Source organism: Octopus sinensis, linkage group LG1, assembly GCF_006345805.1.
Source record: "Octopus sinensis linkage group LG1, ASM634580v1, whole genome shotgun sequence".
NCBI classification, from domain to species: Eukaryota; Metazoa; Mollusca; class Cephalopoda; order Octopoda; family Octopodidae; genus Octopus; species Octopus sinensis.
The window spans coordinates 111,701,498-111,838,997 of NC_042997.1; the positions used below are offsets into that span (position 1 = coordinate 111,701,498).

Here is a 137,500-nt window from a genome sequence, read left to right on the forward strand (position 1 = left end):
AGAGAAATGGTTAAACCAAGTTGTACATCATCTTCCTCTCACATACCCACTCTTTCTCCTTTATTATTACTCCCACTGCCACCATCAGCATTACTTTTAATAAAACGTCATTGAATAGTGTGAGAGGAAATCCAAGTGTGACACACTGACACTAGTTTTTGCATTTATCATTTATATATATATATATATATATATATATATATATAATTACATGCCACATGTTCATTGCACACAGCAACACCACCATATGACCAACAGCCCAACAACTTGTTCCCACTGACATTGAACCTGTTGTAGTGTGTGTGTAATCATTATACATTAGATAATGCTTGTATGAGATATATTATGTCTGGATTTTAAAAAAAACACAAACAGGATGGTCATAGCTGTATGTCTTTTATCAAGCCTGTTCACTGAGAATTGACCTGGGGCTAAACAACAATAGTACTGTGCTGATCAAATTCTTTGTATGTTTATTTTTATTTTTTTTATGTAGAATAAAACCTAAAGACTAGATTTGAAAATGGTGTTACTCCTTCGACCAAATATCTGTGACATTCCTACCGAAACGTGTTGTCTCTTATTCTTGCTTGTTTTCTCTTGTAGATATGGAATCTATACAAATACATTTCTTTGATCAATCCTAGCATAATAATTATCAATTGATTATTGACTTATGCTCTATTTGCCTTAAATCAACTTGATTGGAAATGAATAGCAATCTCCTCTTCTATAGATCCGGAAAGGGCAATCAGTCAGTCATAGATAAAAAAAGTTACAGAAAAAAAATTCTGCAAAAATCTAAAGAAATATCATCGTCATCGTTTAACGTCCACTTTCCATGCTGGCATGGGTTGGATGGTTTGAGTGAGGACTGGCGAGACAGAAGACTGCACCAGGCTCCAATCTGATCTGGCAAAGTTTCTACAGCTGGATGCCCTTCCTAATGCCAACCACTCTGAGAGTGTGTTGGGTGCTTTTTACGTGCCACCGGCACGAGGGCCAGTCAGACGGTACTGGCAACGACCACACTCAAAAGGTGTTTTTTATGTGCCACCTGCACAGGAGCCAGTCTGACAGCCCTGGCAACGACCAAAAAAAGAAACAAAACATTCTAGGTGCAGGCATGGCTGTGTAGTAAGAAGTTTACTTCCATTCCTATCTTGGCACCTTGGGCATGAGTCTTCTATTTTACTTATTTCACTTGGCCAACCAAAGCATTGTAAGTGGATTTGGTAACAGAAACTGAAAGAAGCCCCATTGTATATGCATGTGTGTATCCCCCACCCCCACTGGACAACTGGTCTTGTGTTTATGTTTTGATGGGAGTCATGATGCTCCCTTGCGAGAAACAGACTGGACCGAGAAATTCTAAATAGTGGCGGTCAGAGTGAAGTTTGCATGTTGGGGTTGTGTTTGCAGTGAAGTCGGAAAGTGTTGATTGGTTAGTTTATTTGGAATATTGATTGTTGGGATTGTTATGTTGTTATTACGGCTGCATGGTTATCTTCTTTACTGTTACAACACTGGCACGGTGTATCTAAACCATTCGTTACAATACCGTGGTGGTACCATGACACTGGAGAGGGAAAACACAACAGTTTACGACCCCCATAACTTAGCAGTTCCACAAAAGAGACCTATAGAATAAGTACCAGGCTTAAAAATACTAAGTAGCGGGGTTGATTCATTCGACTAAAAATTCTTTGTGGTGGTGCTCTAGCATGGCCACAGACTAATAACTGAAATAAGTAAAATATAAACAATTGCAGCGTGGAAAGTGTTTGTAAGCCATTTAAGAAACACACAAAAGCCATTCGATTCACTTCAACATTTAAGTTTAATTTGTCAAAATATTTTCGTCGCTAAAATCCGCGACCTGTTCACTGACAAAAATCCGTGCAGCATGGATTTTGTCAGTGAACAGGTCGCGGATTTTAGTGACGAAAATTTTTGACAAATTAAACTTAAATGTTGAAGTGAATCGAATGGCTTTTGTGTGTTTCTTAAATGGATTACAAACACCTTCCACGCTGCAATTGTTTTCGTTCCAGCACACGATCTCAGATCAAATCACTTGCTATGCGAGTACATCTCTGTAAAATATAAAGTTTGTTGAAAGGAAAGAGGTGTGAAGGGTGGGGGGTGAACATAAATGATAGCAACAAATTCTAAGGAGAGCTGAACAGCAGCCCTTAGAAGAAACCCCCTATTCCCTGAGAAAGTGTTTCAGCCCTTGACTTCTTATACAGGGTGTTCAAAAAGTCTCTCCACAGTAAATATTTAATGGTTTTCAGGCGATTCTTGTACACTGATCCTTTACTTGCTCCCCAGAAATAAAATGTCTGGTGGTGTTAAATCAGGCAATCTTGGTGGCCAAAGTCCCTTCGAAATAATCTGTTCACTGAAAAACTCTTGAAGTAGTGCCATGGTGATGTACAGGATGGAAAAAAAATTAACTGCAGAGAGACTTTTTGAACACACTGAATTTAAAGGGGCCGAAGATAGGATTAGAATTTAGTGAAGATTTTCAGGTTCAAAAAATTTAGAATGTTTGTTTGAGTGTACAACAATTCTAACGTTGAAAGTAAAGATAAAGGGACAATTAAAGGTAAAGGGACAAATTAAAGTGAAGGTAAAGGGACAAATTAAAGGTAAAGGGACAATTAAAGTAAAGGTAAAGGGACAATTAAAGTGAAGGTAAAGGGACAATTAAAGTGAAGGTAAAGGGACAATTAAAGTGAAGGTAAAGGGACAATTTTTATATTCCATTTTAACCCTTTTGTTACCATATTTCTGTTATGATACCTTGCTTTTGTTTCAATTGATTTGGTGTCGGGTTCATAAATGAATATGAAATTATGAGGAAGGTTTTAAGTTAGATTACTTTAATCTCTTTGAAACCATATCTCTGTTGTATCAATTTGCTTGATTTTGATCTCATGATCAACCAGTCTATCAGATGTTATACATCATTGGTCACAATGCACTTTGCATCGTTTTAGCTTTTGAATCGTGCCACCCCACAGGCTGGGCAAGCAAGCCAACATTTTTCCCTGATCGGAAGGTTAGTCCGTTGCAGGGAACCCCTTTACAGCTGAATGGACTGAAGCAAAATGAAATGAAGCGTTTTGCTCAAGAACACAAAATGCAACTCGTCTAGAAATCAAAACGGCAATCTCACAATCATTAGTGTAACACACCTAAAACCACTAAGCTATGCACCTACCCCTGTTTCAATTAATTTTGAAAATTATGAAGAATTTAGTAAAATCATCATCATCACTGTTTAACGTCTGCTTTCCATGCTAGCATGGATTGGACGATTTTGACTGAGGGCTGGCGAACCAGATGGCTGCACCAAGCTCCAATCTTGATCTGGCAGAGTTTCTACAGCTGGATGCCCTTCCTAACGCCAACCACTCCGAGAGTGTAGTGGGTGCTTTTTACGTGCCACCAGCATGGGGGCCAGTCAGGCGGTACTGGCAAAGACCATGCTCGAATCTTTTTACACATGCCACCAGCACAGGTGCCAGTAAGGCGACGTTGGTAATGATCGCACTCAAATGGTGCCCTTTTACGTGCCATGGGACGGAGGCCAGTCAGGCAGTACTGGCAAAGACCTTGCTCGAATCTTGTTACACATGCCACCATCACAGGTGCCAATAAGGGGACGTTGGTAACAATCACACTCGAATGGTGCCCTTTTACATGCCACAACACGGGGGCCAGTCAGGTAGTGCTGGCAACGACCTCGCTCAAATCTTTTTACACATGCCACCGGCACAGGTGCCAGTAAGTTGACATTGATAACAATCACGCTTGAATGGTGCCCTTTTACGTGCCACCAGCACGGAAGCCAGTTGGCTGCTCTGGCAATGATCACACTTGGATGGTGCTCTTGGCACCCAACTAGCATGGGCACAAGTGCCAGTAAAGCGACATTGGTAGCTGTCATTAATAAGATGGTGTTTGAAATAAATTACCACGATGCTTTGATGGACAGCATTAGTTTAAATCACCAAGACAGAACCAGGGACATTCTTAGATGGGTTGGCATCAAAAGAATTAAGACTTATCAGGTTATTAACATTATGGAGACAATATGGCCTCACACAGAAATATTTCTAATGAGAGGGATGGACAGTCACAAGAGGGTGGGGTACAAAACTTGGTATTTACTTTTAAGTGAGGGTACGAAAAGGGACTACAAAACAGTGGGACTAAAGGTAGTGTTTAACCCCAGTCTATTTCCGACTGAATAGACTAGAAACATTTAACCATGATCAGATTGAGTGTCAAGGAATTTATAAGGCCTCTGTCAGTCAAAGTCAATCATGTCTCTGCACTTGTCTGTGTAACCTGGGCAAGGGTTTTTTTGGTGAGGAGAGGACTAGCAGTTAAGCATGGATGTAAATCTGCCCTTTCATGCTATTGATATTTATCCAAGGCTTCCAACTTGGACCAATACACCTTGGCACCAGTGTTATCAAGACCATTACTGTCGGGACAAAAAACCTGGAATACATACCACAAGACAACTTGTGCCAATCCTCAATTCCACCAAATCACTAATTTGTGCTTGTTTTTATTGACACCTCACAAACGGTAAAGTTGACCTTGGTGAAAAAAAAACAAGATGATTGGTGATTTGCTGTGCTGACCCGTCCATCAAAGTCTAATGGAGGCCATAAAAGCATGTTGTTTATGTCTATATTCCACCACCACCCCAGACACACAATCTGTCTTACAAATCTCTACTCCAACCTCCCCCTCCCAAGCACCTCCTCCCACCTCTACCAGCAATCATTGCTTGCTGTATCCCACAACCCTCCATCACTGACTTTCCCTTCTTGAACCTACCTGCAACAGGCAACACAATCGGTCCCCTGATGAAACCCCCCCCCGTGCATGTTCACTGCATTCCCCTCCCAACCATCTCCCACTCACTCACCCCATCCAATCTTTTTCATTTGATTTATATGCACTTCACTGTAACTTGTCACATTTTCTTCTCTCTCTTTCCAACTGGCACAGCCACGTGTCCCCCTTTACTGCAAGATATCTATTTCTGTTCCACTATTAATACTCTCACTTCTCCTCACCTGGCACCAAGCCACCGCCTCCCTCAATACTGCTACACACCTCACCTGAGGAGCTTTGTCTTATGTGTTACTCTGTGACCGCACTGCTGCTGGCACCATGTGAAAATCACTCAGCCCACACAGTTCAGTGGTTGACATTTTGGAGGAGCTCTCCAGCTTACTAGTCTTCAGGCAAACCGTCCAAACCATGCCAGCATAGAAAGTGGATGTTAAATGATGACGACGAGGTGGATTCAGGTATGGAAACCATGCCAAAGCAGACAATAGAACTTGGTACAGTCTTCTGACATACCAACTCATATTAAAGTGTCGAACCCATAGGAGGAGTTCTATATTTAAGAGATGAGGAATTATGTACATTATTTACATTTGACAGATATTTGTCCTCATCTTGTTTGTTGCCCATGGGCATAAGGCATAGTGGTTAAGAGTGCAGGCTACTAACTCCAAGATTCTGAGTTCAATTCCAGGCAGAGACATGAATAATAATGAGCCCTGTGCTAGTAGGGTATTAAGAGCACCATCCAAGCGTGATCATTGCCGGAGTGGCTATCTGGCCTCAGTGCTGGTGACGCGTAAAAGACACCATTCGAGTGTGATCGTTACCAGCATCGCCTTACTGGCATGTGCTGGTGGCATATGTAAAGGATTCAGGCGAGGTCGTTGCCAGTACCGCCTGACTGGCCCTGTGCCGGTAGCACGTAAAAGCACCCACTACACTTTCGGAGTGGTTGGCGTTAGGAAGGGCATCCAGCTGTAGAAACACTGCGAGATCAAGATTGAGGCCTGGTGCAGCCATCTGGTTTGCCAGCCCTCAGTCAAAATTGGAAAGCGGACGTTAAACGATGATATAATATATAATAATAACAACAACATCGAAAAATACCTTACGAATGAGAACCCAGGTTCGAAACTTCCCCAAGACACCTGATGAAAGGGTTCTTTAAAGTTTGTTCTGTTATAAGCATTGCATCCAAACGTCTGACTCCATCTTCACTCATATCTTTCCTGTAGACATTCAGACTGAACATTAACCACATGAATCTCACCAGTCTGGGACAACCTGTAAATGTGATAAGCACTGCCTCCTCTTCTCCCCGGACTGACTAATCAAAAAGGGAGTTTAGCTGCTGCCCACTTATCATTAAGACAAGGACTAGATCTCAGACATATCAGTTATGTTCTAATGGATGGTATCTATGTTCTGACAGTGTTCTTTCTTTGAGGCTTGCTCTGGTTTTAAAACAGGTGCACTACATTCTTGCATGTCATTTCATCATCATCATTTAATATCGGTTTTCCATGCAGGCATGGAGCGAGCAGTTCGACAGGAGTTAGTAAAGCAAGGAGCCGCACCAGGTTCCACTATGGTTTCTTATTTCTTTACTGCCCACAAGGGGCTACACACAGAGGAGACAAACAAGGACAAACTGATTAAGTCGATTATACTGACCCCAGTGCTTAACTGGTACTTATTTATCAACCCCAAAAGGATGAAAGGCAAAGTCGATCTCAGCGGAATTTGAACTCAGAAAGTTGCGGCAGACGAAATACCTATTTCTTTACTACCCACAAGGGGCTAAACACAGAGGAGACAAACAAGGACAGACAGACGGATTAAGTCGATTATATCGACCCTAGTGTGTAATTGGTACTTATTTATCAACCCCAAAAGGATGAAAGGCAAAGTCAACCTTGGTGGGATTTGAACTCAGAACGTAGCGGCAGACGAAATACCGCTAAGCATTTCGCCCGGCGTGCTAACGTTTCTGCCAGCTTGTCGCCTTTTCCATTATGGTTTCTAAAACTGGATGCCCTTCCAAACACTAACCACTTTACAGAGTGTATTGGGTGGTTTTTACATGGAACCAGCACCAATGCTCTTTTATGTGGCACCAGCAGCAGTGAAATGGAAACAAAAAGAAACCCACACCATATCTCTATGATGATGAATTTGTAGAAATAGCTTGACCTGCTATTTGACAGGCCTAAACTCTAGAATCCACTTGAGAATATTTAACGAGCAAAAATAATGTCAGTGAAAAGCATTGAAGCATAACAAAAGGCCATATGTAAAAGAATGTGCAACCTCATTGCTAAATGATTTTACTGATCTGCTAGTAATATATTCATGATAAGGGAGATTATTATCATTTGATATCAATTTTCCAAGGTTTGACAAGAGCCGGCAAGGCTGGAGGGCTGCACTGGGTTCCAGTTATCTGCTTTGGCATGAATGACTTTCAAAAAGAAAGCTTTAAAGAATTAGAATAAAAGTTGAATGATTGATAACAGGAATTTATAGTTTGCTGAACTGCTAGGTCAAAAATGCAATCAGATTCCATTGTTAACATCCAAAAGAAGATCTTGGAAAAAAAAAAGTACTGGGGCTGATTAATTTGACTAATAATTCTTCAAGGCAGTGCTCCAGCATGGCTGCAGTCTAATGACCAAAACAAGTGAACGATAAAAGACAAACTATCCAGTGTCGCAAGGTTAAAAAGAAAGCATTTAAAATAAACATTAGCTTGTTCGAAAATATAAAGATCGTGTCGTATAAGCCAGTTGGAGACGATGTCTCCTGGGGCTAAATTACAGCAACATTCGTCCTAAACCAGGAGTGCCGTGTTATGTTGGCAAATAACTTTTACTCTTAGATGTTTGGAAATGATAATACGGGGAGGGTTTGAATGATATCAAGTGAAGCGTGACCCATTCAGCAAACGACTCGTAGGAGTGGCTGTGCTGTTAAGAAGTTTGCTTCTCAATCACACGGATCTGGGTTCGGTTCCATTACGTGGCACCTTGGGCAAAGTGTATACTATAGCTACAGACCAGCCTTGCAAGTCGAACTGATAGATGGAAAGTGAAAGAAGCCCGTCGTGTGTGTGTATCACTGTCATACAAGCGGTGCCCTTCGTTTCTAATATTCTGCGAAAACATGTCCTGCCACGAGGAAACATTACCTTGCTTGGAAAAGGGAGAAAAATGGCAACAGGAAGAGCATCTCGCTGTGGAAAATCCGTGTCTCCAAGTGTCCAACTCATGCAAGCATGGAAAGTGAAAATTAAACCGATATTTCAACTGAATCGGGTTTAAATCTGATCTTATAAAAGTCGCAGTAACTTTCCACAAGTGCTAAAAAGGAGAGAGACACTTCACGGTAGCTCGACACGCTAGAAATAGTAGTCGAATGCTCCTCAAATCCTACCCTCTCTTACAAAGGCAAACCAGAACAGCGTAACGTTTTCACTTTCTCAGGCTTTAAAGTTCTTCTCAGTCTCGCAAACAATTCTTATTATTCCTGTATGGCAAGGAGTGTGTTCATGTGTTTTGGCTGAAGTTCAACCACAACCATGTTTATGTGTGAATTTTACAGCAAATCCATGAATGAAACAAATACAGAAAATATTTTTCATGAATACAAAAAGAAAGCTGATGTATTAACAGAATGAAAATCCCTGCAGAGAAAGTAAAAATGGTACGCTAATGTAGTCCAAGATACACCACGTTTGACTAAGAAATGAGATGGCTACGATTACCTGATCCTAGTTTTGAAAAAGCAATCCATACCTCATGGGGAAGAAAACGGCACAAAAAGAAAAGAAAAGAAAAAAAAAAGCTGGAAGTTTTGGAATTTTACTATCATACCTGTTTCCAAATGTTGATCGATGGTCTTTCGGAATAGCAATCACTAACTACATCATGATCAAGGAAAAGGGGGTGAAAATTTGGGCAGAATTTTTTGTTAAAAAAGGGTTAATATTTTTACATTTTGATACCCAAATTCTTACTTTTCGAGTAAATTTATACAATTACCCACAGCAAGAATACTAAAATAAATAAATTTTAAAAAACCCTCCCCCATCGATTCTGTCTCCTTTTCTTTCTCCCAGGGGTGGTGATAGCTATGCCAAGACTCCGTCTACTCCCTTGGGACTCACCGAGAGTTCTATAACCATGGTTTCATTGTTGGTTTTTGTTAAAACAAAATCAAGCGTGACAAATAGATCAATAAATAAACCGTTCGAGAGGTGAATTTATTGCCAAAGTTGAAGAAAGAATTGAAAAAGATAGGAATACATCGAGAGAGAAGGAGAGAAGCAATACAATAGAGAAGGGGGATTTGCAAGTTGGTCAAACGTCCCAAGTCGGTGTCTTCCTTCGTGAAAACTAATTCAATTATGTCTAAAAGTTGGTGACTTCCTGTCTGAAATGGCGGGTTGGGGAATCGTCGTCGTTTAAACGAAGAGGATTCACTTCTTTGGTGTTCGGTCAACTGACTGAATTGTGCCCGAGTATTCCACAGACGTCTGTTACACTTCATGTAGTGATGAGGGAGAATTAAGCATGACAGTATAGCGAAGCTGTACCGTTCACACAGTTCCACTTAGAAGGTAGGGATTGACTCGAGGCTATAGAAAAGGCTATACAGTTGACCAGGACGTCTAGCAGTGGGATCGAACCCGGGACTTCGTAGTTGCGAAACGAACTTCTTAACCATTACTGTGCCTGCACGCGCGCGCGTTAAGTTGATGTCTTCCTACTTGAAAATACAAGACAAACAATTCTAACCGAGATTCTCCACAACTTGTCTACGAAGCAACAATTCACGTTGTCGGTCGACTTGCTAGATGTAGCAACCAAATCTCCCTCAAATTACACTCGAGTGTTTTCAAAGAAAAAAAAATGAGATCGGATACATTGAATAATGTGGCCCTAGAGATATTCTTAAAACAGGATGGTCATAGCTGGAATACCTTTAATAACAGGTCTATTTAAGCAAATCTAATGTGGAGTCAACAATATAAATTGCATTGAAGACACGTATCCTTTATAACAGCAATATTTAATATGCGATATTCATTTGGCATTATTATATATTCACGTTATTTTATACCTCTAGGACTTGGCTTTAACATAAATAAATCAGTTATTTTTGAGAAGCAACAACTTTATTACAAGCAAAAACAAATAGACATCTTAATTTTCACAACAATACAAACAATTTGTAGGTGAAGAAGCCAATTTCAGCTCAAAGGCATCGACATTAAACCGAGAATGTAAATACTACGGCAGGTTTTATTATTAAAGACAGCAATTATCATTGCCATGAGGGAGGGCATTTCTCAAGCGAGGAAGTAATTGACTATTCAAGTTGAATTATTTAGCGCTTAAATATAACGTGTGTTCTGTAAATTCTACCTTAAAAACCCCAGAAGACATGTCACGAGACGACAGCATGTAATATTCTTTCGAAGGCAAAAGAACAAACACTAGGTCTTTTAGTCTTTTACACGTACGTCTCTATAATAATTCCGTTTCATATTCTTCTCCCCCGCCAAGGCCTTTCTCTGGTGGGGGTACAAAGTACGTCACAATACACACACACACCCCTTCAATAGTTCATTCGGATAATAAAGCTCTTTTCTAGTATTGATATGTTATCAATATGTTATAGTATTTATTGATAGTCGTAGAAAAGGAAGGGGAAAAGGACAGTAAATAGCTGGTTGCTGTATCGCCAAGTGATATCCTAAACCGAGTTGTTCGGTAGAATATTAAAACATTCATCTCACGTGGAGCTGAAAATGTATGAACAGAGACAAGCGACAGGTTTTGATATATCTACACACACACACGAGAAAAGTCCGAGACGAAGACAATCAATCATACACACGTATATATATTTATATATACATATATATATAGCGGTGATAGTAGTAGTAATAGGTATCCACTGCCAATTTCAGTCAAGAAGACCACATACCCCGACCATTGTCAAGTAAATGCAACTTAACATTTACTCTCATGATAATTATGATGGAAACGTGTCGTGTCATTTGCGTATTTTCAGTAGGAATTCTTTCGTTACAGAAAGACGCCAAGATAATATATATACGTATATAAACAATCGCTTATTTTGCAATCGATAAAAAGAAACAAAATACTTGTTATTCAATATAAAATAACACACACATATATACAAATTATAATTCAACTTCCTCTTTTCCAATGCATAACTCGACTTCTCGTTCTTTCCATCCATATATATATATATATATATATATATATATATCCCGTAGTTTAAGCTGCAGATTATACCTACCTGCATATGTGTATTGTGCTACATATATTTGTATGTGTGTGTAGATATTCATACAGATGCATACACACCTTACACATATGTGGCGTAAGCTTTGGATATATAAAAATAAAACCAGCTGGACTTAAATGGGCGGAAATTTTTGTATGTTATTTCATAGTTTGTCGATTTTAGAATTTCAGTTCCACATAGGAGAGATGTGAGAAGAGAAAGACCAGTGACCCTCCTTAGTCACATTCTACCGGACATTCGAAGCAGCTGACTAAACGACGGAGGACAGGACTAACAAATCGAACAGATTGTTTTAAACCAAAGAAACTAGAATTCTTTCGATCTTACAGACAACACACTTCGTTACATTGGAAATTATTAGAAGCGGTTTTATAACAAGCCATTTTCAGAACCTAGTTGTACCGGCATGTCTTATAGAACTGAAATTCGAAACTGAAACAACGAAACAAACATCTAAATACACCAACACTGTCCATTTCTAGAATTCGTTTTTTTACGCATAATGAAAGAATTTGGAAATAAAAAATACTACAAAAACAGTTTTATAACCATTTCGTTGTCTACCTCTCTACATATTTTCATTAAATTGTCATATAAATGAGGCTTCTTGAAAATTTAATTCCAATGAATTAAAAAAAATATTCTGCTTACGGAAAAGTTGAGAATTTAAAGAAACTCCCTTAAAGTTTACCTCATAGCATGGAGTATAGCCACAGTTCCTGGTTATCATTTGGTAAATTATTGCATGACCACGTTATAATAAATAATAATTAATAATAATAATAATAATATATTACACAATCAATAGTTACGGAAGATACGAGATGCCAACAGCGATATTAACTAATATAATAAAGATAATTATGTTAAACAATAGCGCCGAATTCCAACCAGAACAGCATGAATGAAAATAAAACATGCAATTTAGACTTAGATTATTTAATAAGAAAAACGATAAAAATATAGAATTTATATAATTTTTCTTCTTCTTCGAATCAAAGTAAAAGCAATGCTCACCTTTATCTTGGTTACTTTCGGGTAGATCAGATACCAGCAGGGTAACGTCCAATGATTAGTAAAGATATGGTAGGGTGATTTTCCGAGTGTGTAAAGCGATGGATATAATAATATTTAGTGGAAGCAAAGAGACGGGGGACTGGATTATGTTGTTGTACATGTCAACATACCGCTACTGAGGTGTCTCTCTCGCTCGATGGCTCATTCTACAGGCAAATAATAGGACTCACACCAATATAAAGCACACTTTACTAGACTCACTGTGAAAAACAATATCTAACAGATGACTACAATGTAATTACGGTGTAGAACCTTGGCACATTATTAAGTATGTATTCCTGGAAAGACCGGTACAACTACTGCACTTTAAAACAGCCCTGGAAGCTGCCATATTTAATGTTTACATGGTGGATTATGGGTAAACAGCTGCAACACTGGTTTACGAGGAAACCTTCTCCCCCTCTCTACTATCTTTATGATTTTCTTTTTCTCGCTCTTTCTTTACTTTTTCTCTATCTATTTCGACAATTCCCACTCTCTGCTTCACTGTTAGCTTTTCTCCCTTTCCCTCTTCCTCTATCCCTCTGTTTCTCCCTCTTATTCTTTTTCTCTCCTCTTTCCTTAATTTCTCTCTATCTATTTCGACAATTCCCACTCTCTGCTTCACTATTCACTTTCTCATTTTCCCTCTTCCTCTATCCCTCTTATTCTTTTTCTCTCTATCTACTTCGACAATTCCCACTCTCTGCTTCACTATTCGCTTTTCTCCCTTTCCCTCTTCCTTTATCCCTCTGTTTCTCCCTCTTATTCTTTTATTCACTCTTTCTTTACTTTCTCTCTATCTATTTCGACAATTCCCACTCTCTGCTTCACTATTCACTTTCTCCCTTTCTCTAACCCTCTGTTTTTCCCTCTTATTCTTTTCCTCTCCTCTTTCCTGCTGACATCTCTCTCTTTCTCTTCCCCTTTCTTCTCTCGTTGTTTTATTATATTATCTCTCCCTCTCTCCTCCCTTTTCTCTCACAGTATATTTTCCCTCCTTTCTCTGTCACATTATTATTCCCCACGTCATCTCTCCTCTTTGTCTCACTCTATCTCTCTCTCCACTCGTTTTCATTATTTCACACTATCTCTCTCTTTCTTCCCCCGTTGTTCTATCACATTATCTATTATACTCTCCCTCTCTTTACTTCCTTATTTCAGCATATCATCTCACTTTCTCTTCCCTCTCTACCTCTCTTTCCTCCTCACTCTCTGCCCTTCATTCTTCTCGACACAACTCCGCCAAGTTTTCAAGTCAGCCACTGGCTGGTCTCGAGGCGATGACACATCGAATTAACAATAGATTAAGAGAAACACTTGTATAGTTTTCTATTCTATATATTCCCGAACATTATTAATAAAGCAGTGACATCTTATTGTTCGATCCATTATGGGAAAAGAAAACAAATCCAGTTCGATTATTTCCTCATAGAATTGATATTTCTAATGAATGAACTTGCCAATCTATTCAGTTTTAAACTTCAAACTTTTTCGGCCTCTTCCGTTTACTCAAGGAATGTTTGACTATCAAACTTGTGTAGTGATCCTGTTCGGTTAAAACGACTTTATTTGGAAACAAATTTATCGTTTTTATTGTCACACTAACTTATTCCGTAAGAACTACGAACAAACAAATCTTATATAAGTCTTGGAGAATTCTTCGAGAAATGATTACAGAATTCTCTTTAAATAACAACTAATTAAATGTTGTGCATGATAACGAATAACCGAACTTTTCAAAAGTGGACTTCGGTACGAAGAATATGATAATTGACCCTAATAAGAAGACTGGTAAAAACGGAAACTAATAACGTGGGAAGAAAAAAAAAACATTAAACCAGATCAAGTTGTTTCATTTATTCCATCAGGACAGACTTCTGAACTACTTTTCTTGTTTTAGATATCTTTCCAGCCTTCATCTCGTGTATTGTTAACATTCGGGGAGTTGTTTGCGACGGCTAAAAGTTATCCTATGAATTCTAATACATATATAAAAATATAGAATGTGTGAAACATAATAATGTCCCATATTATTTCGTGCTCGATTGTGTCATGAAAGTGAATGCCATATCAGTTAAGATACCACACCTAGGAATTAGTCAAAACGACTGCATATATATATATATATATATATATATGACATGACAAATACAACGATCCACTTTTAAGAGTCTTCTCTTTATGTTCAACTACAGGCACGGACAACCTTTTTTGAGAAGTGGACCGCATTAGACATGGCTTATTTACAAGCAGGCCACATTACTAAAAAAAATTCAAGGTAATTTTTTATTAGACGAGCCAGTCACAAACTCCTGCAGGCAACATGTTATCCGTGACTACTCAACCATGAGTATTTTGATAATTTCTCCCTTTTTTCAATTAACATGATTGTGCTAACATTTCTTATAAATCATAATAAAAAATATTACACATAATTTCTCAGTAACGACTGTTGCTATAGACAAATATATATTTTGTCATTTTTAAAGAAATCATTGCTTTCACCTGTTGACTTTGAAGATCAGATCAACTTCAATTTGCAGTGTGTTATTGTGTCTAAAAGTTTCAATCAACTGAACTTATTGGAATTATCTCCCTTCTTTTCTTCAACAACTGTCAGCCAATTATTTCAATAATCACAATCAACATTTTCCACATCACTCTATTATTATATACTCTTAAGTTATATTAATATATGAGACTGTCATATTTTACTATCTTAGGCTCTTCAACAGATAAAATTCTTGCCATCAGAAAATAATCGCATGCTATCTTGCACCTATGAGTGGGCCTCAACATGGCTGTTCTCCTTACTAGAAATAGCAGCTAAATTTCCCTCAAACATCACAATCCACTTCTTTTTAAATCAACTGGAAATATTAGATATTGTGGATCAGAGTGCAACTCTTTACTCTCTTTTACTTGTTTCAGTCATGTGACTGTGGCCATGCTGGAGCACTGCCTCTAGTCAAGCAAATTGACCCCAGGACTTATTCTTTGTAAGCCAAGTACTTATTCTATCAGTCTCTTTTGCCGAACTGCTAAGTTACGGGGACATAAGTACACCAGCATCGGTTGTCAAGCAATGTTGGGGGGAACAAACACAGACACACAAACATATACACACACATACATATATGTATATATACATATACACGACAGGCTTCTTTCAGGTTCTGTCTACCAAATCCACTCACAAGGTTTTGGTCGGCCTGAGGCTATAGTAGAAGACACTTGCCCAAGGTGCCACGTAGTGGGACTGAACCTGGAACCATGTGGTTCATAAGCAAGCTACTTACCACACAGCCACTCCTACACCTATGCAACCTGAAAAAAAAAAAAAAAAGGTGAGATGATCATGGTTGGACTGTCTTTTATCATAAGTTCACTCAGTCAGGACTGACATAGAGGTCCAAAAAGGTTACAACATCAAGAATTATCCTAGATTTAATTGTTTCAAGATTCAAGATATGATCTTACTGCAGAGCAATGCTTATTGTAACCTTCGTGTGTCCACAGCCTTTAACAAACAGTTCCAGGTGTATTTGACAGTTAAAGACAAACTGAAAAATTTTTTGTAAGTTTTACAACAACAAAAAACTACGGAAGTGGAAGCAATCACATCAACTGTCCTTGTAAACGTGAATGCAGATTATTATCAGCTTGTTTTCTCTCTTATTTACTGGACCATGAAAAAAACTCTTTAAAATAGGAAGAGAAACCTGTTATGGCATTGAGTGTGACAAAGTAAGCACAATAGATAACTGTTTAAATCCACACAATGAAATTTTATAATTCATGTCACCATTACAGCTTATCACTCATGTATATCTCAATGCTTGGATTCCTCAGGTACGTACTTGAGGGAGGTGGGGGAGCTGTTGAAACGAAGGGACAAGGTCGTTATAATTTAGCAGGTAGAAATAACAAAAACTGTTACATTGGTTTCAAATTTTGAAACAAGGCCAGCAAGTTTAGCGGAAGGGGGAAGTTAATTACATCGACCCCCCCCTCCTTCCCCGGGGTTCAACTGGTACTTATTTTATTGACCCCACAAAAGGATGAAAAGTAAAGTCAACCACAGCAGAATTTGAATGTAGACCATAAAGACAGATGAGAAGCTGCTAAGCATTTTTTCTTTCTGGTGCGGTAACAAATCTGCCATCCCACCACCTTAATAATAATAATAATACTCTATATGAGCGTGATCGTTACCTGCATCGCCTTACTAGCACTTGTGCTGGGGGCATGTGAAAAAACATTCGAGCGAGGTCGTTGCCAGTACCACCTAACTAGCCCTCGTGCTGGTGGCACGTAAAAGCACCTACTACACTCTCAGAGTGGTTGGCATTAGGAAGGGCATCCAGCTATAGAGAGTCTGCCAGATCAGATTGGAGTCTAGTTCGCCAGACCTCAGTCAAATCGTCCAACCTATGCTAGCATGGAAAGCAGACATTAAACGATGATGATGAATACCACAGATTTGCTGGTCAGTTGTTTGACCATAACCACTTGGTGGCTGATGATATGTGCATCTCTGATCATGAGCAGAAGTAGTTGGAGAGCATTATAGCCATGTGTTGAAAGGAATTCTTTAGGATTTGGATAATTCACCTCTGGAAACGGGTGTTTTGTTCATTGTCCTTAAACAACCCTTATTCAGGTACCTTTTGAGTGGGATGGGCTACTCAACCTGAAGAAAATTCTAACTGGGCCCCACCTTCCAGGTCATGCACTGTTTAAGTTGATATTTCGACACAGATTGTGTCGTATAGCCAGCTGGAGACGATGTCACCTGAGGCTAAATTACAGTAACATTAGTCCTAAACCAGGACTGCCATGTTATATTGGCAAACAATCTTTACTACGAAGTACTGTTGCTGAATATTTCTTGTTGTGAGATTTAAAAATAGTAATTTTCTAAGTTATTTTGTATTAAACATAACTAGTCTGGGAACTGTAATTATCTTGCTTGGAAACAGGTGAGAATTGGCAGCAGAAAAATGCCTTTCTGTGCATTTTATGCAGAATTTTCTGTTTCTATCAAATTTAATGTTTTTAGGTCCTAATTCGATCCAGTTTTGAGAATCAAGCAGTATATTTTTATTTTCCCTCCAGATTTTAAAATTCAAATTTTTTTCTCATATCTCTAAAGTCAACAATCAAACACCAGTAATTCATTAGGGAGGAGATGGAGTAGAGAACTTGAGTCAATTGACTTATTCACTAATCTTTTGAAAACTGATCTTGTACCGAGTCAGGAGAAAGAAATATTAAATGGCTTCAACAGAAGAAAATTACCATTTCTCCCCCACCCCCACTCCCCGCTCTTTTGCTTCTCTTCTGTTTTTAGAAAGAACTCGAAAGACACCAATGCAAGAAGGCAGAATTATTCTTGATCCTGTTTAAATTATCTGTGATTGGTGGAATATCTTTTTAATATTGAGGATTAATAAAAAAAAATAAATAAATAAAATAAATAAATAAAATAAATAAAAAATTTCCTCAAAATCCTGATAAAACTTTTTTAAATCGCATTGATTTGCTATTGGACATTGACAATGGCCTGAGGAAGATATCAGTAATAAATATGACCTTGAATGTATAATGCTGACGAAATTCATTAAAACAACAACAACAACAATCATCAAAATGAAATATTAGAGAAACATGTTTATTTTGTAGATTTCAAAAGAAAATAACAACCTTAGACTTTTCATTTAAAATCTGTGTTTTTTCTATGAATACTATAATAATAATAACAACAACAACAATAATAATAATAATAATAGTAATAATAATAATAATAATTTTGTCTTGGTGTAAAAGATGGGCTACAGCAAATATTCTGCTCAATACCACAGATTTGCTTGTCAGTTGTTTGATCTTAACCAGTTGAGCATGTCCCTTAGTGGCTGACGATATGTGCATCTCTGATCACAAGCAGAAGTAGTGGGGGAGCATCATAGCCATGTGTTGAGAGGGATTCTTTGGGGTTTGAATAATTCACCTTTGGAAACATGGGTGTTTCATTCAACATCCTTAAACAACCCTTATTCAGGGACCTTTTGAGCGGGATGGGTTACTCGACCAGAAGAAAATTCTAGCTGGGCTCCATCTGCAGGGTCATGCGCTGTTTATCTTGATATGAGATCACCATGTCGTGCACATATGGTTGTGATGCATGTACCTGGCGTACCCTTATCATACGGGTAGTCATGATGGGTATACTGGGCTTCGTATATTTTACCCCAGTATCACTTTGATGGCATGTGCAACTCTTTCACTTAATAATAATAATAATAGTAGTAGTAGTAGTAGTAGTAGTAGTAATAATAATAATGGTTTCAAATTTTGGTACAAAAGTTCTGGAGAGAGGATAAGTAGTTAAATTGACCCCAGTGCAAAGGTGATACTTATTTTATCCTGAGAGGGTAAAAGGCAAAGTAAAATGCAGTGGATTTGAACTCAATATGTGAAGATAGTTGAAATACTGTAGTAAAGATTGTTTGCCAACATAACATGGTAGTCCTGGTTTAGGACGAATGTTGCTGTAATTTAGCCCCAGGAGACATTGTCTCCAGCTGGCACGATCTGTCCTAATACTTTCAAACAAGGGAATTTAGCACCCCCACTCAGCTCAAAACAATATCTGTGTATTGCGATTCCTGTGTTATTTCCCTTCATCAGCACAGAATAATTGTTTTGAGCTGAGTGGGGGTGCTAGATTCCCTTGTTTGAAAGTATAAAGACACAGATCATGTCGTATAGCCAGCTGGAGATGATGTCTCCTGGGGCTAAATTACAGCAATACTTGTCCTAAACCAGGACTGTCATGTTATGTTGGCAAACAATCTTTACTACAAAGTACTGTTGCCGAATATCTCTCATGAGATTTAAAAAATAGTAATTTTCTAGATGAAATGCTGTTGAGAATTTTTACCAGTGTGTTCATGACTCTGCCAGCTTGCCACCTTAATAATAATTATAATTATACAGTTGAGCATGTCCCTTAGTGGCTGACGATATGTGCATCTCTGATCACAAGCAGAAACAGTGGAGGAACATCATGGCCATGTGTTGAGAGGAATTTTGGGGAGTTTGGATATATATTTATGTATACATATTCATATCCATATATATATATATATATATATACATGTATACATATTTATATCCATATAGATGTATGTATATATCTTATACATACTTATATCCATGTGATTGTGAAGACCCAGCAACTAAAGTGAGATTGCAGCCATGGGCTGATGCCAGTGTTGCATGTCCAGCCCATTTAAGAGTACCCTTGTTGTGTCAGGTGATATGATATGCTTGAGAAGACCAGTTGGGTCAAGTAAAACCAAAATCATAGCTGTGAAATGGATCATTCAAACGTGGTCGATACCAGTGTTCCCTGACTGGCTTCCATACCTGTGGCACGTAAAAAACACCATCTGAACATGGCCGATGCCAGTACCTCCTGACTGGCTTTTGTGCCTGTACCACGTAAAATGTACCATCCAAATGTAGTCAATGGCAGAGCTGCCTGACTGGCTCCTGTGCCGGTGGCACATAGAAAGTATCCACTACACTCTTGGAGTGGTTGGTGTTAGGAAGGGCATCCAGCTGTAGAAACTCTGCCAGATCAGACGGGAGGCTGGTGCAGCCGCTGGCTCTCCAGACCTCAGTCAAACTGTCCAACCCATGCTAGCATGGAAAACGGACATTAAACTATGATAATGATGAAGATGATGATGATGAACATCAAGTTGGACGAAATTCCACTAAGCCTTCTGCCCAGCGTGCTAATGATTCTGCCAGCTCACCACCTTAATATTTAATAATAATAATAATAATAATAATAATAATAAAAATAATAATAATAATAATAATAATAATAATAATAATAATAATAGTAGTAGTAGTAGTGGTGGTGGTGGTTGGTGATGATAACAATAATAACAACAACAATAATAATAATAATAAATACTACCTTGAATCTAGAATGCTGATGAGATTCATTCAAAACAGAACAACAACAATAATAATAATGATTATCAATGTGAAATATTCGCACAACAAGTTTATTTTGAAGATTTCAAAAGAACTACCATAGACTTTTCATTTAAAGTCTGTGTTCTCCATGAATGCTAGAATAATAATAACCAAAGATGTTGCCATAGCAACCTCCCAGATATGTGATAACATTACATGATAAAATGTGTGTGTGTAGGGGTGGGGGCAAGGAGTGAAGATGTCCAAATGGCTGTGATTTTCTGTGTTCTCAGCAGGAAGCTAATGAGTTCCAATCTACAAATTGTTGTTGTTGTTGTTTAGCCCATGGTCAGTTCTCACCGAGCAGACCTTTTATCGCAGGCATTCCAAGCATGACCATACCTTATTATTCCATTTGAAACTATTTTATTCCTGGGACCACATTATCCACGAAGACGGTAGGGTGGCTTTAAGGGAGTCATTGTCATCGTCGTCCTCCTCCTCCCCCTCATCATCATCATCATAATCATCGTCATTGTCATCATCATCATCATCATCATAATCATCATCATCGTCATCATCATCACCAGCGTCATCATCACCATCGTCATCATCATCATCATCGTCATCATCACCATCATCATCATCGTCATCGTTTAATGTCTTTTTCGAATGCTGGCATGGGTTAGGCGGTTCAACAGGAGCTGCCCAGCCAGGAAGCTGTTCAGACTCCAATTGTCTGTTGTGACATGGTTTCTACAGCTGGATGCCCTTCTTAACACCAACCACTTTACAGCCGGAGCTGGGTGCCCTTTTGCATGCCACCGGCACAGGTGTATTTACATAGCATCAGCACGGGTGCATTTTAGGTGACAGGACGACAGGGATTTTATTTGGCTTGACACATCTTATCAAGTATAGCAAATCACCACATCCCCTGGTCCCTTGTCATTTCCTCAGTGAGCCCAGCATTCCGAAGATCCTTTCTCACCACTTTGTCCCACACCTTCCTGGGGCTACCCCTGCCACAGGTTCCCTCCACAATTAGAACTCAGCACTTCTATACGCAGCTGTCCTAGATTGAGTGATTGCATAGAGTCTCCCTTGTCAACTGCTTAAATGCAAGAAAAATACTCAAAGATTGAAATTTTCACAAGATAACGGAATACAAAGTAAATGAGGGAGAACGGTTCAAACTCTGGAGCTTCCTAATTACGGTTATCTTCTTATCTTTTACTTTTTACTTATTTCAGTCATTAGACTACGTCCATGCTGGGGCACCACCTTAAAGGAGTTTTAGTGAAATGAATTGACCCCAGGTCTTGTTTTTTTTAAGCCTTGTACTTCTTTTTTTAGACACTTATGGCAAACTACCAAGTTATGGGGATGTAAACACACAAACACTGGTTGTCAAGCAGTGATGGAATTCAAAGAGACACAAAGACACACATACAAACACATACACTCACTCGCTCTTACATACGTGTGCACACACACACATACACATACAGACATACTCACATCACACATGCATATGCATACACACACATGTACTCGCATGTGCATGCACACACACACACTGGCTCAGGAATGAAATTTTCAAAGGTGGGTGAAAACCCCAGGTCCAAAAATTTTTACAAACAAGTTCCTGTTTTTGTTTTTTTGATCTTTGTGAAGAAACCTAACTTCGAACTTCCTGTTACAGATCACTTTTTATTTATCATTTTCTAAACCTGAGAAAGATAAGTAGGGGTGCAAATATCAATTTTGCACCCCACAAAAATTTGAAGGGGGATGCTTGCACCCCCCTTCACCCCAATTCCTTGTACATGCCCACCATGCATGTACACGGTGGGCTTCTTTCAGTTTCCATCTACCAAATCCACTCACAAGACTTTGGTTGACCTAGGGCTATCGTAGAAGACACTTGCCCAAGGTACCACACAGTGGGACTGAATCTGTAGCCATGTGGTTGGGAAGCAAGCTTCTTAACACACAGTCCTGCCTTCCATACTATGATGGGATGGGTTGGACAGTGCAACAGGATCTGATGAGCCAGAAGGCTGCATCAAGCTCCAAGTGTCTGTTTTGGCCTGGTTTCCATGGTTGGATGCCCTTCCTAATGCCAACCACTTTACAGAGTGCACTAAGAGCTTTTTATGTGGCACCAGCACAAGTTAGGTTACTGAGTCATTTGCAAGACAAGACCTTTTTGATTGAGGTGAGCGTATTATTGACAGCAGTAGCTTTATGTCAGGTGATAAAAGGTTTTATGGCAGGTGTTTAGCTCAATAAAGATGCAGGAGACTGAGGAAATAAGTAGTAGAGTTGAATCATGTGTCTTGCATTCTTCGAGGTGGTGCTCCAGCATGGCCACAATCAAATGACTGAAACAAGTAAAAGATTGAATGATGATGATGGTGTTGGTGGCGGTGGTTGTGATCATCATCATCATCATCATCATCCATGGTTTTAAATCTGAGTTTTGACCCCATTAATGAGGGTGACTGGATCTACCACAATGCCATAGCAACTGAGGCAGACAGGTGCAGCATATCCTGAAATTTGGGCTAGCTGGGGCCTGTCTTTCCTTGCTATCATGAGGTTTTTTTAGAACTAGATATTCTACAGGGAGCATGCCCTTGCTTACCTCCAGCCTCAGTTTCTAGACATGAGTGGTCCTAAGACCAAGCTTCTACTTCGATTTTTAAGAAATGTAGTGGAAAACTAGCTCAGGAAGGCAGAGACACAACCCCCTGAGGTCCCTTTCAGAGCCCTCTATTTGTGATGTTTTCAATAAAGAAGAAAGAATATGTTTCTTTATGGATGGTAGACAAAGATCATGAGAAAATAGCAAAATACCAGAAGCCGAGGAACAAACTTCCAAGAATTTGGAACTGCCATAAAGTTATCTTTGACCTAATTTTAACAGGAATTTTTAGGAACGGTTGCCAGAAGTCTGAATGGTTGGTTGAGGGTGTCAGATATCGAGAAAAATGTCCTGACTCTGCAAAAAGCCTGTTTATTTTGCACAGTTTGGATTATAAGAAAGGCGCTAGATACCCGAGGTTGCAGGATGCAAGTTGTTGCAATTTTGAGAGGAAGGGATTCACCATTACTATTGACTCCAGTATTTGACTGGTAGCTGTCTTTATCGATCCCTAGAGGGATGAAAGGCAAAGTTTACCTGGGTGGAATTTGAACTCAGAACACAATGAGTCAGAGGAAATGCTGCTGAGCATTTTCTCCAATGCATTAATGGTTCTGTCAACTTCACTACCTTAATAAAGATCATCGTCATCATCATCATCATCATCATTTAATGTCTGCTTTCCATGCTGCCAAGAGTTGGACGGTTTGACTGGGGACTGGCAAGCCAGGAGGCCACACCAGGCTCCAGTCTGATCCAGCAAAGTTTCAACAGCTGGATGCCATTCCTAATGCCAACCACTACAAGAGTGTAGTGGGTGCTTTTTATGTGCCACCAGCATGGGAGCCAGTCAGGCAGCACTGGCATCAGCCATGTTCGGATGGTGCTTTTTATGTGTCACTGACATGGGAGCCAGTCAGGCGGTACTGGCATCGGCCATGTTCAGATGGTACTTTTTACATGCCACTGGTACAGGGAGCCAGCTGGGGTTGGCATCGACCACATTCAGATGATGCTTTTTACATGCCACCGGGGAGCACTGACAACGACCCACTCACAAATGGTATTTATTGTGTGCCACCAGCACGGGAGCCAATCAGGTGGCCCTGGCATTGGCCATAACTACAATTTTCTTTTGAGACAACAACATCAATATTTTCATGGGTGAGTCAAAGAAAGAAGAGATGCACTGGTGACTTCTCAAAGGACCCTGAGACTAGTGGAGCGGGAGGGGACAGGAAGAAACGACAACCCATGGCTTATTACAGTAAGAAACACCTCAGAAAGATATTGAGTTATTTCCCCTTACATTATGCATCTGGTCTGCTTATCAACAGAGTAAACTGTACCAAAGGCGCCCCATCCCCGACCATCACTTCAAAAGGCCATATGGAGATGTTAAACTGGGTCAAAGAATACATCTACCCTTCCAGGAACAGATAAGATTATCTGATAGATAACCTGACACTTTCTGTCTGTTGTGTCTCTCTTATGATATTTGGGTTGACTCAATATGATGGTAGAAAATTCCCTGCAGCAAGATTGAACTTGAGACCTCATGGTCACCATTTAATGGTGCAGAGTAGGCCAGCCACTTTATAGAAGAGGTTAGATGAACCAGCTGATTCCGGAGATTTGATATTTATTTCATCGACCTTGCAGGAATGAAACACAAAAATCCACCCCAGTTTGAAATGTACTACCCCAGTTTGAAGTGTAGAGACAGACTGGACCGATCTTTTACCTTTTACTTATTTTCTGTCATGAGATTGTGGCCATGCTGGAGCAATGCTTTGAAGAATTTTTAGTTGAATGATTAAACCCCAGTACATTTTTCTTTTTTTTTTAAAGTCTGGTACTTATTCTATCAATCTCCTTTCCTGAATCACTAAGTTACAGGGATGTAAACACACACACACACACACAAATATACAACAGGATTTGACTGATAATTCCTGTGCCACTCTGAGGTACTCTTGTACATTTTCTGTGGTACTCTGAGGTATTTTATTTTATTTACTGTGGTACTGCAAGGTCCTCTGTTACACTTACAGTTGTACTTTGGAATACCCTGTTACTCTGTATTTCCTGTGATACTCTTTGTTACTCCATATCTAGTGTTGTTCTGTCACATATACTGTGATACTCTGTTACTTCATATACACTGTGGTACTCTGTTAACTCTATATATACTGTGGTACTCTCTTAATTCACATATACTGTGGTACTCTCTTAATTCACATATACTGTGGTATCCTGTTACTGCACATAAACTGTGGAGCTCTGACACATCACAGTTATTATGGTACTCTGAGGTACTCAGTTACTCTGCATTTACTGAGGTACTTTGTTACTCTCCACAATTAGTCTTGTACTCTATACTTCTGTAACTTCATCACTATGTCTAACAAGTGAGTATCTATGCAATTACAGTTGTTCCTCATGAGGCATGTTGGTCATGGATGGAATGCCTTTCATAATAGTAAACTTGGGTTCAATAGCAACAGCTACTACTACTACTACTACTACTACTACTACTAAAATTTGAAACCAATGAAAGAGTCTCTACACAGGTCACACAAACTGCTAGAAATAGCAGCGAGATGCTCCTCATATTTCATTCTACAGTCTTTAAAAGGTACATTAGCTAGTGCACTCCTAGAAACACAGGCTCTTGGAGAAAGATAGGTGGGGGTGGGGGACAGAGAGGCAGGAGTGAGAGACAAGATAGAGAGATGCGCCAGAGACAAAGAGAGAGACATACAGACAGACAGGAGGAAAGTATTTTAAATTGAGTGTTTTGTGTTTAATCCCGGTTTTATTATAAACATAAAACGTGAATCCTCTGCAATTAAACAGAAATTGGTTTTGCAGAAATGCAAGACAAATGGAAGAGAGAAAAAATCTGAATATAGAATGGAAATTAAATGGAGTTTTGCAAAGAGATCGATTTTATAATGATGACAGAAGGCAGAGCTTTTGTCATTGTTGCTTCCCAATCACATGGTTCTGGGTTCAGTTCCATTGTATGGCACCTCAGGCCAAGTGTTTTCTACTATAACCTCAGGCTGATCAAAGCCTTGTGAGTGGATTGGGAGATGGAAACTGAAAGAAGCCTGTGGTGTGTTTGTGTGTGTGTACCTAGCTACCTTTAACAACCAATATTGGTGTGTTTATGTCCCTGTAACTTAGCAGTTCAGCAAAAGAGAATGATAGAATAAGTATCAGGCCCCCAAAAAATCAATAAGCATGTGGGTAGATTCATTTCACTAAAAATTCTTCAAGGTGGTGCCCCAGCATGGCCAGCATCTAAAGACTGAAACAAGTAAAAGATAGAAGATGAAAAAATCTAATGTTTTCTGGGTTTCAAAACCCTAGATTCTTTTTCTCGTTGGTCTTCATTTGTCTTTTCACTCAATTGTTTGGTTTTTCAGTTTTCAGGTTGCAGAGTTCTGCTACACCACAGTTTACATGTTGGGCAAACGGTAAGGAGTACGGAGAGCAAGCTATAAGGAATACGAGGAGCAAGCTATAGGCTATATGCAAGACAGAACTATGCTATATGCACAGCAAGCTATAAGCTATATGCTGGACAAGCTATATGCAAGGCAGGCTACAAGCTATATGCAAGGCAGGCTTCAAGCTATATGCAAGGTGGGCTGCAAGCTATATGCAATGCAAGCTGCAAGCTATATCCTGGACAAGCTATATGCAAGGCAGGTTACAAATATATGCAAGGCGTGCTGCAAGCTATATGCTGGACAAGCTATATGCAAGGCAGGCTACTGGCTAGATGCAAGGCAGGCTACAAGTTATATGCAAGGCAGGTTACAAGCTATATGCTGGACAAGCTATATGCAAAGCAAGCTACATGTTGGAAAGCTATATGCAAGGCAGGCTACAAGTTATGTGCAAGGCAGGTTAGAAGTTATATGCAAGGCAGGTTACAAGCTATGTGCAAGGCAGGCTATAAGATCCTCTTGGGGGGATTTGAACCTCAACAATAAAATAATCAGTTTGCAATCATGAGTATACATCTACAGTTTCAACCAATCAGTTTGAAGCTGTGATGTGATATGGCTTTTTGAAAATTCTAGAAATTTTCACCCCTGTTAAATTCTAGAAATTTGCTAAATTTCAGAAATTTGCACTCTAGTTAAATAGTTTGGCACCTAAATCACAACAGACCACAGTAATCCTTCAAGCAAGACAGGTCACAACAGATCACAGCTATCCTTCAAGCAAGACAGGTCACAACAGACCGCAGCTATCCTTCAAGCAAGACAGGTCACAACAGACCACAGTAATCCTTCAAGCAAGACAGGTCACAACAGACCACAGCTATCCTTCAAGCAAGACAGGTCACAACAGACCACAGCTATCCCTTCAAGCAAGACAGGTCACAACAGATCACAGCTATCCTTCAAGCAAGACAGGTCACAACAGATTACAACTAGCTTTCAAACAAAACACATTGTGGTTCTCTTCTCCAAACTTCAACGATGTGCAATGGTTGTTGTATCTTCACTTTTCTCTTCCAGACAGCTAAATGTCTAAGCCAATGCTGTAAATCTTATTCTTGCTTACTATTCTGATAACCAGTGAATCTGTGATAATTTGCATGTTTATGTGCACAGTTTTCTATCAATAAAATACAGTTGAGTGTTCATGAGTTTGTTTATTCAATATTCCATAGAGCTAGCCCGATCAAGATATGCCATTATGCTTTCTAACGATAAGTTACACAAATATTCAAGCTCTCGATTCTGTATTCAGTCAGTAGTATCTGTATTTCACTGGCATAGAAGTGTGGTAAAAGGGTAGAGTAGAATTTCTTGTCTGAGACCCCTTTCGGTCATGATTGACCATGGGATTGCACCTAGAAAGTTACCCTCCCAGGCACAAGTCCGGGCAACTCCCATGCATACCGGCCTCCCCTCTCCACACCACTGATGTTATCCAAGGGAAAGGCAAAGGGGCCGATACAGCTTGGCACCTGTGACGTCGCAACTCATTTCTACAGCTGAGTGAACTGGAGCAACGTGAAATAAAGTGTCTTGCTCAAGAACACAACACGCAGCCCGGTCTGGGATTCGATCTCACAACCTCACAATCGTAAGCTCGACGTTCTTACCACTGAGCCATGTGCCTTTCTTGTCTAAGCCTACAAATAAATAAGCATAACAGAGACAACAGCTACATGTTATTAACCTTTTTAATTAATCATAACACAAAGAGACTTCTGAGATCCCTTCATTTATATCACATAGGAGAGAAGGGTGTTGCTATAGTTCCATAAACTACCAATATGTTTCAGTTTTAGTTTTCACTCCTCCTGGGCTGATAAAATAAAGTACTGGGGTCAATTTGATCAAAAGTATTCCCCTTCAATAGTTGAGGTCATGTGACAATGTTAGATAGAAATTGCTAATTTGACTTTCAAACAGTAAGTAGTTACGTCCCCTTATGTACAGTTATTTTTCTACTGTAAAGAGTATGTGAAATGGTCGAGAGTTCAGTGACAAAGTTCCACTCCAAACTGCACACCCCATACACCCCATTCCATATGCCACATTAAAATAAATGACATGATAAATAGCTCAATGATTTAGTCCCACTCTACACTCGACAGTTCAGTGATTAACCCTTTCGCTACCAACTCAGTTGAAACTGGCTCTGGCTCTGTTGTACAAATGTCTCGTTTTCAAAAGTTTTTAATAAAAATCTTCCACCAAACCTTAGTCACAATTTATGTTCCTAACACAAGCTTAATGATAACTAAGTCATTTTACAAAATTTTTTGTTATATTTAAAATTAATTGAAAGAAACACAGAGCATCTCAAAATAAATATAGTAAGGAAAGGGTTAAGGTGCACTTCACACTTCATATTCCACACTCAACAGTAAAAACAGCAAGGGAGGTAGGGGACAGTTCAATAACTCAGTCCCATTCCACACTAAATACTCCAGGAACTTACTCTCACTTGACATTCAGCAGTTCTTAACCATTCTTTACCCATGGGTCCCTTTGATTCCTGTTTACTTAGGTAGACCCTCATAGTCATTCAATGTTTAAAACAGGGGTCTCCAGCGTGGTTGATATCGACCCCTAGGGGGTTGATGCGAGTAAATGCACATCTACTTAATTGTTATTATTATTTATTTACTTTCTTATTTCTTTATTGCCCACAGGGGTCTAAACACAGAGGGGACAAACAAGGACAGACAAACAGATTAAGTAGATTATATTGACTCCAGTGCGTAACTGGTACTTATTTAATTGATCCTGAAAGGATGAAAGGCAAAGTCGACCTCAGCAAAATTTGAACTCAGAACGTTGCGGTAGACGAAATACCGCTAAGCAATTCGCCTGGCATGCTAACATTTCTGCCAGCTCGCCACCTTTTGTGTACATGTTTGGGGGTTCGTGAGGGAGTCAAGGATTCCATGAAGGGGCCAAAGGTCTCTGGTTTAAAACATTTTATAATTAAATTTTAGGAATCGGGTTCAGTCCCACTGCGTGGCACTTTGGGTAGGTGTCTTTCACTATAGCCCCGAGCTCACCGGAGCTTTGTGATTGAATTCGGTAGGTGGAAGTTACTGCCGTGTGTGTATATGTGCGTGTAGGTGCTTGTGCCTCTCCGAAAGAGAGAGAGGGAATTGTATAAAAAATTGTTAAAATCTTTTTGTGTGTCGTAGAAGTATAACCAGCCTATTGTCCTTTATCTCCTACTTGTTTTAGTCATTAGATTGTGGCCATGCTGGAGCACTGTCTTGAAGAATTTTTGGTTCAATGAGTCGACTGCAGGACTTGTTTTTTTTAAAGCCTGGTACTTGTTCTATTGATCTCTTTTGCCAAATTGCTAAGTTATGGAGATGGAAACAAACCAACACCGGTTGTGAAGCAGTGGTGGGAGGCAAACACAGATACAAAGACACACGCACACAGACACACACACACAATGGGCTTCTTTCAGTTTCCATCTTCCAGATCCACTCACAAGGCTTTGGTCAGCCCGATGCTGTAGTAGAAGACACTTTCCCAGGGTGCCACACAGTGGGACTGAACCCAGAACCATGTGGTTGGGAAGCATATTTCTTACCACACAGCCACGGATCCCCAAGGGTCAACTAGACCCTGGCTGAGAGCCACTGGTCTAAGTGATACCACTAACAATTCTACCAGCTCTCAGATTGTCCAGTTGATGTGCCAGTCCAGCCCATTATCTCTTCAGTAATTGCGATTCTCTAACAGACGAGACATGGCAATGGAATTATTACCATTCCATTGATAGTGTTGATTATAAAGTAATGTCTTTTATGAAGAAAATATATTGGATTGTCTCCAATAGATTCAACAGAAGAACCAGAACCATGGATAATTGAATATCAGAGGAAATATTTGGCAGAGTGTCTTTCTCAGAGAGATATTTACCGAAAATTGAATTATCTTCAAACCATGCACAAGAATCTTTATTTCTCTTTGGTTATTTTTGCATCTTTGAAAAAAACAGGATTTCTTCATTTTTGCGCTTGGTTTGCAGTGTGGCTGTGTGGTAAGACGTTTGCTTCCCAACCACGTGGTTCTGAGTTCGGTCCTACTGTGTGGCACCTTGAGCAAGTTTCTTCTACTATAACCCCAGGCTGACCAAAATCTTGTCTGGGGATTTGGTAGAAGAAAATTGAAAGAAGCCTGTTGTGTGTGTGTGTATGAATATATATTTATGTATGCATGTTTATGTGTGTGTTTGTCACCGTCCATCTCACACCCCTTGACAACCATTTTTGGTGCGCTTACACCTTCATAACTTGGCAATTTAGTAAAAGAGATTAATAGAATAAGTACCTGGTTTAATAATAACAACAACAACAACAACAACCATAATAATAATGATGATAATAATAATAATAATAATAATAATAATAATAATAATAATAATAATAATAATAAGCACTGTAGTAGATTCGTTCAGTAAAAATTCTTCAAAGTGGTGCTCCAGCATGGCCACAGTCTAGTGACTGAAACAATTAAAAAGTGAAAAAAAAAAGTTTAAGATTCTTGATGTGAATTTATATGTTGAAATGGATTTTGCTGTATCTTGGGAGGGTCATTATGCTAACGATAAACACATGCACTGAATGTGGGAGACAGACATGAAGCAGATCTGAAGTAGAGAGAGGAGATGTCATTGATGAGATGGTCATGGCTGAACAATTAATCAAATAGTCAATGAATTAACTGGTTAAATAACTAACCAATTAATTTATAACAATAAAAGAAGTGAAATAGGACCAGTGTGTGTTTATTATTCACATAATGATCCTCTCAAGATACAACAAAAACAGAATTCTTGTGAATATCAGTAGAATATACAGCATTAAAAAATTGTTAAATATTCTTTTCTACTCTAGACTCAAGGCCAGAAATTTTGGGGAAGGAGGCTAGTCGATTAGATTGACCCCAGTACACAACTGGTACTTAATTTATCGACCCTGAAAGGATGAAAGGTAAAGTCAACCTCAGCGGGAAAAAATTGTTAAATATCATAAAAAATGGAATTACCTGTAACTAATTAGTAATTCTTCAAGACTTCTTCATAACAATTTGTTTAAGCAGTAAGGGTGTCACCCTCTACAGTCATTAATTCATTGACTGGCAGGACCCATAGAAATTCCACAACTAATTTTGTGGATCAGTGTTAGCCATAAATATTTCCCCACTCAGTAATGATGTGTCATTTCTTTTGTAATTCTTTGAGTAATTCCAAGGAAATCTTGTCTGATCTCTTCAATCATGTTTTCCTCTTTTAACCTATTTTTGTCTCATTCTGGTTTGTGTAAAATATTCTTGCTTATCACCATCGTTCGTATTTTGTCTTCTTTTTGATTAGCTATTTTCATTATTTCCTTTCTATTAGCTTCAACTTTGTTATTCATCATCAGACTCTGCCTCATCACATACTTTTACTTTCACTTCTTCTCAGTATGACAGATTTTTTACACCACAGGAACCTACTTTTTTACACCACAGGAACCTGCTTTTTTACACCACAGGAACTTGCTTAATATGTAATTAGTTATAATTAATTTTTAAAACTCCCTTGAAATGGAAGAAATGGAGAAATGAGGACTAACTACATTGATATTTACAAAACTAGAATTCTTCACCCCACAACGATCTTCAAGGTTAGGAAATACTTGAAACCTTAACTGTTATTAATTCACTACAAAGTTCCAGTAAGACAGACACAGGAATTTATATCATTCCTATGGTTGAAGCAAGGTGAATGAGATATATTCATTGTGTAATGGATGACTCTAGTTGGTGGTTATATGAACAAGTCTTGAGAATGGCATTGAGAGCTCAGTGTGGGGTCTTGGCTATGGGGTTTGAATAGGATTTAAAAAATTTAAAGAACTCATAAAATTATGGAATAACTTCAAAAGATTGATATGTAGAACTTTAGTAGTTACTAACCAGACTGACCTGTGCTGGTGCCATGAAAAATGCACTTGTATTGGTATCACATAAAAAGCACCTGTGCTGGTGCCACAGAAAAAGCATCTGTACTGGTGCCACATAAAAAACACCCAGAACACCCTGTAAAGTGGTTGGCATTAGTAAGGGCATCATGTGTGTGTGTGTGTGTGTGTGTGTGTGTGTGTGTATCTGTGTTTGTGTCTTCTATGTTTGTCCTCCCCCCAATTGTTTGACAACCAGTGTTGGTTTGTTTATGTCTCCATAACTTAGCAGTTCATCAAATGGATTCAATGGAATAAGTACCAGGCTTTTTAAAAAAATGTATCAACTGGGGTTGATACATTTGATTAAAAAATTCCTCGAGGCTGTAGTCTAATGACTCGAACAAGTAAAAGATAAAAAATAAACGACAGAGAAGTGCAACAAATAAATAAGACTGCTGGAAAATGTTGTTGTCTGCAACTAGATTGAAAATATGCAAATAGGCAACTAATTAAATGAGTTTTTCTCAAAGTATTTAGTGTGTTTTACATATTGAAAATTTTATTAATTTGAAAAATTAATTAGATCTTCGTTATGATAAAGTTGAACATTTAAACAAATTTCTAAATTATACAGGTTATGAATAATTATTTTTTAATGATATCTATGACTTCTTAATGAACTGTAACTGATAATCAATCAATAATTAATCAAATTAAATTACACATCCATATCTTTTATCTTTTATTTGTTTCAGTCATTAGGCTGTGGCCATGCTGGATCACTGCCTTGAAGAATTTTCGGTCAAATGAATTGACACTAGTACTTTATTTTATTAAGCCTGGCTCTTATACTATTGGTCACTTTTGCCAAATAGCTAAGTTACATAACCACACCAATGCAGGTTCTCTGGTGGTGGCACAGACACAAAGACACATACACATAGATATAGGGTGACCACCTTCGGTCATGATTGACCATGGGATTGTACCTAGAAAATTACCCTCCGAGGCACAAGTCCAGGCAAGGTTGTTTTATGGAAGGCCAGCAGTTGCCCATGCATACCAGTATTCCCTCTCCCCACCACTGATGTTATCCAAGGGAAAGGCAAAGGGGCCGATGCAGCTTGGCACCAGTGACGTCACAACTCATTTCTACAGATGAGTGAACTGGAGCAACGTGAAATAAAGTGTCTTGCTCAAGAACACAACTCGCAGCCCGGTCCGGGAACCAAACTCACAACCTCATGATCATAAGCTCGATACTCTAACCACTGAGCCATACACCTTCACACACACATAGATATACATTGATATATATATATATATATATATATATGATAGGCTTCTTTCAGTTTCCATCTACCAAACCTACTCACAAGGTTTTGGTTGGCCTGAAGCTACAGAAGAAAGACACTTGCCCAAGGTGCCACACAGTGGGACTGAACCCTGAACCATGTGGTTGGGAAGCAAACTTTTTACCACACAGCCATGCCTAATTATTAATGATAATTGTTAATTTAGTGACCCATTTGTAAGAGTTGATGGCTTGAAGTCTGTTGTTGGGAATACACTGAATCCTGAGCTGAGATGTGTCAGTTCACTCATCTATAAATAGTTACCATGAGGAGGTACAATATCTCCTCTCACCCCAGTTCATGGAGCTATTTGCTGTAAAGGAAACTGAGGTGTTTCATTTGCGTTCAATGTTGTAATCGAATCTTTCCATGGATTTGAAGAATGTGATTTAAAAACACTCTGGTGTAAGCAGACATTATCTCCAGATGTCCAGATGGATTATCAAACACTGATAATCATTATCTATAGATGTAAGTAGGAATTATAAAGCAAAATAGAATAGGAATTATCTACAGATAGGGACAAGTGTGTGTGTGTGTGTGTGTGTGTGTGCGTGCGTGCATGTGTGCGTGTACGTGCGTGTGTGTATGTGTGTTTGTGTCTTTTGTGCTTGTCCTCCCTCAACCGCTTGAAAAACCAGTGTTGGTTTGTTTACATCTCTATAACCTAGCAGTTCATCAAACGGGATCAGTGAAATAAGTACCAGGCTTTTAAAAAATGTATCAACTGGGGTTGATACATTTGACAAAAAATTCCTTGAGGCTGTGCCCTAGCATGGGCGCAGTCTAATGACTTGAACAAGTAACAGATAAAAGATAAATGACAGAGAAGTGCATTTAGAGTTGCACTCGTTTGTGCAGTGTAAACATGCAACAAATAAAGAAGACTGCTGGAAAATATTGTTGTCTGCAACTAGATTTGTATAATAAGAAGCTTGGTTCCCAACCACATGGTTCTGGGTTCAGTCCCACTGCGTGGCACCTTGGACAAGTGACTTCTATTATAGCATTGGGTCAACCAAAGCCTTGTGAGTGGATTTGGTAGACGGAAACTGAAAGAAGCCTGTCATATATATATGTATGTGTTTGTCCTCCCACCATTGCTTGACAACCAACGTTGGTGTGTTTATGCCTCCATAACCTAGCGGTTTGGCAAGAGAGAATGATAGAATAAGTAGTACTTAGAATAAGTACTAGGCTTACAAAGAATAAGTCCTGTGGGTGATTTGTTTGACTAAAGGCGGTGCTCCAGCATGGCTGCAATCAAATGACTGAAAGAATAAAAGTGATTAGGCAGTTGCACTCATGATCATGAGAATGTGATTTCAATTCCCAGGTGAGCTGCATGTTGCATTCTTGAGCAAGACCCTCCATTTCCCACTCAGCTGAAAATGGGTCACCCTGCCATGGACTAACCCTTCCAGTCATGGGGAGTGTTGGCCTGCTCACCTAACCAGTGGGGTGGCATCATTCAAAAGCTAAAACTGACACAAACCATGTGATCAGGATCATGTGACACACAAAATTGAATATGACAATGGCTAGTGACTGAGACCTTTGGAGATATGCTGTGCTTGAGAAGACCCAACAAGCCAAGTGAGACCAAAACCCGTGGCCTATGCCAGTGGTGTATAACCAGCCCACATATGAGTACCCTTCATTCATTGGACAATAAAATTTGCTTGCAAAGATCTGCTGAGGCAAGTGAAATCAAAATCACTGACGTGGCCAATGACAGTACTGCCTGATTGGCACTCATGCCAGTGGAACGTTAAAAGCACCATCTGAGTGTAACCGTTGCCAGGGTTGCTGACTGGCTCCCATGCTGGTGGCACGTAAAAAGCACCATTCGAATGTGATCGTTGCCAGCATTGCCTTACTGGCACATGAAAAACAACATTTGAGCATGGTCGTTGCCAGTGCTGCCGGAGTGGCTCCCATGCAGGTGGCACATAAAAAACACCCTTTGAGCATGGTCGTTGCCATAACCACCTGACTGGCCCTTGTGCCAGGGGCATGTAAAAGCACCCACTACATTCTCAGAGTAGTTGATGTTCGGAAGGGCATCCTGCTATTGAAACTTTGCCAGATCAGATTGGAGACTGGTGCAGCCTTCTGGCTTGCCAGTCCTCACTCAAACCGTCCAACCCATGCCAGCATGGTAAGTGTACGTTAAATGACAATGATGATGATGCTGATGCTGAACGATTAATAAACATAATTTAGGAATGTCAGCAATGTCAATGGTACATGTATTAGATATATTACTTCCTTGTAAATATTTACCAAACAATTTTTATCTAACATCTTAGACTGAAACAAGATCTTCACTGGCATTGCATCACTTAGGGTTCCAGCTAATCTGATCAACAGAAGAGCCAGCTCGTGAAATTAATGCACAAATGGTTGAGTACTCCACAGATATGCGTACCCTTAATATAGTTCTCAGGGAGACACAGTGTGATACAGAATGTGACAAGGCTGGTCCCTTTTGAATTATAGGTATAACTCACTTTTTGCCAGCTTAGTGGACTGGAGCAACGTGAAATAAAGTATCTTGCCCAAGGACACAACACTTTGCAATCGTGAGCTGAATGAGTTTTCACTGAAACAAAATATTCTTTCCTACTCTAGGCACAAGGCCTGAAATTTTTGGCAAGTTGGGGGAGCAGTCAATTAGATTTACCCCAGAATGCAACTGGTACTTAATTTATTGACCCTGAAAGGATGAGAGGCAAAGTTGACCTCAGTGGAATTTGAACTCAGAATGTAAAAACAGACGAAATACCTATTTCTTTACTACCCACAAGGGGCTAAAAACAGAGGCGACAAACAAAGACAGACAAATGAATTAAGTTGATTATATCGACCCCAGTGTGTAACTGGTGCTTATTTAATCGACCCCGAAAGGATGAAAGGCAAAGTTGACCTCAGTGGAATTTGAATTCAGAACGTAACGGCAGACAAATACCGCTAAGCATTTCGCCCGGCATACTAATGTTTCTGCCAGCTCGCCGCCTTACTGAAACAAAATATTGTGGTGTCCAAGAAGAGACATCTTTGATTATGATTAAACACCCCACCCACTTGTTGATATGATATATTTATTTCTTTAGTAACAGATTTAAATGCTGTGGGGTATTCAGTATTGGGAATGGGACAGGATCCATGAATTTTTTTTTTCAGCTCCTTTTTTTACAGCAAGTTCCTCTTTAGGCTGCAGATTTACCGTTAATGCTTTCACCTGAAGATGCCCACTGACCAGGTGATTCTGTTAAACCAAACAACTGACTGGACTTCACTCAGACATCATGGCAGCAGATCATGGTGTGTCCCTTTGTGTTCAACTTCAAATCTCAACTTCACTTTTCATCCCTCCAGAACCATTAATTTAAATTCATTCATTAAATGTCATCTGCTTTCAGCAGGTTCAATATCAAGCATCTCCATCTTCTATTGTGGGTCTGGCTTCTTGCTTGTTTCAGTCATTAGATTGTGGCCATGCTGGGGCACCACCTTGAGGAATTTTTAGTTGAATGACCCCAGAACTTATTGTTTTAGTTGAAGGACCCCAGAACTTATTTGTTTAAGCTTGTCTCTGTTGTTGAACACTAAGTTCCAGGGATGTAAATACACCAACACTAGCGCCAGTTGTGGGACACATACACACCCACAATGGGCTTCTTTCAGTTTCCGCCTATCAAATCCACTCACAAGGCTTTGGTCAGCCTGAAGCTATAGTAGGAGACATGTACACATGGTGTCACACAGTGAGACTGAACCCAGAACCATGTGGTTGGGAAGCAAACCTCTTACCACACAGCCACACCTGTGCCTAAGTACATGATGTGGTCTGAATCCCTTCTCTGGAGGCTGGCCACGCATTAAGAGAGTTCCTTAAATCTGTCACACATACCTTCTGAGTCACTGACGATATTGGGTTCCTCTGCTTCATCGGCCATTTCAGTCTTGATGAACTTAATAATATAATAATAATGAAATTATTGTATACCACAATAATTATTGTGCACCACAACTTGTCAAAAGTGCGTGTAAAGTATATGCAGTAATGTACAAATGTCTGGGAAGCGAACAGTGTATGAGTCAGATACATGCTTGCGTATGTGTGGAGGGGAGAAAATCAGGTGTAGTGTTGGTGAATCTCAGGAAGCATGGAAGTTTTGAAGGATGCAGTGCTCCGACAACTAACAACTGATGCCGGCAGTTTGTTCCATGCTTTAGCAACTCTTAGCGCGAAAAAATGTTTGCGAAGTCATGGGAGCTGTGCTGTTTTCTGATTTTGTAAACATGTCCACGGGTGTTAGACAGATGTTAGACATCCCCTAGTACAGCAATCCTTCTGATATAGCTGGTACCTACAGCTCAGTTTTGCTCACTGGCCAAAATAGGGACCGAGGTGTGGTTTTCGGTGTGGACTACTGGCTTCTGGGGGCTGTGTCAGACGTAGTTTAAGACCAGTGCCCCTGTCCCCCGTCTGAAGATCTGCAGCCGACCGGTTTACAAAAGCACTATTCCTTTATACACTTAGACCAATCACGGCATTAATCTAAATACATTTGTAGGATTGGCATCGACTTACCAACTGTTCCCTGTTTGCAGGGGTCAATACATGCTTCCAGTCGTTCAGACATCGACCAGCTGTGAGTCTTTATCCCAAGGGAGATAACTCAATATTAACAACTTGATGGGTTTCTCACATTGCCTTAATTAAGTGGTTTTTAACTGGGTCAGTATGAACCCCTGGGGGTCCATATAAGATTTTTTGGGCCGAAGCAAGTAAAATGGAAACTTTGGGATCCACAGTTGTATGTTAAGGGTCCATGGAAAAAATTTCCAATACATGTATTGATTGCAAGAGACAGTTAGATTTGTTTCTCTTATACTACATAATTTAATATATTTCTGCGTTCTGAGTTCAAATTCCGCCGAGGTCGACTTTGCTTTTCATCCTTTCGGGGTCGATAAATTAAACACCACTCGTGTACTGGAGTCGATCTAATAGACTGGCTCCCCTCCCCCAAAATTTCGGGCCTTGTACCTAGAGTAGAAAAGAACATTTCCCGCCATTGAAACATGTTCTCTCAGAGTGTGTTGTTGCAAACCTACACAAAAGTGAACGTGTGCGACGAACAAAATAGGAATTTTGAAAGGAGTATCTATAAAGCTAGTTTTAAGCAATAGCTTTGTGTGTGGGGGGGGGTCTACCAGAATAAAATAGTACCCAAAGGGGTCCACAGGCAAAAAAAACCCCCAAAAATGGTTGAGAACAAGTGTCTTAAATCACGATGGTAATACTGACAAACTGAAGTTTTCCAAAATTTCAGAGTCCAATAATCACTGGTTTAATATGTTACTCATGGCGGCGAGCTGGCAGAGACGTTAGCACGAATTGCTTAGCGGTATTTCGTCTGTCGCTACGTTCTAAGTTCAAATTCCGCCGAGGTCGACTTTGCCTTTCATCCTTTCGGGGTCGATTAAATAAGTACCAGTTACGCAATGGGGTCGATATAATCGACTTAATCCGTTTGTCTGTCCTTGTTTGTTCCCTCTGTGTTTAGCCACTTGTGGGTAGTAAAGAAATAGGTATTTCATTGTCTGTACATTCTGAGTTCAAACTCCGCCAAGGCTGACTTTGCCTTTCTTCCTTTCAGGGTCGATTAAATAAGTATCAGTTACGCACTGGGGTGGATGTAATCAACTGAAACCCTTTGTCTGTCCTTGTTTGTCCCCTCTATGTTCAGCCCTTTGTGGGCAATAAAGAAATAAATGTTTATCAAATCTCAGAAGAAATTCCTGTTTAGCAGTCAAATCATACGTCAAGCTGTTCATATACACCCAACTTGAATACAAAGGGCTGACCAAAGCCTTGTGAGTGGATTTAGTTGTTGGTTCAATCCTACTGTGGGGCACCTTGAGCAAGGGTCTTCTACTATAGTCTTGGGCTGGCTAATGCCTTGTGACTGGAATTGGTAGAAGGAAACTGAAAGAAGCCCATCAAATATACGTGTGCTTGTGTGTGTGAGTGTGTGTGTATGTATGTACATGTGTGTATATACGTGTGTGTGTGTGTGTATGTATGTATGTACATGTGAGTGTATATACACATGTATGTTTGTATGTGTGTGTATGTTTGTGTATATATACATGTGTGTGTGTGTGTACATGTGTATGTATATACATGTGTGTGTGTGTGTATGTGTGTGTGTTTCCTTGCCATGACATTGCACATGTCAATAGCAAGTGAGTGCCACTGCCATGCAAACAGTGTCCTTTGTTTCCAGTCTGCCATGAAAACATGTCTGGTTACGGAGAAATATTTCCTTGCTTGAAAACAAATGAGGTTTGGCAACAGGAAGGGCAGCCAGCCATAGAAAATCTATCTTACACAAATTCCATCCAACCCAATCAAGCATGGACAAGTGAATGGTAAACGATGATGATGGTGATGGTGTTGGTGATGATGATAATGATAATGATGATGATGGTGGTGATGATGATGATGGTGGTGGTGGTGGTGGTGGTGGTGGTGGTGGTGATAATGATGATAATGGTGATGATGATAATGATAATGATGATGATGATGATGGTGGTGGTGGTGGTGATGATAATGATGATGATGGTGATGGTGATGGTGGTGATGGTGATGGTGATGAAGCTGATGATACCACTCAGCACTCCTCCCCCAAATGCTAATTGAGGCAATTAGTCCTAATTGAGACGACTCATTATTAACAGTTCCTGAGAAGACGAAACTGGCAGAATTGTTAGCATGCTGGGAAAAATACTTGGAGACATTTCTTCTGATTTCACATTCCAGTACCACCGAGACGGACTTTGCCTTTCATCTTCCCATAAGTACCAGTCGAGTAATGGGGTCGATATCAGACTTACCTCTTCCCTCAAAATTGCTGGCCTTGTGCCAACGTCTGAAATCAATACCAACAGTTTCCTTGAACAAAACATTTGCCGCTCTGCCTTTTATTAGAATTTTGTGTTGAGTGTCAAAGACTTTTGTCACACCTTTATTCCCTCAACTGAGCTGCATCTATTAAGTTTTAAAAACTGTTCAGATTTTTATTACCTGGCTTCATAAATGTATTCATTCTTTTATATTCTACCTTCGTTGTGATTTTCCTTGTTTGCTGGCTCCAACATTGGATGAAAGTCAATAAATTTGAAGAGGAATTTGACATAGTGTGTTTGTTTTCTTGGGTTGAAGTTTTAGAATTTGTTTTGAAATTTTCTTCTTAAATCTCTTGGAAACTGGAATCTTCTGAGTGTTTCCATTCAATCTCTGTGCCAGAAATTAATATCCTTTACTTTCTTCAAAAGGAAAATTGGTGGGAAAATCTCAAAATCCATCGCTGAAAAACTGAAGAATTATTTCCTGGTTTCATATCTCAGACATGAGTGGAGCTCATCCCATGCCAAGCTGAACCATCAACAGTGGATTTCTATCTATTTGGCCCAAGACAATTCTTTTCCTTGACATCCAGTGACCAGGTGATGGTGCTAATGGAATGTAAACAACATCGTTATTTTTTAATTACTATTAATAATTGAAAAATAAGAAAGAAAAAAATTCAATATGAAAAATTTTCAATTTCTTTCTTTTCTCTTTTTTCCCAAGTAAATTTCAATTTTGTGTGAAATCAAAAAGAAAAGAATGTTTAATTTGAAGCTATTTTAAGTAAATTACTTTATTTGTTAGTCTCGATGAAATCTCAGAGCATAAATGGGTTAAATGTTTTGGTATATTTTAAACTGTTTGGTTGAATGTTTGGCAGAATGACTACTGTAGCAGACAAAATTCTCCACAATGTTTCTTTTGGCTCTAAGGCAACCAACTGGCAGAATCATTAGCATACCAGGCAAAAATGCTTAGCAGTATTTTGTCCTTTACATTCTGAGTTCAAATTCTGCCAAAGTTGACAGTGGCTTTTATTCTTTCAGGGTCAATAAAATAAATACTAACTGAGCCAGTGGCACGTAAAAAGCACCCACTACACTCTCGGAGTGGTTGGCATTAGGAAGGGCATCCAGCTGTAGAAACTTTGCCAGATCAGATCAGAGCCTGGTGCAGCCTTCTGGCTTGTCAGTCCTTAGTCCAATCGTCCAGCCCATGCCAGCATGGAAAGCAGATGTTAAACGATGATGATGATGATGATGATGATGAGCACTAGGGTCATTGATGTCAACTTACCTTCCCCACTGAATTTGCTGGCCTTGTGCCAAAAGTCAAAACAAATTATTAGGGTAGGCTTTCTCTCTCTCTCTCTCTCTGTTTCTTTCTTTCTCTCACCCTGTCTCTATCTCTCCCTCTAACTTTCTCCCACCTTCTACTGGGGTGGCCGAGTATCTCCTCATAGCAAGATGGCTATCCCTGTTCCTCCAGCCTTCTTCAACCACTCACCTGGTACATGGCTACTTCTCTCAGATCCACTCCTTCTTTCAACTGAGAGGCCCTCGACTTGCAAGCTTCTTGGTGACCCTCTGTGTACCACATAAAAAAACAATCATACTGGTTCAACGTAAAATGCAACTGTACTGGGTGCCTCACAAAAGGCAGCCAGCAGACACTCTGTAAAGTGGTTGGCATTAGGAAGGGCATCCAGCCATAGAAACCATTCCAAAACAGACAATTGGAATCTGGTGTGGTTCTTGATGAACTGTTCAACCCATGCCAACATGAAAAGCAGATGATAAAGGACGATGATGATGATGATGATGATGGTGGTGGTGGTGGTGGTTATGGTGGTGGTGGTGGTGGTGGTGGTGGTGGTGGTGATGATGGCGATGATGATCATGATGATGATTCTGGTTCCTTATATTGTGAGATTAAATTTGTCAAGCCACCTTTGCTTTTCGTCCTTTTGGCATTAATAAAATAAAGTGCCAGACAACTTTTTAAAATTTTTCTTGAGCCCTTAGGGCTCATTGCGCCAGTTACCTAGTTTCCATGGCGTATAAGTTATCAAAGCCACTGCATTCCCCTCTGAACAGGCCAGCAAGTTTTGAGGGAAGGGGACAAGTCGATTACATCAATTCCTCAGTTTTTCTTTTAGGCGACATGTCCAGAATGTAGAACAGAGGCAGTCATGGCCTGCCACAGTTCTCTTTTCATTGCTTTTTGTAACAGTCCAATCTTCTTCCTGATGTTTAATGCCCCTTTCTTCCAAGCAGTTTATCAAGTTTGACATCTTTCTCCTTCCTTTGCTTCTTTCCCCTTCAATCTTTCCGATCATTGTGAGACCTGAATCATCTTCATACCTGAATTAAATAGCCTTGGTTCATATTGGACATTACTTTGACTGTGGTGGCTTTCAAAGAATTCTTATGGTGATGTTGATTGACCTCTTCCTCAACAATGTTCCACACATAAGGGTCCAATGGATTGAGACCTGATGAGTTTGAAGGCCAAATGTTAAGGGTTATGTGATCATAAAAATTGTTAGCCATCCCTTATTGGGGTTGCATGAGCCTCATGTGATGGCACACTTGACAGCTGATTCCATGACCTCAATGTAACCAATAGAGTTATCTTTAAGGCCTTGTGGAAAGAAGTGAGGAGGCATCACATTGTCCTTCATTACTGACAATTCCAAAAGCCATGACAGCTGGAACTTCAGAAGAGCCTGAACATAACCATTTGCCATTTTTTCTGTTAATCTTCTAGTCTTGGTCAAAGTTTTTCTCATCTGAGAAAAACCAAATCATGTCACATTCTCCATTTTTAACTTTGTTTAAATAGCCTTTTAGATCTGAACAAACAATTCTTATTTTCTTTCTTTTTTTCCTCTGACATGAATTGACCTCTCTTCATCATGTAAGCCTCATGGCAGATGTCTTCATGGACAACATTTCTGATTGTCCTTTCTGACATAAGGAGATCTTTTGCAATTGACCTCATGGATTTTCTAGGATTTCCATCAAAGACCTGCTGAACTTGTCGAATAAATGTAGGGGTTATGAGGGCATCGGAACATTAAGAATGCTTTTTGTGTTTCAAAACTGGTGATACCTTTCCATTTGGGACTTCTAATTCCTTGTGAACTTTGTAGACAAAAGATCTGGCAACTTTTAAAAACTGACCTCTCTCTAAATTGCTGTGCTCAGTCTTTAAGGCCATAATTACAGCATTCCTCTTCATTCATTGAGTAAGCTGGGTGTCTGCCGTTATTATTTTCTGAAACATTCATGACATAAAGTTAATTTAAACACAGTAATAACTAAAAAAATATCATGTTCTCATATAGCTTACACACCCTGTATATATACACACACGTATACACCCTCGATCTCCATTTTTTCTCTCTCCATCTGTTTTTCTCCTCAATTTTTTTTCTGTAGAAGAACATAGGTTCAAAACATCTTCTTCCATTTTTCCTGTGTGTCAAATTAATACACCTGGTTTGTTGTTCCCTCACCTGTCTCTTATTTGTTTTTTGGGGGGGTTTTGTACAATTTTGAACCATATATACACGCACATGTGTGTAATATATATATATCTATTATATAAAATCTGTTCTGTCTGTCTGTGTGTGTATCTTCTAGGATCTCGGGCATCCTCCATCCGATTGCGCTCAAATTTGATATGTAGATACCGACTGTATCAGGGTGTGTATAAGTCTGTTTAAACCATGTTTGTGTTCTCCTAGTCAACAGCCTTATCATTACTGGTATTTTAAACTCTTCAGTTGCATATTTGTGTGAATAAAATCGTTTTTCTTTGGAATAGAAAAAAAGTCTATCTTTATTTCTTCTTTTGCTGGTGTCTCAAATTTAGGTTAAATCAGTGTTTCTCAAAGGGGAGGCCTATGGGACGGTCGGACAAGTTGTCTTGAGAAAATTTGGTTTAAATGTTTGACAACTCAGCACCATCCATTGGACAGGCGGTGTGGGGGCGTTTTGCTCGTATACACACACACACATACAAATTATGTGTATATATGTATATATATTTTTGTGTGCATGTGTGTGCATGTATGTGTGTGTGTTATTGTCTCCTTGCCATGACATCATGTAGCAGCTGTAACCAAGTGTCACCCTCATGCAACTGATGTCCTTCATTTCCAGTCTTCCATGAAATATTACCTTACTTGCAAACCTGTAAGGGTTGGTGACAGGAAAGGCGTCTAACTGCTGAAAATCCTTCTCAATGAATTCTGTTTAGTCTTTACAAAGAATGGAAAAGCAGACATTAAAATGATGACGAGGATAATACATAAGCATACATGTGTTTATGTACGCATACATATAAATAAATGTGTGTAAGTGTGTGTGCTTGCATGCATGCATGTGTGTGTGTATGCATATGTATGTTTGTGTGTGCTTGCTTGTATACATGCGTGTATGTGTGAGTGTGTGTGTGTGTGTGTGTGTGTGTGTGTGTGTGTGTGTGTGTGTGTGTGTGTGTGTGTGTGTGTGTGTAGACACACAACAGAATACAATAGACATAGCTTATTAATTCATAAATTCTAAGCTAAAACCATTCTCAGCAGCAGTGATAATTAGCTGAAACTGTCATTATGAGATTTTAATTTTTAATGAACAGAAAATTAGGATGTGTGTGTGTGTGTGTGTGTTAATACCATAAATGAGCTGGGTGGTGGTGGTGGTCAGATGTAGGTGTGTGGTGCAAGTAAAGAGAAACCTGCTACTAAGTAGCCACTGTCTGACTGGTCAAGTAAGGGAGTCTTTATGGAGTCAATTGACCTGCTAGAAATGACAGCCAAATCTCCGTCAAATCTTCACTGGTGTCTTAAGAAAACAAGAAGCACACATTGAATAATGTGATGCTAGATACACTATAAGATAGGATGGTCGTGGCTGGACTAATTATATGTCTGCTCAGTCAAACAGTCAACAACAACAATTCAACCATGAACAATATTAACCCAGAGAATTGGTGAGAAATTTTCCCTAAGACATGTTTCTTTCCATGTTTGTCTTGGGATACTTCTTCAGCCCTTTTTTTCAAAAGCCTGTATGAAAATGGGAAGTGCAAGCATGGCTGTGTAGTAAGAAGCCTGCTTCCCAGCCAAATGGTTCTGGGTTCAGTCCCACTGTATGGCAACTTGGGCAAGTGTCTTCTATAGCCTTGGGCCAACCAAAGCCTTGTGAGTAGATTTGCTGAGTATATCTGCCTTTAAACCCAAAATAATATTAAGCCTGAACAGGATAAACTAACCCTATTTTGCAGAAAAAGGTCAGAGCACCATGACGTGTAATCACAGGGGTATGAGTTTGAGCCTCATAGCTGGCTGCCAATACTTTTATTCTGCAAAATAAGAGTAGTTTATCATGTTCAGGCTTAATATTATTAGCATTATCCTGCATTTGAGAATGCCTCTGATACAAACTTCCTGTTTTAACTCATTAAATCCCACTGTCCTATAAATAGGACACTAAATAAAAACATTAAATAAGCTATATCACATTGTCTCAGTGTCCTAATTATAGGACACCGAGTATTTCCATTTCTACTTGCAGTAAAGGAGTTTTAATGATTATTTTTTTTCATTTTAACCTATTTTCAATCATCTGTAAAATATTCAGAAGGACTTGGACCAAACAGTCACTTCTTTAACTTTCTAAGACATCTCAATGCTTCTAAAGCAAACTTTGTTTGTTTACTTTCGTAGTAATTTGAATTTATATTAAGCATCATGTGACACAAAAACCCCTAACTTTTTAACATGTAGCAAGGGTCACAATATTGCCATGTATAACATTAACCCTGTGGTGGGAATTTGAAGATGAATCCCTGGGTATACAGTCAGACATCTCTAGCAAACCACTATGGTTTCATGTAATTGCTCAATTAACTAACCAATCAGCACCAAGCCATTACATGATTCAATCTTATAGAATCTTCTTGTGCCCTATAAAAGGCCCCTTTTAGTAGTAATTAATACCAGAATGTTGAGGTAGTTGAGCTTTAAGTGTCACCATTTCCTGCCACCTCAGATGGCATGCATTTTTTAACATGGTTTCCATGGCTGGGGGTTAAAAGAAATTTTGCAATAAACATTTTTTACCTTAAAAAAAAGTTGCATCCAGAAGAATCTGCAACAAAAGGTACGTTATTTGTGCAACATTATTTGCAATTTTTATGTGTTTTAAATGACCTCATCGCATTTTTTTAATGTTTGACATTGATTAAAGACTTGGCCTATTTAATTCTTTTATAAAACTTTTTATTGTTTTTCTCTTTATTTAAAAAAAATTCTCACATAATAAGCTTTATTCTTGTTCATAGGAAGGATTTGTTGTCTGGTGGAGTTTTTTTATTTGGCAAAATTTCTCACAGAAAATTTTTCTTCAGCAAATTTTCCCATGGCAAAAATTTTTATGGTGAATTTTCTGGACACACATGGCTGGATGATGGTATCTGATGAATTTGCCTACAGCAATTCGCCTACAACCACAGACATAGACACACACACACACACACACACATGCAGCCGCACACACATACATACAACCATACATACACATACATACATACAACTACTCCCACACTCACACACACATACATACAACCACACACACACATAAAACCATACATACACACACATACATACAACTACTCCCACACTTACACACACATACATACAACTACTCCCACACTTACATACACATACATACAACCACACACACACACATAAAACCATACATTCACACACATACAGCCACACACAGATAAGTTGTTGTAGCCGAATTCACCTTGAACCAGCTGGATTCCCCTCCAAACATCAACCACCTTACATGGGGTACATGGGATGCTTCTCATGTGGTACCACCATTAGTCAGGTTGCCATGCTACATGCAGACTATAAATCTCAAGAGATGTGGCTTTATACAAGGTTGCAGAGGGGTTAAAGTATGAGAGAAGGGACCAGGATGGGAAAGGCTTCTTGGTTTAAGGGAGCTACATGACAAATTAGGTTTTGGAAGAGAGGGGACGAGTGATGAAGGGGAGTTAGGAAAGGGATACAATTGATGGTGATGAGGTGTCAGGGTGGACTCCAAAGGTATGAGGTGGGTAGATATGGCAGAGTGGAAGGACCGGAAGCAAGGGAAGAGGGGTGACTTTAGGACTGGAAGTAAGGGAGGAGGGGTGACTTTTGGACCAGAAGCAAGGGAGGAAGAGTGACTTTGGGACCAAAATCAAGGGAGGAGGGGTGACTTTGGGACCAGAAGCAAGGGAGGAGGAGTGACTTTGGGACCAAAACCAAGGGAGGAGGGGTGACTTTGGGACCAGAAGCAAAGGAGTAGGGGTGACCTTGGGACCAGAAGCAAGGGAAGAGGGATGGCTTTGGGACCAGAAGCAAGTGGAAGTGACATCACGTCAAGGAGCAGGGCATTTGAATGGCCTCTTTCTTAATCAGGGTATTGAGGGGAACAGGCATGTGGAAAGGATCTCTAAGGGAGAGTAGTTTCTGGCTAGAGGTTGGGGTAGTGTACATGTGCATGTATGACCAACAAGTTTTGCTGATCTTTGTAAACCAAAGATGAATATGCTGTTCTGAGTTTGTCTTTGAGGTGAGAGTGTCCTTTTTTTTTTGCCTTTTTTTCTTCTGTAGAAGTAGACAAGGCAGCAGGTGCAGGAGTGTGGGTTATGGGAAGATGCCAGTGTGTACAAGGGTGGGGAATGAGAGCTGGGTAATGGGTTAAGCCATTTCCTCAATTCGCTAATATGAGAAGAAATAGTTTCTGTCATGGAAAGTTTGAGTGTTTAAATTACCAATGCTGCTATGCTAATTACCATGGAACATTAATTAATCTACTTCATTTATGTCAACTAATTATTCTCTTTGAAAAGTCATCAACATATTCCACCACCTGACCACACCCATAGTCTCTTTAACTTCTTAAAGTATGGCAACTTTTTACTAAACTTCTAAACACACACACAAACACACACATATCACAGTAGCATGGTATTGACCAGACCATCAGATGTTGTTATACACCACTGGTCACAATGCGCTTCCAGTTCTGTCTTGATTGCATCATTCTTTCCCATCTTGACCCAAATTGCTTGACTAACTTGTTTTGCCATTGTTGTAGAAGCCTTCCAAGGGCCCTTCTCTGATCTTTTGGATATCACTCAACAACTGCACAGGTCCACCTGTTGTCTGTGAACCTTACGACATATCTGGCCAGGTGGAACTCAGGCTTTTGGTATTCTACAATTTCATCCTTCACTCTGCTCCAATCTTGAATTTTCTCATTTCAAATCTGATCTCTTAACCCATTCATGCCGATCATCCGTTTAAACTGACCCTTAATTTATAAGGGTATAAAACAAATACTTGATACAAATTGTGATTTGTGTATGTTCTGTATCTTATTTCTTTACTACCCACAAGGGGCTAAACACAGAGAGGACAAACAAAGACATCAAAGAATGTAACATGCCCTTAACGTGCATGCAGTCTATATCAAACGGATTTCAATGAAATTTCTTTTCAGTTGTTATTTTGGTCAAAATAATAGAATCTGTGAATTTTCAGGCAATTTCATTCACTAGAAAAATTTTGGCACAAATGAGTTAATGATATTCTTTGCATGGACCTTTCCATGGCCTTTTGCAGTGTAACCAATTGATGTTTTATTCCCTTTGTGAATGAGAACACAGGTAGGATGGTGTTTTTGAAGAGTCTGGCTTTGTTTGGAGTACATCTTTTATCGAGTGAAGTGCTTTCCATCCTACCCTTATCCTCTTTGACAGTTCAGCACCCATATCTCAGTACATAGTCACTGTGTGCTCTAAATGGACATAATTCTTTACCTCTTCAATTTCAACACTTCCCCACAGAATAATAAAGTAATAATAAATCTCTGAGCGAGGTATACTTCATGAATAATAAAGTGTTTTATAAAAAGCATTAAATAGGCAAGTCTTTATTCAATGTCAAACACTAAAAAAACATGATGAGGTCATTTAAAACACATATACATTCCAAGCAATGCTGCACAAGCACTGTATCTTTTGCTGCAGGATTGTATCAAATGTCATTTTTTTTTACAGCAAATTTTCCTATGACAAAAATGTTTATGATGAAATTTCTTATAACTGAAAGAAATGGTCTATGATGGCGGTAAAGCATTTGAAGCACAGAGAATCGACTACTGACTTCAATCTCAGACACTTTTCTGCCTGAAAATGCTTATAATATCTGCAGTCGGGTCTGTTTGTTCAAAGTCGGACTTACAAGTCATATGACATCTCATGATGTCGTCTATAAGAGATAGCTTCATTCTGAAAAGATGTTTATCACCATATATGTGTGTATATATATAAGGTTTTCTGAAAATGATAAGCACAATAGACTAATGTCCTAGCAGGGTTAGGGGATTAGTCTTCAGTTTGATGAAGGGCACAAGTTAAACACTGAAATGTAATTGACTTACATAACTGACACCTATATAATTGACAGGGCCATAGTTCTAATTATCTTATCTATGTGTGGATTTAGGTAAAGTGGATGTGTGGGTGTGTGTATGCATGTGTGTGCGTATGTGTGTAGCGTGCAAAGCGAGAGGAATAGAGAGAGAACAAGAAGAAGAGTAAAGAGGAAGGAGAGCCGAAAGAGTTGGTAGAAAGAAGAGCAAAAAGGATTGAGAGCAGAGAGGAAGGAGGCCAATGAGGAAGGAGAGCTGGGAGAAAATAGAGCTTATAGGAAGGAGAGCTGAAAAGTGGAAAGAAAAAGGGCTGAGAGGAAGAAGTGCTAGGTGGAAGGAGAGCTAGACAGAAAGAGAGTAGGGATGGAGTTAAGGCTGGGTTTGGAGGAGAGAAAGAGATGAAGAATAATTGATGTTTCTGTGAATCGGTTAAGACACAATTCTTCAGACTGAAGCTGGTGCAGCAGAAATAAGCAGCAGACATAAGCAGTGAAGGATGAGATTTGGGGCTGGGGAGGATCAGGAATTTCCATAGAACAGGGAAGAGGGTGATGTCTGTGTTGGGTCAAAGTCTATGAATATTTAAGACGACAAACAGAGAAATGTCCAGTAAATTTAGCTGAAATATGTAAGGAAGTGCAGAAGGTCTGAGGTCATGATAACATATTGTCAAGAACCACGACCAAATGCTTTGAAGAGAATGAACTCTTCAAAAGACACCAATTGGGGAGCTGATAGTATTAAACAGGTTGTGTATATATGGGTGTATATGTGTGCGTTATTTGTTGGAAATGTAAAATGTATAGATTGGTTTCCTTTTCCCAAAAAATCTTATGTAGTTTTTCAAAGCCATAATTTTATTTTATTTCCATTTATGAATTTGTATTGTAAGATTCCTAATGTGAAACCGTGTGTTGAAACAAATATTATCACATTTCAGGACGGTCACTTTTTTTTTTTTTACCAAATAAATACATTCACCATATATTCGTTCTTCAGTCTTCTTTACAGTTCTTATTTTATCTTATATCCATTATCTGGACACATGTGGTTGGAAAGGGTTGCTGAAGAGCTCAGAGAGTAAAAGAGTAAAATTAAAAGAGACCCGAAATATAACAATATATTTTATTTAAATTTCTTTGAAAAGAAAAATGGACAAAAAACAAGTATCACGTATATCGCTTGAAGATTAATAGCTACGCTTTTGTACATCCATAGTTGAAAAACTACGTAACGTGACGAAATAATAGCGATCGACAGGTTCGTCGTAAGACTCGGATCTTCAGGACACGTAAATATCTGAATTATGACCCAGACAATTTCCGTAAAAACAACCACAGATGAATTCCTTTTAACAGGGAAACCGTGTGAGCTGTCAGGCTATTTTTTCTTGCCACCTTTAACGAAGTTGCCCCCTCAAAGGACATTTTATAACAACGCCAATGTAATTCGTGTAAGTAATTCTCCGTCGATCGTTTGTCAATGGTTGTTAATGGTTACGGCGATGATGCGAACCACTCGAACGATTTTACATGGCTTTTTCATTTTCCAACCAACAACAATCAATTGTTTTGTTAGCATCAGTAGTTTCCTGTTTACATATACCTGTGTGTGTGTGTGTGTGTGTGTGTGTGTGTGTGTGTGTGTGTGTGTGTGTGTTTGTGTGTGTGGTCAGTGGATCATATATCCGAAAAACAAGCACATCTACCAACTCCGACACAAATATGTGTGTGCATGTATACATGTATGTATGTATATATGTATGTATGTATCTATGTATGTATATGTATGAATGTATGTATGTGTGTGTATGAATGTATGTATGTAGCCTATATATATATATATATATATATATATATATATATATATATATATATATATATGTATATATATATGTATGTATAACACACGCGCGCACACGTACGTTTCTGTGTACATTATTTGTTATGTATATATATATTTGTTAATATTTCTTTCTCTTTCTCTCTCTGTTGTTGTCTGTCTGTCTGTCTGTCTCTCTGTATTGTAATCCTTGTCAATAAGTTCAACAAACAATATCGGTATCTTCTACAAGGACGTTGCGTTAGGACAAAACTACACCAGATTGAATGCTTCATTTCGTCCTTCGAGGTTACGAGTTCAAATTCCGCTGTGCAGGGTCGGACCCAAGGAGCTGGGTGCTGAGAGGCATGTGCCACCTCCTCCAAGAACAGGAGTGCACCCTTCTAAATAACGTTATTACGCCCTTTTCTTCTGGAATTGTATTCCCTTCTGACCTTGTGCCTTCCTTTCGAAAAATTCCCGGGACCGCACCTGCTGGGGTCGTCTTGAAGAACGTGATTGGGAGAATGTGAGTTTGTGATAGTCATGCCGTTTCCTAAAAGCATTAGTGACATTCATAGAGCGATATGACGTGTTGGAATTAATCCTGTGGTCTGATATTTTTGAAGCGCATGTCTGAAAATCTGGTATTTATCTCTCTCTATATAAAGCCGAAGTTGTCTGTGTATGGCAGGTTTGGTAGCCTTCAACTAACACTATCTCCTCCAAGACCCTACGGCGCAAGTTGACCAAATTTGGGAGTATGATAGAAGAAGGCTTGCTCTTCCTTCCGTAGAAGAAAAAATTCAAATCGGACCATGTTAACACCAAAACCTATTTACATGAAAAAGGTGCTTTTTTTCTACGAAAATCCCTATTTTTAACGATTTTTTGACTGCTGTGTCGCCATTTTTCGGTGTATTTCAACCAGAAAAATGTTCACTTAAAGAGAATAACAAGCTACATTATGCAAAATTTTTACTTTTCAAAATTTCCAATTCTAAAGGGGCGAAACAAACCCGAGCAACGCCGGGCGATACTGCTAGTTTAAGTCTAAAGAGAATCCGTTTGTTTGATTCCCCTTTGGATCCTTCTAGAACTGTGGGAAAACTTGAACTCGAGGCTAAATGTTTATGAAACATTAGCCTATTGTTCGGCGATTTTGATTACACACTCCTCATCATCGTATCGATCATAATCAGACTTCATTGGTAATTAGTTTTCATTGATCTCTCTCTTCCTTTACAAGTTCACGATTGATGAAAGAGCGACAGATTCATGTTCCACAACATCGATGCCTGTCATTGCAGGACTTCTTTGCTTTCTCTTTCCCTGTGTGGGTCCCCATATTAGCGGTTGAGGAATTAATTCTACTTCTTTTGGAGTTTCCAATAAAATTTATTCAGTTTTGATTAATATATCAATATTAATATACTCTTTACTCTTTTACTTGTTTCAGTCATGTGACTGTGGTCATGCTGGAGCACTGCCTTTGGTCGAGCAAATCGACCCCAGGACTTATTCTTTGTAAGCCTAGTACTTATTCTATCGGTCACTTTTGTCGAACCGCTAAGTTACGGGGACGTAAACATACCAGCATCGGTTGTCAAGTGATGTTGGGGTGGGACAAACACAGATACACATACATACGTATATATATATATATATATATATATATATATATATATATATATATATATATATATATATATATATACACACATATATACGATAGGTTTCTTTCAGTTACCATCTACCAAATCCACTCACAAGGCTTTGGTCGGCCTGGGGATATAGTAGAAGACACTTGCCCAAGGTGCCATGCAGTGAGACTGAACCTGGAACTATGTGGCTTGTAAGCACACTACTTACCACACAGCTACTCCTACAACTATGGTGAGGTGTATACTAACTTGTAATTAATGATTATCAACAGTAGTAAAATATATTGACTCGTAGCTAACTGTTAGCAACAGTAGTGAAATCTACCAACCTGCAGTTAACCATTAGCAGCAGTAGAGAAAAAAACTATACCAGTCTTTAGGTAAGTCATTAAGGAATATACCAACCTGTAGTTATCCAATAGCTACAACAAGTGGAGGCGTAATGGCCCAGTGGTTAGGGCAGCGGACTCGCGGTCTGAGGATCATGGTTTCAACTCCCAGATCGGGCGTTGTGTGTGTTTTTTGAGCGAAAACACCTTAAGCTCCACGGGGCTCCGGCAGGGGGTGGGGGTGTCGACCCCAGTTGTACTCTTTCACCCCAACTTTCTCTCACTCTTTCTTCCTGTTTCTTGTCCCCGACATCCTACGCAACTGCTGAGCCTGGATGCGCATTCATCCATCCATCGATGCTCTCAGTGTCGGAGGTTGACCTGCTTTCTCTTCTGCGGGTCTTACGAATAGCAAAAGGACCATGTTTCGGACCACCCAACAGCAACAGCAACAACAGGGAAATATGCCAGATTGTAGTTAACCATTAGCAGCGGTGGAAAAGTATACCAGCCAGTAGTTAGTAACAGAAAGGAAATCTACCAACTTGTGGTTAACCACTGGTAACAGTAGGGAAACTATACTAGCCTATAGTTTAACCATTTGTTTGTAACAGAAGGAAAGTAATATACCAGCTTGTAATTAATTAGCAACATTAGGGGAAATTGATCAACCTGTAGCTCATCATCAGCTGACTCAAGAATTACAGTGAGTTGGCAAACTGGGTGATGTAGTAAGGTTTGTAGTCCCTTTACATCACAACCAGTTTTTGTTTTAGTTTTCATGTAGGAGTGGCTGTGTGGTAAGTAGCTTGCTTACCAACCACATGGTTCCAGGTTCAGTCCCACTGTGTGGCACCTTGGGCAAGTGTCTTCTGCTATAGCCTCGGGCTGACCAAAGCCTTGTGAGTGGATTTGGTAGACGGAAACTGAAAGAAGCCCGTCGTATATATGTATATATGTGTGTGTGTGTTTGTGTGTCTATTTGTCCCCCCAATATCGCTTGACAGCCAATGCTGGTGTGTTTACGTCCCGTAACTTAGCAGTTCGGCAAAAGAGACCGATAGAATAAGTACTAGGCTTACAAAGAATAAGTCTTGTGGTCGATTTGCTTGACTAAAGGTGGTGCTCCAGCATGGCCACAGTCAAATGACTGAAACAGGTAAAAGAGTAAAAGAGTCCATTGTACTATGCCAGTACGGGTTACATGAATATTGAGGCATTGTTTTATAGAGAGATGCAGTTCCTGTTGCTAACCCTTACTTCTTTATCAAGTAAGGGACCTTAAAGATACGAAGCCTGTGGACAAGCTATTGACATGATCAAGTTGATGTGGAACAAGACAGGTGATGTGCTGGGTGTGACAGACAATCAATGAACTTCAGGATCAACCCATTGGATCTCTAGAAACTACTTATGGAACTACAAAATGATCTTGAGAAATTCAGACCAAGATGATGGAGAGAAACACAAGACCAGAATAAGTGGAAAGGCCTATGTCTAACAAAAGACACAAGATAATGTTTCAAACCAAGGCCATTGGAACTGTGGTTCTCAACCATTCTTCACCTATGGATCCTTTTGACTCCTATATTATTTGGGTGGACCCTCATAGCCATTTAATGTTTTAAAAAAAATCCTCTTATATTTTTATAATTAGGCATTCTACCAGTGAGTTGGTAGAATTGGAAGAGCATGGGACAAAAGAACCGCGTGATATTTCTTTAAGGTGGAAACATGGCAGAGGCAAAATGCTTAGTGGCATTTCATCTGACTTTATGTTCTGAATTCAATTTCGGCTGAGGTTGATTTTGTCTTTCATTTGGTGTTAGGAAGGGCATCCAGCTGTAGAAACCTTGCCAGATCAGATTGGAGCCTGGTGCAGCTTCCTGGCTTGCCAATCTCCAGTCAAACTGTCCAACCCATGCCAGCATAGAAAACAGACGTTAAACGATGATGATGATGATGATGATGATGATGATGATTTGGGGTCAATAAAATAAGTACCAGTTGAGCACTGTGGTCAATGTAATCAACTTGACCCCCCCTCTTCCGAAATTGCTGGCCTTGTGCCAAAATTTGAAACCAATATTATCAGCCTTCTTAAGGAGGCAAGCTAGCAGAATTGTTAGCATGCTGGACAAAACACCAAGCAGCATTTCATCTGTCTTTACGTTCTGAGTTCAAATTCTGCCAAGGTTGACTTTGCCTTTCATCCTTTCGGGGTCGATAGAATAAGTGCCATAACTGACTTATTTCCTGTCCAGAATTGCCAACCTTGTGTCAACATTTAAAACCAATATTATCCTCAACCTTCAGTTTACGGGAAATATACCTATGCAGAGTGTTTGCCTCCCAGGTCATTTCTGAGCTATGCTAACCCTGCACTTCTGGGTTCCCCCTGGGAATGGAAGCAGGAAGTGGGTATTTCTTGAAGAGGAATTCACTACTGACCCCAAAAATGTTGTTCTCTTCTCTTTTGAGCGTTTGATTGATGTGTTTCTTTCTGCTGTTGTCTTAGTGATATCATCTAACACTTAAAGACTTTCTGTACCTCTTCCTTTCTTTCTTCTTTTAAGAAAGACTCTGTTGATGTCTGTATGTAAGTATGTGTGTGTAAGGTATATGCATGTTCTCTTTCTCTTTTTAATGTTGAATAAATTTTGATTGGCTGCCTAGTTCATGGCATGGTTGTGAAGGAAAGCATCTTGTTTTAACCATCATCCTTTAAATCTTAAGAAGGTCTCCCAGACGTTTTATAGACTCAGGTATCATGATCCTTTGTAGCATATGACTTAAGGATTTGCATTCTCTCTCCAAAATGCCAAGTTCAGCCAGACTTTGCTCCAGACCGGTCGGTATGTATCCTGCTGCCCCAATAATAATAATAATAATAACAACATTGAAAAATATTTTAGGAATGAGAACCCAGGTTTGAAATTTCCCCAAGACACCTGATGAAGGCTGGAGGGTATATCAGCTGAAATGTTGTGTTAAAAACAAACAAGATGAGGACAAATATCTGTCAAATACAAGTAATGTAAATAATGAACAAAGAATTTAGTAAAGTAACTTAGTTATCGTTCAGCTAGTGTTAGGAACATAAATTGTGACTAAGGTTTGGTGGAAGATTTTAATTCAAAACTTGTGAAAACAAGACATTTGTACTACAGAGCCAGACCCAGTTTCAGCTATGTTGGTAATGAAAGGGTTAAGAAGGTCTTCCAGACTTTTTATAGACCCAGATATCATGATCCTTTGTAGCATATGAATTAAGGATTTGCATTCTCTCTCCAAGATGCCAAGTTCAGCCAGACTTTGCTCCAGATGGGTCGGTACGTATCCTGTTGCTCCAGTAATAATGGGTGTGAAGCTGAAAGTGTATCTTGGGTCCTGGATTTGAAAGCTTCTTTTCAATGGTTCAGAGATGTCCACTTTCTCTTGTATTTTTCTAACCACGTTCATATCCAGAGGGCAGCTGATTTCCCCAACAGAAAATATCTTTTCCTTGTGGTCCCACACAATGATATCTGGCCAGTTGTGTTTCAAGTTGGTGGCTGTATGTGTGTGTATGTGTGGGTGTGAGTGTGTGTGTGAGTGTGTAAACATAGAAAATAAACATTAAATGATGATGATGTATGTTTATGTATGTATCTATGTGTATGTATGTGTGTATGTATGTATCTGTGTATGTGTGTATGTATGTATGTATTTATGTATGTATGCATGTATGTGTGTATGAATGTATGTATGTATGCATGTATATATGTATGTGTGTATATGTGTGTGTATGTATGTAGGAGTCTCTTCATAGTTGTTTAATTTGCTAAAAAATAAGAGCAGAATTTGTGTCAAATCCCATCCTTCTATCTTTAGAAAAAACAGGGCACACTGAACAATATAGTCCTAGATACACTGTGTTTGAATAAATTTTTATTCATAATTAGATGCAGATAAGGCTCTGTAATTAATTAAGAAGTTTGCTTACCAACCAAATGGTTCTTTCTGAGTTCAGTTCCACTGCATGGCATGTTGGGTAAGTGTCTTCTGCTATAGGTTTCTGAGTGGAATTGGTAGATGGAAACTGAACGAAGCCCATCATATATATATATATGCATGTCTTAATATTTGTTTCTATGTCAAGTTGTAATAAAAAAATAAATTCAACCTTAAACTGAAGAATAACGGAATGGTTTTTCTTGTGGAGTACAAGTTTATTAAACTTTTGCAAAAGATGAGAAAGTTTTGGCTTACTTGCCTTTGTCAATCTGGACATCATGTGACAGTTGTAAACGAGTGTCACCGTCATCCAAGTGGTGTCGTTCATTTTCCAATCTGCCATGTAAACGTGTCTGGCCATGAAGCAATATCATTTTGCTTGGAAACTGGTGAGGAGTGGTAACAGGAGGGGCATCAGATTGTAGAAAATCTGATGCAACGAATTTCATCTCGCTCATAAAAGCATGGAAAAGTGGATGTAAAAACAATGATGATGATGATTATGATGGCTATGATGATGATGGTGATGATGATGATGATGGTGATGATATAGATGATGATGATAGTGATGGTGATGGTGATGATGATGACGACGATGACGATGATGGATGATGATGATGGATGATGGATGATGATGATGATGATGAAGATGATGGTGATGGTGATGATGATGATGAATTACTGTAATCCTAGATGTGTTTCTTGCCATGTGGTAACCATGTATCCTTATGAATCACTATAATGTTCAAGAGAGAGTTACTCCCCTTGTCAGACTGACAATTAGCAAATTTTTTTCCCGTTCTATTCCAGGATAAACTTTCCGCGTGTAGCTATGATTCCCATCATCTTTCAAGCAATGAATTTAACACTAAGGCCCACAGAGGTGACAGAAGATTTAGCAAGCTGGAGGGCTTGCACATTGCAGAAGAAGTAAGTATTACATGCTGTTTCATTATCTGTCCTTTCCGTACTTGATGAAGGAAGAAGCCAAGAAACACACGTAGTGCCCTCTGAATGAGTTTATTACAAAGGGAGGTAATTATCTCCTCACAATATGGAATTGGAAGTTTGATCTTGAAATGAAGCGATGTAGAGAGAACACACACACACACACACACACATTCAAATTCTTTTTTTTTAGTATTATTTAGAATGAAGTTCTTACAACTTCTAGTTAGTGGTTATTGTGTAGAGCACTATTTCATCCTTTTTAGAAATCTTCAGCATGTTTTGGCCTGTAAATTTGTTAGATATATTAGAAAGAGAGACATGACAATGAAATAAATTATAGCCAAGAAAGTTTGATTATAATTACAATAATGAAGTGGGAAATAATAAATAATCACTTGATTGTCTAATTCTGGTCAAGAAATTCAGAGGAGACAACCTCTGGATATAAATTAATCGTCATTATTATACAATGTCAATGCTACATATTGGCATAGGTTCAACAGTTTGCCAAGATTCAATGGGTCTGATTGCATCTGATCTGATCCTGTATCTGCTGGATGCCTTTCCTAATTATCAAAATACAGTAGGATGTTTTTAAATACACATCAAAGGTCCAAGAGAGTAAAACAGGAATGAAAAAGTTCCATAAGCAAAAAAATGGTTGAGACCCACTGCTCTTCAGGAAGAAATCTGTTTTGCTCTGACCCCTTCTCTCATACCTTAACCCTTCATCTCTCCTTGTATAAAACCACCTCTTTCGGGGTTTGTAATCTGGCAAACTAAATTGGTCGCTTGAAAAAAGCACTTACTACACTCTGTAAAGTGGTTTGGCATTAGGAAGGGTATAATATAATTCCTAATAATATTATTAGGAATTGTTTAAAAAGATTAAAATATTTTGTCTATCATAGCTATCATCATCGTCGTTGTTTAACGTCTGCTTTCCATGCTGGCATGGGTTGGACGGTTTTACTGAGGACTGGCAAACCAGAAGGCTGCTCCAGACTCCAATTTGATCCTAATGCTAACCACTCCAAGAGTGTAGTGGGTGCTTTTTATGTGCCACTGGCAGGAGGGCCAGTCAGGCAGTACTGGCATTGGCCACGCTTGAATGGTGCTTTTTACGTGTCACTGGCACAGGAGCCAGTCAGGTGGCACTGGCAATGATCACGCTTGAATGGTGCTTTTTATGTGCCACCTGCACAGATGCCAATCAGGCGGTACTGTCATCGGCCATGACAACAACTTCATTTGCCTCAACAGGTCTTTGTAAGCGCAGTTTATTGCCCAATGATTGAAGGGTACTTTTAAATGGGCTGGTTATACAGCACTGGCATAGGCCATGGTTACAGTCTCACTTGGCTTGCTGGGTCTTCTCAAGCACAGCATATCTCCAAAGGTCTTGGTCACTTGTCATTGTCTTGGAGTGGCCCAATGTTCAAAGGTCATGCTTCACCACCATGTCTCAGGTCTTTCTGGGTCTACCTCTTCCACAGGTTCCCTCAACTGCTAGGGTGTGACATTTTTTCACACAGCTGTCCTCATTGATTATGTGTATGTGTATAAGTGTGTGTGTGTGTATAGCCCACTAAAAAGTACCTTAGTCCACTCAAAAGCCCCTTGTATCGTAGGGCGACATGTCGTGTTTGAAGAGACCTATTGAGTCAAGTACATCAACAGCAATATCAAAATCAAATCAAATGGAAATTGTAGTTGTGACCCCCGTGCTGATAGCGCATAAAAAGCACCATCCAAACATGGCCGATGCCAGTACCACTTTGACTGGCCTTCATGCCAGTGGCACATAAAAAGCACCATGTGATTGTGGTTGATGCCAGCACTCTGGCCCCTGTGCCGGTAGCACGTAAAAAGCACCTTCTACACTCTCGGAGTGGTTGAAGTTAGGAAAGGCATCCAGCTGTAGAAACACTGCCAAATCAGATTGCAGCCTCTTGGCTTCCCAGACCCCAGTCGAATTGTCCAACCCATGCCAGCATGGAAACTAGACGTTAAACGATGACGATGATGATGATGATGATGATGTATACAGATATATGAAGGGCTTCTTTCAGTTTCTGTCTACTAAATCCACTCACAAGGCTTTGGTTGGCCTGAGGCTACAGTAGAGGAGAATTGCCCAAGGTGCCATGCAGTGGGACTTATCCTGGTTAGGGTGTTGCACTTAAAATTGTGAGATCATGGTTTCAATTCCTAGACCAGGTGGTGCATTGTGTTCTTGATCAAAACACTCCATCTCATGTTGCTCTGCCATCATTTTGATACCTGATACATGGCACACCGTGCACCTGTTACATTTTGAGTTCAAATTCCACCAGGGTTGACTTTGCCCTTCATCCTTTTGGGGGTCAATAAAATAAGTACCAGTTGTGTACTGGGATCGATCTAATTGACTGGCCCCTTCCGCCAACATTTTGAGCCTTGTGCCTAGAGTAGAAATCAGGCAGGCAAGGCAGTTTTCCTTTGCCTGGTGGCTGTGGTGAAAGAGGTTGTCTGGTGGTCAAGGCTGAAAGGCATGAGGACAGATACGTTCCTCTTTGGTAGAGCTCTCATTGACTTCTTCAAGTTTCACTTGAAAAGGGAAATAAGAGTGGAGAGGGAAGTGCTGTCCTCGAGTGATTTTATTGAAAGGTGAGTGAAAGTTGTGGAAATGGGCAAGAATGGATGGTACCTCTCTAAGTGCAGACCTGTGAGTCAGAGAGAAGGAATTGGAGAGGGCACTTGCTCCTAGGGGTTCAGGGAAATCTCAGACAATGGGGCTCCTCGATTATCTTTAGAGGCATTCCTGATCAGGAGGGCCACATCTCTATCACCCTCCCCCACTTTTTCCTACCTATGTATGCTATGCATATGTCCCCTCTTTTCCAATGTATACCAAATATACTTTTTTTATCATTTCATTATTATATGGAAACCCCCATACTTTATGTCCATCTCTGTATTGTCTCCCTTATCCTTCACCCTTGTGGCAAATAAATGAAATCCTCATCGTCATCGTCGTCATCATCATCATCATCATCATAGTGAGCTGCTGTCATCTATCTTCTGGCATTTCTCTGTACACTTGTTTGGTGTGTAATAATTTTGACTGGTTATTTTTTCTTTATTTCTTCTTTGCATTTTACTTTTATCTTCTTCATCCTCGATGTTTTTTTTCCCCCTTCTTCGTCTATGACTGACTGAATCTCTCTCCTCTTCCCCTCCCCATTACATACAGATCTAATAAAAGAGATAATCTATGTTAATCCACAATAAAACGGAGACAAAATTATTGATTTCCATTTTATGGTTCTACAAACCAAACATTTGAAGAACATAGAACTGGACATTCCTTCAATGAACAATCAGACATCTATAGACTTACCATTTTATAGAATGGATGTCACTGACATTTTCTCATTGCGTCAAAGAACCAAACCAGAGACATTTGCATTCCGTTGTTTTGTGTATCTTGACCAGAATTAGCAGTGGAATTTTTCAGTGGGGGTAATGAAGGTTATTGTGTGTACGTGAGCTGGTACCTTGTTTTTCAGGCATAACCATGCTGTTAAGAAATTTGGCCTTTGGAACCATGAGGTCTCCATGTGGTCCCAGGTTGTTTATCTCTGCTGTGTAGTATTTTGGGTAAATGTCTTTTACAGTAGCCTTCAGTTGACCAATAAGAAAGTCAAATTTGTTGACTAAATCAAATTCGATTACTGGCATCTGTACTAGTGGAGTGCTAAGAGCACCATCTGAGTGTGATTGTTGCCAGAGCAGTAAACTGGCTTCCATGCTGGTGGTACATAAAAAGCACCATTTGAGTGTGATTGTTACCAGCATCACCTTACTGGCACTTGTGCCAGTGGCACATGAAAAAACATTTGAGCGAGGTCATTGCCAGTGCTGCTGGACTGGCTTCTGTGCAGGCGGCATGTAAAAAACACCATCTGAGCATGGCCATTGCCAGTACTGCCTGACTGCCCCTCGTGCCAGTGGCATGTAAAAGCACCCACTACACTCTTGGAGTGGTTGGCATTAGGAAGGGCATCCAGCTGTAGAAACTCTGCCAGATCAAGATTGGAGCCTGGTGCAGCCATCTGGTTTGCCAGCCCTCAGTCAACTCATTCAATCCATGCCAGCATGGAAAGCAGACGTTAAACGATGATGAGAACAAATCTATCAACAGGATAATAAGGGAAAGGATTCCGGGTTGTAAGAAGTATATTGGTGGGGGGGGGAAGCTGGTGAAATGTGCAGTTGTGTCCACATATAATTACAGCAGCAGAAGAGTATAGTTAGAGAGATAATAGATTGTGAGGATGATTTAAGGAAGACCTTGGGTGGTGGGAGCCCAGTTCTGCATGGATAAGTAGCTACAAGTTATCACTATTTATTTACTCTTGAGTTGTTGCTTGTAGTAATAAGCTGGAGGATTCCTAGGCAGCTTTTATACTTTTTAATGCTGTGGGCACCACTGCCGGATTGAATGGTACTGTCCAGGTGTCGAAACCATAGTGATATGTGTTTGGGCAGCTGATGATGGGAATACACATATGTTATGCTCGATTGTGAATTTCTTATATTCTGAGTCTCATTATTCTGAGTTGTGGATTCATAGTTTATGGGGATCACTTACACTGGTAGTGTTTGGTTGGCTTTTTTACTTTCCACTGGCACAGGTATCACAACTACAATTTCCAGTTGATATTTATTTTGATGTTGATGTACTTGACTCAATAGGTCTCCTCAAGCACAGCAGGTCACGTGCCACTGGCACAGAAGCCAGTCAAGGCAGTGCTGACATTGGCCACGTTCGGATATATATCACCACACATTCCTCCTCCATTATCATTATTTTTCCATCACCTTCTATTCCTCACTACCAAATGCACACAGAACCACCCACATACTCCAATAAACCTTTTGATAAACATCCTTTGATTATATACTCATTGTTTCATTAGTGCCATATCACCTGAAGAAATGAATGCGTTAACTATGATCTACCTGATGTCCACCGATACCATGGACTGTACTGTAATCCTCCCAGAATATGGAATATGATTGTAAGAAACATGTGTAGTGATGCATTAAAATATTTATAAATTCTATCTTTCCATATTGCTATATTTATCCTACATTATACCAGCAGGACTCAATGTAACCCCATAAAACTACTGTTGCAAGTTGCTATCATTAGGCTACGGCCGACATAATAAAATAAGATCTTTTATGCTTAGTCAAAAGAGTTTCCCACAAAGGAACTTAAAGGATATATGTTATCTGCGAAAGGCTTCTTTTTTCTGTCGAGGGCTTATATGCCCCTTTATTAGACTATTTTCCTTAGTCATTGCACAGTGATCGCCATAAGCTTTAAGCTTATATAAAAATACCATTATTATCATTTACAAGATTGTAAAAATGGTGCTGTATAAAAGGCCATTCACACTGAAAGCATATATGTTATATATGAAGTGGTATCAAAGAATTCCTGGATTAGTTATGTTTAATAAAAAATACCTTATTTACCTAAGTTTTAACATCATCACCTGTCCCAGGGTTCCTGACGCTTTTGGAATCCGACCTTGAAGTCAATTTCCATAAGTGAATCAAAGTCCTTCTGTGATCCACTCTGGGTCTCAACAATGGTGTTAAAACAGCAACCTTTGAGCTGCATTTTCATCCTGGGAAAGAGATGGAAGTCTGCAGGTACTGAATCTGGTGAATAGGGCAGGTGTGAGACTATGTTGTTTTTGGTGAGAAACTTAATGAGTGGAGAGAGCTCAGTGACAAAATGCATTGTTGTTATGAAGAATCCAATTCTTCATGCTCCACAGATCCAGTCACTTTTACCAACTATCATTCCTCAAAGGCTTCAAAACTTTGCAGTAGAACTCTGGATTGATGGTCTGGCCCTGGGGGATGAATTCTTGATGTACAATACCAGGGATGTCAAAAAAAAAATGATGAGCATGCTCTTGATTGAGCTGTGACTCTGTTGTGCCTTCTTTGGTTGTGGAGATGGAGGGCTCATCCATTGTGATGACTGATGCTTCATCTCAGGGTCATACCTATAGACCCAACTCTCATCACCAGTGATGATCTTTGACATGAAGAATGGGTCATCAGTGGCATGCTGATGGAGATCTTGAAAGACTTCAATGCGATGTTCTTTCTGCTCAGTGGTCAGCAGGTGGGGGACAAACTTGGCAGACACACACTGCTTGTTCAATCTAGATGTTAGGATTTCCTGCATAGACCTATACCACAGACCAACAACGTCAGCAATGTCATTGACTGTCCTCTGATGATCCTCATGCAGAAGCTGGTGAATTTTCTCCATCCCATGTCTTCTTGGTTCTCCTTTCACAATTTCCATCCACATCAAGATGCTTGGTACTTCTTTACACAGCTGTCCTCATCCATACCAGCACAACCTTCTTTCTCACTACATCCAGTTCCTCTAATGCCCAGATTTTCTCTCAGCACATTTGTACTTTGTCATGTTGCACATCCAACAGAGCTTGCTCGCTTCATTTCTTTCCAGTCTTCTCAGTTCCTCTGCACCCAAGGCCCATGTTTCACTACTTATAACATTGCAGTTGTAACACAAACATCTGAGTGTGTGAGGATGCATGGCTTAGTAGTTGGGGTATTGCACTAACAATTGGGAGATTGTGGTTTCAATTCCTCAACCAGGTAGTGCGTTGTGTTCTTGAGCAAAACACTTCATCTCTCGTTGCTCTGCGATCACTTTCGCACCTGACGTGTGGCACAATGTGCACCTGTTCAGACAACGTTGATTTGATGCAGGGAGTGAGCTGATGTTGGCACATAGGTTTCATCTCTAATAAGCAAATGATATGTGCAGGATGAGAGTTCAACCCAGTTGCTTTCAAAGCCACAAGACATTTTGAGTCTCGAGAGTTCCTGGTGTTTGTAAATATGTGCTCGAGCTGTCGATGCACTCAGCCAAGTGTGTGCATCTAAAGAATTTCAGAATCTTTAGTACGTACGTACGTACGCACGCACGCATTATTAAACCTTCCTGAAACTCCCTAAATAAATATAATAAAATCATTTTCTTTCCAATTATTTACTGACAATTTAAACGTCATTCAACAAAACTAGAGTAAGTTACCTCCCCTTTATATGTTCAATAGGACAGGTGAGGACGAAAGAGAATTCCAGGGCATATCTTCAGATTGGTGCCCCACGGTTTTCTTTCCTCTTGGCAAAGTACATCTCCGAAATTTCGGAAAAAATGTTTTGTTTTTTTTTTTCTGAAATTTTCATGAAATTTTTTCCGAGATACGCTTTCGAGAGTGTAGATTACAATTACGTTGGAGTGGCTAAATGGTAAGTAGCTTGTTTACGAACCACATTGTTCCGGGTTCAGTTCCACTGCGTGGCACCTTGGGCAAGTGTCTTCTACTATAGCCTCGGGTCGACCAAAGCCTTGTGAGTGGATCTGGTAGGCGGAAACTGAAAGACACCCGTCGTATATGTGTATGTATATATATATATATATATATATATATATATATATATATATATATATATATTTGTATGTGTGTGTATATGTTTATGTGTCTGTTTGTCCCCCCCCCAACATCGCTTGACAGCCGATGCTGGTGTGTTTACGTCCCTGTAACTTAGCGGTTCGGCAAAAGAGACTGATAGAATTAGTACTAGGCTTACAAAAAATAAATCCTGGGGTCGATTTGCTCGACTAAAGGCGGTGCTCCAGCATGGCCACAGTCAAATGACTGAAGCAAGTAAAAGAGTAAGAGTATATATGAAAAAAAAAATGGAGGTGTTTGGACCTTCCAATCCTCCACAAATTTGTTTGCACCATTTTCCGTAACTTTTGCAAGATTTTCTTTTTCTTTTTGTATGCTTGAAATATCATTGTGCAATCTATATACTTGAACACTTATATCTGTAAAATGTACACACACTCACACATATGTGTGTGTATATGTATATATATATATATATATATACGTACATACATGTGTATATATGTTTGTATGTATGTCAAAATCAGCTAGAGAATTGAAAACCAGTGATTTACAAATGAAGTCCCTTGATATATTTGTTCTGTAACAAACTACATACACTCCCTTGCTGCTCAGAATCACAAGCGTGGAATAAACTGCCTGCATCAGTTGTTGACTGCCATGACACTGCATCCTTTAAGGCCCTCATGCTTCCCGAAATCCGTCGAAACTACACCTGATTATATATACACTTTAGATGAGTTGTAGTGCACCTGAGCACTGTACACAATTATTATTATTATTATTATTATTAAATACCGTAAACCATTGATTGATCCCTATAGTTAATGATGTTGATTCACCAATCATAATAAAAAATAGATAAATAATTTCTAAAAACTAATAAATGCTTGGCCATTATTATCCAGTGTACATGACCAGAACACACACTCTCCATAATCAGGAAATCTATATTTGTAATCTCTACCTGTTTCTGATTAGTGTCTTCATCCTGTTTTCTATAAAATAAAGAGCTTTATTTACATTGTACGATATTTGTCTTCATCTTGTTTGTTGTTAACATTTTCGCTGATACACCATCCAGCCTTCATCAGGTGTCTTGCGGAAATTTCAAACCTGGGTTCTCATTTTCAATGTTATTATTATTATTATTATTCAGATCACTACCTAGAATCAAACTTGGAATCTTGGGGTTAGTAACCTGCACTCTTAACCCACGGGCATATGTCATAGTGTTTGAGAGCGCGGGCTACTAACCCCAAGATTCCAAGTTTGATTCCAGGCAGTGACCTGAATAATGATAATAATAATAACAACAACAACAACAACAACAACAACATCGAAAAATACCTTAGGAATGAGAACCCAGGTTCGAAATTTCCCCCAAGACACCTGATGAAGGCTGGAGGGTATATCAGCTGAAATGTTGTGTTAACAACAAACAAATTAAGGACAAATATCCACCAAATGTAAATAATGTACATAATTCCTCATCTCTTAAATATAGAGCTGAAATAAAGAGCTTGTAGCGAGTATGTTTGTTGGCTGGTCTGATGTGGTGACTGGTCAAGTTGATGAATGAAAATGTATCCTTTGGGTTACATGAGGAAGTAACTGACAACACCTGCAAACAATTAACAGAAGATTTTATTACTGTACACAGGTAACCTGTGTTGGTCTTTTACAAATAACAACAGCAGTAATTACATCGTGGGTGAGACATACTGATTGGAGTTTATGGCAAGCTTATTGATACAGCAACATGTGGGTGGCCTGACACAACTGGAAACAATTGTGCCATGTTCTTGGTGACGGAGATTCCTGACATCCATCTGCCATCTATCTTAACTATCTTCCTGAGTCGTCTGGCTGTGGCAAGAATGGAAACACAACTACCAGGTACCTGAACGCTCTGCACTTTGTCAGAGCTGCTTGGTTGGAGTGGAGGCACGTGTTACTCAGCCACTTGGCAAGAGGGGAAATGTATGAATGAGTTGGCTGGTCTCAGTGCTCTGGAAAGAGTTTAGGTGCCAAATAACACCTTTGTATAGGGTACAAGAAGATTCTAGAAGATTGAATTACATGACGGCTTGACGCTGATTGCTTAGTATAGACTGATCATGTGAAACAACTGTGGTTTGATTGTGGTCATTGACCACATATCCAGGGATCCGGTTTTGAATTCCTGCTACAAGCTTAATGCATGTTGATCCACAACAGAAACAAAATATACTGATTTTCACTTGATATTTCTAACAGTTTTGAGTCGAAGATTATATATATATATAAAGTTTAGAGAGCTCTTACCCCTGCTGGTGACAAAAGGCCTCTCACTAAGAGTAAAAGGCAGACTATATGATGCGTGTGTACGTACAGCCATGCTACATGGTAGTGAAACATGGGCCGTGACTGCTGAGGATATGCGTAAGCTCGCAAGAAATGAAGCCAGTATGCTCCGATGGATGTGTAATGTCAGTGTTCATAATCGTCAGAGTGTAAGTACTTTGAGAGAAAAGTTGAACCTAAGAAGTGTCAGTTGTGGTGTGCAAGAGAGACGGCTGCGCTGGTATGGTCATGTGACGAGAATGGCTGAAGATAGTTGTGTGCAAAAGTGCTACACCCTAGCAGTTGAGGGAACCTGTGGAAGAGGTAGACCCAGGAAAACCTGGGACGAGGTGGTGAAGCACGACCTTCGAACTTTAGGTCTCACCAAGGAAATGACTGAAGACCGAGTCCTATGGAAGTGTGCTGTGCATGAGAGGACCCGGCAGGACTAGTCAGGCCATATCCCGTGGCCCCTACCTGGGACGTAGTCGATCCACCTGTGCATACCTTCCTTCTTGTGACACTTGTGAAGACCTGCTGAGGCAAGTGAAAATCAATCAAAACAAATCAAAATAGATGAACATCAATGGAATCTGTATCTTTGTGGTACCAGTGCCGGTGGCACACACTTTGTGGTACCAGTGCCGGTGGCACACAAGAAAACCATCCGAACGTGGCCGTAGCCAGTTCCGCATCGACCGACCTCCGTGCTGTGGGCACGTAACAAACACCATCCGATCATGGCCGTTCGCCAGCCTCATCTGGCACCTGTGTCGGTGGCACATAAAAACACCTTCCGAAGACCCGGCAAGACTAGTCAGTCCACCTGTGCATACCTTCCTTCTTGTGACACTTGTGAAGACCTGTTGAGGCAAGTGAAAATCAAATCAAATCAAAATAGATGAACATTAATGGAATTGTATCTTTGTGGTACCAGTGCCGGTGGCACACAAGAAAACCATCCGAACGTGGCCGTAGCCAGTACCGCACCGACTGGCCTCCGTGCTGTGGGCACGTAACAAACACTATCCGATCGTGGCCGTTCGCCAGCCTCATCTGGCACCTGTGTCGGTGGCACATAAAAACACCATCCGAAGACCCGGCAAGACTAGTCAGGCCATAACCTGTGGCCCCTACCTGGGACGTAGTCAGTCCACCTGTGCATACCTTCCTTCTTGTGACACTTGTGAAGACCTATTGAGGCAAGTGAAAATCAAAACAAATCAAAATAGATGAACATCAATGGAATTTGTATCTTTGTGGTACCAGTGCCGGTGGCACGTGGCACACTAGAAAACCATCCGAACGTGGCCGTAGCCAGTACCGCATCGACTGGCCTCCGTGCTGTGGGCACGTAACAAACACCATCCGATCGTGGCCGTTTGCCAGCCTCATCTGGCACCTGTGTTGGTGGCACATAAAAACACCATCCGAGCGTGGCCGTCTGCCACCTGTGTCGGTGGCACATAAAAAACACCATCCGAGCGTGGCCGTTCGCCAGCCTCGTCTGGCACCTGTGTCGGTGGCACATAAAATCACCCACTACACTCACGGAGTGGTTGGCGTTAGGAAGGGCATCCAGCTGTAGAAACACTGCCAGATCTGACTGGACTGGTGCAGCTTTCGGGCTCCCCAGACCCCAGTTGAACCGTCCAACCCATGCTAGCATGGAAAGCGGACGTTAAATGATGATGATGATGATGATGTGTATGTATGTATACAGGATGAAGACACTAATATATATATATATATATATATATATAGATAGATATATGTATATATAAGTATGTATGTATATATATGTATATATATTATATATATATATATATATATATATACATGTATGTATATATATGTGTATATATATATATATATATACACACACATGCATATATATATATATATATATATATATATATATATATACACATATATATATATATATATATATATACATACATTCACATACATACAGTACATTTAAACATAGCTATTGAAATATATATAAAGCTATTTAAGTGCATCCACACTTAACAGTCTGCATCTGCATCTTCCTCTTCAGAATATCAGTCTATTGGAGACAGTCCTGAGATGTGCAACCAGACAATAATACTCTGTCAGTCACCTTACCATATTTTAAATGTCTTGCTTTTCTGGGTATCAATAATGTAGCTGACTTGTTAGAAATGCACAAGATCATCCACCGTTTTCCCAACAACCTTGGCCACCTGTTTCACTTCAATCTCTCTTCCAATTGCAGACATAATAATAATAGAAATAAAACCGTGCTGCACTCATCACTTTCAGAAACATTTCATTTTTTTCATGTTTGGAATTGTCAAATTATGGAATAAATAACTCATACCAGTTCTTAACCCTTTCATTACTGTATTTCTGTTGAGAAGCTCTGTGTTTCTTAATTTTAAATATAACAAAGAATTTAGTAAAATAAGCTAGTGTTAGGAGCATAAATTGTGACTAAGGTTTGGTGGAAGATTTTAATTCAGAACATATGAAAACAAGATATTTGTACTACAGAGCCAGAGCTAGTTTTGGGCAGATTGGTATTGAAAGGGTTAAGAATCGTTTCTCTATTGTATATCTTAACTCTTTTGTTACCATATTTCTGTTGAGAAGCTCTGTGTTTCCTTCAATTAATTTTTAATATAACAAAGAATTTAGTAAAATAACTTCGTTATCATTAAGCTACTGTTAGGAATATAAATTGTGACTAAAGTTTGGTGGAAGATTTTAATTCAGAACTTATGAACACAAGACATTTGTACAGAACCAGAGCTGGTTTCAGCCAGGTTGGTAACAAAAGGGTTATTCTGTCAAAAATTCCATGTTTCCCCAAATTCACCAACATTACTCCTACCATGCCTGTCCATCCTTTCATCTTTTAAGACTCTTTTAATGTTCACTTTTCTGTATTTCTATATTTTTTCTGTGTTTTATATATGCCTTTTAGTTTTTGTTGATGTCTTTCTTTACTTATATGTCTGCTTTTTGTCCCCTATTTTAACTTTTTTTGAGGACTTGCACCTGAGCACTGGATACAATAAACTCATTATTATTATTATTATTTATTAAGACCTCTGGAGAAATGCTGTGACTGAGAAGACCTAGCAAATAAAGTGAGTTCACAGCTGGAACCTACACCAGTGTTGCATAACCAGCCCTCTCAAAAAGTACCTTGGATCGAAGGGCGACATGCTGTGCTTGAGGAGACCTGTTCCGACAGGTACATCAAAATCAAAATCAAATGGAAATTGTAGTTGTGGTCCCTGTGTTGGTGGCACATAAAAAGCACCATCCAAACGTGGCTGATGTCAGTGCTGCCTTGACTGGCTCCCATGCCGGTGGCATGTAAAAAGCACCGTTTGATCATGGTCTATACCATCCCCCTCTGGCCCCTGTGCTGGTGGTGCGTAAAAGCACCCACTATACTCTTGGAGTGGTTGGCGTTAGGAAGGGCATCCAGCTGTAAAAACTCTGCTAAATCAAGATTGGAGCCTGGTGCAGCCACCTGGCTTCCCAGACCCCAGTAGAACCATCCAACCCATGCCAGCATTGAAAACGGATGTTAAACAATGATGATGATGATGATAGTGACCTGGCAGAATCATTAACACACTCAACAAAATGCTTAGCAGCATTTCATCCAGTCTTCGTGTTCTGAGCTTGACTTTGCCTTTCGGGGTTGATAAATTAAGAACCAGTCAAGTATTGGGGTTGATGTGGTTGACTTAACCCTGCCCCACAAATTTCAGACCTTGTCTCTATGGTAGAAAGGATTATTATTATTATTTATTATTATTATGTATCAAGGAGGTATGGTGGTAGAGCTATTAGCACACTCAGCAAAAAATCTTAATGGCATTTCTTAATGCTTTACAATCTGAGTTCAAATCCCCACTAAGTTGACATTACATTTCATCCTATTGGGGTTGATAAAACAAGTACCAGTCAAGTTTTGGGGTTGACGTACTCAACTTGCACCTCCCCTCAAAAACTGCTGGTCCTCTGTCAAAATTTGAAACCATTATTATTATTATTATATGTTTGACTTTTGCTTTGTATTTGTACAAGTTGATTCCAAGTCTCACCCAGAGACCTCAAGAGACAAGTTAGTTTTATGCCTAGGGTGTCATATATTTGGTTTTACACAAAGTATTGTTCTAGAGAATGTTTAGGAAAACATAAAAAAATTATGAGTTTGTTTTAAAATTTGAGATTACTATTATCATTATTATTATTATTACCATTAACGTGGTGAGCTAGCAGAATTGTTAGCATTCTGGGCGAAATACTTAATGGTATTTCGTCCGCTGCTACGTTCTGCATTCAAATTCCACTGAGGTTGAATTTGCCTTTCATCCTTTTGGCGTCGATAATTTAAGGTTGATGTGATTGGCTGTCCCTCTCCCCACAAAATCCAGGCCTTGTGCCGATAGTAGAAAGGATTGTTATTATTATTATTATTATTATTATTAAGGTGGTGAGCTGGCAGAATCATTTGTATGCTGGACAAAATGCTTAGCAGTATTTCGCTCATCACTACATTCTGAGTTCAAATCCTACTGAGGTCGACTTTGCCTTTCATCCTTTCAGGGTCAATAATTTAAGTACCAGTCAAACACTGAGGTTGATGTAATCGACTAGTCCCCCTCTCACCAAATCTCAAGCCTTGTGCCTTTAGTAGAAAGGATTATCATTATTATTATTGTTATTATCATTATTAAGGTGGCGAGTTGGCAGAATATCATTAGCTCACTGGGCGAAATGCTTATCAGTATTTCGTCTGCCGCTACGTTCTGAATTCAAATTATGCCAAGGCCAACTTTGCCTTTCATCCTTTCAGGCCTGATATAATCAACTTAATCCGTTTGTCTGTCCCCTTTGTGTGTAGCTCCATGTGGGCAGTAAAGAAATAAGAATATCGTTAGCATGATGGACAAAATGCTTAGCGGCATTTTGTCCACCTTTATGTTCTGAGTTCAAATTCCACTGGGGACAGCTTTACCTTTCATCCTTTCGGGGTCGGTAAAATAAGTCCCAGTTACATACTGGGGATCAGTGTAATCAACTAGCCCCCTCCCCTCAAACCTCAGGCCTTGTGCCTATAGTAGAAAGGATTATTATTATTATTATTATTATTATTATTAATCTTCTTGTAAACAATCCATTTCAGATCCTACTTGAGCCCTTTTTGTTCTTTTCTTTTCAGGAAATTTCAAAACAAATACCGTCTCGCTCTTCATCAATATATGGCCATCGTATTGTTAATAATGGTCTTCTGGAAACAGTAGAAAGAAGCCATGCTAGGACAAACGTTGTCAGGAGTGAATTTTACCGACATAATAATATAAATATACAGCAAAAATTTTGACCATTCCAAAGTCTGGGCTGAAACTGAAGTAGACGTTACCAAAAGTGATCTCCATTCTATTTTGTGAAAATGTTTAGTTTAAATAAAAGATTATCAAATGCATTTTAATATACATCACAATCCAAATGTAAGTATGAGGGCATTACAGCAAAACACTTATATCTGTCCCCTCTCTACCTTTAGTCTCTCAACTGGCACAAAGCCACATGCCCTCAATACTGTTCCACCCCCTCCCAGTTGAGGGGTTTTTGTCTGGCATGATACTTGGTGACCCTCGTTAGTGCTGGTGCCATGTAAAAGCACTGATGATGATGCCACATATAGTGACGGGGCCATGTAAAAAGCACCCTGTGCACTCTGTAAAATGGTTGGTGTTAGGAAGGGTAGCCATACCAAAACAGACCCCTTATGTGTTTACATCTCCCTCCCTCCTACTTGTATGTACTGCTTGTCATCCTTTATTCTCTGAGCCACTTCTTATTTCTTTATTGCCCACAAGGGGCTAAAGAGAGGGGACAAACAAGGACAGACAAAGGAATTAAGTCGATTACATCGACCCCAGTGCATAACAGGTACTTATTTAATCGATCCTGAAAGGATGAAAGGCAAAGTCGACCATGGCGGAATTTGAAAAGCATTTTGCCTGGTGTGCTAACGATTCTGGCAGCTTGCCGCCCTTATTCCCTGAGCCACTTCTATCTCTCTGAACCCCAACCCATGCTGATATTTCTCATCAAACCACACCTCGATTCTTGTCCGTCACTCATTACATTCACCTTCTCCCTTAATATCCAATCAACTTTCACTCCCCGCAAAAATGTCTCCCTTCTCCTGATCCACCAGTCACATCATCCTTTGCTCCTTAAGGGTTTGCTCTTGCACCCCATCACTACCATTTTACCTTCTTCCCACCCTTATATAATGTGAAGATAGCCATGTATCTTCCCTATAGCAATACACCTCAGCTCATCCCTAACATAAAGTCACCTCTCCCACCTTTATTGAGGTGGGGGGTCCCCCTCTTGTTTTTTCCTATCTTACAAGTCCTTTGGAAACCTCACTCATGCAAGTATAACAAAGAAAGTACTCTGTAAAATTAGGGAGAATATTCAGCCGTAGAAACCCTGCCAAAGCTGATATTGGAGCCTGACACAAATCTGTGACTCACTGCATCCTGTCAAACCATCCAACCCATGCCAGCATGGGAAACGGATGTTACATGATGATTTTCCAGTTACTCCCATCAGCCTTATATCTCTTCTATAACAAGGCACTTTGGCTTGTCCATCACCTTGCATAGAACCATCCCTCCCCCCATACTCACCCAGTTTAGTTAAAGGAGCTTTTTCTTCCTGTTCTTTTCTCGTAACTTACTTGGTGACCTCACTCATACAAATATCATGAAAAAGCGGTGAGCTGGCAGAATCGTTAGCACGCCAGGCAAAATGCTTAACGGTATTTCGTCTGTCTTTATGTTCTGAGTTCAAATTCCACCGAGGTCGATTTTGCCTTTCATCCTTTCAGAATTGATTAAATAAGTACCAGTTACGCACTGGGTTGTTATAATCGACTTAATCTCTTTGTCTGTCCTTGTTTATCCCCTGTGGGAAGTAAAGAAATAAACATGAGAAAAGCTAGGAATGGTTTCCAGCTGTAGAAACCATGCCAAAGCTGACATTGGAGATTGATGTGGCCCTGTGGCTCATTGGATTCTATTAAACCGTCTGACCCATGCCAACATGGAAAAATGGACAATATACACACACAATGTGAATATAATATATGCTTATATGTGTCTTTGTGAATTCATACTTCCCTTCATCCTTATGTGTGTTCATTGACTGTAAACATTTGTTCATTAGGGTCCTTAAGAACATCTGGGTTTCTTGATGTGTTGTGTTATCTTTGTAAGCAAAAGGCTCATTCAGCTGCTGTCCCTTACTTCTAGACCATCGTATAACCATGTCCCAGCTGTTGTGGTTGCTTGGTAGAACCTAGGAGATTATTCAACCTCTTAGTTGGAAAGAGGTGAGGGGTGATGACAGGAATTGTACCAGGCTGTTGAAACTTTTGCTCCAGCTTGAGCAAGCATGGAAAAAGCAGATGCTACAACGATGGGGATGATGATAATGCCATACATGTGCTTTGTTAGTGTGTGTTGTGTAGATTTCAAGGATTAAAAAAAATGTTACCTTAATTTCTAACAGGTGAGGATTGATGACTAGAAAATCGACCTTAGTGAACCACAAGTAAGGAAAACATATATATATATATATACACACACGAGGGCGAGTCAAAAGGTAATGCCATTTTGTTTAGGACTGGTATAATTATCAATACATGTATCACATCAAAATGAAGCTGGTCCTCTGTGGATCACATCCCTACTTCTCAACATAGTCACCGTTTCTCTCAATAGCAATGTTCCACCTTCGAATGAGAGCATGTATCCCTGCCCCGTAAAATTCTGTTGACTGTTCTTTGAGCCACTTCTTCACTAGTTTTCACTTCCTCATCATTGGAATAATGTTTGCCTCTCAAACCCTCTTTCATGGGGCCGAAGAGATGATAGTCTGAAGGCGCTAAATTATTCCAGTGACAAGGAAGTGAAAACTGTAGTGAAGAAGTGGCTCAAAGCACAGATGACAGAATTTTACGGAGCAGAGATACATGCTCTCATTCGAAGGTGGAACATTGCTACAGAGAGAAACGGTGACTATGTTGAGAAGTAGGGATGTGATCCACAGAGGACCAGCTTCATTTTGATGTATGATACATGTTCCTGTATTGGTGATTATACCTGTCCTAAACAAAATGGCATTACTTTTTGACTCACCCTCGTGTATATATGCATGTGCAGGTGAATGGGATAGTTAAGAAATTTACTTCTCAGCCACAACCCTTTGTGGATCAAATATGGATTCCAGTTTCCATTTTAGTTCTGTTGATCTGTCAAAGTCATTTTTACATCAATCCATGGAATTCTGAAGCTAAACCAATTATCGCAGTAATTCCTAATGACTGTTTCTCAAGATGTACATCCAAATCTTGAACACAACTAACAGTAACTTTTGTTACTATATTTGTCTAGGTGCAGGCCATGGCTGGTGGTAAGAAGCTTTCCAACCGCATGGTTCTAGGTTCAGTCCCACTGCATGGAACTTTTGGGCAAGTGTCTTCTATTTATAGCCTTGAGCCGACCAAAGCCTTGTGAGTAAATTTGGTAGACAGAAACAAGCCTGTCATGCATATATATGTCCTTGCCCCCACCCACCCTGCTTGACAACTTGTGTTGGTATGTTTTTATCAGTTCAAAAGAGACTGATAGAGTAAATACCAGGCTGAAAAGTGATCCAGTCAACTAAAATTCTTCAAGGTGGTGCCCCAGCATGGCTGCAGTCCAATGACTGAAGCCAGTAACAGGTAAAAGATAAATACAGTGTTCTGTTTCAATGGAAAATAAGGAAGAAATTATTAGCAAAAGAACTGACATTATTAAGCTGGTGTTTAAACTAAGCAATCTCATTTGCTTTTGGACTCATTCTGGAATAAGGAGAATACTTTAGGAGATGATCGGTTGTCATTCTACTTGTCTCGGAAACGCACTAAGATCATTGGAAGTTGATTTGTGTAAGGACTGTGAAGACAAAATTGTTCTCTTTGGTCAGCTCAGAGGCTCCCTAAAATATCTGTACTAAATCAAAGCAGCTAGAATCATGTCAAGTGCCTCTTGATATCTCTGCTGGTTTGGATGAGAGCATTTCAGAGGAATAAACATCAGATTCTAAAATGGGTTCTTCATTGCCAGAATTGCCTATAGATTATCAGCATTCTTCTCTAGGTAGTTCAAGTCTGACAGTTCATTGTGGGACCTTTGCTGAAGTTTGTGTAAAAAGATCTATCCTTAGTCATCAGACTTTGAAATCACTCTGGCTTATTTGGTGAGAGATGTTCCACCAGTGTGGTCATCCTGCTGTCCCTTACAACTGGACAAAGTGATTTGTGAAGGACTTGCACAATAGAGACCATCTTATTTAACAAATCACTGCACTAAACATGAACAACTTCAGAGATTTTGATACCATTTTTAATGCTTGCTTTTCCATGGATCCAACAGGATTCTTAGAGGCAAAACTTCTACCGTTGGATGTTATTCTTGTTGCCAACCCTCACAGGTTTCTAAGAAAAGTAATATTTCCAAACATATTTGCATGGTGCACTTGTTTCAATTATGCCTCTCTATTATAAACACAAAGCCTGAAATTTTGGGGTTGGGGAGGGAGTTGATCAGATTAATCCACAGTACGTAACTGGTACTTAATTTATTGATCCCGAAAGGATGAAAAGCAAAGTCGACCTTGGTAGAATTTGAACAGGGAACATAGCAGCAGACAAAATACTGCTAAGTATTTTGCCTGGCATGCTAACGATTCTGCTGGCTTGATGCCTTAATTGTTTTAGAATTATTACGTAATGACAAGGCGACAGTAACATGCACATATATATAAGCTCCCAACACACTCTGTAATGTGGCTGACATCAGGAAGGGTACCCAGAAACCATTTCAAAACAGTCAATTGGATCCTGGCCAGTTCCCGTCAAACTGTCCAACCCATGCCAGCATGGAAAAGGTTACTGATGATGATGATATATGAAGGGCTTTGTTCAATTTCCATTTACGAAAACCACTCTCATGCTATTAAAAATTAAGGTCCACGACCATCAGTTTCTCAGGTACAGGCATAACTATATGGTTCAGAAGTTTGCTTCGGAACCACATGGTCTCCAGTTCAATCCCACTGTGCAGCACCTTGGACAAATGTCCTCTACTGTAAGCCCTGGGGCTGATCAAAGTCCTGTGAGTGGATTTGGGAGATGAAAACTGGAAGAAGCCCGTCAGCTAAATATATAAAGAGATATGTATAAAACATGAAATTAAGAGCATAATAATCTTTTCTACTACTAAAGGCACAAGGCCTGAAATGTTGGGGGAGGGGCAAGTTGATTTCATCGACCCCAAAAGGATGAAAAGCAAAGTTGACTGTGGTGGAATTTGAGCTCAGAACATAGCGACGGGCAAAATGCCTCTAAGCATTTCGTCTAGTATGCTAATGATTCTGCCAGTTTGCCGCCTTAAGAGCATAATAAGGAAAATCCAGGTGGACGTTTATGCATGAGCAGCTAAAATGATCGTTAGAAGCAAAATATATTTCCAAGTCTTATGTTTGTGCCTGATTGTCTTGACATTGTAGGATAGTTGTGAATGAGTCATCGTCATTCATTTCTGATTTTCTGCAAAAACATGTCTGGCCATGGGAGGGGGCAGGAGATATTACTTTGCTTGGAAAAAGTTGAGGGTTGGCAACGGGAAAAGGATGTAGAAAATCTGCCTGACCCATGAGAGCATTAAAGAGTGGATGTCAAAACAATGATTACGATTTCATTAATAACTGTTTAGCATTTAACAGGCTATTATAATCAAGCCCAAATATCCTACCTGCTTTATGTTCAAACTGGCTGAGTTAATCAATTCAGAACAACGAAAATAAATGAGCATTTACATTTGACAGTGATCTGAATGGCAAAAAGGTCAAGAGATAAGAAACGGAATATGGTGTGTAAAAAACACCCACTACACTCTCGGAGTGATTGGCGTTAGGAAGGGCATCCAGCTGTAGAAACACTGCCAGATCAAGATTGGAGCCTGGTGCAGCCATCTGGTTCGCCAGTCCCCAGTCAAACTATCCAACACATGCCAGCATGGAAAGCAGACATTAAAAGATGATGATGACGACAATGATGAACCAGGGAAGGTAAGATGCACAAGATACCAGGATACAAGTGATAATATTTTAATTCAGTGGATTCTGAGATTTTTGCTGAAATAAACTGATTTATTATTATTAGTGCATGGTAATTTAAATAGCATTCATAGAGTTATTTTCATATGAAAACAGCAATTACAGGAAAAGAGATATGCCATTTGTGAAACCAGCTCCTTAAATATGTCCAAGACTAGCCCTTACTTCTAAAACACTTAAATGTGTCAGCCAATGGGTATAAAAGGAATCAAAAATTAAATTCTAACAGAGAAAAACCATACTAAACTAGTTTGCATGTTTTTATTAAATCATAACAGTAAAATATCTTTAAAAAAAATGGTTTAAAATATTATTATACAAGAACTTCAACTTGGTGAGAAGAGGGTGAAAAGATGTTTCCCCATTCAATAGGATTTCATTGAGAGTAGTTCTTGGTTCTGACAAAGAAAGTCTATAAATGTTCAATTCCACAACATACACAAATAGATATTGGAAATGGTTCACACAACTGTTTACTTCTACACAGACAGAAAATAAGGAATTTTGGCAACAAAATTAGGCCAAGAGAATAAAGCCATGGACTGTAGTAACAAGAGATAATACTACCAATGTTATTGATATGTCTTATAAGCATCCAGAATTCTATAAAAGACCACCCATTACCGTGGTTAGGACAGTAGGAGACATGGCACTGAAGATACCATAGTTCTGTTGAAATATTACAGCGTTGTTGCAGTAAATTTTGAAAATAAAGAATTCACTAAAATAACTTATTATGCTGGTGCTTGGAACAAAAATGAACATGAAATTTTGATGGAAGGGTTAATTTAGACTACTTTAAAAGAGGAAAATTGTGTCGTAGAATGAAAGGCAAAATCAGATGAGCTGGTGTGAAAAGGATCAAATCCTAATTGCCCAGGTTATGCAATAGCAATGAAACAGTCTAATGTTAAACAGAAATTTTATGAGATGATAAATAAGATTTTAAAAATTGTTTAAAGAGAAATCTCTTGGTTTCACTCTCTCTCTCAGCTGAGAGGTTTGTATTTTGCAAGCTCACGGGTGCATGCCAGCGACACGTAAATAGCACCCAGTACACTCCACGAAGTGGTTGGCATTAAGAATGGCATCCAGCTGTAGAAACCATACCAAAACAGACAATTGGAACCTGATGCAGCCCTCCTGCTTGCCAGCTTGTCAAACTGTCCAACCCATGCCAGCATGGAAAACAGACATTAAATGACGATGGTAAAAGAAATAACTACAATGTAACACCAAACTGTAATTGGTCACCTCACATCTCAATTGTTAATATGCAGTGGATTGTCAGGAAATAGCACGTCGATACCCCACCAAAGACAGTAGAGGACTGACTTCTTGTGAATGTATCAGAGATGGCAAAGAAATGGCTTTCATTTATATACTGAATAAAGTGGTTACATTTATTTATGGGGGTCCAAGACAAAAACCACAATGAGGACTTTGCCATCACTTCATTGGTGACAAACATGCAAATGTATATTAACAGGATGGTTTAAGTGCAATGAGTTTTAGAAGCAAAAAACAGACAAAAGAACGACTTATGTATAAATAATAAAGCCCAGCCTCAACACCACCCTGACCAAGAATGAAACAGTTAAGAGAAAGAGAGGAGGTGGGGAATGACGAGATGAACTAGACGAGAGAATTGGTGAGACCCTAGCAAAAGCTATGTCAATAATTACTATTAGATTATCTCCCTTACATGAAGCAACTAAAATTAATGTTTTAACAGCTTTTGTGGATGGACACTGAGAAATAAAAACAGTCAAATTCTTCCTACATCTTCGATAATAATAATAATCCCTTCTGCCACAGGCACAAGGCCTGAAATTTTCAGGGAGGGGAATAGTCAAGTACATCGCCCCCAGAGCTCCATCGGTACTTATTTTCACCCCTGAAAGGACGAAAGGCAAAAAGTCAACCATGACAGCATGTGAACCCAGAACATAAAAATGGGAGAAATGCCATTATTTTTCCCGGTGTGCTAACGATTCTGCCAGCTCACCGCCTTAAATAATAATAGAATTTTCAGGAGAAGGACAACATAAAAAAAAGCAGTTGAAGTTCTTATCAAATGGAGTAATGACTAATTCTTTATGAAAGTCTAAGATCCAGAGGCAAGTCAACATCTAAATGCTGTCTGTGTTTGTTTATATAAAATAAATTAAACAAACTAAGTTAAAAGGTGTTTACAACTGTGTGTGTGTGTGTGGACAGAGAATTAAGTCCATTAAATTCCAAGAATTTCAAGTGGTTGATTAACTTTATTTCAGAAGAGAGAGAGAGCTATGTAATTAATCTAAATGTTTAAAATCACAAATTTATTTCAAGAGAGCCTCGGATGTCAAACAAACCAGTTGTGATATTTTATCTAAATATTAATATTTAAAAAAAAAAAAATGTTTTAATTGTATTTTTTCTTTTTGATAAAAAAAAAAAAAGGAATGTTGTTTCCCTGTGAAAAAAAAAAAAAAAAAAACCCAAAAGAAACCTGCAATTATTATGGAGATAAATATTTTCCTTTCAACAGTTCCAAAATAGAGTACTTTCTTTTTTTTATGTCTGTTTTGAGGAGCTCAAATATTTATATATTTCAAGCTTCAGTAATTAAAAAAAGAGAGGAAAAAAAAAAAACTAAGGAAAAAATGAAAATTCTGTAAAAATAAGTTCGAAGAGTCTTTCTTGAATGTGATGGGTGTGTAACTAGAATGTTATTATTATTATAATTACTGTGTATTATGTGTGTGTGTGAGTAACATTGATTACGCAAGAAAAAAACCTGGGGGGGTTAACTACAAAAGTCATCATGCTGTCAACGAATGGTGACATGTCTATTTTCGAAAAGCTCAACACAACACCTCAGCACTTCTGTTTTTGATTCATCTGTATCATTTATACTCAGGTGAAAACATTTTACAGTAGCAGACAAAATGGTTTGCTTTTTTTTTTTTTTTGGTTTTTTTTTCAATAAGAAAGTTAATAGAAATTTTCAATTTTTCCAAGAGCAATTATAGACAAAAAAATTAATCATTATTAATACAAGTGATTAATTAATTTGATAACAGCCAAAGATTCTAATACATACATATTTCAATGGCATTCATAGATTTGGGGAGAAGGGGAGGAAAAAAAAAAATTAAAGTCAAAAGCCATTTGAGTAGTTTTTAGTTCTACATAAAACAGAGACCTAAGCCCACCTTTGGGGAAGAGTTTAACTCCAGACTGGGCAACAGGTCAGTGTTAACAGTTTCATTACATACACAGCATGAGTGACAATTCCCTTGCCGATGACTGCTATTTTGGTTCCTAAGATATAGCATAGTTTCAAGGCAATAGAGATGATTCTCAACAGACATGAAGACTCCAGGAGTAGAGGTAATATTTCTGAATAATGTTCAGGCTGTTTATATATATATTATGTTTAAGTCAGTTTTTGCCAAATCACTCCATTCATTCGGTACTGTCTGTAATGTTTTTGTCACTCCCTGATTTCACAGGACTTTTCTTACTACCATAGCTTTCATCAGATTCTTTGGAAGACTCCAGTTTTGCAGAAGTAGAACCATTATTATTATTATTATTATTATTATTATTATTGTTGTTATTATTAGCGGTTGCGTTTTCCTGCTCATCCTGTTTGTCCTTGTCAGCAGCTGTTCCCTTCTGACTCCAGTCACTTTCCTCTTCACTGTCTTGAGATGCATCAACATCCATCTTTTCAGGTGCTGCAGATTCGGAAACACTGCCAGTCTTACTACTTTCTTTTTTTTTATCAACAGAACCATTTTTTGGGTAATCTAATTTAGTCTTATCAGCAGAGCTACTGCCAGCATTAATAACTTCCACATCATCATCACTATCACTTATAGATATAGATTCGGATTTAGCCTCAAAGTTACTATCATTATCTAGAGAAATTTTACTGCGTTTCGCTGCTCTATCGGATTCTTCTGGTTTTCGTTTATGTGATCGAGCTGAACTATTGCTACCTACATCCCCAGAAACGCTGTTTTGCCCGGAATCAATGTTGCCAGATATTGAACAAGGAGAAGCACCACCAGATATATCCAGGTGTAATTTTTTCTCTTTCATTTCCGCGTTGATTTCTTCTGAATTGAGCCGCTTCAGTTTGATAGAACATTTTTTCAAATGTCTCTCTTCAACGTGCTTTATAAATTCTTGAATAAGGATCTGCTTCTTACACACACTGCAAGCTTTCACCGTTGGAATGCTTATCTGACATCTGTGGTTACCAAGAGAACCCTCTGCTGGCAAAACCATGCCGCATTTTTTGCAAGCCTTATGTACGAGTAGACAATGTTGTGTCAATTCAGCATTGCTCGCAAACGGTACCTTGCAAAACACACAGTAGTTGCCTTTTACCAACTGAGAGGCCGACGAGCCAGGGGTGGCAGTTCCGGTTTTGGTTGCCATAGCCATGGAATTACCACCTCCTTTCTCGTCAAGTTTCACCTTGGCATCCATTGAATTCGAGTTACTACGCTTCACTAAAATACCGTGGCTGGCAGCCATGTGGATCTCGGTTTCAGATCGACTCTGGCAAACCTTTCCACAAACAATGCATCGCTTTTGGTTCAGGAAGTCCTGTAAGTTGAGCTGATGGGTGTCAGTCATATGATTAAGCAGATGAGAAACAAGACAACCACAAAGGATGCATACTTGAGAGAGAGAACCTTTAGCATAATGTTTCAAGGAAACCCTGTGTTTCTGGAGGCCTTGGCTAGTCCAGAATTTCTTTTCACAAACATCACAGAAAAGAGGAGGGCATGGTTTCTCAAACATAAGTGCAGGCATCTCCACTCTATGGGCGTAGAAGAAGTGAATGCGTAGAGCTTCCCGATCTTTTACATAGCCGCCACACAGCTCACAGATTTCAAACTCACTAACATCGTTAATGGGCTGATTGTTGGAAGGTATTAATTTCTGGTTGGCTAAAGACTTGGCAGTAACTACATTATGGCCTTTGACTTGTTGATGCATGTTGAGTAAATCTTTCACAGGAAGTTGTGTCCGCATCAAGCTTAGGTTCTGATGTCCTTTGTTTGGGTTGAGTAAAGATGTTCCACGGATATTATTTTGGGGCATGCCAGGAGAGAAGTGTTTCATTCCAAGATGGTTCACCATGGGCCGAATTGGAGACTGTTGCTGGAATCGATTCGGTTGCATGTTCCCTCTTGCATTGAAATTTCTTATCTGGTTCCCTGGCACTTGTGGCTGACCTATTTTGGGATGCACTAAAACAGGAATTCTTTGGTTTACATTCATATTTCCTTGATTCATTGGTTTCGACTGAATAGGAGAAATTTTATTAGCATTGAAGTAGCTGGCTCGATTTGCAGCAGCCTGTTGCTGCTGCAACTTAAACTGAGCCTGCTGCGCTTTGATCTGATTCTGTTTAGCTTTATGCAAAGCAATAGCCTTTAGGGCTTCTTCTTTTTCGGAGAGGTAGAACACCCCATACAAGCTATAATTGATATCAGTTTCAGGGGACGGCGACAAGTGAGTTTTCATTTCAAAGTTCTTTTCACACTTCCACCTGTGCTGCGTTAGTTTACTCTTAGAGTTGTGTTCAAATGGGCAGAGACTACATTGCCAAAAGGCTGGCTTTTCCATACTTCGTCCTTTGATGTTGTGCTCGGCTTCCATATGAAAATTGAAAGCCAGGTTGTTTCTGGTCAGGAAATCACAATAGGAACAACAAAAGTCTTCTCGTTTGTTAACATGTGGATGTTCACGATGCCAAAAGTGGACATTGACCGACTCACTAACAAAATTGCATAATTTGCACTTCCTGTAGCTGAGCTTAAGATGTTTCAGTTTTTCAGCAAGCTCCCTGCAGGATGTCCGCATCTTGTCCAGTTGAGAACACTCAACATCTGTTAGTTTGCCAGACTGCTGCTTCCGAGACTGAATATGGATGGCTTCTTGATAAACAGATTGTTTAACAATGTCAAGCCCCAAGTTGTTCAGAAAGTTGGCTAGCGGACCTAGTTTTTCATCAGCCTTCATCAATAGCTCTGCCTTGGCTTTTGCTTTCAAGATGCGTTGAGCCTTGGTTGACATAGAATGTAGAAGCGTTTCTCTCTTGATAGCCTCAATCTGTTCAACACTGGAATTTGGCAAAGTATCTTTAGAATCATCGTTATCGTTGATGTTGAAATTAGAAAAATTAGGTGATGAGCAGAAAGGAGACGTACCTCCTTTTGAAGAATTCATACTGGATTGAGAACTGTTTAGTGGAGACATCGAAGGTATATGAGGTTTGGGAATTTTAGCCCCAGATAGCGGAGCATAGTTGTTCTGTTGGTTAGCCAGGTTGAAAGACGGCAGCTCAGGTGGCTGGTGAACCTTACTATGATTGTTGTTAGCACTGAAAGGCCCAGATCGCAGCTGGTTATTGCTGTTTGAAGTGAGAAGAGAATTTGATTGACAATTTGAAGACTGCAAATGAAGACGAGATCTTTCACAAGGATTTAGATCATTAACTTTCCTTTGATTCTCTTTAGCAACCGATTCAAGGCCGTTGTTTGCCGAGTTGATCTTCGCTGCAGTATTTAAAACTTCTACTTCGTCGTCGTCGTCAGTGTTCTTATTACTGTTCTCGTTGCTGTCAGTTAATTTAATGACAACTTTTAGAGGGTCAGTTTCCCCTTTAGAAGGACTATCAGATTTCTTTTCTGCTTTCTCCAACTTCTCACTAGAAGTAATTATAATGTCAGATTCGTCTTCTACAGTAATCTTATCTACTGGACTTTTGATTTTGCTTAGCTGATTTTCTTTGCTTTCTTCGTTATCAATTTTATCTTCGTTTAAAGGGACATTCTGTTGTTGTTCTCCCTTAGACTTATTTCTCAAGAAATCAGATTTTTCACCAGGAACTAAATTCTTTCCAACACCGTTCTTCACAGAAGTTTCTAGGTCAGATATGCTGTCGGCACTTTCTTGGCTGCAATTATTTTTCATTTCTCCAACATCCAGGCTAGTGTTGCAACTTTCCATCCCAAATCAATATAGAAGAAGAAAGTTGTGGCAAATTAACATGGTTCACAAGACAATCCAAGAAAAGAATGGCAGCAAGTTGGCAGCAAGTACACTTTCCTCACTGGAACAAAAAAAGAGAAAAAATGTCACAAAGTGTTTAACACAGTCAAGCCCCTAACCCCAATAAATAATTCATAAAAAAAATTAAAATCCTAAGAACAAGGAATAAGAAATGTCAAACAACTTTCAAGTCAACAAACTTATTTTGTTCAGCATTATGAAAAATTTGCATTTTGGCTAAAAAAAAAAGGTTAATCCCTTTCTGAGCATATTTCTGTTAAAATATATTCTTTGTTATTATTAATCTGGTGTTTGGAGCACAAACATAAAATTTTTAGCACTTTAACCCTTTTTGTTAGCATATATTTCTGCTGAAAAGGGTTAAAGTGCTAAAAATTGTTTCAGATAGAATTTAGTAAAATAACTTTGTCATTACCAAATTTTGGTGGAAAATTCTAATTCAGACCACAAGTAAATAAAAAAAAAACTGTGCTGGTGCCACGTAAAAAGCACCCAGTACACTGTGCATCCAGCCGTAGAAACCATGCCAAAGCAGACACTAGAACCTGGTGTGTTCCCAGGCTTTGGCAGCTCCTTGTCAAACCGTCCAACCCATGCCAACAAGGAAAAACGGACGTTAAAAAATTACCAGGAATTTTGTATTCATAAAACTAAGAGTGGTCTGAGGCAGATTGGTATCAAGAGTTAAAAATGTCAACTCGGATGTTTTAAATTCCAGAATTTTTGGTGTAGTGTTGGAAGGACCAGTTTCTTAAAACAAAATATTAGTAAAAATCTAATCTATTGAAACGAGGGAGGACAGGTGTATAAGATAGAAGTTTCGTTAGAAAGTGCAGTAAACAATGGCTTCAGTAGATTTTTAAATCCAAACAAATGACTCGAGATAATCCAGTGTCATTGTGTGTGTGTGTATATATATATATATATATATATATATAGGGAGAATTTACCAAAAAGAAAAAAACAAAAGACGAAGACAGGTGGTGTACAAAACAAACAGATGTATTAGTATAACGCACAGGAATAGAAAAAGTCTTTTACGTTTCGAACCTAAGCTCTTCTACAGAAAGGAACATAGAAAAAACAAGGAGAGAAAAAAATGTGTATAATGGCTAACGATCTATCATGGCATATATTATATATATATATAAACACACACATACATATACACAATATACTAATTACTGCTATTATCAGTAATAACATGTACATACTGATGTAGTTTTTTGGTTTCACACCCTAAGACAACGTCGGCCATGTTTGCGACGAAGGGAAACAACTCGTAACATGGTAACAACAAAGTTATTGAAATGAATTCTTAATAAATACTCTATTTTTACAATTAATTAATTAATTACCCATCATTAAACTTCACGACCATTTTCACTTGTAATCTATTCAAAGGTAGGATTCGTTGTACAATGGCCAACAGTACTTTAACCCACCCGTGCCATTGCTCAATATACCACAATTATTTAACATATATAACTACATTATATTACAAAATATAACACTAAATTAAACAAATTGAATAGTTACAAAAAGAACTTTATAAAATCAGCTGAAAATAAAATTCTTAAATACACACAAAAATCTCACACAGTTATTTAAATATACAGAAATGAATTGAAATATAAAATGCAAATGGCATAATTATTCACGAAGTCATACATGCATCTTGAGCAAGAGTCTTCTAATTATAGCTTCTGTAGCTTCGAGCTGATCGAGTGGATTTGGTAGACGTTAACTGAAAGAAGCCCAGCTCCTGTCAAAACCGTCCAATCCACACCAGCATGAAAAACGGACGTTAAATTATGATGGTGTCTCACCCCTACCTGACAACCGGTGCTGATGTGTTTACATCCCTCTACACTGATAGAATAAAAAAAATCTATTACTCGAGTCGATTCATTGACTAAAAATTCTTCGAGGCTGTACTCCAGCATGGCCGTAGTCTAATGAGTGAAACATCTGTTAATTACTTGTAGGGATTCGACAGTAAACCCTAAAATCAACTCGCTTAAGCTGATAAATACAAGGAACCTGTGAGAATACAATGAGTGTGTTATTAAATAAGAATTAAAGAGATTTTACTAGAAATGTTTTGAGTTGTGACTCAATTAAAATTTCCTTTATCATCAAATTGAATGAGAGATGCCAAAAGTGAGGCTGATTCAAACTTGAGCTCCATTTAAGTAAAGCTTCTAAAGAAGACACTTTCAAAAACCTGAAGAAGTGAATTAAACCAAAGCCAGAAATTTTAACAACATGCCTATGATTTAAAAAGAAAATGAACCACAAGAAAAGTGAAGCAACTTTAAAAAAGCTAGAGGCAGTCAACCTTAACATAAGATGCAAAGATAAACGTAACTGTAGTTTTAATAATGTTTAACAATTTTAAACCTCAAGATTGGGATTCATTTTAACAGCTTCTTAACAGTTTTAGATTTAGAGTGTAGAAACTACAATCTACTTTATAGTCAAGAGCAAAAGATATACAAATTTCAAATTAACCAAGCAGCTAGATTTAAGCTAATTCTCTACCACACTATTACATGGAAAAAGATGGGTCTATTATTGATGTAGGGCTCAGAGATTCCATATATTTTGGCTTTGGATTCAATGATGATGGTTTTTACAAAGAAGATAGACAAAACAAATGCCATGTAACTTAGAATGTCTTGTAGTTTACTTATTCTAATATATGCAATGAGATTAAGTAAGCTGATTTAATAAAAAGTCAGTGTTGATCAAGTCTCAATTACTTTGAACAGTCCTGGTTAAATAATTCAGGCAAAATTGAGCTTCATTATCTTAGAGCAACAGAACATTTGGTCCTCTTAGTTTTTACATTCCTTCAGAAAGGGAGTTTTATCAAATTAAAACTGGATGCTTTTCCTACAGTTAAACCACCCCCAAAACTCCACCATGGGGCCCCAATTAAATGACTGAAGTACAACTGGGGTCAACAGTCTTCTAGCAGAGCCAATGAGCTTCTCTGCAACAGGGAAATACTTCCACCACCAAGCAATGGAATGAAATGAAAAACCTTCACAAAATCCATCAATAACAACAGGTTTTTAAATTATAATTTGGCAAAGAAGGAAATGTCCATGAAGATCAACATCATCCAGATTACAAGCTTTGATATGTACAAAGTCTGTTTGTCACCAGATGACAGGATTTCAAATGGTACCCCAATGTGTAGAGAGTGTGAAGAATCTTCAACATTTTCTCTGAAGTTAAGACTTAGAACACATAAGAGCCATGATTTAAATTAAAGCAACAGAGCAAACTGGTGGAATATTATTAATTGAATCTTCCTTAACTTTCTTTTGGTAAAAAGATTCGGTAAAGCAGTGGTTCTAAACCATGTTTTTTTTATCCAGACCCATCTGATTCCTACTTTACTTGGGTGGACACTCATACCCAGTCAATTTAAAAAAAAATCCTATTGTATTTTTGACTGGGAATTGTATAAAAAGACAATTGTTAAAATATTTTGAGCATTACACAAATTTTTAACAACAAAATATAATATGAACCACACGGGTTAAAAGGACCCGAGAACCACTGATGTAAGGAATTTTTAAGGAAATATTTTCAGTAAATAATAATAAATTCTTATTGGTAATTAGATCCAATCTAAAGAATCTTAATGGTTACTTGTGATGATAGAGAACCCACCTGTAAAGAGTAAGGTGTTGGTTCCACTAACCATTATACACCTTTTCAGTGGAGTCTTTAGTTTCTGATTACCATCTGACATTCTTAATCTAATCAATCCAATGCATGTTTTATACAGGATTGATTTGTTATTGATCTCATCACAAATATTTGCAACTGGAAACATCAACTGCTTAAACAGTTATCATCAATAATAATGGAAGAGGCAATTATTTACAAGTAAGACACAGACAACATATCTAATCCACACCTTTCCCAACCTACACCTGAAATTAAATACTATTATACACGAATACCTTCGATATAAAATTATTTTGGACGGCACTATCGAAAAAAAAAATATATATAGTATCTGATATGGTTTTCAAATAATTTGGGACATAATGAAATAATGTCTATTTCCTTGCTTCTGAGGAAAGAGTTGATGGTTTAATTCTTCAACACAAGTGTATGGCAATGTTGAAGTGACCGGCGTGACTACAATTATGAAGAAAAAGGGAGAACATTAGTTATTATAATAATAATACAAACACACAAGGCTTTAAATATAAATATAGAACTTGGAGAAAACTAATAACATAAATTATTTTAATTAGTTTAATGATTATTGAGCTGATCTTTAAACACTGACCTAAGATTCAACTGAAAGTTTTTGAAACCTATTTTAAGTAAAGCTTAGATTTCTAAATCTCACAAAAGTGAACAAGAAATATTTTAATTCCTACTTCAAACATTTTTGGATGTTTCGGGGGGAAAATACATCATTTTAACTTCTGTTTTAGAAAAAAAAAACTTTATTCATTTGGAAGATAACTTACAGACAGAATATAATTTTAAAATGGCATGTTTAAATTTGCTTTTCAATAAACTTAAGTTTGTATTTAAGCAAAATAATCTGGAGGAGAAAAAAACATTTCAGTAACACGGAAATAGGAACCTAAATTCCAACACAGTTCTTATAATTGAGATGTTATTAAATTCACCATGACTTATATAATACAACATTAAACGGTATATCTATTTAGATACATATGTAGGATATAGATTACACACACACACACACACATATATATATATATATATATATATATATATATATATATAAAGTAGGCGCCAGAAGTGGGTAACGATCGTAGAAGTCTGGGTAGAATTTTTAAAAATGGGAGGGAAAGTCAATAGGAAGAGAAAAAGAGAGGTGGTTGATGATAATAATCCGATCAGGTACTTGGTGATTAGACATGATATCGAACATGGAAACAATAATCACACATACAACAACAACAAAGATAAACTAGAAAATAATAATTAATGATAAATAGATATATATATAAATAACGGTAAACTAACCAATATTGGACGTTCGATTTGTATGGATGGATGTTTTACGGAGGAGTTAGAGAAGGAAGAAGGAAGGAATTTGAAGACGAAACCCCATGCGTTTGCACAAAGGGAAAATAAGGAGTTTTATGGCGGGGAGGAGGAAAGAAGGGAAGAAAAAAAAGAACAGGAAGCAACAGAAGGAAAGAAGAGCAAAGAAAAAAAGAATAGGAGATATTTTAGAGCTACAATAGAGAAATTATTTTAGTATTTTTTCCCGCAATTTAACAAACCGGCTCACAACACATTCAATGATGATGGTGGTGGAGGAAGAGGAACAAGAAGAAGAAGAAGAAGGCAAGGTGCTCTCTGTCTCTCTTTCTGTCTCTTATTTTTTCCACGCGCTGAAGCTGTCTAGAAGAGATTGAATGAAGAAGAGAAGACTAGAGCTAAAGGGAGACAGCAAAGGGAGACAGACGGAAGGAGACAGCCAAGCTTAACGTTAGAAGGGGAGGAGTGGTGTACCAAGTAGACAGTGTCTGTCTGTGTGTCGCAGCAGTTAACCAACACACAGACACACACACGTACACACATTTATATATGTATGTACGTACACACACTACCTCACCAAACACATACGTATACAAATATAATCACACACACATACATGCATACACACACACTCACAGATATGAATAGATAATTACATATATAAACATACACACACTATATATATATATATATATATATATATATATATATATATACATATACATACACATTACTACTACTAGGACACAGAACAATGTCGAAATGTAATTTTCCTTACGAAGTCTACTTAATATAATAAAAAAGACACCGTTTCTACTGATAGATTCTATACTTTTTCACTTGTTTCGGTCATTTCATGGCATTACCATTAATTTTCAGAGAAATTGTAAGAATTCTGTAAATTATGTTAATCGTTATAACTGCGAAAACGTTGAGGGAGTTTGGAGAGAAAAAATAGAAACGATATCGTCTTGATGGAAGCCAAACAAAAACCACGACTGGTTTCACTTATTAATAACAGAGTAAATGACCTACAACACTTAGTTACTCTATTCTTTGCTTCAATCATTCAAATGTATTTCCAGTGACTGTCTTCTCTATCAGAAAGTCTTAATGGTGTTGTGTTCATGCCTTTCTAAGACAAAAACGAATTCCGACAAAAAAATCGGAAGAGAAAACGAAAGAGATCTGAGAGAAAAAAGAAAAAAAGAGAGGCTAAAATAAAATGGTAAAGCTTAATTAAAGGTGGTTAGCGGTCGATTAAACACTAAAATAATAACGAAGTGGTTTGTATGGAGCTTGCAAGAGATCGTTCTTTCCATGTTGCAGCCATTAATGACCTCCTCCACTCAATCGAGGATCAACAGTTCTGCAACAGTAATTCACACTTTCACTGTCTCACATCACTCTAGTTTCTTCTTTATATCTTCCTGAAAAACATGCTGCAAATCTTTCTATGTTAAGTATTTTAGATTACACTAACTTGTTTTTGAAAATACATTTAATATTATAATCTTAACTATTATATTTTCTTAATGTTATCACAAGAAAATGCCTGGGATATCTCAAAATAAATTCGTTCCGTAAAACAATAATTTATTATTGTAGTGGCTTCGATTGTTTAATAATGAATAGTTGATAAAATGTTACGGACGAGGGGTTGAGAGTAAGAGGTGTAAGACTACAACCGGTAATAAAAATAAGACATGTCATAAGCGTAATGATATCGTAAACAAGACGAAGATAGGAGGAAGAAATAATACAATGAAGCCGGTCACAGACTTTAAATAGAAATGGTTGTTGTTTTTTTTTTTTAAAAAAAAAGGAACACATTTGAAGTAAAAGTGAATGAAGAGCAGCAGCACACCTGATTCGGTTATTTATAGCTAGATTGGTACCAGTAAGATCAGTGTGTACTATTTTACTACCAACTATACATACTACATCTGTTCCGATATTGGGGGAATAACTACTGTGGCTGTAACATACACACATATATAGTTGAACAGGTAACTAAACACACACACACACAAGAGAAACTGAATAGGCAACTACACACACACTGACTGAACAGACGACTACATATACACTTAGCCTAAACAAGCAACCACACATACACACGCGGAGTGAACAGTCAAGTACATACACAGGTTGAATAGGCAACTATACATACACATATATACGCACAAAGAGTGAACAGTCAAGTACATCATACACACACACAGGTTGAAGAGGCAACCACACACAGCACAAGCAGTCATCTACATACACACACACCAGCGAACACACGAACACAATATATATACATCCGTGCCGCGCACGCACAGCACAATGAAATTCCTGGCAGTGTATATATTATACACACTCTATATACGCAGTAACTGGCTGTAGAGAAAATGGTAGTAGTAGTAGTAATCGTAATGGTGGTGGTGTTATACTACTGTAGAGACAGAGGGGAAAAATGGGCAGACGATAGAAATAAACAGTTATTGTTTCATTGTTGATTGAAATGATGTTAATGAGGACAAAAATAAACAGGTCAGATAGAACTACCGGTAGAAGCAACAAAACATATATGTGTGTATATATATATATATAATCTCCATGGGCGATACATATAACGTATAGCTTGGTGATGATGATGATAGCAATGATGGCGGCTATGATGAAGCATAAAAGACAGAAAGCAAAAATTACTCTCCTTGTTTTATATATAATATTAGGTGATCGGCGAAACTCTGACTAGAGCCAAAGAGTAATCTCAACAATTTACACTCCCTGCTTCTACAGATCTCTCTCTCTCTCTCTCTCTCTCTATATATATATTACTGAATGGCTTCTGAAGGGGATCTTATTAAAGAAATCCCCGGTTGAAATGAAACGGAAGTGTATTATTTTATTCAGTCTTAATTTTGTGAACTGTGAAATGTTTGTATAGATATATTTCGTCGACACTATGCCAGTGACAAAGCGAAGAAGGAAGAAACCGGCGAGTTTCCCCATAATAATTATTATAAATGAGAGAACATATGTGTGTAAATGGTGTGTCCTCTCAACTCAGCTGAAAGCACATTGAATATATGAAGACAGAGGGAGAGAGAGAGAAATGTGTTGTGACTGGAGTGGAAATACCTCAATAAATAACGATATTTAAAATCTAAAATAAAACCAGCAGAATGAAATGTGGATGAGATGAGAGAAGGAGAATATCCCTCCTTTTAAATAAAACATGTGTGCCGGTGGCTTTGATCAATTAGAAGAGGTGGAGGTACTATTTATTGTAACAGGAAAAAAGATGAAGGAGGCGGTGGTGCTTACGATGTCTTGCTCTTTCCTGTTAATATTTTATGCATGTAATAGACTTCAGAGTGGATATGATAGGAAGAGAAAAATACGAAGAGACATGACAATGAATGAAAGATTGATCAGAGAAACGTAAGTGATATTATAGGGTAAATATGAGGGAAAGAGAGACGAATGAGGGAGACTACATAATGAATGAGTGAGAGAGACTACATAAGGGACACTATATAGTGATTGAGGTAGACTACGTAGTGTGAGAGAGAGAGAGACAAGTAAAAGAGAGAAAGACTAGATAGACTGAAGGAAGGAATAAGATATTGAATGAGAGATAATAGAGATAGATTAAAATGAACAGACATACTACACAATGAATGTGTGTGTATGTATATATATGTGTGTGTGTGTGTGTGGTGTGTATATATATATATAGATAGATAGATAGATATATACATATATATGGAGAAAGAGTGATATATTTGTACACAGAAACAATGGAGATCACAGGATATATATATATCCATGTGTATATATATATGTGTGTGTGTATGAATGGATGTGTGCGTGTGTGTGTAGAGGAAAGAGAGGCTACACAGTAACTAGAGACGAACAGACAGACATTGAGTGAGGTTGTTTTTTTTTTTGTTTCTATCAACTTCGGGGGGAAAAAAAATCACAATTTTTAGATTTAATTAGATTTATGAATTATCTAACAAACAATATAAGAAGTCGAAGAATAAATATCAATAAAAATAACCAATGAACAAATTAAAAGAACGAGAGAAAAAAGGACAAACTAAAACTATATATACACACACGAGTGTATATATGTGTATACGAGTGTATGCGTATTTACGTATATGTGTGCATATATTTATGTATATATGCATGTATAAAAATGTGTATATATACATATATCTATATATACACACACACACATATATATATAGATGTATATGTGTGTATATATATGCGAGTGTATATACGGGCTGGGGAAATATACACACAACGCTATCAGCCCCCCCCCCATTCTGGCCGATAAAACTCAAATATTAAAGTCAATCAAAAATTATTTCTTTTGGCGCTGAAAAATCTCACTTATTGTCTTTAAATACATATTAACCTGTTCCGTGTGTATACACATGTATATATATATATATACATACATCTACCGTATATATAAATGTATGGATGTCGAAATCATACGAGATCATGCTTTCTTTCAGCCACTGCCTTTATCTCTCTCTCTCACACACACGATATAAACATATATATACTGAGATACATATATACATACATGTATATATATGTATGTATGTATATATATAATGTCCCCCTCTCACAGCAGTTAGGCTTAACAAACGAACAAGTGAACGAGCGAGCGGTTTTAATATCGGATCTTTTTCACTTCACCGGTCTCTTAACAATTTTTACTAAAATACATCAGGATGATCCCGTATTAGGGTCCTTACCTGGGCGAGAACCCGCTGATGTTGTCCTTGCCTGTGTGTCTTAATAATCCGTCGAGTGGCGGGCTGGGGTCGATGGCGATACTAAAAGCCTCTCTCTCTCTCTCTAAACACACTTTTTACTCCACCTCAGCCGTGGCCGATAACTCTCTGATACTCACTCTCACTCTCACTCCCCCTCTCTATATATACACACATTTCCCTCTTTCACTCTCTATCCCTCTCTCTTTCTCTCTGTCTCTGACACACACACATACACACACAAAGGCGCTTCCTGTCTTCAAGATGGCGGAGACCGGATCACGTGATATTTCGGCAATTGACGTAATATTTTCCAACCTTCCTGCATAATAATTAGGTCGGTGATCATCGACCAATAGGAAGGCGAGTATGCAAATTAAGTTTTAGAGTGTGGCAGGGGCAAGGGCAAAATAGGATAGGGGTAGGATAAAAATTGGAAATGGGGTGGTAAGAAAATTTATCGATTCTGAAAAATGTATTTAAGCCAAGCGAGATTTTACCTTATATGGGCAATGGTATCAATAAAAATTGGGTAAAAATGAGATTTTGCGAGAAGTGGTTAATTCTTTATGTGTTGTTGCATTGCAACAAGTCTGCTGGTCTGGGTACATTGGTTTTCTTCCAAACCGAAACCAACCAACTTTCCAAGGAACCAATGCATTTTTATTGATGGACTCGCAAAGTTTCTCCAAAGTTTGTCCAAGTTTCTATTCTTGATGCAAAAGTAACAAAATCAATAAATAAATTTTTTTTTTAATTCATGTATTTGTTGCAAAAACTAGTTTTAAGTTCCCCAAAATGTTTAATATCTTTGATGACAGTTTGGGAGATTACACTTCGTAAAAGACAAACAGAAACACGGCTTGGAGGCATTTACCAGATCATTCTTTAGAAACTTCATTTTCAAAGAATTTTCGTTTACAGGACGTAACGGCTTTTTGTTTTTTTTTTAAAAAGAAAAAGCTCTCAAGATGACTAATTGCAACAAAGAAAACTATTGCTTGGAATTGGACATAGATAAGTTTCACGATTGTCTTTCACAATTTTCAGAAATATATATTTTTTTCATTGCTCTCTGGAAGTCAACTCGAGCAAAGATATCTTTAAAAATGGTGAAAATTCTCAAAATTACAATTTCATAATTATCAGGCTCCGTTGTGATCATGAGAATATAATCTGAAACTAAATGGGATTAGAAAATATTCTTCAATCCAACGTTTGAGAAAGACCAATTTCTTGATAATGTCTTTGGAATCTTGTAAGATTTTGTTACTTGTTTTCTTGCAGGCTCAAATATCTGTTCTGAGATAAACGATTGTTATTAAAGAACTAACTCTGAGCAAAGAATATCCAAAGAAATATTTAGCAATAGGGAAAGAATTTGGAATTCAATAAATAGAATGTTACAGGAAAGAATCGCAAGACGGATTCTTCAAGCCAAGGTAACCGGCAGGTGACTTGGGAGCAAATCAAGAACGAGATGTTTGGATAGTATCCATTGTTTGTTATTCGCGCTTGGGAATCCAGCAGGAAAATCTAATGGCAATTGCTTCTGAAGTGACCAAATGGCGGAGGTACCTGTTGACTTTACCCCCAACAATCCTACTAAGAACTGTGAACAGAGAAGATGGATGGACGGATGGATAGATATAGTTGGTATCAAAATAGCTCCCAGGAAAAAGTTTTAGATCTCTATATAATAACCATTATCACCTGGCCGAGCTTGCTCGGACATTTTAAACCTGCGCACATCATTCATCTCGGCCCTGCATGAGTTGAGGGAGGTCTTCGGGAGGCATCCAATGTCTCTAGTGAGTTGATCTACATACGTTGTATTCGGACGATCAGCTCGAGTACAACCATGCTTTGACATCCATAGTAGTATGCCACTTGACAGCTCTTGTTTAGCTCGCTAGCAATGTCCTGCAAAGCGCAAGTGCTTTTCCCTTATAATGGTGGAAACAGCAGATCTTTATACAGCTGTTTCTTGGCGAGATGAGTTCTCTGAGATATTTAAGTTCCATCTAACTTATATAGCAATAACCGGTATAAATATCGGTTGGTTGGGGGTTTTTTGGTTGATTCTGCTATCTACGTTTTACATCGCATAGATAGAAGGCGAGAGAGAGAGAGAGAGAGAGAGAGAGAGAGGGAGAGAGAGAGAGGGAGAGAGAGAGGAAGTAAAGTAGAGATAGAGTGAGAGGGAGAGTGGGAGAGAGAGTTAGCAGAAGAGGTGCAGGATGAGTGCTTATACTAGGCTTAACGGCAGGCGTTAGACACGCACGCACACTGTGAGAGAGAAAGAATCATGGCGATACAGGAAAAAGAGGGAAGGGAGTAAATAAAACCGTAGTTAGAGGAGGAGTTACACAAACAAGAAATTCATTTTATTTAACATTATTTTAAGGCAATAAATATTTTTATTCTGAAAATTATCATACGTTTCATCATTGTGTATAAGCACCAAGAAATTTGATAAAAGGTAAATTAATAGTTATTGTACGAATGCCCTATTTCCTGACATTACCCATGGTGGCAAAAATAGTCCCAAAGCTATCAGTCATACGACGGGAAACTCGCTTGTATTTTAATAACTGACTTTACCAGAAACAGAAAATGGTGTGAAAGATTGTATGGTCTTTTGTGAAGTCTGCGGTCTTCTGTCGCAATAGTTTTTTTGTAGCCACAAAGTTACCTTGTATATGTTTGCTTCAAATATTTCACGATGTATTCTAAAACTAAAGAGAATGAAACCGTTCACTGGAAAAAAAAAACAATTATTAGTTTAATGGACAGCAAAATTTATTGCTTTCATTTATGAATTTACACTTGAAATTAAGGAATTAGCATTTTTACACACACACATACGCACGCACGCACGCTCGCACACACACACACACACACACACACACACACACACACACACACACACACACACACACACACACATAGAACAGGATAACAAAAAAGAAAACACCTACAGACGAAGTTGACCATATTGAGACTGATGGGTCAAAAGAATATTGGTAGAAATTAAAGATTAAAACAGCCACCAAGTTAAAACACAACTCTCCAGATATTATTGCATGGGACCACAAGGGAAAGATATGTTCTGTTGTGAAAATCGGCTGCCTTCTGGACACCATTGTGTTTAGAAAAATGTCTGAGAAAGCGGACATCAATGGACCGTTGATAAGGAGTTCGCAAATTTCGTGCCTAAAATACACTTCGAACTTCATTCCTATTATCGTTGGAATAACAAGACACATACTAATTCGTCTGGAGCAAAATATGGCTGAATTTGGGATTTTGAGAAGAGAATCCAAATCCTTAATTCACATGCAACAAATGATGTAGATATCTGGGATTATAAATATTTTCAAGATCTTATGATTTAAAGGATGATGGTTAAAGCAAAACGTTTTCCTTTACAACCTTGCTACCACATTACACATTTTAGTACATTTGTGGCAACAATGGATGCCTCTTGCAGCAGGAGTCCATAGCCCTGACCACCCGCACTGAGACATGACTTCACTCCATCATGAAGTTTTTTATTGAGTGTTTTGCTTTTTCGATTATGCAAACGATAGTGTGCAATACATAATAGAGACGTTGAAAATCGAGCGATGCCTGTGTCTGAAGCTTTTTTAAAGAGAGGAAGTTCCTTGCACAGGACTAATCCCACTCTGTAAACAACGAATGCATTTTCCCAAAAAGAAGACCTAATTTACATCATTAGGTGCAAACAAAGTCACAGGCGTTACACCAGAGTTTTCTCCTCCTAGAGAGATATCTAAAACAAAGCCTAAGGATCTCTCACTCTTAGCTGACTCAACTCAGTTCATCTGACCTTTGACACGTTGCTTATTGTCCTGCAGGGTGTCCAACAAAAAACATCCTCCTTACCAAACAGGTTTAGTAGGGTTGCCTGTATTGTGACCTGTCACCAGTATCATACATATATACACATACATACGCATACACACATACATAAACACACACATGCATACACACAGACACACACACACACAGACATACACAGAGACACACACACCTTGGTCGTTCGCTGAGTGTGACTTGGGAGCTTGTACCACGCATTTTCTAATTGTTTTAGGTCCCAATACAGTCGGAAGCAGGCATAGTCGTTCTCTTGGCTCTCCCACCCATGACTTAGTGGAATATGAAGAATGTGACAATTGGAGAGAGAGAAAGAGAGGTGGGAGAAGGGAAAGAGAGGGAGGGATGCACCAATATTTACCGGGTGGTCATGTTCATTTACGTAACCCGAAGCAACGTGAAATGAAGCGCTTTATTCAATAACACAACACTACAATCGTTTTGGGAACCGAATCCACAACTTAACGTAAATGATTTATCGACCCAACAAAGGGGTTTATATTTAATCTGTCGAGCTCCTCCTAATGGGGTAACCAAGTGTTCCTTGCACTCTTTAAAATAGGGACCACATATAAGTGTTAAATCTTAGGGCAACGTAATAATAAAGACAAGAATTCCAATAAAACGGAATGTCTTGTGAGCTACAGGGATTGACTACTAGAGAGCAGACAAGGCAGTACTCCATAGTATGGTCTGTTCCTTCGCGTTTACTGGTTGTTGGGCCGGTCTTGTAGCTTCCATCTAACCAAAGTAACTTTTGATCGTCCCGTTCTCAATTGAATGTCTTCCAATGGAATCCATAACGTTTCTGAGCCAGGGAGGTGGTCTTTAGCAGGAGTTGGGGTCCCATGTCATTTAGAGGAATGTCATTCCAATCGGAGCCAGAGTTTGGTTTCTTACCGAGATATTGTCAGGATTGATCGGACGAAGATGTTACATTCCAGAGAAGGACATAGTTTGCTCAATTAAGTTCGTATCATCAGTTCGTTAGGCTGACTAGGGCCACTCAACGCCAGTGATAGCAGTTGTTTAATAAGGGTTTCTATTTTTGGTACAAGGCCAGCAATTTCGGGAGAAGAGGGTAAGTCGATTACATTGACCCCAATACCTAACTGGTGCTTATTTTCTTGACCCCGAAAGGTTGAAAGGCAAAGTTCACCTCAATGGAATTTGAATTCAGAACGTAAAGATGAAGGAAAGCTGTCAAGCCAGTTTGCTCGGCGGGCTAATAATTCTGCCAGCTCGCTGCCTACCACTCCTTTAATAATAATATCGTTGGAGTCTCTATGCGGCCGTTCGACCTATTACAAATAGCAACCAAATCTCCCTCAGATCACGGGTTTCTGTCGTTAAAGAAAGGAATCAGGAAGTCTTATCATTTTCTCCTTATCACAGGTTTTGTTGGAGCTCATGGAGGCTTTCATGCGTAGGAGTCTTTATTATTATTATTATTATTATTATTATTATTATTATTATTATTATTATTATTATTATTATTATTATTATTATTATTATTATTATTATCATTCTATGTTTGACTTTGGATTTATATTTGTACAAGTTGGCTCCAAGTCTCACCCAGAGACCTCAAGAGACAATAGGTTGGAAGTTCGTGATGTTGTTATGCCTAGTGTGCCATATATTTGGTTTTGTATTTAGCGTTGTACTAGTGAATGTCAAAAAAAAAACGAAAATTATGTTTGTTTTAAAACTTGAGATTACATAGAAAGTATTTTGCGTAGGATATGAGCAGTTCCCATGTTATTATTATTATTATTATTATTATTATTATTATTATTATTATTATTATTATTATTAATATTTTTATTTTTATTATTATTGGTATTATCATTTGACGAAAATTTTCAGCTTATTTTGCTGGGTATGATGGAAAGCATCAGTTGCCCACAGCCAGCAGACTAAGGTGACACTTGTTTACTGGTCGTGCTTCAAGAACCATGTGAAGAATTCTTGCAGTTGCAAGCAATGTTGATTTTTGTAGGTGTTCTTAAAAACAGTTTGATTTGACCCCATGCAACTTATTTCTTACAGAAACCTAACTCTCTCACGCACAGATAACCGAATGGAGAGATACAGAGTCGAATACGCGCGTGCATATTGTGTGTGTGTGTGTGTGTGTGTGTGTGTGTATGTGTGTGTATGTGTGTGTGTGTGTGTGTGTGGTAGGGCTTTTGTCGATGACCGTATATCCACAGATATATTTTTGCTAGTGCAAGGTTTTTCAGGAAGACTGGCAGTTGGCCGGCCATGCATGGAAGTCTTCTGCCCTCTTCGCCACCTACGTTCATTCAAAGGTTAAACCTTGCCAACTCGGACAGATACAGCTTGGTACCAGTGTCGTCGCAGGAGTTGCTGTCAGAACACAAAGGGCTGGAACAAACATCATAAGAGATCTTGTCCAATCCTCAAACAGTTCCGCTAATCCCCCATCTTGGATTGATACTGTTTTTATCAATCCTGAAACGATGGAAAGCAAAGATGACCTCAGCATGATTTGAACTCAAAACGTAACCTCCCGAAGAATTCCAAGGGGCATTCTATCCAAAGTTGGTTGGATAGTAGCAAACTAGAGGCATCGTATGTAGGGAATAACTAGTTAGGAGAATGTTCCTGTTGAAGATAAAAGCCTCCAATAGGGACTTAATAAAGGATTTGGTTAAGGCCGTGAACACGCCGGGCAAAATGCTCAGCGGCGTTTCGTTAGTCTTTGCATTCTGCGTTCAAATTGCACCGAAGTCTAATTTGTCTTTCATCTTTTCCTAGTTGATAAAATAAGTACCAGTTGATCATTGGGGTCAATGTAATCAATTTACCACGCACCCCTGAAATTGCTGGTATTGTGCCAAAATTTGAAACCAATAAAGACTTTGGTTCCAAGTTCCATTACTAAGTACAGCAGAAATCTGAAAAAGGACGGGGAATAGAGCGACCGAAATGATGTGATTCTAACAACCGAAATGAAGACACTAATTTGAATATACCAAAGTATAAAAATAGCAATTCCTCGTCAGAAATACAGAGAAAATTTATCTAAAAACCATGATTTCTTCTTCTATTTTCTTATAATGTTAAAAGTGTGAGACAATCATAGTATAAGATGAATAAAAAAGCTGAACCAATCAAAAGTATTGAATCAAAGCAACGTATTTAGGACGTAAGTTAAATAAAATGCAATGACCGGCTGCATTTTTTTTTTCTTTGATGGACTCAACAACAATGGAGTGGGGAAATATTAAAATTGGTTGGGTTTGTCTTTTTTTTCCCTTTTATTTCCTGGACCCCGAAGGAGGATCTGAACCCATAGCCTTTTCAGGCCCTTCCAGACCGGCGAGATTGATATTTAAACTCAAGAACTTCTTTTAATCAGATGCGCATGACTCTCTACAGGACCTCCAAAAGCTTATAGAAGGAAGAAAAGAACGCGTCTTCAAACCTCAAACCTTCATTGTGTCTTTTCTGCAGGCATTTCCATGGTTATTGCTCTAACGAATTTTCTGGTTTGGTGCCCTCTGTCAAGACTTTTAAGCATGTCAGCCGCTTCTCTTTCCAGGCGCAGCGTCTCTCTAAGCTTCCTGTTAGTCATAAATCTTTTTATTCTAATAGCTTCTTTCCTAGAACTGTTGCTTTCTAGAACTCACTATAATAATTTTGTTTTGCTCTGGTTTGTGATATCCAGTTCTTTAAGCTTTCTGTCAATCAGGGATGGACTGAGTCGTTGGTCAATCGGACACTGCCCGAGGGCCCGGAGCTCTGCGGGGCCCGCACGCTACATGTTAACTCTACTAAAACACACATTCAAAGGGTCCCAGTAAACAGTTATGCCCGAGGGTCCTTAATACTCTCAGACCGCCCCTGCTGTCAATTAACACCTATTGAATTTATAGGTCTCTTCTTTCCCGTTTTTGTAGTGTCTTATGCTTGCAACAGAATAGACACTGTTTAAGAAAAGTTAAAACTGATGGTTACTTCCATTTCCTTAGCGTTAAGAAGATGAGAGATGAACCATCCCCTGGAAAGGATTATAGTGTTTCGCTGATATACTTTCCCAACGGGACAAAATAGCTTCAGCACAATAAGCCAACGAATAAAATGTTTGTTCCACAACATATTGGTCACCTACAAAAGGTATTCGTACCTATTTCTTTACTATCCACAAGGGGCTAAACATAGAGGGGACAAACGGATTAAGTCGATTATATCGACCCCAGTGCGTAACTGGTACTTAATTTATCGACCCCGAAAGGATGAAAGGCAAAGTCGACCTCGGCAGAATTTGAACTTAGAACGTAGCGGCAGACGAAATACTGCTAAGCATTTCGACCAGCGTGCTAACGATTCTGCCATACCACTCACGGAATAAACTGATGGAGGCACTATAGGGTCACTCGAACTGCTAGAAACGACTGCTAAATCTTCCTCAAAAAGGAAGTAAGATATTGGATAATGTTGGAGAGAGGGACAGAATGAGCAAAGCTGAAATACTTTTGGTTATTGTCTGCTGTCAAGACTGACTCAGAGTTAAACTATTACAACTAACAGCTAAATGAATTCAGTCTCTGCTAAATGAATTCAGTCTCTGTCACGGCGCTAGTGACAACATTGATCCAATGACCTAATGGTTTGTTATTCAGCACCTTACCGTCTTGGCCATGTATATTTTCACTTACAGGTAACACGTGGTCGCTCAACCCGTTTTAGCACCTAGGGACTCTACTGCCTTAATGATAGAGCACAATGTTACGCAATGCAGCCTATAAACATACATACAGATATATGCATGCACACGTGTGTTTAGAATATACATACACACACGCATACGCACACACACACATACATACACACACACATATATATACATACATACACACACATATACATACATACTCACACACACATACTTACACACACATATATACATACATACTCACACACACACATACACACACGTACATATACACATACACACACTCTCTCTCTCTCTCCCTCTCTCTTTCACTAGATATATATGGCTGCCATGCCTTTGATCATGTCTGCTTGAACAAAGTTGACCTGGGGGATAAGATATCTCCACCACCACCACCACCATCACTATCACAACAACAGCTACTGCCACCACCACCACCACACCACCACCACCACCACCACAACAACAACAACAGTAACAATAGCATAGGACTTGTGTTCTTATGACAGCTTCACTGGTTACATTACATTCGACCATTTTAATTCAGTGTCAAATATATTTGAACGAAGTTAGCACAGAAGATCTCGTCTGTGTCTAGAGAAAGGAAATTCTTGAAAGGAATACTCGATGGTTTCCTCTGTAGATTAGACAAAAGGAGAATTTAACGTCAGTAATGGTGGAGATGAGTTTGGATTAATAGACTTTAATGGCGCAGTGTTTTAGCTGTCTGGAGAGGAAGGAGTGGCGTAGCGTGGAGTAGCTACTATACACACGAGGGTTTGCTGTAGTCGAAGGTATGTTAGGTTTGAGGGAAAAGGGTGACGGGTCTGGCCATTGCACACGGCAGCCGAACTGAGAGGAATCATCTTTTTACGTTTAGTCAAAAGAGAAAAAATATTTTTTTTTTATTTCGAGTTTGACTATTGAGAGGATTTTCAGCAGTGCGTCTGAGATGCACCAAGAATAAGTAAATGGAGTTAAATTTATATTTTCGAATTCGATAATTGTACCGTCGTTTCCATTATCATTTGGTTAACCTGTCTCATTGGCACTATTATAATTCCTTCAAGAGCAAGGCTTTCTCTTCAAACCGTTGCTGATCTGGCACAAAGCACAAACATACACCTTAAGAGTGGACCTTCAACACTCAAAATAGCCATAAAAACACAGGTCATCTGACTGGTTTTAAAATCTTCTTGTCATGAAAACTATACGGTAATCGCCGTACTGAATACTCCCTATTTTCTACTGTTATTTCAATGGCTTCTTCCCCGAACAAGGTGCATACCAACGTCCATACCAGCTTTTCTAACACACCCGTCTCTCTTCTTTTGCACAGTGACCCAACCCTCAAGTTTTTCACTAAAAACTCCTTCGACACATATCGCTTTCCCAAAACTGCAACCGTCTTCCAACCAAACAATTTATAAAAAGTTTAAAGTGAACATCAATGAAATAAACTCGTATCATAATCTGGAAGAGATTGCAATGGCTACACACACGGTACGTCTTGCTCGGACAAATAACAAACCAAGAACGATAACTTGGCCGAAATTAGCTTTGTCATAGATATTACGACACTTGTACGGCATTAAAACAACAATCATTGCAACAGCAACAGTTGTAAACCAATCATTGCTTGCACAAGCTAGCAATGCCATTATTATTATTACTATTAATAATAACAATCATCTTATATTGAACGGTGTTAACATCACTTCTATTATAAGCACATCCGTCTCGTTACTACTACTACTACTACTAGTACCGCCACTACCATTGCCACCCACGTCACCGTCGCTGCTGCTGCTACTACACTATATCACCCGCGTCACCGCTTAACAATCCCCGTTGCCACCACCACCACCCACACTCTACAACAACTACTACTACTACTACCACTTTATATTAATAACGTCGCCATCATGCTATAAGCACCACCATCTCTGCGGCGTTGCTGCTGCTACTACTACTACCACTATAACTGCTGCTGCTACTACTACAACTACTACTAATAATAATAATGATGATAATAATAGTTAATGATAAAATATTCCTTTCACCAAACAATGAAATAACAGCTTTGTTTGTAACATGGCTTCAAAAATATAGCCATCACCTTAAGTTGATCTGATCTTCGAGACTTTATCCAACGTCTGTTCGTGTATTAAACGATATAGCGCTCTACCAGCTTATACATATAATAATATGGTCGTGTGCTTTCCCCTTGTTTTAAGAGATATGGTTCAACATATTTTGCCTGTGTATATGTGTGTTTTACCACCACGGAACAATACATACATACACACACACACACACACACACACACACACACATATATATATATATATATATATATATATATATATATATATATATATTATAATATATATATATATATACATACATATATATGTATATATATTTCTATATATATACATATATAATATTTCTATATATATATATATATATAGAGAGAGAGAGAGATAAATGTGCGTGTGTATATATATAGAGAGATAGATAGATATATAAATGTGTGTATATATATATGCGTGTGTGTGAATGTGTGTATGTATGTATAATGATATACATGCAGCTCAAAGTCAACTGCATAACGTAGCTCAGTCAGCTATTCCATTCCCACAATTCCACTTCCGGTACACTCTATACACTAGCCTATGTACACTGCCCTTCCTTATCTACATATTATTTGAAGTGGTTGTTGTTGGCTGGCTCACTGGCTTGTTGGCTGGTTGGCTGGCTGGTTTTGTTCTGTCTTTCTAAATCCGCCATTACATCAAAATTCCAATGAGAGGTTAAAAACGATGACATCCCTAATCAAACTTCTTTACATATGAACAAGAACAGATTAACTCAGTGGTTATGAACCATTCGTCGTGTTTGTGAATGGCATTGAAGAGCGGGGGGTGGGGGGTGGAAGCTAATGGTGGTAGTAGTGGTGGAGATGGTGGAGATGGTGGTAGTAATGGTGGGAGGAGAAGGAAAAAGAAAAAAGAGAGAGGCGGAGGCGTTGTTGCAGCAACAGTAACAGAAGCAATAAACATCGACAGCCGCAAGAGCAGCAGCTACATCATCATCATCATCATCATCAGTAGTTGTAGTAGTAGTGGCAATAGTAGTAGTTATTGTTGTCATAGCAGCAAAAAACCCCGCCGTTGTAGTTGCGGTAGCGAGAACACAAACAGCAGCAGCAACAACAGTAGTAGTAGTAGTAGTAGTAGTAGTAGTAGTAGTAGTAGCAGCAGCAGCAGCAGCCGTAGCAGTAGTAGTTAGTAGCTATTTTTGGACCAGCCACAAGGTCATCTCCAGAATAAAAAGAAAGGAAAAAGGAAAAAAGACGGCATCGAAGGAATTAGAACTCAGAACAATGATGTTCCCATCTACAAATCACAAGATATCAGGTATTGAAGGCTCTATTAACTTAAGAGCTCACCGGTACCCTAATAACCTCTTTCATTTTTTTTTCGTCTAGACACATAAACCTTGGAGAAGAGAAATAAGCTTTTTAGCCCTAGGCCAGTTCTCATCAGTGACCATTCTAATCATAACCAAACCGGATTTTTCTTCTGGAATTACGTGTCAATTTGTCTTTTAAGAAGACGTTAATGTATAGTCGGGGGGGGGGGAGATTTGACTGTTATTTCTAGCAGTCACGTTGTGACTAATTCCTTGGGAGAAATGGGTTGTTGTGACATTCGTACTGTTCACTGCCGCTTTGGTAATCTTAGTGAAATGGAAATAGCTCCAACCAGGGATTGATCTCAGATCCGAGAAGTTGACACTCCGAAAACTTAGCGTTTGATGATCCTCTCTTGCACTATTTGAAGAAATTCAAGAAGCGGAAATGGAGGCTGTGGCGTTCATGTCTTTCCCAAACTAATATTATAAACTGCAGTAAATGTGATTTCAGACGTCTACCTTAAGGTATGTGCGTGAGAAGATATACGTGATGCTGTGAGGTTCATGCTTTTCCAATAGGTATTAACATTGCAATTCAAGTGAAACGATTTCATACAATCTGGATTTGGAAGTCTGCTAGCTGATGGTTTACCCTTATGGTATGGTGTCAAGAGAACTCCACTCACCGTGGGACCATATTTAGGATTCAATTTGATGTGTTACCCTAGGTATTGTTGTTGTTGTTTTGCCTTAGGCCAGGAGAAATCCAGCATTTGACCAACCCTTGGTATTTCTAGAATCGTATAATATGGACTATATTATCTAGATCAGAGGTCCTCAAACTTTTTGGGCCACTGCCCCTCCTCATGGCCACATAATACCCTCAGCGCCTCACCCCTATTTTTATGTATAAATAAATATTTTACATTTTACTAATTTATGTTGCCATGAATCATTTGATATTTAATATAATATTATATGATTTGTATACAATACTATAATAATATTATAATAAATTCATAGCATCCCCCAATTCACTGCATTCCTCCCAACGCCTCCTTTTTCTCTACCTCCCCGTTAGGTACCAGCGCCCACCTGGACCATCTCAACACTCACCGAGGAGGGGGGGAGGTAGCGCCCACTTTGAGAACCTATGATCTAGATGTTCTTGAGACAGTCGGGCCCAAACGTGGGAGGTTTAACTGCTATTCTTAACAGATTACATGACTACATAGAGGTTATATACTTCTGTATGTTTGTTTTGGGTTAAAAATAAAACTGAATTATTTGTCCAAAGGGAAAATATCAGATAAAAGGAAAGTGGGGGTAATATCCCTGATCTCTACCGACGATACAAAGAACATAACTGGGTATATATTCCACTGTAAATTCTCACTATATATTACACGCTCACGTGGTCGCACCGTTTTTATTCTGTCTCCACCTCATAACACTTCGAACTTTTCTTGGACTATTCTACTTCGATTCTCTACCGGGACTTTCTTCTACTCTCCTACACTCGGACTCCTACACTTCGGCCACACCTCTCCTACCCATGGATTACACTGGACTCTTCCTTTGATGAGATATCGCTCCAATACACCACGACGTTTGAACCTTTTGAACTTTTCTATTTATGTGTTCCTTTCCGTCGAAGAGCGTAGGCTCGAAATGTAAAAGACTTTCTCACTTCCCGGACGTTAAACTAATACATCTGTTTGTTCTTTACACACCCGTCTTCGTCTTTTGATTTTTTTGTGTAAATTCTCACTATATATTCCATTTCATTAGTGTACACACACACACACACACACACACACTTACATAAAACAACAGAACATGTATCTATATGTAGGAATGGTCCTTAGATTAATGCCACCACGAACAAATTGGATTTTGGCGCCCTTACGAAAATCATTTTTGAAAAAATTTCAGGAGCTTATTGGTACAAGGAGCCAATATTGGTACAAGGCTAGCATCCTTAGGGAAAGGGCTATGTGGATTACATCGACCCAAGTACTCAACTGGTACTTATTTTATCGACCCTGTAAGGATGAAAGGCAAACCCGACCTCAGTGGAATCTGAACTGAGAACGTAAAGACGAATAAAATGCCGCTTAGCATTTTTGTCCGGCGTGCTAACGATTCTGTCAGCTCGCCGCTTTTAACGGAACTCATAACGAGACCAAAACGATTTGCGAGGAAATACAAAAAGTAGATTTTGGTATCTCTAGCAAGCGAAACGAATATGTAAATACTTGAAAGCCACTTAATTAAATGGTCTTTTTTTAATAACACATATTTGATTTCTCCTTATATTTGTTGAAAGATGTAACTTTTTATACCGGCGACATTTTTGTTTAAACTATCGCGAGTGGCGGCGTGTTGTTGGCCGGTCTGAGGTGATGACTGCTGGACTTCATGAATGAAAATGTCTTCCTTGGTCTGCATGAAGAAGTAACTGACAACATGCGCGAACAATTAACAGAAATTTTATCATTGTACATAAAGTTTAACTGTCTAAGTCTTTTACAAATAGCAATAGCTATAATTTCGTTTTTGGATTTGGTTTGCAAGATTCTATATATGAGTTCGTGTGTTGAAGCATATTCTGTTGTGTCTGGGGAAAGTCATTTTCTTTTTGTGCCTTATTATGTAACACACTCACCGGTAAAATTTCCACTTTTTTCTTATTTTTATTGTCCTAAAATTTTCGTTGCGTCTAGCAACCTTTTCAATAGTTTTGACTCTATTTTAGGACAATAAAAATAAGAGAAAAGTGGAAATTTTACCGGTGAGTGTGTTACATAATAAGGCACAAAAGGAAAATGACTCTCCCCAAACACAACAGAAACAGCAATAACTGTATACATGGAAAGAGATATAGTGATTGGAGTTTACAACAAGTTACTGATGCAAAAATCTGTGGCTAGCTTATCATAACTGGAAACAAGTGTGCTACATTCCAGGCGACGGAGATCCCTACCATCTCTCTTAATCACCTGGCCGTGACGAATGTGTATACAATGCGCCGCTGCCTCAACATACTGCAATTACTGTCAAAAGCGGCTTTTTTTTATATATAGGGCACAAGGAGAAGATTCTAGAAGATTGAATCACGCGATAACTTCATACTGATTGGTTGCTTAGTGAACCGGTCACGTGAAAGTACTGTGGTTTGATCGTGATGTATCACCGGTTACCAAGCGGATTGGTTTCGAATCACTGCTACAGAACTTTAATAGCGAAGTCGATAAAGTAACCGCAAAAAGCGTACACATGAAATAATAAAGATACGGATACACTTCTATGAACGTGTCGTAAATTTATCATGTTGTAAACAATCTTAATAGGAAGGATTTCTCGAAAAATAAACCGACTCTCATACAATAAATAATAAAGGAAAACGAAAGTGAGAGAGAGAGAGAGAGAGAGAGAAAGCGACAGAGAAAGAGAATGTTGGTTTCAAATTTCGGCACAAGGCCAGCAATTATGAGATAGGGGTTAAGTCGATTACATCGAACCCCATTGCTCAGCTGGTATTTATTTCGTCGATGCCGAAAGGATGGAAACCAAAGTCGACCACAGCGGAATTAGAACACAGAACGTGAAAACGGACGAAATACCACTAAGCATTTTCTCCGGATTGCTAATAGAGACAATATACATTATTTACATTGATTTCAAATATTTCCGTTCCGAACAGAACATTAAGGGTGGGTGAGAACGTTAAGGGTGGGTGTGAACATTAAGGATGGGTGTGAATGGGTGAAGCGAAAGTCTGAAGGGTACTTTCAACTTTTTACTTTTAACTTGCTTCAGTCATTAGACTGTGGCCATGCTGGGGCACCGCCTTCAACAATTCTAGTCGAACGAATCGACCCCAGTACTTATTTTTTTAAAGCCTGGTACTTATTCTATCGGTTTCGTTTACCGAACCGCTAAGTTACGCTGACGTAAACACACCAACACCAATTGACGCAAACACACACACACACACACACACACACACACACACACACACACACACACACGTACACGTCATAGCTTTCAGTCTCTGTTACCACTCACAAGGCGAGAAAAGAAGACACTTGCCCAAGGTGCCATACAGTGGAACTAAACCCTGAACCATGTGGTTTGGAAGCAATCTTGTTACCACGGAAGCAATCTTTTTACCACGGCCACGCTGTCGATCGTGTGTGAAATAATATAATGAATCTTAAGGAATTTCCATATTTAGTTTGTATTTCGTTTTCTTTCTTTCTTTTTTTTCACATTCCCTTCGTTATATTTCGAACATCTCAAACACATAACGTGGCGCCCCCTAGTAAGGAACACTAGCGGGCGACCACTTCGATGGCAGCTTTAGCCGTCCTTGAAAATATGGCATCTGTCTCATAGGTTTACATATACACTGTTGCTATAACGACAAGCTTTGTACGCAGAAACAAACTACTCCCTCAAGCCACAGAGCATAAATTAAGGTCCATTACCAGCCAGAAAGCAGCAATTAACTCGACTGTTAGGAAATAATATTAATGACTAAAGCTAGAGAAGACTTTTTATTGATCAAATATGATCAAAGATTTACGATGGTCGGATTTTGATGTTACAGCTAAAGTTAACCCTTATCGAGCAGAAATATAATTAAAAACATTACAGCCATGACCATTCCGTTTTATTCCGACCACGTTAATCAACGTGTCTCTCTATCTGGGCCACGTTAATCAACGAGTCTCTCTATCTGGTACTTGAAGGAAGTTTAGCTGCTATTTCTAACAGGTATAATGACTAGGTAGAGGCTCCCTAATTGTTTAATTGTAGCGCAATAGGCAGGAGATCATTGTGAAGATAAAGTCTGTCACGGTGGTTCTGAATTGTCGAGATATTTTCTCTGTGGTGGCCACATTTTAAAAATAAATCCACAATTCTGAAAATGAAAACTGAAGCCTTTTGTAAATGGTTCCGACCCAGTGGCAGCAATGATGCAGATTCTGGAACTGAAAATGACTCTTCTTGTAAGAGATTCGATCAGTATGAGTTGAAAGATTTGGTATGAGATTCGGGATAATAATTTTTAAAAAGGCTTCAGAATTCTTAACATCAAAATTGAATGAGAAAAACTTGCTACGAAAAGGGGAAAGTGCACTTCTCCAATACTTACGAAGTGACAGTAGGTTTGTGTATTGCCATAGCATGCAGGTTTTACTGGAAGAATTAAGAATTTCGATCTACAACTCAACTGGATGGCGACTGTTTCTTGATAGCTCAAAATGGAGCTTAAAGCGTGTCCTTCATCTCAATCGCAATTTATATGGTGCAGTCCCAATTGGACATGCAGTTTGTCTTCGTGAAGAATTTGGAGGCATAAAAAGAGTCATTAAGTTGTTGCAATATCACAAGCACAAGTCGATCGTCTATTTTGTCCTTAAAATGGTACACTTCCTTCTGGGTCAAAAACGCATATACACCAAGTGTCCTTGCTTTCAGTGCAAGTGGGACAACCAAAGCTCGAGAGGAGGATTGGGTAAAACGAAATTGGCCGCCAATATCTCATCTCAAATCTAGTGATTCCAACATTCTCCGTGAGCCACTTGTTGACATAAAGCAAATTATATTTCCATCTCTGCACATGAAGGCCATGAAAGAGCGGTATCAGGGTAGCAAAGATGTTTATTTGACGGCTGACTATTGCTGGAGCATAAAATGGAATTGTCCACAAACTGAACACTCCAGAAAAAGCTATAAGCGTAAATTTTTTTATCTTAACTGCTTGAACACAATTTGACTCACAGTAACAATATCCTTTGTATGAACAAAAAAAAAATTTGCATAAACATTACAGTCAAACAATATTTTATTATTTTCCATTGTATGTAAATTTTTAAAGCATTCTATAAATAGACACGATTTTATTAGGTGCGGTATTTTTATGGTTTTTAGGACAACGCTTGTATTTCAAAAAGTTGAGGTGATACAGAAAAGCTGGGGCCATTTTAGATTCAGAGGCTAAAAATTAGTCAAAAGTAAGTGTTAGATGTAACTCAACTAAAATTGTGTTCCCCAGTGTATTTGTTTTGCTTATACGCCAAATTTGCTGCGGGAAGGCATCCAGGGAAAACTCCCTACTCGACGCTGTGGGTTAAAGAACATTTGAATGTCACAGGTCAGGCGAGATAAATCGCCTCGGAATCACCGAGAATGTTAGATATAGATATTTCGCCATTATTGTGGCTTATCAATAACATGCGGATTAACGTTATTCCATAGGATGGGTACCCCAGAAGGCAGGGAATCACTCCAATTCGAGCCTCTATTTCTTCCGCGTTGTGAGATCACAGCTCCGGCACTACGTGAGTAGAATGTGAGTAGAATGCAGCAGGAAAGAATCGCAAAACGGATTCTTCAAAGCCAAGCCAACCAGCAGCAAACCCAGGGCTAAAGCAACTACGAGAAGCTTGGTGCTGAGATATATATATAATCTCAACTATCTTTTCATTATTTTTACTTGTTTCAATCATTAGACTGCGACCATGCTGGGACACCTTTCTCTATGTGATCGACTTGAAAAATTGTAAAGACACTTGGATATTTTCCTACTTTTCTTAACATGAAATCAATGGTAGCCTTAAATCACAAATAAAAAAATTATATCCACCAAAGCGGTGTTGAGCACTCATTTTCATCGTCCGACATTTACGTATATATATATTTATATATATATATATATATATATATATATATATATATATATGACTGTATGTAATGTATGTATGTATATGTATATATGTTTGTATGTATATATATATGTATGTATGTATGCATATATGTATATATATATATATATATATATATATATATATATATATATATATATATATATATATATATATATATATATATATGTATATGTATATATGTATGCACGTATATGTATGTACGTATATGTATATATATATATGTATGTATGTATGCATGTATGTATATATGACTTTGTTAGGGCATCCTTCAAGGAGAAGGTAACTCCGGTAACTGGGATAACTCCGACATAAAACCTGTGGCTCAGTTGTTGACTTGTTCTTCTTTTCGGATTATGGCTGATGTTGCTTAGTGAGTGGGATTGACTCAGTGCACAGCCTTTTCTCACTTAAAAAAAAAATCTTCTTGCACAGGCTTTGCACAATAACAACATTGATTAAGCTTCGTGCAATGGCCATACTCGATAACGAGGGGGCAGCCACCATGTGTATATATATATATGTATATATATATATATATATATATATATATATATATATATATATATATATATATATATATATATATATATATGTGTGTATATATGTGTGTGTGTGTGTGTAGGACGAGCAGTTGCCATGCTTTGGAATTCAACCGGAGAGTCTAATGTCGGTTAATGTTGATAAGACCCTATGGAGGAGGGGCCTGAGAAATGTACTCCCACAATTCTCCTATGAATGATGAGTGGGACAAAATGAATGGTTGAAAATTAGTCAGTATCTGGTAAAGGAACCTGGCCGAAATTCTATCAACTTTTTTGTAGTTTGCTGTGAAAAAAGCAAAATTAAAACGGCGAACTGGCAGAATCGTTTGCATGCCGAGTGTAATTCTTGACAGTATTTCGTCTTAGCCTTTTATCCTTTTGGGGACGATAAATTAAGTACCAGTTGATCCCTGGAATCGATGTACTCGACGATGTACCCACTCTCCCGAAATCTCTGAACTTCTTCCAAAATCTGAGATCCTTATTTACTTTGCAAAAGTCGGTGAGCTGGCAGAAACCTTAGCGCGTCACACAAAATGCTGAGCGGTATTTCTTCCAAGTCTTTACGTTTTAGGTTCGACTTTACCTTTCATCCTTTTAAGGTCGATAAAATAAAGTACCAGTCGAACACTGGTGGTCAATGTAAACGACATACGTCTTCCCCTCAAAATACCCGGCCTTGTACCAAAATTAGAAAGGCATATTTACCATGGAGGCTAGTGGGCTAGTAATTAGGGTGTTGGGCTCGCGATCAAAACAACCTAGGTTCAATTCCTGGGTCGAGAAGCACGTTGTGTCTTTGAGCATAGCGCTTCCCTTCACTTAGCCCTTGTCAACTCAACTGAAAATAAGTTCCAGTTGTCACGTCCTCAATATTCTGCTGGGTCAAAAGATGCCTGGGCCAAGATTACATGAGAACTTAAAGCAATTAGCGAAAGCGTGGTAAATGTTACTGGATGGCACTCGGGTTGCGACTGATGGCTGAAGCTGTATTCTATTCACTGATACAGAGTTTACTGTTTATTAAGGGGAAGAGGAGCTGTGGCATTATTGCATTTCCCATTTACCTTTTACCTTTACTTGTTTCAGTCGTTTGACTGCGACCATACTGGAGCACCACAATGGAGGGTTTAGTCGAATAAATCGCCCCCAGGACTTATATTTTTTACACCTGGTACCTACTGTATCGGTCACTTCTACCGAACCGTTAAGTTATGGGAATGTAAACAAACTAACACCGGTCGTCAAGTGGTGGTGACAAACATACACATATAGATACACACACATATGTATACACGACGAGCTTCCTTCAGTTTCCATGTATCAAATATACTCACGGGGCTATAGTAGAAGACACTTTCCCAAGGTGCCACGTTGGACGTAAGGAGTAGCAGTGGTCGAAGTTGACTCATGTTGAACAAACCGCAAGAACTGCAGTAGTTGGTAAGCAACACTTTAAGAGCTGCTGGATAGGTGGAGTCGAGGATGCTGAATACTTAAACGGCCGAAACATCTATGAAGGTCCGCTGTAATATCGACGACCCTTCGGTGGTGGCAGCGAGGGACTTTTATGTGTATGTGTGTGTATGTGTGTGCTTGTGTGTGTGTGTATACAGACACACACATATATATTTGTGCATCAAGGCTATCATTGGTTTCATGTAAAGGAATACCTCAACAATTATCAAGCTTATCACATGAAAACATCGGTGTTAGTCTCTACCGATGTTTCCATGTGACAGGCTTGATAATTGTTGAGGTATTCTTAAGCATGAAACCAATGGTAACTTTAATATACAAATAAAGAATCTTTGTCCACTAATGCGGTGTGTCATTGTTCGATATTTACGTGTATATAAATGTATATGTATATATATATATATATATATATATATATATATATATATATATATATATATATATATATATATATAGATAGATAGATAGATAGAGAGAGAGAGAGAAAGAGAGAGGGTGCAGATAGATAGACAGACTGAGATTGGGATAATATTCGGAAGACAACAAAACCGGCGATGTTCTACCTTAGTATAGATTAAACTATAAAAGTTTGTAGATAAAGGAAAAGGGATTTAATTTGCTGTAACGAATGGAAGTTCAACGTTTCGGATATTCCTCCTTCTTCGGACGAGAGGGGCCGATAGTGATAATGGGTCCTACGACCGAAATGAAGTATGCGAAAGCTAAGTGGTGGTCAGGAGGGAGGAAGATAGAAAGGAGAATGACAGTATGTGTGTATGTGTGTGTGCGTACGTACGTGCGTGCATTAGTGTGGTGTTATTAGAAAGACGTGGGAAGAAGTGTGTGTGTGTGTGTGTGTGAGAGAGAGAGAGAGAGAGAGAGAGAGGGGGATGGTAAAAGTTAGTAACAATAGGAGGAAGTAAAATGAAAGCCAAGCGAATGAAATCGAGGAGTGGCAGGGAGAAGAGAAGGAGGGAAGGAAGAGAGATAAAGCGAGAGAGGAGTGAGAGAGAGAGAGAGAGAGAGAGAGAGAGGGAGGTGAGAAGAAGGGAGATAACGAAAACAATGGCACACACACACACACACACACACACACACACACACACACACAAGGTGAAGGATGAAATAGTTTGACAAAAGCTCACACAAACACGATATGCAAAGACATGTGATGAGGTGCATAAAAAGCCTGACGCATACATCTACCTACACACACTCACATACACACATACTACCAGGCATATACATATATACACCACACACATATTATACATACGCTTGTACGGTATTATGTCTTTTTTACTCGTTTCAGTTATTTGACTACGGCCATGCTGGAGCATCGCCTTTCGTCGAACAAATTGACTCCAGGACTTATTCTTTGTAAGCCTAGTACTTATTCTATCGGTCTCTTTGCCGAACCGCTAACTTACGGGAACGTAAACACACCAACATCGGTTGTCAAGCGATTGTGGTGGTGGTGGTGGGGGAGGGCCAAACACAGACACACACTTACATATATGTCTGTATATATATATATATATATATATATATATATTATATATAATTAGGGCTTAGTAAAATAAATTACTTTGCCACATATATATATATATATATATATATATATATATATATATATATATATATATATATATATATACACACACACACACGCACACACATATATATACACCTACACACACATATATACGACGGGCTTCTTTCAGTTTCCACCTACCAAATTTACTCACGAGGCTTTGCTTGGCCCGAGGCTATAGTAGAAGACACTTGCTCAAGCTTCCACGTAGTGGGACTGAATCTAGACCCTTGCGGTTGGGAAGCAGACTCCTTACCACACAGCCACGTCTGCACCAATTAAAAAACTTGCACTTGGGCTCGTCCGGGATTCGAACCCGCTCCCTCTCAAACCCAATGCGAGAATCATACTCCCTAGACCAACGAGCCTATCCTCTCTCTTGCTACGTGACATTGTGGTCTAACAATGTCGATGGTAAATGTATTAACCACATTGAATCGAAAACTGGTTTTAGTTGCAACACCGATAACACAAGAAATAAAAGTAAATTCCACAAACAAATGACTTGAAAGAGAAAGAGAAAATAAGATTTCCTAAAAAAATAAAAGGTCAGCCGACAATCTGGAGAACAAACAAACCGGAAATAAAAGAGAACATAGAAGAAAATGGCGTCTGAATGAAATTGTAACGTAAGTACAGTTATATCAGGGAGATAGAGCTAATCGTTTCAATGCAGTATTGTTTAATAGATGCTTAATCAATTTAGATGAATCGATGATGTTGGAAATTCTCTTTTTGTTTTTCTATTGAAGAAAGTTATAAAACATATATTCTGAGTGTGTCACCAGAGGTTAATTAACACAAAATACCAGATTATATTATATAATGTAATACATTATAACGTTATAGATCTTAAGAGCGAGAGGTAGATAGAAATGGAGGGTAAGACAAATAGATATATAGATACTAAGAGAAAGGGATAGCTATATGTATAGAGAGAGGAGAGGAGAGAGAGTTAAATAGATAGATTGACAGAGGTAAAGGCAAGCAGACAGACAGACAGACAGACAGACAGACAGACAGACAGATAGATAGACAAATACACTGCGTTTCAAATTATTAACGACGTAACATTTAAAAAATTTTATTTAAAAATTATTCGTTGGAATTCAACGAAATTTCTATAGAACGATGGCAACAGTTATATGCACATGGTGTGCAAAAAAAAAACCTGAGGTTTTGTGCAAGTGTCAACAAAACGCAGCCATTTGCATGATTTTCTCGAACTTTCACTGTTCCAAATTATTAGCGAGTGGTCTGATAATCATGTAATTATGGGTCATAGATGTGATTTTACTGCTTCGGAGAAATCTATTATTACTTCTGAACTTACCAAAGGTAAATCAACATTAGAAATATCTAAAATAATTGGAAGATGTCACCAAACTTTCAAAAAACATTGTTACTGCTCCTACGCAGATATGTAACAGAGCAGACAAGGGTCAGTTGAGGGCTGTTTCTCAACATTCTCTGTCACGAAATACGCGTGATTTTTTAAAATTTCCTACAAGGGGACAACATAGATAAGAGACAATACAATTTGATTGGGGTCAGATGGACGGATGGATATAACATAAAGATGACATTAAAAATTCACAAAAATATAAAAAATAATTAAAAAAATAATCGAATGATAGGACAGACCGGAAGACATTACAGATGGAGTGGGAAGGTGGGTTCAATTCGGACCCCACGAGCCTCGCCTCGCCACTGATACCTGAGATACGTCCTGCGTCGCATTCATGAGGTTACATTCACTCGCAACATCCGTGCTACATTCTTCCATCGATTTTCAAACATTTTCACAGTCAGGCATTTTCTTTCCAGCCCTATCTTCTTTTTGAGGTGAAATACGCGTGAAGCTGTAAAGAACCCAGGTCTTACTTGTGGAGAAATTTTCAAGCACACTGGCAAAACAACTGGGATCTTTTCGGTTTGAACGGCAGTTTTTTAAAATAATTTCCACGTAACTAAACACTTTTAAACTTCGTATACTGGTAGAATGTGTTTATAAAACATCTTTTTCTCTTGGCTTTATTGAGAAAATTCTATAGTTTGTAAGATATTTGTTGTTTTTCTTCTTCAATTTCTGCAATTTCAACCAATCAATGACATCTATTGAGGTGAAAACATTCTGTGCCGTATGAAAATGTCCCTCGTTTAAGAAACAGATTGGGTTTATTTACATTTCTGAAGAAAAAAAGGTACCTTTCCCCCACCCCTAACCCTAACTCTAACTAATCCTAACTGTAACCCTAACCCTAAAATAGATTGAAATGCAATAGATCGATACTAGAGTCATAATTATGGGTGACAATTTCATATGACACCGCTAGAAAAAACCGCCGTTCAAACCGAAAAGATCCAACAACTGTCGAGAACTACTCGATGTTGTCTTTTGAAAAAAGCCTGTAAACCAGTGAGATCGGTTAAAAGGTCTCCTTTAAACAAAATACACGTACAAAATCGTCTGAAATGGGCAGAAGATAACATGAAGATCGACTGTTCAAAAGTTTTGTTTACGGAAGAAACTCATGCTACCCTTGATGGATTTGATGGTAGGGACATGGGATAGGTTGTAAAAGGATGAGATTGTCATCAACGCTTGAGACGCCAGCAAGGAGGAGGACGCATCAGGATTTGGGCAGGTAAACTTTTAATTTGCAACCTCGTCTCCGGTCTCGGGTTGGTGAGATTTTTTATCTTCCACCTTAAAAGGAAGGTGATGCTGGAGAGAAGATGCCTGTCAAAGAAAATGTTCAAAGAAAGATGGTTGCATGTTGCGAGGGTGCTGGGAATGAAAGATTCCTCATGAACATGTCATAAGTCTGCATACAAAGGTTCCAAGTAGGCGGATGGGGCTCGTGGGGTCGGAGCGTAACCCATCTCTCTGCTTCATTTCATGCTTGTATTTTGTCCTTGTTGTATCTCATTCGATTTCATTCGATTTCATTATATTTGTAAAATTTTAAAAGTCATGTAATCATTGTGTGTCTGACCCTGATCAGGCTGTATTGTCCCCCTCTATGTTTGGGCTCTTGTAGCTAATAAAGAAACAGGATGCTTCATGATTTGGGCAGGTATTATTGGAGGTATTATGGTTGGTTCTTGGAAAATGCCTGATGGCGTTAAAATGACTGCGGATGCTTATATAACCATTCTGAGGGAACACATTGAACCTTGGTTAAAAAAGCAAAGGATCACCAAGAGAATCATGATATTCATGCAAGATAATGCAACCTCGCACTAATCGAAGAAAACTACAGAGTATCTGCAACTATTAGGCTTCTGTGGACTCGGAAGATGAAGTGGCCTGCCATTTCCCCCAACTTAAACCCCATAAGAAACTTGTGGTGTATTCTAAGCGACGAGTTTACGAGAATGGAAGCCAATTAAGGTGCAATGATGAACTGTGGCAGGGAATAGTGATTATATCTCATGGTATAGCATCAGAGGAGATCCAGAATCTAGCATGTTCCATGAACCAGCGTCTTTTCCAACTTTTTTCAAACAAAGGCTCATATATCCCTTACTGACCAGCTAACCTTTCATTTTTGGACGCTGTTTATTTCTATTTCTTTCATGTTTATGACTATGTGTTTCGTTTCTGTATGTACATCAAACAATTAAATTGGTATTTGTTTGTTTACATGAGTTTTAATTACACTTTGCTAATAATTTGAAACAGTGAAAGTTTACGTAAATTTGGTGAATAGCCTTCGTCTCTGTGTTGTTATACGCAACCGTACGTTTTTGCACACCACGCTCATATAGCTGTTGCCATCATTCTATGAAAATTTCGTTGAATCTCAACGAATAGCTTTTAAATAATTTTTTTTAAATACTACGTCGTTAATAATTTGAAACGCAGTGTAGACAGAGAGATAGACAGACAGTCATACAAACATACATACAGATAGACAGATAGAAAGATAGATGGAGAGAAAGAGAGAGAGAAAGAGAGAGAGAGATTGACTGAGAGGGATAGATAGATAGATAGATAGATAGATAGATAGATAGATAGATAGATAGATAGTTACATAGATAGATACAGAAAGACAGATTGAGAGATAGATAAGGATAGGTTATAGAGATATATTGGTAGATAGTTAGAAAAAGATATAGATAGATAGATAGATAGATAGGGAGAGAGAGGTAGGGGAAGAGAGAGGGAGAGAAAGAGGTCAATTTGACACTGATATAATACTTAACCGTAAATCCAGTCCTAACCCTAACCTTAAGGTTAGGGTTAGGACTGGATTTACGGTTAGGTATTATATTAGTGTTACATTGACCTCCCCACTCTCTCAGAGTTGATGTAATCGACTTAAACTATCCCCTGAAACCGTTGGCCCCTACCACAATCTGAAGCCAATGTTGGCTCCCTACCACAATCTGAAACCAATGTTGCCCCCTACCACAATCTGAAACCAATGTTGGCCCCTACCACAATCTGAGGCTGATGACAGTCAAGGCTGATCTGGAACCCAACCTAGGCCCTCATGTCTACGGCGCTCGCCGCTGGAATAGGGAATGGTTGGAGATCACGCGGTCGTTAGCCTCAAATCACCAGGCCTGATTGGCGTTTGTGAGAGATGCAGCATTGAGGATGAATGAAGCCAGCTCAGCCCACCCCGGGTGAATGCTGCCTCAAGACAAGAAGAAAAGACTACTACAATCTGAAACCAATGTTGGCCCCGACCACAATCTGAAACCAATGTTGGCCCCTACCACAATCTGAAACCAATGTAATACAATCAGTATAACTTGGGCCCGCGTATGCACAACAGGACAGATATACGCTAAAGTTGATTGTAAATTCATTTTAATTCTTAACGGAAAAACTGACTTCTCGAATAAGTTTTGTTTTAAGGTTTAACCACGACGAGAAAGCAGCTGTATTCGTGTCTTTTGCAGGCTTTCTAAACTCTCTGACGAAGCCCCGAGACACACCCAAGTACCTTAATCTTATCTACCAAATACTTCAGTTCACTGGAGGGATAAAAGTAGAATGGGGTACTATGGCCCCTTGGCAGAAACAGCTGTAAGATTTTATCCTACTTTCTATGTTCTACGTTATATATTTTAATAATTACTGGTATTTTTATATTTTATATTTCATATATTATATATGTAAAGCATATGTTATACATGTATGCATATTGCTATGATTGTCTTTTTTAAAAAATAAATAGACATAGCATAATGTCTATAGGTTGATGAATACCACCTCTTGGTCCCCTCCATTTTCTTATTGCTGTATAAATTAAGGGTAAAACAACTTTTTACCCTCGCCCATTTATTATACTCGCTAATGTAATTGCCATGCAATGAAAAAACACTTGTGTATTAATAATTGGGTATTCTACCTGCAGTATATTGGATAGATATTATCCCTTAGTTGGTTGTATTCACGACCTCTAACTCTCTTGGAATGCGCGTTGTGTTCATGAATAAAACACTTCATATCACGTTGCTTCAGTACCCCTTTCGATCGGGGGCCAGCTCGCCTAGCAAACCATGCAAAGTGCATTGGGATCAGCGAAGCGTACCAACATCTGATGGTCTGGCCGGTCAGGTCATCACATGATATAGTAATATACATACATACATACATACATACATACATACATATATATATATATATATATATATATATATATATATATATATATATATATATATATATATATATATATATATATATATATATATATATATATATATATATATCACCTTGATCATCGTGACCGACAAGGCTATCAGATGTTGCTACACATCGCTGGTCACAATGCGCTTCGTATTGTTTTAGCCTTCAAATGACGCTACCACGCTGGCTAAGCGAGCAGGCCAACAGACGAAAGAGAGAAAGTTGTGGCGAAAGAGTACAGCAGGGATCGCCACCATCCCCTGCCGGAGTCTCGTGGAGCTTTAGGTGTTTTCGCTCAATAAACACTCACAACGCCCGGCCAGTGGTTAGGGCAGCGGACTCGCGGACGTAGGATCGCAGTTTCGATATATATATATATATATATATATATATATATATATATATATATATATATATATATATATATATATATATATATATATATATATATATATATATATATATATATATATATATATGTGCCCCAGCATGGCCTCAGCCGGATGGCTGAAACAAGTAAAAGAATAAAAGAGTAAATATACCTTCGGAACGCGGAGTAACCGAAACAGGGGCAACTGACGAAGGGGAATATTCCTTGTGTTGTATGTCTTGTACTCTGTTTTTTCGTTGTTTGAAAAAAAGTCCGTTTCCATGTTTTTGTTTTTATGTTTTCGTTTCTCATTGTGTTCAACGTTTTTTTGGTGTCCTATACCCATATATGCATGTATATATACAAACACAAAGGATGTCGCGGTACACGTATTTCAAGCTTTATAAACGACCTGAATAACAATGCATGCGGCTGAAGAGAGCTTTAAACCATCTTTTATATCTATTATACACTGATGTAAGAACAAGTCGTTTAGAAAGCTTGAAACACGTGTACCGCGACATCCTTTGTGTTCTGTTTTTGATTTTATTTGATATATACCCTCTCACCTCTGCCACTAGCTGGCGTATACAGGTGCTTACACTAATCAAGTATATATATATATATGTGTGTGTGTGTGTGTGTGTGTGTATGTGTGTGTGAGTATATGTATGTATGTATTTATGTGTAGGTATATATATATGTATGTGAGGCGCAATGGCCCAGTGGTTAGGGCAGCGGACTCGCGGTCGTAGGATCGCGGTTTCGATTCCCAGACCGGGCGTTGTGAGTGTTTATTGAGCGAAAACACCTAAAGCTCCACGAGGCTCCGGCAGGGATGGTGGTGATCCCTGCTGTACTCTTTCACCACAACTTTCTCTCACTATTACTTCCTGTTTCTGTTGTACCTGTATTTCAAAGGGCCGGCCTTGTCACTCTCTGTGTCAAGCTGAATATCCCCGAGAACTACGTTATGGGTACACGTGTCTGTGGTGTGCTCAGCCACTTACACGTTAATTTCACGAGCAGGCTGTTCCGTTGATCGGATCAACCGGAACCCTCGTCGTCGTAACCGACGGAGTGCTTCCATGTATATGTAAAAAAATACAAACTGGAACAAGAACGCAAAACATTTAGAAGACGATACAAAAAACACGGACGGGACATTCGAAGCCTTCAATCTTCAGTCAAGAACCGGATCATCCTCGCAATTTCGGCTGATTAATCTTGAGATCGCTCCGATCCGGCCAGCCCCAAGGAAAAACTAAGCTACGAGCATTAGATTTCTTGGAAAAAGGATCGAATGTATACGAAACAGGGACAGAAAAACGGACGATGCCACACGAATATAAATACAAAAAGCAATAATAGTAATAACAGGACAAAAACAGCGGGTGTCTTACGACTATAGACAGTACAACTTAGTTTAGCTGGCGTATTTGGAAAAAAATGCCTTTTTCGGCAGACGAAGAAAGCGATGTTCTCATGGCGGTGGTCGAAGCTGAAAGGCTGGTTGACCAGCGGTCACGTGAGAGAGAGAGAGAGAGAGAGAGAGAGAGAGAGAGAGAGAGAGAGAAAGAGACAGATCAAAGTGGAGTGCAAAGTGTGAAAGGCAGAGAAATGTAGGCGAGGGGGGAGAGAGAGACAGTGTTATAGAGTCGTACCAAATTTAAAGAAATATGTACTTACATATCAGACCAAAAGGGTACGGGCGCCTCTCTCTGTCTGTCTGTCTCTCTCTCTCTCTCTCTCTCTCTCTATATATATATATATATATATATATATATATATATATATCTCTTATTATAAAAGGCAGATTTTATCTGCCTCCCTTTGGGAGTTATAGAAATCTACAATATAGGATTTCTTCAATTACAATTTACCTAGCATTTTTAAGAGTACAATGCATCGCGTCATGCCAGGTCCAGTTTTTTAAATTTAAACTCCAATTAAGCAAAATTTACAGAAAACTCACATTCTGGTGTGTGTGTCAAATGCTTTTCTTAGTCTGGTTTACACCACACGCAAACGCACACACACAGTGTGTAACGAATAAAGTGAAACTAGATGTAATATTTGTTTCTGTCTATCACGCTGATAGATACATGAGTAAAATGTATGGGAAGCTAACACATAAGAGTGAGTGAAAATGTTCTTGGAAGACAGTAAATTAGCGACAGAGTGATTTGAGGAAGACTAAACTGAAAGTATGAAACAGTGTTTATGTATAAACAGACGACACTTATATAAACCCTTTCGTTACCAAACCGCCCGAATTTACCTATTCCTATTTAAATGAGAATATCAGAGTAAATCTCTTTAGTACATTCGTGAAAACACGTATTATACTTCGTAAACACTTCAAATACAGTTTTGTACAAAAATCGAAGTGTAATTTTAATTCCGTGAATTATGGGAGATTTTTTTCCGAAATTTGTTCCTATTATGTTTTCAAAATTTGTAATTCTGACAAAAAATGGATACGAATTTCATTATATCAAGCAGCGAGTCAGAATTCGAAGGATTTTCTACTGAAGACCTTCATAAATCTAACTCTATGACTGAAAAAAAAAAAGCATCTTTATATAAGAGTGAAGTTGTGTGTCTGTCCCCTTCGATTTAGATTCGTAATTACTCCCACATTTTGCGGTGCAGTTTAACCAAAAGCGGGTATCTTATAGTCGTGATTCATATCGAGCCCTTCTGGGTATTAGCGCGCGTCTACGATGAGTCTACGATTTAAAAAAAATTTACCATCATATTTTTTCATTTTAATGCATTTTATTCGCTTTTATATAAGGGAAGTAACTCTCTAAAAATATCTACGATGTGTCAACGATTTAAAAAAAAAATTTACCTTAATTTTTTTTCAATTTTTAATGCATTTTTTTGCTATTTTTTGGCTATAACTCTCTAAAAATGCTTATATAGTTATTTCCCTTACAACGCCGAGCAACGCCGGGCGATACTGCTAGTCTTATTATAAAAGGCAGATTTTATCTGCCTCCCTTTGTCACTTATAGAAATCTACAATATAGGATTTCTTCAATTACAATTTACCTAGCATTTTTAAGAGTAGAATGCATCGGGTCATGCCAGGTCCAGTTTTTAAAATTTCAACCCCAATTAAGCAAAATTTAGAGAAAACTCACATTGTGGTGTATGAGTCAAATGCTTCTCTTAATGTGGGCTACAGCACTCGCACACACACACACACACACAAAAAGGGAGCGATCTCATTCACTCACGCTATCACTCATTTCTACGACTTTCTCTTTGCAAGTTTGCAGCGATTAAAGTGAAACTAATTCGATAAAACGAGAGAAGTGTACCTTAAACCACTACTAAAAAAAAAAACAGCAAACAGAAACAAATAAATACATAACGATTTACTCCTCACACAATTTCTTCAATTAGAGTGTACCCATGATTTTTCAGAGTACTTCCAGTGGGTGATGCCATAAAAAATTTCTTTCAATTTTACCACCAATTAAGACAAAATTCAAGAAAACTCAATATTTTAACATTTCACTCCGAAAGCATTGATGTACATGTGTGCATGCGTGAGTGTGTGTGTGTCATTCCTCACACACACGCATACACATACATATATGAGAGTGGCAAACACAAACGTTTCAAACAACTACATACAAACACGTGTGTGTTTGTTATTAGTAAAAAAGGCGCCAAAACACAACTCACTTATCATTCCAACACATTTGCAAAGACACACGGACGGTCGAATTGCTATAACAATACAGAAAAGGTAAATTGGTTTTTATTTTACTCTGTATATATTTTATTATATAATATTATATATAGATATATGTATATATAATTGCAGTATGAAACAGTGTTTATGTATAAACAGACGACACTTATATATAGTTATTAATAAATGTATGCATCCGTTTAACCCTTTCGTTACCAAACCGCCCGAATTTACCTATTCATATTTAAATGAGAATATCAGAGTAAATCTCTTTAGTACATTCGTGAAAACACGTATTATACTTCGTAAACACTTCAAATACAGTTTTGTACAAAAATCAAAGTGTAATTTTAATTCCGTGAATTATGGGAGATTTTTTTCCGAAATTTGTTCCTATTGTGTTTTCAAAATTTGTAATTCTGACAAAAAATGGATACGAATTTCATTATATCAAGCAGCGAGTCAGAATTCGAAGGATTTTCTACTGAAGACCTTCATAAATCTAACTCTATGACTGAAAAAAAAAAGCATCTTTATATAAGAGTGAAGTTGTGTGTCTGTCTCCTACAATTTAGATTCGTAACTACTCCCACATTTTGCGGTGCAGTTTAACCAAAAGCGGGTATCTTATAGTCGTGATTCATATCGAGCCCTTCTGGGTATTAGCGCGCGTCTACGATGAGTCTACGATTTAAAAAAAAATTACCATCATATTTTTCCATTTTAATGCATTTTTTCGCTTTTATATAAAGGAAGTAACTCTCTAAAAATATCTACGATGTGTCAACGATTAAAAAAAAAAATTGACCTTAATTTTTTTTCAATTTTTAATGCATTTTTTTGCTATTTTTTGGCTATAACTCTCTAAAAATGCTTATATAGTTATTTCCCTTACAACGCCGAGCAACGCCGGGCGATACTGCTAGTATATATATATATATATATATATATATATATATATATATATATATATATATATATATATATATATATATAAATATGTATATGTAAAAAAATACAAACTGGGACAAGAACGCAAAACATTTAGAAGACGATACAAAAAACACGGACGGGACATTCGAAGCCTTCAATCTTCAGTCAAGAACCGGATCATCCTCGCAATTTCGGCTGATTAATCTTATATATATATTGTGTCATTTCAAGTAAAAGATAAAAGATAAATGGTGCACCGATGACTCTCGAGGGAGACACCCCCATTTTGATGATCTTTTCAGTTTGTATGACACACCTCGGGTTCACGTCTTTCACCATCTTCGAAATTACATGAACACCCTCTCCATACACATAGATTCTCTCTTGACATTTCTGTATTCAGAGGAAAAGAGTAATTGAGACCAGTTTCTGCCACTTGACTTTCATCTTCTCATCTGGTTTTTCAGGTTTACGGTCAACGTAGCGATGTCAACTGTGAATGTTGCCATTTATTGGGTGATGAGGGCATTTCGACATTTTAGTCTGTCAACATTTCTTTGGTTTTGAAGAGTTCGAACACTCCAGATTCCAATGGTGAAAGGAGCTGTCCGAATTCTTGAAGGGTTGTTATGACTACAACATGGATACCTCACTAGAAGTTGTTATCAAGGGGAAGTGAAGAAAAACTACTTTTTCAATCACCTTCTCCTTATCCACCATTCGCTACATTTACCCTTTTCAACCTATCCAATCTCTTACAGTTGTCACCTACTCTTCCTTACTTCCCCCACTTATCATCCTTCAGCATTTGTGCATTCATTATATTCACCCCTCACCCATTATCCCTCTCACTCTACCATACACTCTTGTAACCTCAACCCTCCCATCTTCTCTGCAACCATTCACTCCGACTCACTTCATACCTATTTCTTTACTACTCACAAGGGGCTAAACACAGAGAGGACAAACAAGGACAGACAAACGGATTAAGTCGATTATATCGAACCCAGTACGTAACTGGTACTTAATTTATCGACCCCAAAAGGATGAAAGGCAAAGTCGACCTCGACGGAATTTGAACTCAGAACGTAACGGCAGATGAAATACGGCTACGCATTTCGCCCGGCGTGCTAACGTTTCTGCCAGCTCGCCGCCTTCTTACCCTCAGGGTATACACCGATGCCTCATCACCACTACTTTTATTTCTTCCTCGATCCACCCCGATCCCTCCTAACCCTCTTTGGTATTCCCTGTTGTGGATTCTTCCTTAGCATATAAATTTCAATCCTTTTCCTAATTAGCGCTCCTGGTACTGGCACTCCGTCGGTCGTGACGACGAGGGCTCCAGCTGATCAGATCAATGGAACATCCTGCTCATAGAATTAATGTGCGAGTGGCTGAGTACTCCACAGACATGCGTACCCTTAACGTAGTTCTCAGGGAGATTTAGCGTGACACGGAATATGACAAAGCTGGCTCCTTTGAATCACAGGTACGACTAATATTTGCCAGCAGAGTCGGCCGGAGCAAACGGGAAATAAAGTGTCTTGCTCAAGGACACGATGTTCGACCAGGAATGGAAATCACGACCTTACGATTGTAAGCTGAGTACCCCTACCCACTGAGCCACGCACCTTCCGTGCTCCTAGGTGTCACTGAAGTAGCAAACTAATCCAAGAACTGCCTCCGACTTTCATATTTTCGCAGTTGAAAATGTCGAATCGTTTCGGTTTCAGTGAACCGTGACGGGTTGAGAATTTGGATATTTTCGCTTGTACTTGTTTCAGACTGCGGCCATGCTGGGGCATCGCCTTAAAGGGTTTTAGTCGAATGAATCGATCGCAGTACTTAATTTTTTGTAAACTTAATACTTATTCTATCGGTCTTTTTTGCCGAACCGCTAGATTACGGGGACGTAATCACACCAATACCGGTTGTCAAGCGGTTGAGGGGGAAGAAACACAGACACAAAGACACAGATATATATGTGTGTATATTATATATATATATATATATATATATATATATATATCAACAATTGAGGGTAAAATTAATTAGTTATTAATCAATTTCACCAAGTAGTGTTCAGTATGTAAAAGGACCATTTAAGGCGAATTCAAAATATTATATTATATAATTAGGGCTTAGTAAAGTAAATTACTTTGCCACATACTGAACTTTCTAGAAATAGCAGCCAAAAAGTTTTTTAGCCATTTCCACCACTTTAAGAAAATTTCTCTCAGATAATGTTTACTCATAAATAACTCACGAAGGTATGGAGGTAAAAACAGAAAAATATCACAAGTACAAAGATCATTTTGTTAGTACTGGCAGTCTGAGCGTGTTCGTCTGAGGTGATACGTCGCCGAAGGGTATGTTCTTCCTTTTAGTGCTTCCAAATCCAAATTAAGAAATGTTGAGCTGACGAAAGAAATGCTGAGTTTATTTGGCTAATCTAGAAACGTTAACGTTCTCAAATGATTTTTGTACTTGTGATATTTTTCTGTTTTTACCTCCATACCTTCGTGAGTTATTTATGAGTAAACATTATCTGAGAGAAATTTTCTTAAAGTGGTGGAAATGGCTAAAAAACATTTTGGATGCTATTTCTAGAAAGTTCAGTATGTGGCAAAGTAATTTTTACTTATATAAGCCCTATATATATATATATATATATATATATATATATATATATATATATATATATATATATATATATATTCAAATTTTATTTGTTAGGGAATACAAATTCCGGCATAACAGAGGTTCAAATTATTCTCAATGAAGAAATATATATTTTAATTTGGAGATAGTAGGCCCCTTCATCTCACCATATAAAAAAGAATTTTTATTTTAAATACCTACTGTTTTATAACTTGGCTACACATGTTTCATGAGGTACATTCACCGGTTCCTAAACCACTCCGTGTCTCGCTGGAACCCTTCTCAAAATGTTACCCCAATCATCAGGCCCCTATGTCACTCTATCATCGTTCAACACCATAAACTATATTTTAATTTTTTAAAACCCTTAAGTATGTGTAAAATAGGTATGTTTAACTTAGGCTCTCTGGACCCTACAGTACAAGCCATAATTCAGATAAAAATTCAAATAAAAAGTTATAAAAATAAAAATTACAAAAATAAAGTAAGAAATAAAAAATAAAAAATAAACATGCTAAAAAATATACGAAAAATTTACAAAAAATAAGTATATATTTTATTTTTAACCCTATATATTACTAACATAGTTTTTGTAATTTTTTCGTATTTTTTTAGCATGTTTATTTTTTATTTAAGAGAGTTAACCAAATGGTGCAAGATGAATGCGTGTACGAGGCTTGATGGCAGGCAATGAGTAAAGGAACGGTACATACACTATGAGAGAGAAAAATGTCGCACTTATAACAATGGTCGATATAAATGTTGATTGGTTGATTGTTTGAATTCTCCAGTCACACTTTACGTCGTAGAGTGTGTGTGTGTGTGTGTGTGTGTGTGAGAGAGAGAGAGAGAGAGAGAGAGAGAGAGAAAACGAGGGAGGTTGTGAAACAGTGGTGAGGGGATAAACGTAAACATGCACGCACATGCACACACACACTAACGATGGTCTTCTTTCAGTTTCCATCAACCAAATCCGCTCACAAGTCTTTGGTCAGCCCGAGGCTATAGGAGAAGACACTTGCCCAAGGTGTCACGCAGTGCAACTGAACCCCGAACCATGTGGTTGGGAAGCAAACTTCTTTATTTCATTAAATTGGCCATATAGGTCTTAGAAAGAGAAGCTTGTGGGCTGGACATGGACAAGATGAGATGAAATGAAACAAAATGATACGGATGAGAGGGATGTCGAGGCCCACCGACCGACAAACCCTCGAATACAAAGTTTCTTACAACAATTCTCTTTGTCAGGTCCCCCAAGCAAAGTGACTTGCTGCCTGCAGACAACTCTGCATCGACAAGTCGGGGCCTGCAAAGAGGAAAGCAAATTCTTCCTTGTCAAAGGTCGCTGTGACCTTTGACAGAATTTTTTCAGTTACTACCTCCGCAGTCACCTGCGGAGGCCATATCGGACTACTTGAGCAAACCGAGTACACACGTTCTCGGTCACCCAAGCCGTCCAAAAATTTACTCACCGTCCCTCCCTCGTGGTAAAGGAGGACAAACACCTCCTCTTCACAGGAAGGGACCTCACACTGCTCCGTCAGTGGCACACTTTCCACTGACGGAGCCCTATCCGCAGGTGGCACACATCCCACCTGCGGCTCCGTCGGCGGCCCAGGAACATCCGCTGACCGTCATCTGCTCCTCTTTTTCCTCTTTCTTTTTGAGGTTGCGGGAGCAGGGGGCTGCGTCGACAGACGCGGGGGATCGCTACCCTCCTCCGCCGCCTGAATATTCTTTGGTGAACAACCATTGTTGCTCACCTTTCTTTTTCTTTTCGTGGGGGCAACTTCCTCCACGACTTCCACCGCCTCCCCCTCCAATGAAGGGGCGGCGGGCACCTCTTTTTCATGCTCCAGGGCCCCACCACGGCCCCCTGGACAGTCCCTTTTGAAATGGCCAGGCTCCAGGCAGGTGACACTTGGGGGGCGTCCCTCAAGTAGCATCGGGTACCTGTACCCGGCCATTTTTAGGAAATCCGGAAATATCATGTCTCCCACGGCCACCGAGGTCCACAGGGTCAAAGTTGCCTTTGACCCCTCCCAGTCGACCGCGGGAGTAATCTTCACACTCAATAGCCTGGGCCCGCTATCCCCCAGGCCTCGCCGGATGGTCTTCTCGATCCATCCCACCTCCGTGTCCGGGGGCAGCCCGCACACCCAGGCTCTTCTTATCTTCCTCCACAATAAGTGGGGAGGAACAAAGTTTCTTCTCCCTCAAGGGGCTCGCTGGCAAATCTGCCAGCTTCCTCGGGGGTACCAAACAACAACCACACCGTTGCAAATTTGGTCCCCCGTGAAATAAATTTTATAGTTGGCAGGTAGTCTGCCAACTCTTTCTCTATTACGCTCTTGTCGAAGAGGGCGATGGCACCACACGACCTAGAATAGGTCCTTAGTACCACCGTCCTCTTCTCAAGATTTTTAATCCACTGTTTGGGTGGGAACACCTCCCATTCCAAAGCAGCGGCATCGTTTATTTTTGCCATGTGCAAAAGAAAGTCTTAAGAGTTCCAAAAAAAGTCCAAATGTCAAGAGAATGTAAAAAAGGTACACAAAAGGTAAAAAAACAAACAAAAGAAAAACAAAACAAAGTAAGTCCAAAAATTAATTAGCAGTTCAAAAGGAAAGAAAAAAATCAGAAAGGATAAACGGAAAATAAAAAAAACCCAGTTCACACAGCAAAAATCCAATTGGCCAAAAGGTAATCCCGGCCTAATGTGGATAGGTTCCTTGGCATAAATCTTTTTTGTTGTCCGGTAACTCAAACACAATACAGCCACAATACTGCAACAGCAACAAGTTCTATTCGGGCGAGGATACGCCCCACCAAAAATGAATCCAATAAATTCTCAATACGCAAAAACAGCAGCCGCCGAGAGCAGGCGAAGTTGTCCCAGAGCTAGGCACAATTTACTGAAAAAATAATTCGCACGTAATAAATTATGCCCAGCTCACAACAAACAAAATCACTTACCTCGACAACCTTCTCTGTTTTTGTTCTGTTTTCTTTTTAGGACGGAGCTCAAAGCTCACGTCCTCACCGTTCAGTGTCAAGAAGTCAACTCCACGACCGGAACCGGAAGCAAACTTCTTACCGCACAGCTACTCCTGTGGCAATTAATAATTGGAATGTGGAGGTGCAATGGCCCAGTGGTTAGGGCAGCGGACTCACGGTCGTAGGATCGCAGTTCCGATTCCGAAACCGGGTATTGTGAGTGTTTATTGAACGAAAACATCTAAAGCTCCACGAGGCTCCAGCAGGATGTGGTGGTGAACCCTGCTGTACTCTTTCGCCACAACTTTGCCTCACTTTTTCTTCTTGTTTCTGTTGTACCTGTATTTCAAAGGGGCCAGTCTTGTCACACTCTTTGTCACGCTGAATCTCCCCGAGAACTACGTTAAAGGGTATACGTGTCTGTGAAATGCTCGGCCACTTGCACATTAATAAATGAGCTGCGACGTCACTGGTGCCAAGCTGTATCGGCCTTTGCCTTTCTCTTAGATAACATCGGTAGCGTGGAGAGGGGAGGCTGGTATGCATGGGCGACTTCTGGTCTTCCATAAACAACCTTGCCCAGACTTGTACCTCGGAGGGTAACTTTCTAGGTGCAATCTCATGGTTATTCATGACCGAAAGGGGTTACAACACAACAATAATTGGAATAAGTGCAGAATCAAAACGACGAAGCAGACCTGGAGTGGAGAGAGTATGTCATGGATGAGGCGACGAAAAGGCTTCAACAAACCCAGCTGATTGATTGATTAGCCGAACGATTAATGAAATAATCGATTAGTTAACTGGCTAAGAATTTAACCGATTGACTATTAAAAATAAAGAAGTGTTGCTTCGGCAACACATATGCTAAAACTGAACGGTACGGAGGAGATTAGCATGGTCCCTGCGCAAGGATGACACGCAAAATCGTGAAGCGTTCCATATATAAGAAAAGACGCAGGCGTGGCTGTGCGGTAAGAAACTTGCTCCCCAACGACATGATTCCGGGTTCAGTCCCACTACATGGCACCTTAGGCAATCATCTACTATAACAGCTACTGATTAACAAAGCTTTGTGAGTGGATTTGGTAGATGGAAACTGGAAGAGGTCCGTCGTGTGTATATATCTCTATTTATAAAACTGAAATGCGAAAAGTTTGTTTGTTTGTCTGGTTTTTGGCATTAGAACGGGTTAAAGGCTACTAGATCCCGTCGGATTGACTCCAAAATTTACAGGGACATGTAAAATGAGGTGAGGATGAGAGTGGGCTAGGTTAGAAATCCCCATCTTAAAAGGTGTCGTTGCTAGGGCCAAAAACTCACTTTGACAAGTCTACTCTCATCCTTTAATGTATCTGTCTTCCTCCGTCACTCACTCTCTTTCCTCCCTTCCCATCACTTTCTATATATAACGTTGTTTAACAGCGTCTAACTCCCCTTCACTTTCTCTTTATAACGTCGTCAAAGAGCGTTCTGTATCTCCCCCTCCTCCCCGCCTTCGACAGCGCTTTCACACACTCTCTCTCTCTCTACGTCTGTCTGCATTCATAAACAGAATTATCATCGCCACCACAACGAAACAATCATGAGAACAAATATTATGAATCAGATATTTATTGGGTTAATTTATATATATATATATGTGTGTGTGTGTGTGTGTGTGTGTGTGTGTGTTCTATATATAAATATGTATATCAAACTTTTCAATACTTTTTGATAGTTATATATATTTTTAAAAAAATTATAAATATAAATTAATAATTTTCATTTTAAATTTAAATAATTTAGATTTTTTAATTTTATATTTTATATATTTTGT

At 38.8% G+C, this 137,500-nt stretch overlaps 3 protein-coding genes and 1 non-coding gene across 5 annotated transcripts in view; 2 read left to right on the forward strand and 2 right to left on the reverse strand.

The window, feature by feature from the left end:
• LOC115215710 (RING finger and SPRY domain-containing protein 1) overlaps positions 1–12,781 on the reverse strand; it is a 213,583-nt gene extending 200,802 nt beyond the window's left edge. Inside the window, exon 1 of the mRNA XM_029785006.2 lies at positions 12,241–12,781. The gene's annotated coding sequence lies outside the window, so the exon portion shown is untranslated. The remainder of the gene's footprint in view (positions 1–12,240) is intronic.
• A 38,628-nt stretch (positions 12,782–51,409) lies between these two features.
• LOC115219098 (uncharacterized protein C5orf49 homolog) lies at positions 51,410–74,295 on the forward strand. The gene is made up of 3 exons (XM_029789175.2): positions 51,410–51,635; positions 58,803–58,922; positions 74,022–74,295. Exons 1-3 carry the CDS (start codon positions 51,489–51,491, stop codon positions 74,181–74,183), a joined length of 429 nt encoding a protein of 142 aa, XP_029645035.1. The 5' UTR covers positions 51,410–51,488; the 3' UTR covers positions 74,184–74,295.
• An 8,598-nt stretch (positions 74,296–82,893) lies between these two features.
• Positions 82,894–97,186, reverse strand: LOC115219804. 2 transcript variants are annotated; one of them, XM_029790080.2, is made up of 2 exons: positions 96,958–97,186; positions 82,894–87,170 (listed from the first exon to the last, which is right to left on the reverse strand). In XM_029790080.2, the coding sequence occupies exon 2, from the start codon at positions 87,065–87,067 to the stop codon at positions 83,498–83,500; it is 3,570 nt and encodes a 1,189-aa protein (XP_029645940.1). In that variant the 5' UTR covers positions 87,068–87,170; positions 96,958–97,186; the 3' UTR covers positions 82,894–83,497. The 2 variants fall into 2 exon arrangements, with proteins under 2 accessions (XP_029645940.1, XP_036359758.1); XM_036503865.1 differs by lacking the exon at positions 96,958–97,186 and adding an exon at positions 92,165–92,297.
• Positions 97,187–136,525: 39,339 nt separating this feature from the next.
• On the forward strand, positions 136,526–136,630 carry LOC115220513. Its single transcript, XR_003882547.1, has one exon. It is a non-coding gene; the product is annotated as a U6 spliceosomal RNA (small nuclear RNA).
• The last annotated feature ends 870 nt before the right edge of the window (positions 136,631–137,500 follow it).

Bases quoted from the DNA above. Each gene is read 5' to 3' on its own strand.
- LOC115219098 (XM_029789175.2), top strand. From the start codon at position 51,489: ATGACCCAGACAATTTCCGTAAAAACAACCACAGATGAATTCCTTTTA. The intron at 51,636-58,802 runs GTAAGTAATTCT...GTTCTATTCCAG, and splicing joins ACAACGCCAATGTAATTCGT to GATAAACTTTCCGCGTGTAG. The intron at 58,923-74,021 runs GTAAGTATTACA...TTTTCTTTTCAG, and splicing joins GCTTGCACATTGCAGAAGAA to GAAATTTCAAAACAAATACC.
- LOC115219804 (XM_029790080.2), bottom strand. From the start codon at position 87,067: ATGGAAAGTTGCAACACTAGCCTGGATGTTGGAGAAATGAAAAATAAT.